The 144,179-nt window shown below is 45.2% G+C and overlaps 1 protein-coding gene and 1 long non-coding RNA gene across 7 annotated transcripts in view; one reads left to right on the forward strand and one right to left on the reverse strand.

The window, feature by feature from the left end:
* Window positions 1-5,343: 5,343 nt before the first annotated feature.
* On the forward strand, window positions 5,344-114,519 carry Irf2 (interferon regulatory factor 2). Of its 6 annotated transcripts, XR_012911867.1 has the most exons (11): window positions 5,374-5,548; window positions 5,672-5,837; window positions 59,602-59,694; window positions 73,487-73,586; window positions 74,302-74,478; window positions 74,767-74,813; window positions 85,357-85,474; window positions 104,701-104,865; window positions 111,625-111,671; window positions 112,777-113,736; window positions 113,866-114,519. XR_012911867.1 is itself a non-coding variant. In XM_075986729.1 (10 exons), the coding sequence occupies exons 3-10, from the start codon at window positions 59,608-59,610 to the stop codon at window positions 113,083-113,085; spliced, it is 1,050 nt and encodes a 349-aa protein (XP_075842844.1). In that variant the 5' UTR covers window positions 5,344-5,548; window positions 5,672-5,837; window positions 59,602-59,607; the 3' UTR covers window positions 113,086-114,519. The 6 variants fall into 6 exon arrangements, 3 of the variants coding, with proteins under 3 accessions (XP_075842844.1, XP_075842842.1, XP_075842843.1); XM_075986729.1 differs by having other exon boundaries at window positions 5,344-5,548; window positions 112,777-114,519; XR_012911865.1 differs by lacking the exon at window positions 5,672-5,837 and having other exon boundaries at window positions 5,384-5,548.
* A 22,508-nt stretch (window positions 114,520-137,027) lies between these two features.
* LOC142856912 (uncharacterized) overlaps window positions 137,028-144,179 on the reverse strand; it is a 9,261-nt gene continuing 2,109 nt past the window's right edge. The window contains exon 3 of the long non-coding RNA XR_012911741.1: window positions 137,028-138,123. This is a non-coding gene — a long non-coding RNA (uncharacterized LOC142856912). The remainder of the gene's footprint in view (window positions 138,124-144,179) is intronic.

The raw sequence follows: 144,179 nt of genomic DNA on the forward strand, positions 1-144,179 counted from the left end.
TTACCGAGATGCTACGATGGAAATGAAATAGGAATTGACGAGACTGTAAAAAAGATGACAGTGGCTCTCTTTCTTTCGTTTCCAGCCATACAGCCAGTGCTGAGGGCAGCCAGCAAATATTGCTAATTGAATAATTAATTGTTTTGTTTAAGTATAGCACTTGTCTGCAAGATAAATTAAAAGCCCATTCAAAAAGGGACTCAGAGTGTATCTCCAATTTGTCCCCCTCAGTCAAGATCGACTGTTTAAATAACCAGTGTCTTTCCTCAACTCTCCCAAAGAGAAAGAAAACACTATTAGTACACCCAGGAAGATTCTGTAGGACATCCACTCTGCAGAAGAAATGAAAAACCCAATCCCCAAGGAAATATTTTAGTTTTCTCATTCAGCAAATGATACTTTTTTCACAGACTATCAAAAACATTCTTTTGCTATATTGACTAATTTTCTGTAGAGATTATGTGTGTGTGTGTGTGTATCATCAAAGAGCCAAGAAATATTTCGTGACTATGTGTATCGATCGATACCATGTGGATGCTCCGAGTCATTTTTTATCTATGATTGGTAGTGATATCTCATCAAGGGCATAAGAACATGGTGTTATTTATGCTATATTTTGTGAGTTAAGGGTCTGGAAAATTGCAGGCAGTACCTATACCCAGGGGAGGCCCAGGGGTGCAGACAAGGTGTGTGTGTGTGTGTGTGTGTGTGTGTGTGTGTGTGTGTGTGTGTGAGAGAGAGAGAGAGAGAGAGAGAGAGAGAGAGAGAGAGAGAGAGAGAGAGAGAGAGAGGTGGGGATGGCTGTAAATATTTCCCAGATTTCTGGCTCTTGATAAAATGACAAATCTGAGTTTGTAGGAAAAGATGTTATGAGTTTACTTTTAGACTGCAACCCCAGAACTTGTGAGGCTGATCGAGGACAATTCTGACTTCCAGGCAGCCTGATTGACATGGTGAGACCCAGTCTGTGTTTTCCTTGTGTGAGCATTGACCTGAATTTGATATATATGTGTCTCATGGGCATCTAGGAGGTAGTATGTCTGTAGCTCAGAGTTTTACTTTGAAATCATCACCAAATATAGATGTTTCTCAACTTATAAGAGGCCTGACCCTCAGAAACCCATCACAAATGGAAACATTATACCCTACAATGCATTGGATAGACCAAGCCTAGGGACGGTTATAGTTTAGCAACTGGTACGTTGCAGAGTGTGGGCTGTTTCACCTGGTGATCTTGGGGCTAACTAGGAGATGAGGATGTCTGTCTTGCTCAACATGGCAACAAAGTATTATACTGCGTAGTGCTAGCCCAGGAAAAGGCCAACATTCAAAATTTGCAGTAAGGTTTTTTACTGAATCCTTGTTGCTTTTGTACCACTGCATAATTGGAAAATTAAAAGAACGACTGTTAAGTTCAGGACCATCTGTAGCGATATCTGAGGTTTGGGGCGTGGAGGAGAGCACCCAAAGAGAAAGAGCATATGAAATGAGAAAATAAGGGGGTTGAAGATAGGATGCTTGGAAACACCATAATTTAGGGGGCTGGCAGAAAAACAGGAGGCAGCCAAGAAATGGAACAGGACAGAAAGATATCACACCAGGAGGGGGATGGGAAGTGCAGTCTGCACATGAACCGATTAGCGGATGAGGACTGGAAACAGCACATTTGAAAAATTACTAGTTGGAAGTATGTACGAATACTGGTAAAACTATTTCTGAGGGCAAAATGTTAGGTCCTCCCTGGTCCCTGTGTGTGTGTGTTGTGTGTGTGTGTACATTCAGGCACACGGTGGGGGCCAGATTTCATGTCCTTGCTCACATTAGGAAAACACTAACAGCTGAGCTATATCTTCAACCTTGTTTCTTCGAGCCAAGGTCTTACCTAGAACTCAGGATCAACCTCCCTCAGCCTCACAAGTGCTAGGATTAAAGTTGTCCACCATCATGCTCAGCAATGCTATTTTCTGACTTCCATATGATGGCAATCAGTTACATTTGTATTAAAATGTTATTAAAGGGGTCTGGACAGATGGCTCAACAGTTAAGAACGCTCACTATGCTCACAGAGGACCCAGTGTTTGGTCCCCAAACGCAGACTCACAACCACCCATATTCCAGTTCCAGGAGATCTGAGGTCCTCTTTTGACTTCCGCGGGCTCTGCGCGCACACACAGTGCACTTATATGCACACAGGCAAAACCACTTATACTATAAAATAAAGTAAATGAATCATTTAAAATGTTATTGAAGTATAAAACAAATGCTGAGACAGCCTAGCCTGTTCTGTAAGAACTTACAGACAGGAGCGAGGAATTGTGGGTCTAAAAATATCTGACCATGGATGTGGGGGGCCCCAGGCTAATGATAAACAAGGAACGTGAGAATGACTCTGATGTTCTACACAAAAAGGAAGCCAGCTGGCTTAGCAAGGGAGGGACAAGGGTCCTGGAGGGTGCACTGGCAACACACGAGGTTAGAGGGCAGTCTGCCACCACACTAAAATGACTTTATGTATCTTACAACTAGTATGGCCTTTATTGTGAAACCTCCAGATGGGTTGCGGAGGGGGGGCGAGAGAACTGGAATTGGGCTGGAAGCGAAGTAAGTTTCTGCTTAACTTTGATAACAATGTGTCTATTGACAAGTGGGAACCCAAGGAGGCAACTGGGCAGGGGTCTCGGGAGCCGCAATGATGGAAGGCCGTGCTCTCTGGGTGTGCCTTAGCCAGAGACATTGGGGCACGGCATTGATGTGTGAAGAGGACCATTGATTGTGATTGGATGGATACGGATACAACTGATTGGATGGACGGATGTTGTGGGAAGGAAGGTATCAAAGACAACTAAAACACCCCAAACAGTCCAAGCTGACTCTTTGTTGCTTCTCAGATATCACACATGATTAGGACATGGCTCTTCCTCAAACAGTGAGGTCAGGCTGCACTAAGAGCAGGCAGGGCCAGTTCCTGATGGAGCATCTCGTGAAGACTGACGGATGGGAGGACAATGTTCAGAAGCAAACAGTTGGGATGCTTTCTCTACCCAGCCATGGGGCTTCCAGGACTGGCCTTTGTGCATGGCCGTAAGTCACTAGGATGCCGGGAAGAGACTTGTGGGCATGTCCTGTCTGGCTCCCCTGAGTGTTTGCCACTGAGGCAGCTACTGTCATGGACACCAGCAACGTAACATTGATTGGTCCCATCAGACCTCATTGTTTCTTTCTCTCCTTAGGCCTGCACATAAAAAAAAATTGCTGAATTGAGCCTGGAATGAGCCAGAAGTTCAGAAGGACACCTTTCTTCCCTTCCTTTCCTTCTTCTAGGGAAGAGAATACAATGGTCTGGGTACAGATGAAAATAAACAGATACCGATAGCACACGCCTATAATTTCAAAACTGGAGAGCTAAGGCAGGGGCATCTTGGGTCCAGGACTACTTGGACCACACTTATGGCTAGCCTGGACTTCTTTAGATAGGAAGATCCTGTCTAAAAACAGAAAAACACATGAACAAACAAAGAAACAAACAAAAGTAAAACAAGCAACAGCAGCGAAGAAAACAACGAGCAGGGGCTGTCGAGATGGCTCGGCGGGGAAGACTGTGGCTGCGAAAGCATGGAGAGATGAGCTCAAATCCCAGTTCTCACTTGAAAAGCCAGGCCTGGCTGTGTGCACACCTCATTCCACCGCTGTGGCTGGGGAAGCTTGCTGGAGCGGCTAGCTGCCAGTCTCGCTCTAGGTTCAGTGAGAAACCTTGTCTTAAAGAAATACTTCTTTAAGAAGTAGAGAATGACAGACAGGACACTCTGGCCTCTGCGAGTGAATGACTTGCACACACACAGGTACCACATGCGCTCATGCACACAAAAAAGCAGGCAAGCAGAGAATGATCAGCGGTTATTAGGTTTTTAACTTAGGTGCCTGGTAGATAAAGAGGGGACAACCATCTTGCATTTTGTACACTCTCCTGGTTATTGATGTATTATGTATATGAAAACAAGGTTTCTACGGTGTTATCAGGGGAGGAAAAAGGACGATTTGTACACGAGGGAAATCTATTTTTGAGACAAGGCAGAGTCCTTAATCCTGCTGTTTTCCTTTCACAAGTATGGATACTTTCCTTTCTCCTCTCGGTGGAACCCAGCACTTCTGTGACAAACAGGAGACAGAATTAGTTTTCAGATGTGTACGCCTAGGTCGTTACAGTCTCCTAGGATGGAACCTTCTCTAGTGGCTAGAGAAGGCCGAGAGGCTGATGAAATGGTAAACCCAGGGAAGAAACAGGTGTAACTAAATGTAACGAAATACTTTTAAAGTTAAATGACCACAGAGGAGGAGGTTCCAGGGGAGCTGGCCTAGGAGAGCTAATGGGCAACAGCTGTTGCACCTGTCCTAGGTACCCATCCGCCTAGAATTCTTTATTAGGCCCATTGTACAGCATGGAAGACAGCGGCCAGGGATGTCCAGCTAATAAGAGGGTCGAATATGGACTTGGCTAGAAGTCATCTGTCGCTTTATGCCTTCACTCCAGGGCCAGCCACAAGCAAGACATTTTAAGTTAAGTAGTGCACAACCTTGCCCATCTCATCTTGCAGGAACGGAACGTTAATAGTGAAGGCATGAAGTAGCCTTGAGGAATGACTTGCTAGGAGAAGGCCTTTCTAATCATCCTAGCACTCACACAGAATGCCAGGCTGACCCCCCCCCCCCCCCCCCAGTAGACCAGTAGGAGACGCAATAAATTCGGGAGGAAAGTAATGCGCTCTTTTTAGCTGACTTCGTTCCTTACATTCCTTTGCAGCGGGCGACTTTCCAAGATGAGTTTGTGTGTGCAGCCTGTGCACAGAGGTTCCGAACACTTAACCCAAGGGGCAGGAAGGGTTGCCAGGCTTCCCAGGCGCCCCCTGGTCGGTCCCCGCCTTCAGGTAGGAGGCAGAGTCAGGTAACTCCTTCCTTCCCTACGGTCACCTAGCTGGTGGCCAGATCCTTAGCCTGCGCCTGGCGCCACTTCTGGAGTCCCCACTCCAGCCTGGCCGCGGTGAAAAGCGAGCTCCCCTTGGCGCGAGCCACACACTCACGCGCTGCCGCTTGTTGCTCCCCCGCAGCCGCGACGTGGGGAAGTGAAAATGAAATTGACTTTTTCGAGAAATGATGAAAGCCGCGCTGCCGGCCAATGAACGGCGGCGGCGAACTTCCGCACCTCCCGGCTGGAGGCTGGAGCCCTCCCTCTGCCTCCACCTCCGGGTTGCACAAGCTCGAAACAAACACTGGGGAGGAAGGGCGGGGAGGGAGGAGGGCGGAGGGGGAGCGAGGGAGGGAGCGGGGCCGGGAGAGGGCGGGGGTGGGGGGGATTTCCAGCCTCGGCTCCTCGCAGTTTCCTCTCCTTGTTTTGCTTTCGATCTGGACTGTTCTCAGGCAAGCCGGGGAGTAACTTTTAGTTTTGCTCCTGCGATTATTCAACTGACGGGCTTTCATTTCCATTTCACACACCCTAACAACACTTACACCTTGCGGGATTGTATTGATAGCGTGAAAAAAAGCACACTGAGAGGTAACATTTTTTTCAAATAATAGTTGTGACTGTGCGTGTGTTTTCTCTCGAGGGCATGTTGATGGGGACAGGAGGAGCTCTGTATGTATGTGCGTCCTGATGCTTTGACACGATGTTTTGCAGACGGAAAATGCCGGGGTTCATAAATATTAATACCGATTTTTGGAGGAAGAGTCGGCGCAGTTATGGATCATCTGATTTTAGGGGAAGCAGGGTCTGCTGCTGTTGCTGCTGGTACTGGGGCTGCTGAGGCTGCAAGGAGGAGGAGGAGGTAGAGAGGGAGGAGGAGGTTAGTGGAGGTTTAATTTCACTTTTGGATTTGCAGATGCGAAGAGGTGGCTCCATGGACACAGATCTGCTCTGTGTGATTCTGCGCCCCAGGTGTCGTGCGTTGTGGGTGCTGGTCCGCTGGAGTCGGGCCTCATTTAAAATAATATTGGGTTGTGTGTCTGCGTGTGTGCGCGTGTGTCTGCGTGTGTGTATGTGTGTGTTTACAGACACTGTCGCCACCAGATCCGAAGAAGAGAACAGGGGTTCTTCTCAGTGCCCGGCAGCCCTTCTCTCCGGGCAGTCTGGTGTAAATAGACTGGCACCCGCGATCCCCAGATATCCATGCCCGGGCAGTGGCCACAGTAAACTTGATGGGTGCCATGAGACGCTCCCGGGATGCGCTCGCCCGCGGGGCTCCGGATCGGGTGACGGGCATCGGGTGCCAGCGGCCACTCGGGCCGGGCGGGCTCCGCGCGCGGCTGGGCGCGGGCCTGGCCGGCGCGCCCGGCTTCCTGGGGGCTGGGCCGCCGCCACTCGCCAGGGACGTCGCCTCCTCCTACCCGCCGGCCAGCGCCTGGCCTGGCCTCGGGGCTTTGTCACTGCACTTGTCCCAGTGCTCAAGGCACCCGAGAGGCGCGTCCCGGGAGGGCTCTGCGCGCAGGGGTCACCTACCCCGGCGCGGCCTAGCTGCGAGCGCCTCCGGGTCCCCGCGGGCGCCCCCGGGCCGGCCTGGCGCGCTGGGCCCGACTCGCCTTGGCTACGGAACGGGCGAGGTGTGGGGGCGGGGAGCCTCCGGGGACCGTGCGGCGCCCCCGCGGGCAGGAGTTGGGGGCTGGCGAACCCTCGGGGGGTCTCCGGGATGCCGTGGAGATCCAAGTGCCCGCCCCGTGCCCTCCGACCCGCTCCGGGCGCCGGGTGACATTCGCCCGCCGACCGAACATGGTTGGTGCAGAGCGGCAGCCGCCACTTCCTCTCCGCCCCAGCGGCCCGGCTCTCTGGGCGAGCGATGCGGGCCGTGGCCAATCGCGGTGCCCCGCCAGTCCCCGCCACTCGGCCTTGGGGGCCGGCGCCCCTGAGTCGCCGGGGGAAGCCTCAGCGAGAGTGCAGGGCCCGGACGTCGCAGCCGGTGCCTCCGCTGGGCCCCGGGTCTTGGATCGTTGGCCACCCTCAGCCCCTCGCCCCTTAGGAGCAGGGAAGGGAAGGAGGCCAGCAGCCTCAGCCCTGAGCCAGGACTGTGCTCGGGCACCAGGTGAGACGCCCGGGTCAGCCGGTGGAGGCAAGACCCTTGGTGATCGGCTGCAAATAAGACACTAGGGGTTGGCAGTCGAGGTTGTCACTGATCCGCTGCCCGGTGACCCCCTGTGTTTGAAACTTGGGGACATGTTCCTCCTCCCCTCCTCCCTCTGGTGTGGGCACTCCTTGTCCTTGGCTATGCCAGTGACAGGGAGGCAGAGTGGTGCCGGGGTTAGCTTTCTGCCACTGGCTTCCCTGTGGCTGGGACTCCCGGCTGCTCTTGACGAATGGCTCCGGAGGGTGGAGGATAGTTAGATTTCCTGTTGTGCATTCTCAGGAATCACTGAGGTTGTCGTCAAGCCTGAAGTCATTTATTAGTTCTTTTACAGCGACTGACTGCAAATAACATTTGAAGTCTGTACTTCTCTGGAGCTTAAGGGCAGGTGCAGGGACGGGTCTATTAGCCCACTATTTACAGAAGGTGGATGACTGGATGGTAGACAAAATGTACACCGCCTGGTCAGGGCAGGGCCCCAGAGGTCTCCCCGTTTAACTCCATCACTCGCACAAGTTAAGAATTATATGGTTTTTCTCATCTCTCTCTCTCTTAACTTGGAGTGGGGGTGTCACAAAAACAGAAACCAATACAATCTTGGAATCTTGTCTTTTCTAAGGCAGATTCTGGTAAATGGAGTATTTAGGACTTGAGTTGGCATCTCTTTTAAGGGGTAACTCTGGTACATCTATTGATTGACGGGACAAAGTCCGGAATTTCACTGTAATTGGTGAATGATTATCATTTACAGCCTTGCTTGTGTAAGAAGTCAGCTTTTGACCGGGCTTTAAGATCTCAGAGATCTTGTCTGTTACGATTTGTTACTGCTTTTTAAAATTAAATGTATTTCCTTCTCAATGAGTTGTCATTTTTTTCTGCTGACCTTCAAAAGTTAGGAAGAACTCCACCTATTTCAGACTGACTTACCTGTAAAAATACCATCTTTATATAAAAAAATGAGGGTTTGTAATCAAACTGGAAGCAAATTAAGGCAAGAGAGGAATTGCCATAAATTCTCGACGGCTCTGTGAACTATGGCCTTACTTTTCTCCTACCCCACCTCCTGAAATACTTCATTAAGCAAATATTTAATATACCAGAGCTAGTGAAAGCTGTTTAAATTTAGGAGTGGAATACTTAAAGCTTTGGATATTCAACATTTGATATACGTCGATTTCCTTACAAACCCTTTTATTCTCAGCTTCATTTAGTAAAAAGCTGTGTTTTATTTCTAGCTTTTTCACTTCAGTTTTTAAAAGAGTAAACAGACTGCTGAACCAACCGCACAGGGGCTATCACATCCCAGCTCCCTTATCTGCCTTCCACCAAACGGGCTGAAAGTAATCAAGAGAGAACTTATTTATACATTTGGCAAATATTTGTGGGACATGAACTGCCCGATACAGTGGTAGTCTGTGTGAATTCATCTGGAAGCAAGGAGGACAGCTTCCTCAGCTTCTACAAAGGCTGCCTTCTAGCCGTGAGCTGACAACCAAAAATAAATACAGTAATTACCTTTGGGGGTTAGTCTCAGAAAGGTAATAATACATTATACTTACAGAGCCGCTTTGGGGAACAATTGTGATACTGTGCCTGAGAGAACATTGTGTACATTTTAGCAATCTACAAATGTGTTACTCATTAACTTTCCAAGCTTTATTAGATTATTGTTAAGATTAACCTATATATATATGTAAATCTTATATGTACATATATACATATGTATATGTATATATACATATGGAGGTGTGTGTCCTGGTACATACTTCTAATCCCAGTGTTAAGGAGGCAGAAGCAGGAGGATTGTGCATTCAAGTTCAGGTACAGATGGAAACCCTGTCTTTAAAGTAAAAGTGGGGAATCACAATTAGGACGATACTTCTGAGGGCATATAAAATAATGGCAGAGGATTAAATAGTGGGCGACTATTATATGTGAAATTTCAAGAAAATATTTAACAGTGAAATACCATGTAAATGAAATTGTGTGTGTGTGTGTTTGCTAGGAGAAAAGTTAAGTGGTATCCATGGAGAGCACATGGTATGGGAACAACTGATTTGGATGAATGTTTTCTTTATTTACTTATAAATCAATTAAATTACTTTATCATAGCGAACTCACATAAAAAAGCATACAACTCGGTTAAGGTAGTCACTCAAACAAATACTAGCCCAGTCCCAAACCCTCTGCATTTCTGTGAGCTTTTATACAGTTAGAATGGCCTTTCTGAAGTCATGGAGCTTCACTTGGGGGTTTATACTTCACCAGTAATTCTATTTGTGTGCACTTATCTCCCACTAAGATGGAAACCTATAGCAGGGTTGAAAGTAGAGAACCATTAGCTTTATATCCTCTTTCATGACTCATGGTTCCCTTTGCCTCCATTCTGTTCTTCCCTATCACCTACGATGACCCTTTCTTGATCTCTTTTCTAAATAGCATTTGATACCCACACTTAGAGCTGTGTCCATATGTGTTACAGGTTAGGCTCTGAGCATGAGAGACAGCATATTTTCCCTGTTCACAATGGAGACAATACACAGGTTGCACTGTGCTGTGGGCTGAATTTCCTTCACCGCTCTCTCAGACGCGTTAAGTGATGGCTGCTACAGATATGGCTTAGCTCTTGTCTATATTTAGTTGCATTGTCTTTGTAGGGCCTTGGGACACTTGGATTTACCGACTCCTCAAGTGCTCAACACTCTGTGTGTAAAAATAATATGATATGACAGGTGAAAATAAACACCAATAGTGCATATTTATAATATACATAAATAGATAATAGATAGACTTTTTTTTGTTTTTGTTTTTCGAGACAGGGTTTCTCTGTGGCTTTGGAGCCTGTCCTGGAACTAGCTCTGTAGACCAGGCTGGTCTCGAACTCACAGAGATCCGCCTGCCTCTGCCTCCCAAGTGCTGGGATTAAAGGCATGCGCCACCACCGCCCGGCCCAATAGATAAATTTATATGAAATAACAGGAAGTATTAATAGTAGGGCCAGTTGTTTTCATCTGTATGGCATCCCACGTTCCTTCCTGAATAGAGGAGGGGATGAGCAAGACTTTCTACCTCTGTCTGCTCCATTCATGCCCTGCTCTCTGGCTTGCGTGGATTAATATTTAGTTAGAAATATCAGCTTAATGTATAACTGGCCAACTTGAGGGGGTGTTAGCTGGTAGAGATTGTAGCTGAGAAAGTTTGATCAAGCTTTGATTTTACCTCCCCACCCCACCCTGTAATAAATTATGTGTCGATATCAGATTTAAACCTGAAACTATTATTTGAGAATAAAATACTAAAGAAAATACTACCCAGAAAGATACATGCCCCAGGCAGCTGCCTCCCAACTGTGGCCATGCCATGAAGATTCCCCGGGCTTTCTCTGAATTAAGTCGAAGGGCTGTCAGGAAGCCCTTTAAATTGATTTCACTCTTTACCGATTCACCTTAGGATAGATTCTCTGACACAAATTGTGTTCGTTTAGGAAGACTTAAGGAGACTAGACGTCTTTTCGCCACTTAGCCTCCTATGACTTCAGTCAGAACTCCTGGCCACCTCTAGAAAACTATTCTCATCAAATCTAGCAAATGTAATCCTATCCAAACATAGGGAAACCCAGCATGTTGGCACTCTGGACAGGTCTGTATTAAGGTGACAGCCATGAGGTACTGGAACCAACTGGTGATTTCCCTCAGAACTTCAAGTTCTGCTGGGATCCAATCATTGCTTTAAGTGAATAGTTAGTTAAATGTAGCAACAAACTTACTCACTTACCAAACAACTGGTGGACAACTGGCCATGTACAAAATTTTGTTTAGAAGGAGGTAAATGGGCTCAGAATCCGAGAATTCACTACACACACACACACTCTCACACACACACACAATTTATATACATACAAAAGCATAATACATGTATATAGATTACTTAATTTCAAGTTCTGTTCATATATAACATAAACATAAATTGATTTATTTAAAATAATATAGATCACACACAGAGGCACACAGAGACACACACATACACACAACACACAACACACACATACACATGCGCGCGCGCGCACACACACACACACACACGTGTATGTGCCCTGAATTGAACCCAGAGCCTCGAGAATGTTAAGCAAGTGTTATACCCCAAGACTTGGAGATGACTTTTATCTCTTTTATTCATTCTTTAGTAACTTCCCCTTTTGGGACCCTAATTTCCATAAGATGTGGTTAGATAGTTCTGTAATCCTTAGGGGACCAGGAAATACATTTGTTTATTATTAAATGACCAAGGGAAAGGAACATTTAAAAACCATTCAGGATTCTTTAGATTTGAGACTGGCTACAGTCCTCAAGTCTAAATCTTTCAGACTTGAGCTTGGCTATAATCCATAGTATTATAATACATTATAGCATATAGTATATCTCTTCGCTCCATCATTATGAACCTTTTGTTCCCTAGAGTGTGCCAGGTCCCTCAATTGTGTGGCCAGGGCAAAGGTTCAGAACCATTCACTATTCCAGGATTTCTTCCCAGGGTGAGTCTTCGGTTTTGGCTTTGGCTCAAAGGCTATGCCAAGCAAACAACAAGCAAAAGCCACTTGTTTCTACGTTTTACATATTGTTTTGAATAGGGCTCCCCTGTGTTGGTGCTGCCCATATTGACCTTAGTCATCCTGCCAAAAATGGTATTCACATCGTGGGTGTCCTACGCTGACTTTTCCATTCTCAAGAGTGAAGAAAGACAGTGTCGTATGGTGGTGCCTCCTCGTGCAGGAAGGTCATAGTTATGGTGGGTTCTTTCTCCTGTCTTGTTTTGTTTCTGTTTTGGATTATGCTTCCCTTTGTCAGCTCTGGTAAGCTGGAAAGAACTAGAGCTGAGCAAAGAGACATGTGGAAACACATAGGAGAAACAGGAGGCTCTTAGGGGGACTTCCTAAGCATTTTTTTTTAAATCTTAAGAACATACCCAATACAGTTGAACAGAGATCTTAATTTAGAATTTTGTGTGATAAAAGCCTGTCCAGTTTTCATTAAAAAAAAGTATTTTTGAGCAACAAGTACTTCCCATGCCATTTTTCAAAATAATTTCTTTCCAAATGTACTTATCAACTTACTGCTATCTGAGCGACAGTATTGGATGCTCATGCTTTAGGCAACCAAAAGGAAGTAAACCAAAAGAACTTAATTGATCCTTAATGAGCTTATGCCTATCGTATTTAGGGACAATGCAAAGAAGTCCTTTTGCAGACAGAAGATCTATCTGTTTTGGCCCTGTGAGCTTCACATCTGACTCACTCCCCATTTTATTGGGTTGACATTGTGAATGAGAGGGAGGTGCATACAGATTGCTTTATCTCAGCCAATATCAGGCATTTTTAATTCTGTTCTCCTTATCCTAGATTTATTGAAGGTGAAGAAAGAGCAGTGGTGAGAAGAGAATGTCCTGACACCTAACTGTGGTGTTGGTAGGGTGCTGGAGTGGAACTGGGGAGGGTGCAGCGAGGGGAGAGTGGGGGAGAGAAAGAGTCGGTACTTGTAGCGGAGGAGAGGGTGGAGGCAGTGAACAGGCAGAAATTGCACAGCTGACTTGAATGGCTAAGATTTATCTTTATTTCATATGTATGAGTGTTTTGTCTGCATGGATGTCTGTGTATCGTGTGCTTGCCTGATGCCTGTAGAGACCAGACCAGGGTGACAGATCTCCTGGAACTGGAGTTACAGATGGTTGTGAGCCTCTGTGTGGCCTCTGGGTATCAACCTGGTTCTCTGGAAGACGATCAAGCACTCTTAAACATGGAGCAATCTCTTAGGCTCCAAGTTTAGCATTTTAAATACTGTAAACATATCCCATGAAGTTAAGTTCCAGGAAATTCCTTTCATTGCAAAGTGTTAGACACACTGTGGAGTTAAGGAAGGAGAGGTGTGTGAGGTTGTTAGTACTTACTCATGGGTGAGTTGAAATGCTGAAGGAGCCCCCTCTGGTTGTCTTTGGGGTTAGACCTTTAACCCTGTGCATGAAATTGTGCCAGGCAGCTGCTGCCTCTATGCAAGTGAACACAGATTTACAGGCGACTGTCTCTTGGGCATGGTCAAAGTCACCTTAGAGGTATTGATGTTGAAGTTTTGGGGATGGAAGGACAGAGGCTCACACTGTAAGGCCCCTAAACTTTTTCTAGCACCCCCCCCCCCGAAGATAGGAGGCAACATAGCAAGTCAGAAACCCTGTGGCAGCTCTCATAGGCTATGTTCCCCAGACTGCTCTTCTTTGATTGGGTTTTACTCTTCTCCCATCCCAAGTGGTTTATATGGAAGCCGGAAAGCAGATTGGACAGTATTGTGCTTCCTGCCAGATCATGTCAAGAGTGAACTGTGAGCTCCTTAACTAGGTAGGTACCATAGGTCACCCGCTGTTGGGAAACCTGGTGAAGCATCATATAGCTGAAGCTTAACACAAAGAGGAGTTTTCTGGAATTTAGCTTAGTGATATATGCTCACAGTGTTGAAAATGTTAAATGTTCTAGCCAGGCAGTCACAGTGGTGAATACTTGCTTCCCTAACATCAGGAAGGCTGAGGCAGGAGGATTGCTGCAACTTTGAGGTGGTCTTGGGTACATAGTGATCTCAGGGCTAGCTTGGATACAAAGTCAGACTTTGTTTCAAACCAAACAAACCTTAATGTAACAAGAGTTAAATGGTCTGTTCCATTAATGGTGCTTCTAGGAATCTACTTCCTTGAGGTGACTGGAGGTTAGAACAAAGATTTATGGGTAAGGTAGTTTATTCAATTGGATTTCACTGTATAGAGACTTGTGAAGCTTTTGAATAGCCAAAGAAGAGAAACACATGTAAATTATGGCGTATCTGGAAAGTAGGTAGTTTTTAAAGTCATACTTTTGGCTAGCATTTAATGAGGGGAAATATTTATCATATGCATATTGGCTGGGAGAAAAGGATATTAGATTGTACCCCTGCTCTTATTTTAAAAATTGTGCGAATTTTGTTTATGCAATGTTAAAAGATGCTGGAGAAAAACAGCTTGATAGTGGGATATATTTGACTCTCTTTAAATACCCTCCCCCAAGACACTTTGCTTTTGTTAAAATTTGAGTCATCCATAGTTCCTTTCATGACTAGAGAAACGGTCTCAAGACAGTGCTCATGTGTCCCCACTGACCAAACTCTAGCAAGTGTGAAATTAGAAAAAGGAAATTGGGCCAGGTAGTTTGGGTGCTTGCCTTTAACTTTAGCACTCGAGAGGAGGGGCAAGCAGATCTCTGTGAGTTTGAGGCCCACTTGGTCTACAGAGTGAATTCTAGGACAGCCGGTGTTACACAGAGAAGCCTTGTCTCAGAAAAACAAATAAACAAAGAAAGAAAGACAAGCTAGGAAACTGAATGTTGCAGAGTAGGGTGCTAACTATTGACTTAGCCATTCCCCATCTTACTCTGCTTCCTTATACAGATCCAGGCTCAGAATTGGGAGGCTCTTAGCCAATGCTGGGAGGCACCATTGCCTTGCCATGCCAAGAACTAGTAATGGTCTATGATGTTATCTCATGTGACAATTCTGCCTTATATGGTTGCAAATACCATAGAGACACAACACTGGAGAAGGAGACGACAATTACCGTTATTTACAAGCAAGTCAACAAGAGGATCAGTGCAGTATTGGTCTCTACACCTAGACCCCGATGCATCGTGTTGGGGGCATTGCATGCTGTAGAGAAACTGTCCCTAGAGGGAGGAAGGAGGAGAGAGGCATGAAGAGAGAGAGAGACAGTCAGGGACACACAGAGAGAGCTCTAAACCGTTGCTCCTTTGAAATGGAGTGGGAAGGATTCAGGCTTCTTCTATGATATATGTCTTTTATCTAGTGATGTCCTCCGAGTTCTGTCCCCTATCCTTTGTGTAGTAGAAACTCCTGAGCAGACAGGGTCTTCTTAGCGTTAGCAGCTGGGGACCCTCGTTAAGTGAGAGGTCTGGACTAGGCTCTATTTTTTGGTCCTGTTGAGGAGATAAGAGGTTTTTCCCCATCAGATAAGAGCAGTTCATTTAGATAAATGGCCGCAGATCTACTTCTCGGGGTGTATGCAAATGTGGAGGTCTAGTGAGCATGCTCTCCCTATACAGCCTACCCCTTCCCTGGTGACTTCACATGTCTGTTCTTTATCTGTTGAAATATTAGAACAGTTTCACTCCAATTATGAATACAGTCCTATTTTATGATTGTGCTGAAACTTGTTAGGTATATCAATCCCTAGTCAGAGACTGAAGGACAAAACCAAGGTGGGGGCGGGGAGGGAGGAAATTAATGAGGAGGACACAGTCCGGTACAAGTACAACATGAGCCATGTGTTTATTTCTTGGTTTTAGTATCTATATTAGTAAAGTTAAAGAAACAGGTGGAATAATAAAATTTGTTTGACTCATTACTTCCCAAATGTTACCACTTCAGTATCAGGAGTGCAAAGATAATGTTAATTTAAAACATTTCGTTTTAATAGTAAATCTTTAAAGCCTAGTATGTTTTGTTTTTTTTTAAACCTGCACCTTGTCTTAATTTGACCTTGCTACCTTCTTTTTTTTTTTTTTTTTTTTTTTTGGTTTTTCGAGACAGGGTTTCTCTGCGGCTTTGGAGCCTGTCCTGGAACTAGCTCTGTAGACCAGGCTGGTCTCGAACTCACAGAGATCCGCTTGCCTCTGCCTCCCGAGTGCTGGGATTAAAGGCGTGCGCCACCACCGCCCGGCCGACCTTGCTACCTTCTGAGGGCTCAGCAGACACAAGAGGCTAGTAGCTACCATAGTTGATGATAAGGAGTGGAAGATGCAGAGAGCCTGGGGAGATGCTTAGTTGGGAGAGTGTCCACTGCACAAACATGAGGACCGGCGTTTGATTCCCAGCACCCACATAAAAAGCCAGGCTGATGGTCCACATTTGTAATCCTGACACTGGAGTGCTGGAGACAGGAGGATCACTACCAATGACAGGTCCCATATCAAAAAAAAAAAGTCAGACTGTACCAGAGGAGTGATACTGAGTGTTTTATACACAAACACACACACACACACACACACACACACACACACACACACACACACGAGTGATGCTGAGTGATCTCCTGATACACACACACACACACACACAAGTGATGCTGAGTGATCTCCTGATACACATGCACACACACACACACACACACACACACATACATGTGAGATCAGTGTCACTCCTGTGGGACAGGTTACCTTTTTTTGATACAGGGCCTGTCACTGGCAGTGATCCTCCTGTCTCCACCACCCCAGTGCTGGGATTACAAACGTGGACCATCAGATCTGACTTTTTACATAAGTGCTGGGGATCGGACTTTGGTCCTCATGCTTGGCAGTGTGTGTGTGTGTGTGTGTGTGTGTATGTATATATGGTGTATGTATGTGTGAGAGCGGGGTGTGTGGGGGGGGGTCTGGGAGCAATTTTAATATAAGAACGGAGCCTAGAAGGATCAAAAGGAAGTAGGTAAAGTCTTCTGCTTTAGCCAGAGGCTCATCCCTCTCTTTCGGCCTCTTACCATAAGCCTGACTTGATTTCTTCAGCTGAAAACAGCAAGCACTCTGAATGGCCACGGAAGCAGCACACAGCACGTGCTGTTCCTATGGCTTCACGCTGTGTGCATACCCGAGTGTTTGCGGGCCGCTGGGCGTGTTGTGAAAAGCTTTGGTTATTTCATTTTTCTCACCTCCGTGATGTGTCACTTGAAACCCGGGATCATGTGCTTCTCTGCATTCCTCGCGGGCACTTGGTGCGCCATAAGAACTAGATAAATATTTGCTGCGTTGATTTTCAGTTTAGAGCAAAGGTTAGCTCAGAAAAGCTGAAATCCAGCCCAGAAGGAGTGACGGAGCTCGGCTTTGTGTTAGAAACCTGTTGGTATGTGTATCTAGCACACAGGCACGGAGTCTCGTCACCTAGCGAGGGGCCTGTCGCTGTGTGTAAGAGGTTCAACAGCCGTAAGATGAAAAATTGCTCAGCTTTTCTTTTTCGTACCACGACTCTTGAAAGAACCTGACATTTCATTCCCAGTGGTGATAGCTACACCTTTTTTGTGAATATAAATCTATTTGGTGGTAAACTGGAGATGGGCTTCCAAGAGCTGCTGCTTTCTGCACGAATGAAACTAGCTGTACCTTTGTTATCGTCATTAACAAACACTTCCGGCCCTTAACCTGTGCAGTGAAATTCTTTGGAAATCAAGTGCGTTTTACAGCTGCCTCTGTTTGTTCCCTTTGGCTTTAATTGTTTGGGCTCAAGCACCAGGCCTGTCTGCAGAGCTCAGGCAATTTATTTTTTACTGAAGCCAACCTAAGAAATGCTTAGGTAGCCTGTCGCTGCAAGATTAAATGTGACCTTCACGGAATCCTGTTAGCAGGGCCAGCAGCAAGAAACATAAAGACCAAACCAAACCCTTCAGCAACAAAACTCCCAGCTGTTCAGTGGGGCTGAAATTTCCTGATTATTCTCCTCCATAAAAACGCAGCAGATTGGTTTTTAAGTGAATTCCAGTGGGTTTAGGGATTTGCAGCCGGCAGAAGAACAGAAAAATATAATCTCACTTTAGAATAATAATCCGGAAGGCAAGCCTACAGTGAGTGATTCTTAGGGGTTCTGGGATTTTCCTCGTATGGAGAGTTTAACTTCCGTGCACAGTTGGCCTCACCTTTCAAGTTAAGGAGCCCTTAAGTGGGATGGGAAAACCGCAATAGGGAGAGCATGAGCTTAGGGATGTGGGGCGTGCTGGTACCTGTGGCCATGTTTAGGCTCCCTTTTCTTCTCTGCACTGTAGAATGGAGGTAGAAGCTCAGGGAGCCTGTAAAAGAAGCCCTGGTAGGGACGGTACTTGAACTGCTTCTACCGCTTTGAGGTACGCTGTACTGATGACGTGGGCATTCGTACAGTGGCAGGAGAATGTTCTAGGAGAGGAATTGCTGGGGCCAGGCAGCTTTCGGGCAGCAAAAGATCGTTTATGGATTGATTTAGTAGTTTTTGAAAATCAGTACATTTACAGTTTGGGAGATGGGCTAGAGGAAGGCGCTCGGCAGAAAGAACCAACTGTTTTGTTCATGTGCTGAGTCATTTGCTGAGGAGGGAGATGGGGTTTGACCTAGCTAGGTACCTCTGTCCCCAATATTGGGGCGCCTCAGTCATCTATAGAAGGACTAGGCAACTAAAACATGGTTTTAGCAGCCACTAGAGATTACCTATGAGTCCAAGGGCCACACCACAGCTCTCTCATCTTGTCAGGGAAGCCACAGTGAGCAGGACTTCTGATCGGTGTATGTATCTCCTGGTTCTAGAAACCAGATTCTTGGTAGATTGTAGAACAGGCCTAAAAGCATAGACTGTTTTGATGTTGCTTCCTGCATCCCATGATGCTTCCACATGTAGTGGTGGCCATAGAGCTCCTGTCAGGGGCCTGCTTTCTCTGAGGAAACATGAGGATAAGGCTGGTAGCTGTCCACACAGGATTCTTCCCTTTCGCTGTGGGTCGATGCAGCTGCTGATGCTGACTAAGCGATTCCGCCCTGAATCTCTCCTTGAAGGCTTGTGCCTAGAGAACCCACCTCTTGGAGTGACTAGTGGGGCTTCTCCAACCTGAACTGAGAGACCATCACCGTGAAGGAAAAGCTAGCCTTTAGTTGATCCAAAAAGCGCTGCTATCCTCTCTGTGTGCGTGTGCCTCTAGTGAATACTTCAAGTCATCTATGCTAAAAATGATTACTTTTCATCAGAGAAGACCGAAGGCGACAGTGGCAGCAAGTGGCGGATTTACAAATAAATGTCTCCTTGTCACCTCTCAGTTGCAAAATTTAAGTCATAAGATTTGCCCTCCCAGTTATCTTTAAGTGGACAGTTCAGTGACCTTAAGATTATTTATAATGTTGTGCAACCATCGCCACTAACCGTTTCCTGAATTAAAAAAAAAAATCATCCGAACCAGAAACTCTCTTCGTATTCAGCAGTCACTCCGCTTTTCTTAGCCCCTGGAAGCCACCGTTCTCCTTTCTCAGCGAACTTTACGCCTTATGGTGGTGGAAGCATTCCACGTTTGTCTTTTTTTTTGTGTCTGACGCATTTCATTCAATAGCCTGCTTCCTTTGTTCATCCTGGCAATGGTATGTGTCAGAATCTATCCCCGTTCAAGACCGAAAGATGTTTCCATGCTTTGTTAGTTCAGCACCTGTTGGTGGACACAGGCTACATCTTGGCTCTCCTGAGCAACGCTGCTGCGAACATGGCTGTAGACAATATCCGCGGAGGGTATTTCTACCTGGACATCTCTCCATTTCTCTGACCTGCTATGCCAGATGCCTGCTATATGGCCATCTCTCCACTAAGACACATACTCCTCTCCCTCTATTAGAACCCTCCCCTTTCCTGCAAGCCTCTCCCAGGCCACCTCTCCAGGTGTTTTCTTCTCACCTGCTCTAACCACTTGTCTCTCATCCTCTCTGGCTGTCACCCAGGGCTGCCTGGTTTGTCTACTGTTGCAACAGAGGCCATACTGGTGTGTCAGAAAGCCCTGTAAGCCCTAATTGGCCCCTATCACATGGATAGGTATGCCTCTCTTCTGTCATTTGGGACAGTTCTCTCTGACAACCCTCTCAGTCAGCCTGGGGACGCCGGACTAAGGTTCTTGTCACCACAACACTTACCAGCCTCGGCTCCTTTATTCTCAGTTTCCTGGGAACTTTCTGGCCTCCCCCTAGGAGACCGTAGTCCCACGGCTTACCTGGGTCTTTAAGATCCCAGAATCCTCCCTCAGATGGCATGGCACACCTCTCTATGACCCTGTCCCTTCTGTCTCTCAGCTCCCTCCTGGACATCTCACTGCTCCCTCGCACCCTCCTGGGCCTGACATGACCCTTTCTCTCTTCCTCCTCTGACTCACAGACTTTCCTAAAGCATCACTCACTGTCTTACTGCAAATGGCTTGGCCTCAGTACAGCTCAGTCAGTGGCCAAAATTGGCACACTTCATTTTCAGATTCTCCCTTCTGGCAACAACTCCTGTCCCTGCGTAAACAAGTGATCCCCAAATCTCTTATATCTAAACTTTCTCTTCCCTACATTTCTAAAAATCTCCTTTTTTTCTATGATCTTTCTACTTTCCACTCTTACAAGTCTTTTATTTCTATGATTTCTTTGCTCTTTTCTCTTGAAAAAAATCTTTTAAGACTATACTGTAAACCATTTCAGAATTTGTAAGTTTATTGGGTATGGTTAAAAAAAAAAACCTGTGACCAAATTTAGCCTAAAACTTACAGAGAAAGGCTTATAGTTCAAAAGTTATACCTAGGTAATCTTTGTTCACTACAACTTAGTATATATGTGATTCAATTCTTATTTAGATGTATATGTAACTTGGATTTAACTCTTGTTTAAAAAATAGATCTACTAGGAAAAGTTGATGCTTTTCAATAGCAACCATGTGACTTGCTTCCATCATGACTGATCATCAGAATAAGCAAGCATGCGGCTGGCAGCCATCTTTACTAAGGTTAAAAGAGTATATGCTCTGTCATTTCACCACTGTCTTGATTAAGATAGCCACGTGGCATAAGCCAACTAAAGCAACACTTATAAAACGTCTTAGTACTGTTGAGTCCCCTGCTTATCATTGTACCTCCATCTTAGACGAAGGAGGCAACAGTATGTCTCCAAATTGTCTTGAGTTAGGATGCATTTTCATATGATGGTACATTCCTAAGGTTATAAAGATAAATACTCAGGCTAACAGAAACTAACTTAAAGGTGTATGTCTAACTTCTTGTGTTTTTGCTAATTGTTCAACATTAGATTTCTAAAATTTTAGTTAAGGAACAATCTATGTTTGATAAGTAAGGTTTATAAATCCTTAAGGTCTACTCAGGTTAACAGTAATTGATCTAAAGGTCTATGTCTAGTCTCTTTGTCTTGGCTAACTTTGTTAACTTTCAGCTATTTGGATAAGCGGAGTCATACAAGTAACTATGATACTCTGTAACGGTGCACTATAAACGGATCCGAAAAGTAAGGTTTCCAGTATCTATGTGAACTACGTTTTTGGTCTACTAAAATCCCCACTTTCTCTGGGAACTGGACTGGATTTATGACCTAAAGTTTTATTATTGATGCTTAAGGATCTTCAATTAAATTTCAACTCAAATTTTAAGGCTCATACTTAATAGGGTTAAAGCTATAAAATCCTAATTTTATAAATGCTATGAACTTGATGTAAATTGTTAAAGATAATTAAGACACGCAAGTTAATGCCCAGTAACCTTATAAACAATCAAATTCTTTAATGTGTCCAGAACTGTGTTGCTAAGTACAACTGTAATCCACCTACAGGGACAAGCTTTATTTAGTTTCCTGTATATGTTTGCAAGGTTAAGCTCAGAACAAGTAACTAGAAGCAAGGTTTGTTCAGAATCAGGTACACTCAATAGATAGTGGTCCTCAAACTCTTCAGAGATATGCTGAACATGGCATTTAAAGGGTTAAATAAAGAAAGCTTTCCATGATAGACAGAAATGCTAGCTCCTGGTGGCGATAGTAAGGTCTCCAAAGAAGACAATGGGGCATGGACGACTCCACCTGGATTGTGGTGATTCGAACCACCAGGCAAGACCTGTTCCATGCCTCTCCCACTTCCGGGACCCTGCCTAAAATGTGGGCACTGTTGGATTGATTGCCTACTCTGCCTCAACAATGTAGGCCAGTTTTCCCAAGTTCCTTCTGCACAGGAAACATCTCTTAGATTTCCTGGGTCTGGCAGCTGAAGGCCTATGCTGCCCTTTGTGACAATAGAAGACCAGCCTCTGCCCTCTACAGAACCATTGAGGAGCCTAGGGTAACTCTTTCATTTAGCTGATATATACATAGACCATTTAGATTATATTTCTTGCTATGGTTTTTTATCCTTCTTAGATCTCTGATTGTGTTGGCCGCTAACTAGCTTTGTCAGTTTAACAGCAGCAAGCAAGCAAACCATCTCCTCCCTGAAGGCTGCAGCTGTGTGGCCAGTTGACTTCCTATGTAAAGTCAGGCACCAGGCCTCGCTTTTCTAGAGCTACTAGGTCTTCTGTTGAAAAAGGCAGACACACCGTTTCCCTTGCTGGAAGACTTCACACAGAAAAAGATAAACACACAAGACTAGTTTCAATGTAGCTTTTTACTATTTCTTTATTTAAAGGAATTTGCTTTGTAGCGACTTCTCTCAGTAGTCCACCACCTGTGTCTTGTAAATGCCTGAATGAGAAGAAAAGGTTTAAAGTTGATGTAAGTTGTGAGGGTCGAAGAAAGTGTTTTAAGGTGTGTAAATGCAAGTTGTAAAAGTCTAAGGAAGGGATTTAAGGTATAAGAAAAATGAGAAATGTTTCGGATCCCTTTCCTTCTGCCAACACTATTATTTTACTAAGACTTCAAAAGTTCAGAATTTTACACTAATCAGCAGAACTCTGATACACTATTAATCTACCCCTGTTAAAGCAGTGATTGCTAATAGCATAGTCACGAGTTCGAAATTTTAAATTTCTTTCGTCATCTTCTAAGTATAGACTTAAATGTGCTTCTCATTGTACTGACAATATCTCTGTCCAGTCTATATAAGCTATATAATCCAGCCGTCTGGATAGAGGAAAGAATGTTCATTCTTTTAACCCCAAACCATAGCTTTTGATATGACTCGAAGGTGTGAGTCTACTGATTTTTCCACGATGTGGATTTCACAGATTACAAACAGTGGTAATGTGTCTAAAACTTTTATTGTTCCTTTTTATTTTTATAAACTTAAAAAAAATCTTGTAAGCTTTGGGAAAGCATGACTTGTATCCACCTGCCACAGGACAAACAGACTCCAGGTAAGTGCATCTGTCAATAAACAGCCTCAGTTTCCCCACCTGCCTATTTCTGAGAGTGGGATCTCTCTTGATCCCATGCTTGGGACTCCAAGTATCAGAATTTTGGGCCTGGAAGTTTCAAGTGTACACCCAAGTTAAAAATTTCCCCCAAACTTCTTAACTTTACCTCCTGTCTCTAGTCTGTATGGGTCCTCACTCCTCCTCAGGTTTCCAATCAGCTGCAGACCTCCCCCAAACTGCCTGTAATGCTGCAGCCCTAGGTCCTAGTTCACAGACTGCTCCGGGGCTTGCCTGCACTTCCCTAGTCTGGGCTGGTCCCGCAGAACCCGGGCAGTGTGAGCGGCCCAGAAACAGATGTGATGTCCTCCAGCCCGCACTCCTCTTTCTTATATCTCAGTCTTCCCTAACCCCGCTGACTCCCTAATTTCACTAAGAAGCATTACACAAGAGATTGGTTTGCCCCTTATTATCAGCATAAAGGCTGGAATGTTAGGTCCTAGGATCCACTGAACTGTTTTACATACTTACTGTACCATTTTCTTTTTATGCTTCTGCTTGAAGTGCACATCCGTTCTAAGGACTTTGCCTCTTTCTCAACACGTGTTGCTTTTTAGGGACTATTTGTACTTCTCCTTTTTAAATAATCCTAATAGATGTGAGGGGTTCCTCATTATGATATTTTGATTCCCAGTTCCTTAGTAACTATAGTGGGGTAGAATGTCTTTTCATGATGAGAAATAGCTATTTAAATTCTATGCCTGATTTTAAGTTGTTTATTTCTTGGATGCTCAGCTGTTAGATCCAATCATTCTCTTGGTAGGTTCCAGATGACATTAAAATACGATCTGGAAAGTGAGCCTCCCAAATGAACTGCTGTTAAGTGTTGATAAAAATGCACTTTGGGCAATATTTTAAGTTACTGATGAATGAAGTGAGTGGGTACATGGAAAACCAGGAAAAAGTTCTCAACTTGGATTTCTTTATGCATTTTTAAAAATGATGTATTTTATATGTATGGTGTGTGTGTGTGTGTGTGTGTGTGTGTGTGTGTGTGTGTGTGTGGTGCCCATGTATGTCAGAAGAGGGCATCGGATCTTCTGGAACTGGAATTATAGGTGATTGTGAGCTACCATGTGGGTGCTGGGAACTGAGTCCAGATGCTCTGTGAGAGCAGCAAGAGCCCTTACCTTCTAGACCATCTCCCCGGCCCCTGAATTAGGGGTTTCTTCAGTGATTATAGCCTGTCTTGCTGGCCAGGCTCTTATTTTCTTGGACTATGCATTAAATGCTTTTTCCCCCTATTATATTTCAAGACCCACTATTTCTATAAAGAGGGAAAAACATCAGGGGAATGTGGATGTGAATTAATTGCAGCTAGCCCTTGCGTTCAGGATAACTGCTTAGGCTTGATAAGGAAGTTCATTGGACCCCAAGGTTCTGTTCTGTGACACGATCCTGGGGGCATATGAGTAAGTCTTTGCTCACCCCAGATAGCGGACTGGTGACAGGCCAAAGTACGGGCACCACCATTGTTCACCTTGAATCGATAGTTTATTGGGGTCACTTACAGGGGTGCTTACTCTCAGGAGCATGCATTATTCGAAGGCAGGAACATCACTGAAAGACCAACGTAGCACGGGCGTTGACTCAGGGAAGGGGGAACGCGGCACAGCTTACTGGAAGCTATGCTGCAATATCTGTATCTGTTCTATGTTATATTATACTGCTATTTTATATATAACTACTGTCTAGATATAACATCTAGCCTATGTTATATTATACTTTAGCTATAATCTCTCCTCAGCTGCCCTTATTGCTTATGGGGAGGAGGGGTCTTGTGAATCCGTTACATTTTTGGGACTCCCTGAGACTGGCGAGTTATTTAATGTCCCGAATCTCCAGGAACTTTGCTATAAGAGGGAGTGTTTCCATTCAGATGAAATGTCCACACAGGCTCAGCGCTTGCACCGCATCCCAGGGGGAAGCTGAGTCAGTTCAGCCTCAGAATAACAATTAGGGGCTTAATAATTTAAGCATAGCCCTCTCTGTAATGGCTTAGTACCACTGTGTGGATGGAAAAATGTATTGCTGTAATAACAGCCCTGTAAGCAAATAAAGGCATTTGAATATTTGTTATGAATCATCAACAGAATGAGGAACCTCTTGTTTCAGAGACAGGCTGGCTTCAAACTTGTGATCCTCCTGCCTCAGCCTGTGTGCAGGTGTCTGCCACCATGTTCAGTTCCAGAGTGAGGAACTTGTCACTTTTTCTTACAAGAACTGTAGCATATGAAGACATTAAGTGGCAGGTCAATCGTGATAGCAAATTCATTGTTAGTTGAGATTTATGGTCTGCTCAAGTATTTATTTCATTCATTCTCTCTGGAAAATTGATTTTGTTGAATAGCACAGCCTGGCAAGTTAATGTGAACAATAACTCATCATGAATTGTAAATATTGGGAAAAGACACATAATATCATATCTGATACAATGTGGGGTAGTAGAAGTGTCAGAACCTATTATTCCCCCCTTTTAAGGATATGTATCTATTTTTATTCATAAGTGTGTGCCATCATGTATATCTCTGCGTATAACGTGCATGCAGTGCCCATAGGGACCAGAAGTGGGCATCAGACCTCCTGGAACTGGAGTTACAGATGCTTGTGAGCCACTATGTGGGTGCTGGGAGCTAAGCACAGGTCCTCTGCAAAAGCAGCCTGTATTCTCAATTGCCATTTCTCTAGCCCAAGGGGCGAAATTCCCCCACCCCGCAAGAATACCTAAAATGAGCTGTTCGTGCTGTGAAAGCAACAACAGCGATGAGATGAAGCTGAAGCCGTCTCTGCACACCGCTTTAAGGAGAGCTCTGCATGGGATGAGTTCCCGCAGCAGGTCCTTGTGAGCAGCTGTGTGTGGGTACTGCGCTGCGAAGACGCACAGTTGAAAAATGTCCAGCCATGCTCTCCGAGATCTGAGAGTTTAGCGAAGGAGGAGGCAGGTAATAGAACATCCGTGGTGACAGAAGAGGAAGGAATGTGAGCATCGGAGGGAGAAGCATGGCAGGCCTGAAGCTCAGGGAGGGGAGAGGGAGGGGAGAACTTGGGGAACTTGGGGTGTGCTCTGTTCACAACTTCTGGAAGTGGGAGAGAGAGAGAGAGAAACACACACACACACACACAGAGAGACAGACAGTTGGAACTGTAACTTACGGGCGAGCAAGGCAACTGTGGTTGAAAGAACAGCAAGAGGAAAGAAAGCCAGAGAAGGTCCTGGAGCCCCTGTGCGGCTGCAGCCTGGAGAGCTGTCCGGTCTGACTGAGCGCATGAGTCAGTGGGGATGATCATAGTGAGTGCCTATGACTTGCATTCCGCTTTCCCAGTTAGGAAAGGTTTTATCTAGGGTTAGGACAAACTTCTTCGTTTCTTTTTTTCCTTGGCGAGAACAGATTGCGTGGATTTGGAATATGTCTCAGAAAATACCGACTGGGACAGAGTGCAGCGGAACTCCAACCCTGCGGTGTGTGGGAAGCCGTAGGAGGGGATGTGTATTTGCAGGCCGTAGACTTGACGAGCAGTGCAAAAAGGACTGCATCCTGACCGATGATAACCTGACTCATCTTTCTGATTGATTCCCCTCCTTCTCTCCCTCCTTCCCTCCCTCCTTTCCTCCCTCCCTCCCTCCCTCTCTCCCTTCTTCCATCCCTCTCTCTCTCCCTCCCTCTCTCCCTCCCTCCTTCCCTCCCTCCCTCCCTCCCTCCCTCTCACCCTCCCTCTCTCCCACCTTCCTCCTTCTGCAGTGATGGGGATAAAACCAGAGGCCTTGTGCATGCAAGACAAGCACTCTCATTGAAGAACACCCCAGCATAACTGCCTCCTCTGTGTCTAAGGGGAAGTAATACAAAGATAGAAAAATATCTTTTGTACTCTTTTATTTTGAATTGATTCATAAAAAAAGTGAAGCGATTCTGAGTGGGTTTATCATACTCAAAGTGAAGGGCAGACAGGGGCAATGTCTCAGATTTGGCTAAAACCCCTCCAGGTTAGGGAGGCTGGAGAATGGTGGTGCTCCTAGGCCAGGCTTTAGCAGGGTGGACATGTGCAGGATGGGGCTTTCTTCTCTGGGAGTCCTTCTTTTAGCCCTTGCTCTGCGTGAGGCCTTTTCCCTAAGAACACAGCACAATGCTAGGCCATAGAATGGCAGGTAGAACATCTCAGATTCAGGCTTAAACACTGGAGGACCGGATGGAGGCCCGCCCTTGTGTTGGCTCTCATGTGACTGAGACTCCCGCAGCGTGACTGAGGTAAACAAGGCATTGCCCTTGGCCATTGGTGGTCAGAGCACCTGGCCTCTTGGCCTGCAGTGGCAGCTTTAATTAGATATTTGCTGAGCTTCTCACTATGGGAATACAATTCGAAGGTCTTACTTCGAGGCCTTACCTGTGTCTGGGGCTTATTTTCACTTACTACATTCTGCACTCGATTATAAATAACTGTCTTTTGACCAGTTATGAATTTTCGAGGGCTATGGAGTTCTTCTCACAGGGCAGAGGGAGGTGGCTCGCATAGGCACATTCCATAAGTGTGGGTCGAGTTCAATTGTAATGGTTGAATTAGTTCCCCGGGTCCTATTACCTGTCCACTGTCGGTTGGGGATGAAGAGGTTATGGCCTCCGCTTCCTAGAAATGGACACAGAGCAGACAGCAGGTAGGAAAGCGTACTAGCCACATCAGCCCTGCTCTGGTGTGTGCTGGGCGTGTCCTTCAGTCAGTCAACAAGGACCCCATAAGTGCAAGGATGGCTTGCTCTCTCTTGGCTAGCCATCCGCAGTCGAGGTTTGCAGCTGTTTCCTCATCTGGCCCTTACCCAGCGGCACAGCTTCTCATATTAACGGTTCAGCTGCTTCCTTATGCTCCCCCCTTTTTCTCCCTTGTTTTTCTTTTGTTTGCCTGTTTTTTCCCTGGGATGCTTTTTCCTTCCTTTTGACCTGAGGATTATCTGCTTTTCAGACTCAGTTCGACTGCCTCTTCTATGAAACCTTCAGGAGACCTTCTTTTTTTTTCCCTGAGTTTTATGTAAGAAAGTAAAACCCTCTCAACACAGGTTCCACATGACCTGCCCATAGAAAACGCCAGGTTACAGTCCTGTGAAATGCACGTGCAAGGGTGGAGTTGAGTGGGACATGGAGGTTAAGCTGACCTGCGGTAAATGACCACACTGGAGGTGTGGGGTATCAGGAGGGCGTCATCGCCAGCACAGCCACACTGGGGTGTGGGGTATCAGGAGGGCATCATCGCCAGCACAGCCACACTGGAGGCGTGGGGTATCAGGAGGGCGTCATCGCCAGCACAGCCACACTGGAGGCGTGGGGTATCAGGAGGGCATCATTGCCAGCACAGCCACACTGGAGGCGTGGGGTATCAGGAGGGCATCATTGCCAGCACAGCCACACTGGAGGCGTGGGGTATCAGGAGGGCGTCATTGCCAGCACATCTCCATCGCCCCTGGTAAGCTTCTCTAGTAACGTCATGAGGACATTATGACTTGTCTTTGCTTGGATATGACTGGCTCTAACATTGCCCTGTACCTTCTTTGGCTACCGTGTCTGAACCATCTTGGGTTTCACAGAGCTCAGGACTCTTCATGGTGCATGAGTCAAGGAAGTTTATTTTTAAATGAAACGTTGAATAAATTCAAAAGTTAGTTAATATACCAGACTGAATTCTCTGGATTATATGAAAATAGTAAATCGGTTCACTTTTCAGCCTTTATGCTTTTTGCAATCTTTTTATTTTCCTTATCACCCGTGTATGATAAATTTATCCCAACACAGAGTTGGTATGTTAACATGCCTCTCCCTCCTGGCCCCATCTGTTCTCCAGAAGAGATTCATCTACTTCCTTATTGACTAATAATCACACTGTGTTATTATCTACAAGGCGCAATGCTTGATAAATTGAGGGGGCGTTCAGAGATGCAAAGGTAAGAGTCTCGCTCAGAAGGACTTTGTACGGGCGATAAGCCCTCTTTCAAGTGCACGGTGTGAACGCCGGTGTCACCAGGTGGCCAGAATCAGTGGAAGAAGGGTTGGGACGGTGGAACCGAGGTGAATTATAGTGGCTTGGGGTGCGAGTATTAGTCCACACTGTGGAGTTATTCAGAGATTTTGAGAAAGGAGGTGTTGGAGACATTAATCTGGTCACCCCTGTGCAGGGCAGGGGATACACTTCTGTTCCGTACAGTGGACCTTGGATGCCTTCTTGCTCTCTGGAGAATGTGTCCTTGTCCTCCCTTCCTTAGGCAGAACTTGCCATGTCATGTGAAGTTTCTTTGGAGAAGTCTTAGAGGAGGCCAGTTCGGTCTCACGGTAGTTCTGGCATGATTCTTAGGTTGTGGTTGATAGGTGAGGCCCGTAGACGTCCTTACAGGCTGCATATCGGTAACATTCAAATCTAGGTGTGCTTGACACCGAACCTGAGCTATTTCTACCATGCTATGTTAATAAGGAAAAAGAAGGAAACCGGTGTGGTTTTCAAAAACGTTTAAAGCATTCAAAATTACACTTGCTTATTGTGTGTGTGTGTGTGTGTGTTGCACAGTTCACACTGCATGTGTAGAGATCAAAGGCCATCTTGGAGTAGTCAGATCTTTTCTTCCATTGTGTGAGTTTCAGGGATTGCACTGGGGCTTGGCAGCAAGTCAAGTGCCTTTACCCACTGAGCCATCTTGCTGGCCTCACTGTGGTTTGGAAAAGGGTTGCTTCGGAGGAGAACCTGGCAACCATACAATGAACACCAATTTCAGCTTTTGGCAACTGTTCGGAAACTGAGAGGCAGTGAGTATTTTTTTTTTAATATGTTAAGGCAGGTCTCCTGCTTCCAGGGCAGAAATGTGTTCCTGTGTCGGGGAGATGCATGGACCTAGAATAGGAAGCAATGCTGGCTTTTTACAGTTGGAGTTCATTGCTAGTGATGGCGTCTCCCAAGGATAGACTCAAACTCTGATATCTCAGTGCCCAAGTTTATAGTTTGGATTTGTTTGTCGGAACCAGGCTTTATCTGAACATAAGCATCTGTAGTATATGTGATGATGATGATAATAATGATGAAACTGACAACAACAGTAAGTAGGTACCCTTTTTTGGGTAATCACTAGAAGAAGGGCAGCTTAAAGGAACCCCTGGAGGAGTTCCGGCAAGAGTGGGCAGTCATGAACTTGGATGTGCAGAAGAGAATCATTTCATCTCACAGGAGGGCAGCACAATGGCCTTTTCAAGAACAGATAGATACTTCTTTCCTCTGTATTTGGGAAGCCATTTGTCTTTAAGGTGCTCTGCAAAAAATAGGCTTGAAATAAGATAGCAGGAAAAATGGTAGCTTTCTGCAAAGTTTCCTTGGGTGTCAGTAAGTCGCCCCTGCTAAGCATCCTGTCTTTTGGCTTTTCTAACCAATGGACTGAACACATTAGTATCAGAAGTGGACTCCCCTCAAGATATACTCCTTTCCCTCTTTATGTCTTTCTAATCATGTGGGTGTTTCACCTGCTTGTATGTCTATGCAGGACATGCAAGCCGAGTGCCAGAGAAGGTGGAAGAGTGTGTCGCATCCTCTGGGACTGGGATTACAGATGGTTGTGCGCAGCCATGTGGGTTCTGGAAGTTGAACCTGGGCCCTTTGCAAGAGCAAGGCAGTGCTCTTAACTGCTAAGCCATTTCTCTAGCTCCTGTTACTTCTTTCTTTATGTTTGTGGTACCAGGCGTTGACCTCATGCCTGCTGAGCAATTGCTCTACCACTGAGCTATAGCCGAAGCCCTGAACAGAGCTTTTTTTTATAGACCTGTTATATTTTAGAAGGTTGTGTTATGTTCAAGAAGGTTGCATGCATTTGTGTCTATGCACCCCATGCATGCCTAGTGCCAGAGAAGGCTAGAAAAATGCGTTGGGTTCCCTGGAACTGGAGTTACAGATGGTTGTGAGTTGCCACATGGGTACTGGGAATAGATCCTGAGACCTCTGGAAGAGCAGTAAGTGCTTTTAACTTCTGAGCCATCTGTCCAGCCCCCTCATGTACCATCTTAATATACTTTCCCCATATATAGCCTGTCCCTGGCTTACGAAGGCTTGGTTTATGATAGGTTGACCTAATGATGCTCTTTCTTCCTGGGGTAATGGTATGCAGCAGTGTATTTCCTCATGACTGTAGGCAGTGCAGCTAGCCACAGCTGCTACAGGACCACAGGAAACCAGGCTGTGGTATGAGCATGCTGCAGTGTCCTGTGTGGCTGACCCGTGGTGGTCAGGTTAGGTGTGACATATGCATTTTCAACTTGACTATGGCTTGTTGGGATGTTGCCTTCCTGAGAGCTGCAGAGCAACTTGCTGCTGTTTCTCAGCTGTACATGAAGATGTACCAGTCCTTTCTGGGCTTGCCGACTTGAACAGTTGGTGGCAGACCACCTTCATTTCAGAAAGGAGAAGAGGGGCATCTTGAATGGATCTCCTTTCAACTCCTAGAACAGGAGACTGTCTTAGAGCTTGCTTCTTTTTCTTGTTCTGTGACACAGTGGCTGCTCAGAGGAGATGCTGATCGGGAGAAAATAGGGTTCCCCCCACATTTTCCATGTAGAAAAAAGGCTTGAAAATGCAGCGTGAGCCGGGCACTGGTGGCGCATGCCTTGAATCCCAGCACTCGACAGGCAGAGGCTGGCGGATCTCAGAGTTTGAGGCCACCCGGTCTACAGAGTAACTTTCAGGACAGCCAAGGGTACACAGAGAAACCCTGTCTCGAAAAAAGAAAAGAAAAAAAAACAAAAGAAAGGAAACTCAGCATGAGCTCAAATCTATATGCTTGAGAATCTGACCGTGGCACTTGCATTGCTGAATTACGCAAACTGGTATCTTCTAGGTGCTAGGTCCTGGAGCCAAGTACACTCAGTTTCCCCAGCATGGTTTTAAGTTTACAATGTCTCGGAAGCCAGACTACTTTACTGTCTCATGTATAGAATTGTTCAAGAAGATAGTTTCTTTAAAACTGGATGGAGTAAAACATAAAATTTTGTAATTTAGTTTTTTCTGGAAAATAATTTATTTTTGTAACCCCGCACAGCTTTTTTTTTAAAAAAAATATTTTTATTTTTCAAAATTATTACATTTGTATCTACAAAATATTCATTGTTAATGATAGATTTTTTTAAAAAAAGAAAACATATTTTACACATGACTAAATTACTTGAGAAGCATTCCTAGAAGGTACATCGCTGAGCCCAATAGCGTCATTTAAAATTTTTTGGTGCGTATTGCCAAGCTTCTGTCTGGAAATTTTGTACCTATTTATAGTCCATGGTGCATGAAATGTAAAGTATTCTCATCCCTCCCTTTTGGTGTGTGTGTGTGTGTGTGTGTATTGTGTGTATGTGTGTGTTTGTGTATGTGTTTATGTGTGTATGTCTGTGTGTGTGTTATGTGTGTATGTGTCTGTGTGTATGTGTGTTTGTGCATGTGTGTATGTGTGTGTTTGTGCGTTTTGTGTCTGTAGATCAGAGGACACCTTGAGTGTCATTCTTTAGGTGCACTATAACTTAATTTTAAAGATTTATTTTTATCTTATGGGTATGAGTGTTTAACTGCATGTGTGTATGTGAACTATGTGTGCCCAGTGCTCATGGAGGCCAGAGATGGTACCAGATAACCTAGGATTGTTATAAACAGTTGTGAGTTGTCATGTGGGTTCTGGGAACTAAATCCGAGTTCAGAGGTACCCTTCACCTCGGAGCCATTAGCTCCATTTCCCTGACTAGGAAAGAACTTGTTTTGGTTGAGACAGTCTCTCATTGGCTGGCTCTTTCATTAGGGTCGACTGGCTGGGCAGCGAGCCCCAGGGCTCCTCTTGTCAGCCTTCCAGTGCTAGGTTTCTGAGCACGTGCCACCATGCTTGGCTTGAGATGCCTGCCCTAGTCTATGGAGTGGTGGGATTGCAATAAGTGTTTTACATTTCTCTTCATTTTATTCTTATGAACCCTGCTAAGAACAGAGAGGATCGGTGACCTGCCGAAGGCCACAGCATTGAGGAATAGAGCTGCAATCGAAAGCAGGCAGGTGCAGCCAGGTCCCATGCTGTTGCCTACGATCCTATTGCTGTGGCAGAGGATGTAAGAAAACCAGCAACATGATGCTGTGGCAAAGGTTTGCCCCTCTTTCAGAGCCTCTGAGTGTGGCAATGGCTTTGCCTCTTAACTCTCCTCCATGCTCCTGGTAGGTTAGGGATAGACTGGTTTTCCCGGAGCAGAACCTTTAGTCTTGGACTAGAGAGATGACTGCTCTTCCAGAGGACCTGAGTTCCCTTCCTAGACTCCACATCGGAGGGTTCATAACTAACTGCCTCTGCTTCAGCTCTAGGGGACCCAACACCCTCTTCTGGTCTGAGGACATCTGTGCATACTTGGCACACACACTTGGCATACACACAGCACCCATACATACACACACACACCCAATACACACACACACACACACACATCTCAAAAACAAAACAACCTCCGAACAAAAACAAAAACGTACAAACCTCTGTGTTTACATTTGTAGGGAAACTCGTTTTGAGAGCGTTCTTTTGGAAAGAATAGAAAGTCATTTTGGAGAGCCAGTCCCTGGTCAGTGTCCCCGCACTTCCTCTTCTCCCTTTTCTGTGGCTGCTAGGCCGAGAAAGGCAGCGGACAGTGCTGTGTCTTACTTCCGGGGCCTGTCTTCCTGCCTCTTTCTCCTCGGAAGCACTAAGGGGCAGGATGAGTGCTGGCGGCTCTGCTTGGCTCACTGTATTCTCTAGATGGATGCTGCAGAGGGTGCTGTGGGATCTCAGGCTTTGAAGCCACGCTCACTTTCCTTTTGGGTTTGTTGTGATGGATTGCAAAAACCATGTTTGTTCTTATCGGCGTAACCCTGGGGTTATGTAGGATCATAAGACTTCCTTTTTGAGGAAAAGTCCCAGACAGCTCGCTTATCTCCTTGTTCCATCTGTGTTTGGGGGCGATGGCATTTTTAATTGTCCTTCCTTTAATCTAACCAAAGACTGAACAAAACGAAAAAGTGTTGGACACAAGGAACAGTGTAGGCTTGTATGTTCTGTGTGCTAGATGGGCTTGGGAGGACCATACATCTCGGGCTCCGGACCTGGGGAGACAGTTGCCACAGCTAGAGACATGTCCAAAAACAAGATTTCCCAGCATTTATGTTTGAGGACCCAAAGGGCACATGTAGAAAAAGAGTGTCCCCCTGGGGATTTCCTGTTAGCAATGTTACCTCTGAAGATTGAAGGCTATGATTCAGTGCTGGGTACCCAGTGTTTAGCTGAAGACCCCAGCTGTTCCCGCATCAGGTGTGACGTGGATGAAGGCACAGACAGAATGATGATGGTAATGGTCCCGACATCACAGGGTGACCCAGCTTCAGTGAGAACCCCTGCCTTGTCGAGTGGCAGCTACTCAGTGCCTAGTTACCGCTGTCGTGACCCCTACCCCCTTGTCACCCGAGGGATGCAGAAAGCATGAGTTTGAGACAGGTTTGACTTTGCATGTGCCTACGTATACGCAGTTCAGTTCTGGTACAGCTTGCTAAGTGTTTGGGCACGTTTAGAAGGAGTCTTGAGGACGCCGTCACCTCGACCCTCTTCAGGGTGTTAGTGCTTTTAGACCACCCTGAGTGGTGTGAGCTCAGGGATGTCACGGAAGCCCAGCGCTTTCCGTGCGTGTCGCTCTTCCCGCATTGCTGTGATGTCCTTTGCCTTTCAGTCACAATCACGTGATGAAAGAACGCAGGCAGTAAGCGTTCCAGGCTTTTTTTTTCCTCCAATGGTATAAATTATCACTCATCCTACTATCCAGGTTTACGTTTGGTTTCACACCATGGCCTTTGCAGAGGAGTAAGACTTATCCCAGTAAAAGCATAGCCCCCAGTTTCCATATGTGATGTAGACCTCATCCAAATGCACACAGGAACAAATAATAAAGTCAGTATAATTTGTTACACACAGCATTCAGTTATTATATATTACCTTTATAATAACATTTTGGAATAAAACATTTCCATTTATTTATTTATTTGTTATTTTTGTTTGTTTGGTGTGTGTCTCAGGGTGGGCGGGCCACGGAGAGAGCATGGAGATCAGAGAACGACTTTCCAGAGTTGATTCTCTCAGTCCACAGTGTTGGTTGCAGGAGTCGAACTCAGGTCGTCAGGCTTGACATCAGGTACCTTGGCTAGCTCAGTCATCTTGCTGGCCCCAAATCAAGTATGAAATGTCGTTGCCATCAGCAGACAAACAAGGGTCCGGCAGATGTCATTGGAGAGGAGATTTAGGACATTTTGAATCTTCCTAGATTCTTATTTCATAAATGAACATTTCATGCATCAGATGAGTAAAAGATGCTAATTTTATTCACACGGCTAGGTAAACTTTTTTCAGGGAGAAGTAATCATTCAAATAGTTATTTAAGATTCAGAAACCAAAACAAAAAAGAAAAAAAGATTCAAATTTCATGAGAATATTCAGGAAACGCATTTTCCCACTTTTCTAACAGGGCCAGAATTTGCATTCTTTCATATTCTAACTAAAAAATGCTGTAACTCACTAAATTAAACCTAACGTTAAGTTCTTTTGTGGTAGAACTAAAACATGCTACCATTCACTAGTTTAAACCCAGTGTGTGCCAGACGACTTTGAAATGTGAGTATAGTTAGTGACCAGGACGCCCTGTTTCCTGCACAGAAGAGAAGCAACAATATGTTCTGAGGTTGGAAGTAACTTCAAATCCACTGCCCTTACCTGTAATTGGAAGGGTACAGAAGTCTGGAAGTTCTGGTCACGACCCCTCTGGCAGACGCTGAGTCAACATGAAGCTACTCATAGCATTCATTTATCCCATTCAGTGGGGATGTATGCATTTTGCTACAAACTATTGTTTTGCTGATTTAAGAGGGTCTGCCCTAAACACAGCTTGGGCGTCTTGTGTTCCACATGGTATATGTACCTTGTTGTCCTTCTAAATCCAAACACTTTGAATTTTGAAACACCCCTGGCCCAAAGGTCTTGAGTAAAAGATGGTAGCTTGTTCTAGTGCGGTAGTTTTTTCAGTCATAGGAACCTCCCATCTTGGTTTTTCTAAGAACAGCCCCAGTTTTTCTTTTCTTAGATAAAGTCTCATCTACGTAGCCCAGGCTGGCCTCAGTTTTGATTCTCTTGAGGATTGTCCCTCTTTATATCAGTTCCCAGGATAGCCACGAATAATAAGGCCTGATCTCTACTCAACTGTCCCAGCTTGATCAATAAGTTACATGATCACCATGCTGATCACCGTGAACTGTTGGTTATAGGCATTGTGGTGCTCGTGGAGAGAATTAAGTTCCTAATGAATTCCTATATATGGGATTCAAAACAAGCAAGATTATGTCTTATAAATCTAAAATAATATAACATTATTTATAAGAAGTAATTCTAAAATATATTCCTTACAGCCTCCTTTGGCAGAATTCCCTCCAGCACATACAGATGATATTTCTTTTCCTAGTGGCCTATCATTTTCTTTATTGCTGTTGCCTATGAATTTCCCTTTGCTCTTCATGATGTTTGATGTTAATGTCATGGTCCCCACGGGGGAATGCTTTGCAAGATTTCCAGTGAGTACTTACACCTAATGGGTAGTACTGCAGTTATAGCTAGATAGATTTTTTCTTATACATGCCTACCTCTGAAGTTTTTATATAAGTTAAGTGTAGTAGGATATCATTAATGAGGGTTAGAGAGATGGCTTAGAAGTTAGGAGTGCTTGCTGCTCTTCCAGAAGGCCCTAGTAGGGTTCCAACATCTTACAACCACCTGCAGCTCAACCCCAGGGGATCTGATGCTCTTCTGGCCTTTGCAAGTTACCTGCACTCATCTGCACATATTCCCCCCTAGACAGACAGACAGACAGACACACACACACACACAATACAAAAGGAGAGAGATAAAGAACATAGTAATAAAGTAGAACAGTTCTAACATAATAGCACAATAAGCTACTTAAAATTTATAAATTGTTTATTTCTGGAACTTCCGTTTAATATTTTCAGACAGTGGTTGACCTCCCCTAATGGAAACAATGGATAAGGGAGGCTACTGTAGCAGGTTACTGGTTATTTATTTTAAAATACTTATTAGCTTTTGCCATACTCCATCCAAGGCCTTGGAACAGAATAATAAAAAAAGAATTGGTTTTGTTCATGGTGATTTCTTAACTAGTGGGGCACACAGATTTGAGGGGCTTTACTTGGGGATGCTAGAAAATCTTGCTTAGGGAGTAGTAATTTTGAAGCTAAATCAGAAAAAGGAATAAGCCAGTTTATTAGTTACCATTTTGAGGGGGGGAGTGGGGCAGGAGACACTAGGTTGCCCTAGCTGGTCTAGAACTCATTGTGTAGACCAGGCTGACCTTGAACTCTCAGAGATCCACCTGCCTCTGGTGCTGAGATCAGAGGCGTGCACCACCACACCTGATCTTAGTTACTTCTCTGTGGCTGTGACCTGATTGCTGGCCCATTTGGATGTATAGTTCACTGAGGCCAAAAGGCATGGCGGTGGAGATGGCTGCCTGCTGTAGCCGTAGGAGAAAGAGGCTGTTGACTCGTATCTGAATGGATCAGCAAGCATTGAGGGAACAGGAGCTGGAACTGGGCTAAAAACCACAAGGTCTGCCTAATAGCAAGATACTTCCTCCAGTTAAGTGCTCTGTCCTAAGGGTTCCAAAGAGGATTCCCCTAAATCTCCCCAAACAGCTCTGCTTGTTGGGAACTAAGTACTCCAACATGTGAGCCAGTGAGGGACATGTCACTTTCTCAAACTGTGACAGCAGGTGAATGAGGACATACTTGAGGCTGAGGGACAATAGGTGAAGAGGCCTTGGGGGAAGACAGTCCCTGCCCACCCCCTCCCAGAAGTTTGGGGAGCAAGGACAACACAGCACAGGGCCTGGAAGGGAGTCCGTGTGTGTGACATCAGTGGGCATTCAGCAGAGCGACAAGATCTTATTTGTGTATTTAGACAGCGTTCTGGCTGCAGAGCCAATGCTGGGGCAGGCATGTGGGTGGCGGAGGGCAGTCGGGATGGCTGTTTGGTACAGTCTTTGCAGAAGGAAGCAATTGTTCTTGAGCCACTGGCTTCGTTTTCCAGGCTCACAGAGTCTTAGCTGTTCCTCCCGGACAATAGTTATATGTGCTGTGCTTGGTCCTCTGGGGTCAGCCCAGGGACTGTGATTTCCAGGCTGGCTGGAACAAGCAGAACTGAAGGCTCATTCAGGCTTCCTTCTGCAGATGAGGGGAAGTTGCAAATGAGAAGACGAGGGTGAAGCCCTGACTCACGGTGGGACTCTGTGCAGCCAAGTACCCAAGAGGCTGTGGGAGTGGGCATTGCTGTCGTGCTAGACAATGAAACAGGGCCGAGGAGGACAGCTTTAGGAACTGATGGGAGATGGGGAGCTTTCCGAAAATTGCCTGAGGAGTCTTGGTGGGGTGGGAACTTCGAAGATACACAACCTGCAGCTGCTTAGGAAGGGATACCCCTCATGTTTTTCTTTGTTTACCGGACTAACCTATAGGAGGTGAGACAGTACTTGTGGGAAATCAATGCCCTTTTAAAAATGTAAAAAGCTGCCCTTAAATATTAGTATAGGAATTTCACCAGGGGTATGTCTTTGATGTCTACATTTGAGAGACTTCTCTAGGGAAGCAGGCAACCTCTCTGGTCATCTTTTTAATTTTCTATGCACCCTAACAGTTTAAGTGAATTATGAGCCGGCACTGCCCACCCTTCCCAGGAAATGAGGTCCAGTGCCACATTGATCAGATGATAGTGGCTGCGTTGGGTCGCCCCTGAGCGCGGGCAGGACAAATGGATAGAGGTGTATGTGCTTAGTGTCTCAGTTGCCTGTCCTAGGAAGAAGGGCCAACAGCTTAACTCAAGAAACTTAACACAGAGACTTTTCCAGGGTTTGTTATATTTTGCAGAAATTTGTTTCCCTCCCGCCTTGTAAATTATTTACACACTTTGCTATTGTCTTCCCTGCCAAGCCCTTTCCTTGTGAACTAATTTCAGACTTAGACCAAAGTTACAGGAATAGCACAAAGAGTCTCTTTTCTTTCCACCCCCACCCTCCCTCCCAGAACCCTGAGAGGTTACTTCCTAATTCTGATGTCCTTTCTCTCCTGAATACTTGAGTGTCTTTCCTACGTTAAAGACACTCTTCAACGTCACCACAGCGTGACTGCCAGAACCAGGAAGTGCCCTGGTGCATGGGTACCATTAATTCACGGATCCATTCAAGTTTGCCAGATGTCTCAATAATGGCCTTTGTGTCTGATCCAGGGCCTGGCGTCGCATTCAGGAATTCTTCCTTTTTAGTCTGTCCTCAGCTTGCACGGACTTGACATTTTTGACAATTACAGGCCATTACTTTCTAGAATATCTGCCAATCCGGCCTCACTGGGCATTTCCTCATGGTGTTTATTCAGGTCATAGACTTTCAAATAGCATCGTTACAGGCATGATGCCCTCATCTGGCATCCTCGGGGTTCTACACGACTCTGATTGGTCCCTTTCCTGATGATGCTCATTTCATCACTTGATTAAGGAGTAAGTAAGTAGCCTTTCTTTGTTGGAAAGCTATTTTCCCCTTTGTAGTAAAAATACTTTGTGAGAGGTACTTCAGTACTAAGGTCCCATTTATCAGCCTTTCTCTTACATGTTAGCATTTATCAATCTTCTCCTCCTCCTTCATTTTTACATGTATTTTTTTTATTTGCGTGTGTGAGTTGGGGGTACATGCCAGGACGGGTGTGTGGGGGTCAGAAGGCCACTGCCATCGTCAGTTCTGTTTTGCTATCATGTATGTTCTGGGGATTGAACTCAGGCCGTGATGCATGACAGTCAGTGCCTTTGCCCATTGAGCCATCCCACCAGCTCTGGTTTTCTGCTTCTTGAGACAGGATCTCATGGTATAGCCCAGGCTGCCCTCAGACTATGTAGCTCCCACAGGCCTTGAACTGGGGACAGTGTACCAGCCTTGGGCTCCGAGATACTGGGTGTACAACTGTGCCAACATGCACTGCTTTTCATTGATGCTTCTTAAGTGAAGAATTACTACTTTGCTGGGTACCAAACGTTAATCTCTAGTTCCTATTGTTCTGCTATGTTTGTTGATTGACATTCTACTTTATGGAAAAGCTTACTCTATGTTTACTTACTCAAGGATGCTTACATTTTTCTTATTACTTATTTTTTATGGAATTTTAAATCTTTTTTTATTGTTTTTATTGAGCTATATATTTTTCTCCACTTCACTCCCTTCGTCTCCACTCCCCTTCTACCTTCTTCTATGGTTCCCATGCTCCCAGTTTACTTAGGCAATCCTGTCTCTTTCTACTTCCCATGTAGATTAGATCCACGTGTGTCTCTCTTAGGGACCTTTTTGTTGTCTAGTTTCTCTGGGATTGTGACTTGTAGGCTGATTTTTCTTTGCTTTATGTATAAAAGCCACTTATGAATGAGTACATATGATATTTGTCTTTCTGACTCTGAGTTACCTCACTCAAAATGATGTTTTCTAGATCCATCCATTTGCCCACAAATTTCAAGATGTCATTTTTTTCTGCTGTGTAGTACTCCATTGTGTAAATGTACCACATTTTCCTTATCCATTCTTTGGTTGAGGGGCATTTAGGTTGTTTCCAGGTTCTGGCTATGACAAACAATGCTACTATGAATGTAGTTGAGCACATGTCCTTGTGGTACGATTGAGCATCCTTTGGGTAGATAGCCAAAAATGGTATTGCTGGGTCTTGAGGTCTTTTTGTTACTTATTTGATGCTCAGATTGTTTCTGATTTGGCCAGTGCAGTCGCATTAAGCTGAAATTTGCTGCTGTTTCTTTTTTCTTTTTCGATACGTTCTTTTATTCTTTGAAGACTTTCCTATTTTCTTGTCCTACATAAGTAAGTAAACATTCTGCTTAAGGCTTGACTTTTGTGTTCCCTGGCCTGGCCTTGGAATCAACCACTGCTCTAAGAATCTCTGGCTCTGGCTACTGGGATATTCAGGAACTAAGATCTCAACAAGGGTGTGCTTATTGCCCTCGATGTGTGTCTTAGGGTGCACTATTGCTGTGAAGAGAACCCGTGACCATGGCAGTTCTTAAAAGGAAAACATCTCCTTGGGGTTGGCTTTCAGTTTCAGAGGTTCAGTCCGTCGTCGTGGTGGGGAGCATGGTGGTGCGCGGGCAGGTGACACTGGAGGAGTTGCTGAGAACCCTGCATCTTTCAGGCAACAAGAAGTTGGCTGAGACACGGGGTAGTATCCTGAGCATAGGAAACTTCAAAGCCCACCCCCACAGTGACACACTTCCCCCAACAAGGCCACACCCGCTCCAGTAAAGTCACATCTAGTAGTGCAGTTCCTTATGAGATTATGGGGGCCAGTTACATTCAAACTATCATAATGTTTATGTTGCTCATCCCAGACTCTCTGAGAGGACAGGGTAGAGAGCACATATGTGTATGCACATACATGCATATTTATGATATAATATACATCCATACTTACACATCCACATTCTTTTCACATCTACATTTATTTCTGTATTTTAATATGTGGAAAAGACCACAGATTCAAGCTGGTTCTCTCGCCGCTGCCCAGTGCCCTCCATGATTCTAGCCTTCTGTGTGTAACTTCCTTCCACTTAGTCTGACTGCTGACTGCATTCTGTATCACCCCGTGGCCTGCACGGGTGATTGCAGGGCTCCATGGCTGCCTCACTGCCGTCAGGATGTCTTCGTTGTCCCCTGCCTCTTGTTAGTGATCCCGCACGAGGCCTCCGCCTCCTATAGCGGAACCCTATCCTCTGCTTCTTATAGCGGAACCCTATCCTCTGCCTCCCTGCCACTGTTTTCTTCCTGCGTGGTCCTCTGTGCCCCATGCGGCCTTCCTGCTTCCACATGCAAGGATGCAGCTGCCTTTCCCCAATGAAGCCCCCGTAATGCAGCTCCCATACTCACCGCTTGTGTCTATTAGCTTTTGTACACCCGTGACCACAGATGGTGCAACTGAAAGCGGCAGAAATGGATGCTCTCATGGTTCTGAAAGCCAGGAGCTGGAGAGCATGGTGTTGGCCAAGTTGCTTCCTTCTGAAGCCCCAAGGGAGAAGCTGCTGGGCAGCACCTTCCCCTTGCTTCTGGTGTTGCTGGCAGGCCTTGATTCTGTGGTTTGGAGATGGGTTAAACCCTCACCCCCACCCCCCGCTGCCTTTTGAGTGTGCCCTGCCAGAGTCCAGATGTCATCCCCATTGAAGGACATTGGTCACATGGGATTTGGAGAATGGGCCTGTTGGGTTCAGTTTATACTACTCCGAACGTAATTAAAGGATCCTGAGTACACCACCCCAGATATACTTGTTTGGTATTTTTCAAGTTAATGATTCTGAGAAACTCAAGCACAAGAGTTGACCTGGGAAGCTGTACTTTTGTAAAAATAACCCAAACCATACATCTAAAAGAAAATATTCATTAGAGAGTGTTTGGTCAGAGAGGGTTGCCATGACCACTCTTCCTACCCAAGACTATATCTGCACAATATTTTACTCAGCACACACGCACCTCTCCATACATATGTAAACACCACCCCTCACAAGCCCCAACTGCTTTTGTGGCTCAGGATGTTGCTTCTGCTTCAATCGCCTGCTTCTTTTCGAGTCGCGCGTTCAGTGGGAGGCCTGTGTATGTGGATTAGATATGGCTTTTCTCTTGTTAGTCTGCCTAATGCCATCTTAGTTTGTAGCCCAGCCAAAGACTCTAGAAGAGTAGAAGGAATCCCCCCTCCACACTTTCTCCCCTGTGGTAGGTTCATGTTAATCCAGGGTGGCTTCCTGCTAATGTGAGTTTATCTGCAGATACTCCCCCTTTCCAAGTAATGTCATACTCACAATTTTTGATGGATGGGAATGTTGTGGGGCTGGGGATTTGGGGGAGACGGTGCAAGCTGGTGTATCTGCTTGCTCTGCTCTGCTGAGCGGGCGTTTGGATTAAGTCATTTGCCTGAGACGAGAAAGAGGGAAAGCAGGGAGATGGAATCTCCTTCGGCTGTGTTGATTAATATCACTGTATTATTCCTATTTCTCATCTAAAGTTCAGGCCTTCTGCTGGCGTCAGAACGAATGTAGGAAATCCAGGACTTCGAGTGAGCACAGGCTAGCCTATGCCATGAGGGTGTTAGGCTTCAGTCTTCTGGATATTGTAAGCTTCACTTTTTTTCTGGAAATGTTTATACCTTCTGTATTGGCCACTTTAGGGTTAGGGTATGACGCCATCCCCCAACTGTCTAGCTTGAAACCAGAGAACTCTCCCTTGGTGCAAGTTGCAGGCCAACCGTGTGTCCTGAATCCCACAAGTGCTATTTAACTGGAGCACTTGGGATGAGTCAGTTACGACGGTCACTAACACAGCAGAAGACAGCTTCGTTCTCGTGGTCCACACTGCCCAAGGGGAAGCCTGCTGTGGCACACAGTCCTTGGTAGGTTGTGCTTGACCCTTAATTACCTTGATGGCTGGGAAAACTGTCGCTTCCTCCACTTAATTTTTCACTTCAGTGTTTTGAGCATCCTCATACAAATTATGCCTTTTATATTCTCAATATTTCATTGTTGGGAATAACGTGGACTCTACCACGTTTTATTTAAACATCTCTCTACAGTCTAGCTATTTCAATCCACTTAAGTGCTTCAAAGTTATAAAGAGTGCTCCTTAAACATTTTTCTTCTTTTTCAGAGCCTTATACTGAACCCAGGGCCTTGTACTTTCTGGACAAGAGCTCTGCTACTGAGCTACACCTCCAATCTCTCCTTAAACGCCTTGAACCATAAATTTTGTGTCCACTGAGATGAGTGATTTTTAGCTAATCGCTACTGATCAGAGGCTGTGCTAGGTATATGATCATCGCAAACTGAGGAAGTTACAGCTTCGGGGGGGAGGGGGAATGAAAGCATTTGGTTCTTGGGTTCTGCTACCCTCTGCATTTGGTTCTCGGAGCAGCACCCTAGAAAATGGTTGCAGTTGACAGTGCACCCCCCTCACCACCCAACAGCTTCTAAGTTGGGGAGAGAGTAGAGGAGACTAAAGAGTTTCTGAGTTTAATTATGGCAGGTTGGTTTCTCACTTAAGATAGAAAACCCCAATTCTTATTTCATATAAGATATAGTAATAAAGAGATGCCCAAGTTATAGGCTCCCTCAGCACACTTGTGAGACACACAGGAGCTAAGGAGCTCTTCCCTGGGATGTCTTGGAGGCATGGTGGCTAAGACACTAAGTATCTTACTCCATGATAAGTAAAGACAATGCTGGGACCTTTGGAGGTAGTAATGACTCATTAAGGCATTCCATGTCGGGGCCAGAGAAATGGATCTATGGTTAAGAGTGCCTGAACCAGGATTATATCGCAGCCCCGACATAACAAAGCTGTGCACCCCTATAACCCAAGCTCCAGATGGGATGGAGACAAAGAGGACCTTGGGGTCTTGCTGGCTTCCAGCCTAGCAAGAAGACATAAGTCCCAGGTCAAGGAGAGGCTTTATTTTCAAAGGAATAGGCAGAGATCTTGGGCTCCTGATACCTTCTTCTGGCCTCTGTGTGTGCACACAAATACATACACCTGCTCACTTGCACGTTTAAAAAAATCTAGTTGAACATTGGGGCTGGGGATGTGGGTCAGCAGCTGGTAGAGTGCTTGAGGCATGAAGCAACTGGGCATGGTAGTACACTCTTGTAATGCTACCGTCCAAAGGGTAGAGGTGGGCGCATCAGTTTAAAGTCACCCTCAGCTTCATACCACCAAACTCTTCAACAACAACAACAACAACAACAAAAACCCAGCAAAGTTCCATGCTGCTGAGAGTTGCATCACACCCAGGGGACTGAGCCTGGAGGATCAGGAGCTTGAGGCTAGTCTGGGCTATTTGGTGACACAATGAGATCCTATCTCAAAACTAAACTCCAACTTGTCAGGTTAGTTGGCTATGAACAGGACAAGGTGGCTGGACATTAGCATCCAAATATTTTGTAGTGTTATAAAATTAGTAAGAGTTGGAACTCTGCTGGCCCTAATAAAACTTCCTTGGGAGGAGAGGTTCAAATCTTCCTTCTGAAAGCCAAGAGAAGAAGTAATTTGGGATTGAGAAGTCCAGGCCAGACCGAGCGCTGAGATGTTTAAGTGGTTGGATAGTTCTCAGGCTTGGAATCTGGTGCTCTCGTGAATCTGGCGCTCTTGTGAAGTCCTCGTCATTTTGGAGTGGGAAGCAATATGGCTCCCTAGCTTCCTGTTTCTCTTCCTACAAATGGGCAGGAGGTGGAGATAGGCAGAGAGGAAAGGGGTTAGGTCCTTTAGTGGCTTTCAACACCTGAAGTAAGTGTAAATGTGAATTTAACATGGGGTGGTGGAGCATTAGACTTCTGTGGGATGTCAGCTCCTGAAATAGCTCTCCAGGTTAACCGGAAAGAGGCCAGGCGGGGCACATGCTCCTCCTCCTCTGCTCTCCAGTCGTTTGGAGCACCCGGAAGTGTATGCAATGGCCAGGTGACCCTGCCTTAGGAAACAGGCTTCAGGGAAGCAACTGCAGAGTGTACCCAAGTGATGCAACTGGGGAAAACCCCCTCTGGTTCTTTTCCTTTCCCTGATTCTTAAGGAAAAGAGGGTGGAGAAAGGCTGGAGAGAAGGAAGACACTTTTGCCTTAGAGCACAGGGAGTGGGGGAAACACTGTTTTCCTCGGCAAGCTACAGAAGTAAAACTGTGCTTGGTCAGGGTGTGCAGAAACTTCTGCAAGTCCTGTTTTTCAAGAAGGCACCAGAGGGGCTGGATAAAGGAAGTTGGAAAATGGCTTCCTATTCAATAGACTCGGTCCCGGGAGCTGACACTGGGTTTGTTGTACTGTGTTCCCCAGCCCCACCTGTGGCCCCACTGCACAGGTTCCCAATGTGGATGGGCGAGGTGGTGACACCCCGCCCGGTGGACCCCAGTTTGGCCTGCAAAAGTGTGTGTGTTCTTTACCCGAAGGATAAATAAATAAGGATCTAAGATGGCTATCCAAGCCCCAGCTTTCATGATCAGCAGCTCTGTCACCTTGAACTCTTTATTTAACCTTAAGTGCTGGCTCCTCCGTCTGTAAATTAGAAGTCACAGCAGCACCTTCATGCTGTGGGTGCCCTGAGCTAATGCTCTTAGTGCCTATCACTTGCACAACATAATTAAACTCTTGGACAGGGTAGCTGTTGTTATCCTTCTGCCTGGTGTGGGGAGATGCTGGACCTGACAGCTGGTGGTGTCCACAGGAGCTTGCAGGTCTAAACTGGGATCATTTAGTTATTTACACTCGAGGTCCTCCACTTACCAGCAGGCCGTGTTCTGAGAGGTGACTGAGCTTGAAGATGGGTCAGGTTCTCACTGTATACAGTTTCAGTGTCAGGTGCTTAACCGGCCTCCTCTGTCAGCTCCACAGGGGTGCCCAGTAGAGTTACTTTGTTTCCACTAGGTATCTGTTGGGTGACCTTGACTGGGGAAGGTTAGATATGGCCTGGAAACTGCCTTTCCTTCTTTGGTGACAAGAATTGTCTCATCCATGCCTGCCACATTTGAGGTGTTAGATGGACGGAAGTGACTGGAAACTTTCTTCTTGGAGTGTGTAGATAAAGTTGATTGTTGCGAGAGTCTGCTGGGTAGAATTGATCTATGCTTCTTAGGTGTGGTGTGGAAGAGTGCGGTCATATGCGTCTCCACATACAGAAATGTCAGCGCAGCCTTCCAGCTCCAGAGGGACCTTTGTCTTGATGGATTAAAGCGCAGAAAATTGAAACAGACTAGAAGACAGTGAGAGCCTGTGTTAAGTAACTGTTAGAGGTTGTGTTAGAAGCTCAAAGGAAGGGGGATGGGCCCTCAGTTGTGGGATAGACACTGAAAGAGATAGCACTTGACAATCTGCAGAGGGCTGGTTGAGTATCTCCTGACTAGGCCTTTTCCGAGCTCCAGCCTCATGCATCTCGTTGGCCATTCAGTATTATCTTGACTGTCCCAAGAAGATCTCAAACTAGTAGGCCAGAAACCAACCTCTGCATGTCTTCAAGCCACATTGGGTTGCAATGGCTCCCATTGTGTCTGAAAGCAGGAAAAGAGATCACAGAGATGCACAGACGTTTGAAGGTGGAGGAGAACTAGAAATTTAGAAGGAAGAGCCTGTTGGTTTACGCATTCTCCATGAAGCAACCGGCAAGATCATTTGCTGCCATTGAGGGTGGAGGTGAATCACAGAAACCCGAGGTAGGTGAAAGCTGAAGAGACTTAGGTGAGGACGGAGAGGAGGAACTGGGAAGCCAACAGCAGCGGAGGCCTGCAGAGGCTTTGAGAGATCGGTGGAGGCGATGAGCCCTTGGTTCGAGCTGTCATAATCATTTGAGCATGAGCGAATGAGGCAAGGTGAGGAGACCCATTTGTAGTGAGGCCGTGGTAGAGCTACTGTGTTGGAATGAACGTGGCGCCAGAGAACACTCTAGGGTGGAGAAGCAAGAGAGCCAGGTCAAGTCAAGGGAAAGCGACTGGGGGAGCCTGCGCTTAGTCGGCAGAGCTAAGGCATAGGGTTGCTAGAATGGTTCTGGGAGATATTGAAGACCTAGGAAGGGTCCTTGAAGGTCATGGTAAGAGGTTTGGACTTTTCCAGAAGGATCGTGGCAGCCTTGTTTCTGAGACTGCCAAATGTAATGAGGAAACAGACTGAAGGCAGAATGGCTACTACAGGATTGCTGGGTGGCACAGACGAGGAAGGCACCATGGGTAACCAGGCTGCACTGGTAATGATGAAGAGGGTATGGTCATAGGGCAGCCCCATGGGGAGCAGACTGCTAGGCGTGGCAATCAGTGGGAAGGCCAGGGAAGTGGTAATGAGTGAGGTCAAGTCCAGAGGGGTCAGTCAAGAGTCAAAAGAGGAGCAGCTGTTTTCCCATGAGTGTGCCTGGCCTGGGCCCCTTACTGTCGCCTTGGTCTCGGAGCTGCTCTTCAAGCCCAGTGGGACCTCTCAGCAAGCACACGAGTATTGCAGGTTACGTGCATCTTCAGGGCCTGCTCCCTGTCTGAAGAGTCGCTCTTGCGAGGATGTAACGAGAGCCACTTTGTGGGATGACCACCATGTCGGCTGTCATATCCCAAACTGGAGATATTCTAGTGTCTGTTGAGCACGTATACGGAGACCCTAAGGCCCTTCTGCTGTGTGTTTATCGTGGTGATACAACAGTACCCATTATGACCAGACGCTAAATCAAACCACGTTGGGTACCAGAGGAGTCTGTACCCAGAGACAACGTTGTTTTTTTTTTTTTTTGTAAAATTGCTATGGTGGTTTAATATCTTCCAAAAAGACCCAGAAGTTACCTAATCAGAAATCATCCAACTATCATCTGCACGATTCTCAGCTTGGAAAGCGTGTTTTGTGATAGCGCATTCTGGAATTTTAATTTCCTATATGCATTTGCTTTCCATTAGTAATGAGCTCCACTCACTGCCAGCCTCCCCCTGTCCCATGACTCACTTGGAGATGTTTGTTAAACATCGGGGATGCGGAAGGCCATTAGATTAATGGGCACTAAGTGGCAGTGATTTGCCCGACTAGAGGCATATCAAAATTACTCCAGCATAATGAAAGTGATTCCTGCTCCCAAGCCCCAGAGAGTTTGCCTCGAGTGCAGCTGGGGGAATTGTCTTTCGAGGTTCGCCAGGTGATAATATCGCACAGCAATTTTAGGGACTGGGATAAATGCAGAACAGAAAAGGTAACCGTGGCTTGGGATGCTTTGGGGTGGCCATTTACTGAGTAATAGAATCAATGATTGAATTGCTTCTACCTCTATGGAGAAAACAATGGGCTGGAAACTTTGGAAACTCGTTCTTTGTGTGTGTGATGTGTGTGCATGTGCACGCGTAAGGTGTGGGTAAGAGTGCACCTCTGTGTACATGCATATGGAGTCAGTGTCTGCCTTCCTTATCTATCTTGTGTTCTGAGCTAGGATCCCCTCTGAACGTAGAGCTGGTTCACCTAGGTTGGCTCGCCAGCAAACTCCTCCCAGTATGGGAATTACGGATGTATGCATTATGCCTGACTTTTACAGGGATCCTGGGGAGCAGGTCCCCATTCTTTCGTGGCAAATACTTTACTGCCGAGCCGTCTCCTCAGCTTGAAACTTGTTCTTTTTATTTCTTTCATGTGTATCTGTGTGTGCCTGAGTGTATGCATGTGTGCCACATGCAGACAGTGCCAACGGAGGCCAAGACAGGGCATCAGATCCCTTTACAGACGGCTGTAGGCTGCTCATGGTGGGCGCTGAGAGCGGAACCCAGGTCTTGTAGAAGAGTAACAAGTGATTTACTACTGAACCATTTCTCCAGCGCCCCCTTAAATGTATTCTTTAATGAATTGGACATACATTTTTTTTTAAAGTTTCATGAAACAGTGAATTCGGAAATAAAGATAAAGTTGATGGAAAAAGCATTAGGTTTCCCCCACTTTGTCTGGCACTCCGCTGAAATGTCAGATCATCTTTCTGGTTTCATGACTGACAGCCGTTGACTTACTCCTTCATGTTCCACCAGAATATGTAGAGTAGTATGTACAAATACCAAAGACGGAGCAATAGACATAGCCAAGTGTGAGGGTCTCAGAACCCTTAGCATGTCATGTCCTATCGTCTTGGCTCTGAATCTGATCTTTATGTGCAAGCAAATACCAGTAAGTTTCTGTATATTCATTTATGTCTCCCAATAGCCCACAGGTTACTAAGGATGGATGTATTTCTTCTTGTCTCCCTGTATTCCTCATTTGCCTCCTGTTTCCTGCCAACATTCTTTTTCCCTGTCTATACACGCGCGCGCGCGCGCTCACACACACACACACACACACACACACACACACACACACACACACACACTGTCTCTCTAAATGTTCAGTCTAACTGCAATTCTTTTTAAACTTTATCAATCATAGTATTAGTATCAACCAGTATGCTAGAGCGCCGTATATGCTAAGATACAAAATAGAAAGAAATTTCTTAAAATGACGTTGACTATATTTGTAGCGCCCTCTTTTCTATTTTATGCTTCAATGCATTAAAATAAAATTAAACTTGCTGGTTGTAAACAAGAATACCAGTCTTAATGAAAACAAACAAACAACAACAGCTCCCCAACAGACTGCATAGTCTCTTAGTGGGCCACGGCCAGGGGTTTGAGAACACAGTGGGTTCTGGAGTGGCCTTTGGAGGCAGAGGGCAGATTTGAACTTCATCTCCACCGCATCTTGAGGTCAGGCTAAGTAAGTGGCTTCATTTCCTGGCTGGGCTACGAGATGGCGATGAGACATTGTGCTCTGGTGGCTTGTTGGAAGACCTAATGAAGTTATTCATGGAAAGCTTTTGCTCGGTCGCTAGTAAGCCCTGAAATGAATATGATATTGAAAACCATGGTGACGTCATGGCTCAGCTTCAGCTCCCTCCCTGTTCAGGTCCTTCTGCACTGAAGTTCTTACTGTTGCTGTGAAGCACACAGCAGTTTGTGTGAGGAGTATAGACTATCATATAAGAAATGAATTCATAAGAAATGGTGAAAGCTTATTGCATGTGGAGGGAGAATTACTTCTGGGAGTTGCTGTCTTAGTCCTTTAACTTTACCGTAGGCTTTTTTTTTCCTTTCCATTTCTGAAGGGAACATCTCTCCCCCTTTTCTCGTCTCCCCTCACCCCTACTCTGCCTCCCTTTTAATTTTTCTTTTTAACTTATTACCATCTTTGGGGATGTGGTGCCCTTTTAACTACTTTGACTCATCTCTAAAACGTAAATAGTGGTATCTGATGGTTAAGGCTGTTGTGTGTGTTCCTGAAGAGCATCATTAAATATCTAGGACTTGTTGCTCCTATGGTAGGTGGTTCAGGAGCTTCCTTCACCTGTGATTTTGCATGGGTCAGTTTCTCTGTCCTCATCAGCCATACCCCCCCTCAGCTCCGCTTTGATCCATTTTTGTCTTCCTCATCGTCTCTGCTGAACTCTCCTTCCCCAGGCATTTCCTCCCATCCAATATGCTCTTCCTCCGTCACAATGCTTTCCTTGGAAATCCAATTAATAGTGATTTATGTATTCCTTATGAACTGGTTAGCTTAGTTGGCAATTAATCACAGACGAGTCTCTGGCCTCTGCTGCATCATTTTATTATGATAATTACAGAATTATTAGTTGGCTTTATGTGATTTATGTCTCACATCCTCTGCTAATTTATGGCTTCCCAGAGGGTAGTGGTCACAGTTGACATATCTTTGAATACTCCCACCCACGACAGCATTTAGCACAGTTTTCTGTAATACTATGTTGTAAGATCTGCTGAGGGTAGCTGGAGACCCAGACAGCGTGCGCCTGAAGATGAGAGTGCCCAGTAGCCAGCACCATGAGAGAAACTCTTTCACCAAGAAAATTAGATCGACACCAGCTTTTATCCCAAGAGCAAAAAGTCCTGGAGGCTGGAAAGAGGGCTGGGGACATAGCTCGGTGAGGAGGGCTGGTAAGAGACCAAGGGCCCCATGAACGCTATTTAAAAATGGTGTAGCTGCAGAAGAACTGGGGCAGGACGTGACTGTCGCCAGCTTCCAGGACACTGGCTCACACTTCGCTCTGTCCTTAGGCAGTTACCTCCTGTCTTCTCTTCATCGCTTCTGGCTTTTACCTGTCCTGCTGTGTGTCATTCTGTAGTGAGCTGATAAACTGTATAGAAAATTCTGGAAGGCAACAGCTGTGTGTTGTTAAAATTTTAATCTAATCTCTCTCTATCTCCATCTCTATATATTTGTTTTGAGTCAGGTCTCATTGTACAATCCATGCTCACTTTGAACTTAACCCCCCTGCCTTGGCTTCCTGAGTACTGGAGTCCAGAGTCGTAGGATGCCTCACCAGGCTTAGTCTATGGTGGGAAGCTGCATGTTTCTGTCTGAGTAAAAATGTCTTGATTTCATCTTTATTCTTTACAGGAAATATGTCTGTGCATAAAATCCACAAAGCAGTCATTTCCTTTAATACTCTTTCTTTAAAATTAGTTTTGTATTGTGTGTGCACGTGTGCGCGCGCATGCATGTGTGCAGCCTGCAACAGGTCAGAGCATAACTGCAGGAGTTCGCCCTCTGCTTCCATCGTGGCGTGGTGGGGACTGAGCTCAAGTCACCTGGCTTCATGGCCCGTGAGTTTTCTCGAAGGCCGTCTGTCTTCCGTTGTTTCTGTGGAGCATCGACCTACAGAGTGTACAGGCCTGGGATGTTTTAATGTCTTATAGCCTTTTTAAAAAAAATTATTTAGGTGTGGTTTTTATTTGTGTCTGCCCATTTGGGGTTTTCAGTGACTTTTTAGTCTGTGATTAGCGAATGTCTGGCCATGGTCTCCTCCAGAAACGTTTTTACCTCATTCCTCCTGTCAGCACAGACTGTCAAGTTACCCGTATTTTAAACCCTAAAGGGTTTTCTCCGTGGAATTTATGATCTTCTTCTTACATGTTTTCACCTTTTTGTCTTTCGTTTCCTTCTGTATCTTTCCTTTGACCTGTTTTCGGTTCACATATTATTCCCCCACCCCCCGTATCAATGCTATTTTTAGGCCCATCCTTGAGTTCTTAATTTTAATGACATCCATTAATTCTATAATTAAAAATTTTTAAGTAGTTTAGCTAACAAAAATTTTCCACCTTTGCTTTTTATTTCCTCAACATATTAGGCACAGCTGTTTTTAAAACCATCCGAGGGCTGGGTGGGGTGCTTCAGGCTTTCAGTCAGAGTCTGGGAAGCAGAGAGAGGTGGGTCTCTGTGAGTTTGGGGCCAGCCTGGTCTACACAGTGAGACGCTTTCTAAAATAAAGGCCTGAAGACATTGAGTCTATGTCTTTGTACACCATTATATCCATATATCCATTATGTGTCTGTATCCCACAGGCCTGTTTCCATCGTTCGTTATTTCTCCTGACCCTCTGCTTGCTGCTGTTTATATGTCTAGCTCTGGTAACTCATGGTGACTGCCTATGAAGAGCTGCAGAGATCATGGTTACCTCTCAGATAATGTTATTTTCTTGAGCACAAGATTTACATTTACTTTTTGGAAGCTCTAGTCTAGTTTAATTTGATTAGAAGTTGAGATGATTCAAAACTGGGTTCCCATCTTCACTTGGTGAGTTTCCACTTTGTGTGTGTGTGTGGCACACGTGTCTGTGTGTATCCAGAAACCTCAGGTCAACATCGGATCTCTGACAATTGCCCTTTCTTTTATTTTATGTGACACAGTCCGTCATTGAACCTGGAGCTTATCAGTTCTGTTAGCCTAGATGGCCAGCAAGCAAGCCCAGAAGATCCTTCTGTCTCCATTTCCCCCAAAACTAGGTTTAGAGGGTGTGCCACGCCCAGCTCTTTATCTGTCTGCGCATACTATTTCTTCTTATGTTGACTCTCGGGATCCAGCTAAGACCTCAATGTTGCACAGCAAGTGCCTTACTGACTGAACCGTCTTCTGAGCTCATCCATTTATTTTTATTTTCTTTTGTTTGTTTTATTTTATGTTCAATTGTGTGTGTGTGTGTGTGTGTGTGTGTACACGCGAATGCAGGTGCCCTTGGAGGCTAGAGGCATAGGCTCCCCTTGGAGCTGGAGTTATAGGTGGTTGCAAGCCAACTTGGGTGCTGGGAAACAAGCCTTGATCGTCCAAATAAAAAATAACAGCAAGTGCTCCTAACTGCTAAGCTACCTCTCCAGTCCCACTGAGTTATTACTTACTTGGGAAAGCTCCAGGGCCTCCTTTTCCTGGCCGAGTGCTGGTCTTCAGTGGTTGCCTTCATCACCTGAATGTGCCCCAAGTTCTGATCAGCTTCTGAGCCTCACAACCTCCTCCAAGGAGTCGGCACTGCCACTAGGATGGTTTGACATCTCTAGAAGAACAGAACATCAACATGATTGAAATTGTATTTTAGGCAGATGCATGTACTGGTGGCATATAACAAAGAGAAACTAGAAAAGGAAATGTCGAGATGTCAGAATGACAGAGAGGCCATTGGCCACCCTAGTGGAGGGCTTTCTAGAGGAAGAAGTAGACCTGGGCTGCCCGCATTGTATAGACTTGATGGGATCTCAGCTGCCGTAGCAGGTTGCTTTTCAACAGTTCTCCAACCTACCCCTCTCTAGGGATTCGTATGTCCTAACCAAGTCCCTCTCTCCTAGGGCTTCAATGTTTGAATAATAAAACTCTACAAAACCTTAGTGGTAATACCCAGTACATCTGAAGCTAATAGCAAAGGCAGCCATGGGTAGTATTGCCATCCCAAGAACCACATCTCACTTTTTTAGCTGGAAATTCAACATGGCGGCTGACAGCACTATTCAGGGCCATGATGACATTGTCAACTTCACGCGGGGAGGACCGCGCCATGGTGTGTTAATCACAAGTACCTTGCATGGCTTGATGCAGTGACCTCGACACCACCGATTAACCAAACAGTGGTTCCATCTTATCGTGGGTTTTGCTTCCTGTGGTTTCTATTGCCCTGGGTCAACTGTGTTCTGAAAATACTGTGTAAAATTCCATAAAGAGACGTGAACTTTTAAATCACACATTGTTCCGAGAGGTAGAAGGATATTCCATGCCTATGGCTCTATCCATGTGTCCTGTGTATCCGTGTTGTGTGTTACTTTGTCATTAGATCCATCTGAGTTAGCAGATCATCGGCCACAGTATTGCTTTGTCTGCGTTCAGGTAACTTATTCTACTTAAGCTAGCCTCACAGGGCAAGGGGTAGTGAGGCTAGCTATCAGTGAGCTCGCCAGAAAGAAACCAGAAAATATTTTCTTCATATTCAAAGATAAGAGCCCATTCCATGGTCTACATGTGGTGGTCGGAGGACAACTTTGTGGAATTTGCTCTCTTTTTCCACTGTCGTGTGTTTCCCCGCACCGAGCCAACCCTGGTTAGTTGGAGAAACTTAGCTTTTTGTTTTGTAGGTAATTTTAAAAGCAAGGATAATGTCATCACTTTTTTTAGAGGTAGCTATTATAGATTCTAGGGCACTTGTGTGGGAATGTAGGGCTCAGTGACTCCTCAAGGGACAGAGCACTAAGAACAAAGCGAAGATGCGTTCTCCTGCAGCTACAGTGTGTGACGGTCTCAGTAGGCATGCGTGTGTTGTAAACAGTGGGAGAAAAACAATGAAAAGAAACACAGGAAGCTCTTAAACATTTGTATATGTTTCTTCACATATCTTAGTTTCTTTTGTGTCCCTGAAATGAAACACCTGAAGTTGTATCTTTATAAAGAAAAGACTGGTATTAGGCTTGGCGTCATGAAGGTCGAGGAGCATGGAGATGGTAGAGACCTCTGGCAACGCAGTGACAGAAAGTGTTTGGAATTAAGATTGAGGGGAGATGCAAGGCCTTCTTACAAAAGTCCTCCCTTTTTTATTCACGGTTGCTTTTTATTTCATGTGCGTGGGTGTTTGCCTGCAAGTATGTCTCTTCACCATGTATGCAGTGCCTGTAGAGGCCAGAAGAAGACATCAGATTTCTTGGAACTGGAATTACGGACCGTCGTGAGATGCCGTGTGGGTGCTAGGAACCAAACCCCGGCCCTCTATGAGAGCAGTTGGTGCTTTTAACCATGGAGCCATTTCTCCAGCTCCCTCACAACCGCTCCCTTAGGAATTGACCTGTTCCAGAGACAGCACTGGTCTGCTCATGACACGAGAGGCGCTCTAGCCTCATGACCTCTATTGCTTGAAGTTGCACCAACTCACCCTACCAAACTAGGAGCCAAATTTCTATCATATGAACCTTTGAGGGATAAGCCAAACAACTAGTGTTTTGGCTAAGGAAGAGATAAATTTTGAGTCTGGGCTGAGCTGAACCCCCGTTAGTGATGGACCAACAGACGGATGAAGCACTAAAGCCTGGCAATGGATAGATGGAACAGATCTGCCCACCAGAAATAGCAGACGTGGGAGGATGCCACAGAATAGCCAGGCTATTCATATGGAGCAATTAAAGGGCATCTGGATCCTGGCTTCTCAGAGCATGGTCTAGGGACCTAAGAGCTTATTAGTTTTCTCTCTGGCATTAGAGGATGTTGCACAGTGGCCTTCCAGGACCTGCTGTTCTCTGTCTTTGTGTTTTCTCCCTTCTGGTTCATTCTTAGGGCTGCCATAGCGCAGACTGCATGGCTTAAAGCAGTAGCAGTGTGTTTGCCACAGCTCTACCGTGAGTCGGAAATCAAGGTGTTAACCCGGCTGTGCTTCCCTGAAGGCTTGAGGGGAGGCTCCATCCTTGCTACTTCCTGATTCTGGAAGCATTCCTTGGTTTTGGGGGAAGGTCCCCCTGGTCTCTGTTGCTGCCTTCATGTGGCTGTCTTCTCTCCACGTCTGTGCCCATAGTTCCTTCTTGGTGTGTGTCTTTGTCTTCAGTTCCCTCTTAGAATGACATCAGTTTTCAGTGAGACTCTGGTGAGGTCATTTTCACCAGTAGATAAATATATAGCTTTGATGCTTTAAAATGGCTTGTTTAATACAGGCTGTTGATTAATACTGAATTTACATGGGATAAAATGGCACATACCTTTAATCCCAGCATCCAGGAGGCAGAGGCATGCCAATCTCTGTTAAGTTAGAGGCCAGTCTGGTCTACATAGAGCGACCTATCTCAAAAATAACAACAAAATGAACTCACCGCCAAGCATATAAAAACAACACTGATATGATTCGTGCCTGCATCTCTGAGTAAGTTTTTCTGGCTACATTTATTTTCCCCACAAGGCACAGCACAGATTCTGTGTGTCTGTGTGTGTGTGAGCACACATGCTTAGAAATACAACACAGTATTTTAGCACTGCTTTGGGGACATTTTAAATGATAAGGTGATCAACCAACAGCACAGAATAATTTAACATGTCATACTAGATAGACGGTGGAAAAGACTGTGGTTTGTGATAGGAGAGGAGCAGAAAGAACGTGGAGTGTTGCTTTGTTTGACCTCAAGTGGCTGCATCCATACCGGGCATCTTGCATTTCCCCCTCTGGCACAGATCCGCAATGACCAGGAAAGCACTGTACAGACCGGTTTTCCAATTACAAATACATTTTTAGTAAGATAATTCTCACGTGAAGAACTTCGAAATAATGTGCACCGGCTCTACAAATAGGTTATTTATGAATGAAAATGGAAGGAGCTATACTGCAGAGATTTTGCACCGGAAGCAGGGCTGCTCAGGTGTGTCTTGCACTGCCCTGCCACTGAGTTTAGGCATGCCAGCACTTCTATTACCACCTCAGAAAAATCTGCTTCTACCTATTCATGACTCCTGTGACTGCCCCTAATTTTGCTATTCTGTCCCCACTTCACGTCTTGAGGTCTTCTTCTGAGGGGAGATTTGAGTAGGTTGCGGTCACCACTCGGCAGGGCACAACCTTTAAGGTAGCGGCAGCGTGCATAGCTTTCCCCAGTGTTTCCCTTTGGTAACTCCGTGCACGTATACACGGGGTTCTTCATGTTTCTAATTCCCTTCTTTACCGAGTCCCGAGTCCTTTAAGAATCAAGACAAGAAGGGGAAGAGACAGAAATCTTTAATAAATAAATAAATTAATAAAAAAAAAAGAATCAAGACGTCAGAGAGTGTTTTACCATATCCAACTCCCAGACACTCAGTTTCAATCAGAGATCTTTGACTGGATGGATGATGAATGAATGAGCCAGTGCAATGAATGCATGGCGGGAACAATTTGGGATTCGTGAAAAGCAGCTGCATTGGTGACTGCTCGTCACCATCACATGTCCTTTCGTGAGGTCTCAAAGAACGGCCACCTGGAGCCCGCAGATGTTGCGCAAGGCCACAGTTCCGTAGCAGCTTTGCCTGGCTTGCTTAGCACTTGTGTGGTCCTTGTGGCGAACACTGTAAAGCTAAGGCAGAACCTGGCTTTGCAGAATTACACATTTTACTCGAAGGAGTGGAGTTCATCCTCTCAGAGAGTTCACGATTGGCATGGGAAGCGAGACTGCGCAGCTGAAGAGTTTATAGGCATAATAAGAGATGCGATGAAAGCCAGGACTTACACAGCTGCCCTAAAGCCATGTCTGCCACTCAGATAATCAGAGTAAGATCTGTGGGTGGTGGAGGAGTTGGAGGAGGAAGGGCGGCTTCAGGCTGGAGTGATCTGGAATGACCTTTTCTGGAGAAGGAGTTGTAGAGCTTAGGTCTTGGAAGACGCAGAAAGATTGACAAGGCCAAGGAGGAAGGCAGAGTTTGGTGTGAGCCAGAGGCATAGTGGCCTTGAGCTTTGGGAGGGATGCAGAGAATAGATGGGTGATTCCCATGTACAAAGGTGATTCACATAATGGTGCTTGTTCTCTTGGCATGAGCTGGGGACAGGGCATAGGGGAGAGCTTGGCAAGATAGAGGGGAGAATATGAGGCTTGTATCATCTTGGCCCACATTCATCTGTATGGACTTCTCAGTTAATTTTGGAGGAAAAGAGTGAAAGAAATGAGAGGGCTCCAGGTTGGAGAAGGACCGTACTGTCACGTGGCCTGTGAAGTCTTTAGAGTGGAAGCCCAAGTAGGCGCCATCTTTGCTTTCAGGTGTCAGGTTGAATGGAAATTTACAGACATAAGCATCACAAAGACGCAGGGGTGGAAAGTTGGAAGTGACTTTATCCGTGGTCCTATGGTAGCTGTGTTTGGGTGGGAAAAGGACAGAGTACCATAGGAGGAGTCTGGTAGGAGTGGAGAGAGGCATTGCGTGGCCTGGTGGGGGACAGATATGCCAACCATGCAAGTGCTTTCCAAAGGGAGAGCGAGCAAAGGGCAAAGGTGTGCGGCTGAGCCAGAGCTGGGAGACTGGCGTTGAAGAAGAATGCTGGGTGGGGTGGCTAAGAGATGGCGCTGGGGTAGATGGAGAAGCGAAGATGAGAACAGGGCAAGGGGCCTGTGATCTCTGTGATCACGGTGATCTAGTCAGAAGGCATAACAAACCTTTAGTGAAACCAAATGAACCAGTGTTTTAGTGCCAGTATCGAGAGGTCAGTTGTTTATACATCCTAGATCCTCCAAGGGATGTGTCCGTTACCATAGTTTGCCTCAGAACTGTTGGCCTGGCATTTGCTTGGCGTAAGGTGAAATATTGGTCCTTGAGTGTCTGATCTGTTGACAGTTATGCTGCAGGACCAGCTTAGAGAGGATGGGGGTGGGGAAAGCTTGGCTTGAGGCAAGGCCACTAAGAGGCATCTGGGTCTCCAGCTAGTTGGACATGTGGCACATCATGCCCATAAATCTCTCTTCCAAGAGAGTCAGCATAGAGACCTTCAGGCCTGGTCCATTTTGCCACCCACTGAAAGATCAGGTGAAGGAGCAGGTGGCAGGAGAGCTACCAACTCCTCCTAGGAAAGGATCATGCCCGGGATGTAGAACGTCGTGGTGCAGATAGGACAGCTGCAGAAATACCCATTGCTCTGCTTCTCTTCCGCCACAGGGTACCATGCCGGTGGAAAGGATGCGAATGCGCCCATGGCTGGAGGAACAGATAAATTCAAATACGATACCGGGGTTAAAGTGGCTGAATAAGGTAGGTATGTTGGCTGTGTGTGTGTACGTGTATATGTATATATGTATGTATGTATGTATGTATGTATGTATGTATGTGCATTGTTGGGGGAATGAGAGACAGAGAGAAGAGGAGAGGAGAGGAGAAGAGAAGGGGAAAAGGAAGGGAAGGAGACGTTACTTCTTGAAAGTGCCCACGGGACCACCAATAAAGTTGTGTTCTGAATCTTTTGCTCATTCATACAGGAAACACCCAGCTAACCATGATCACAAAACATGAATTTTTCATGTCAAAAAGGTTTTGGTCACATTTCTGAAATAAAGTGGGCTACAGAGAAGGGGTGAATTTAGGGAGGAAGAGGGATGGAATCCAGGTGATGGACACACTAGACATGAAGGAGGATATAAAGATAATTGTTTTCCTGGTTTCCATTGATTTTATCCTTTTTATGGTGGATAAGTCCATAAAAATACAACGGATGGGGGAAAGATAAAATCCGCCATGAAGCTCCACAGCTTCAGCACGGCTGCTCTCAGCGTTCAGAAGCTCAGACTTTGGGTCTGGCTAATCTCCTGGCATGATGCTTTTCTCTTGCAGGTTCTTTATGGTAAAATTTAACATTTTTTAAAGGTTTTTGTTGTTGTTGTTGTTGTTGTTGTTTTAATTTATCATCTTCTCAGACTGTCACCTCAACCCGAGTACCAGTTGTAGCCTTTGCTTTTCAGGTGACTTTGTGAAGCTCCTTTTGTGGTTTCTCCCCACCCTTGCCCTTCCTCCCCTTCCTCAGGTGTCCTCTTCACTGCTCCAAGGGCTCAGGCACTAAAGGACAAAGGGGCTTCACGGTGGTGTTTGTTTTTGTCTGAGCGGAGGATCCTAACCTTTGAAAGATTCTTTATTTCAAGAACTTTTTGCTCTTTTTCCTTAAAAACAAAACAAAACAGTACTGGCATGCTGGGTGTGGTGTTCCACAACTTGGGAGGCAAAAGCAGCCTGGTGAGGAGGATCTCTGAGTTTGAGGCCAGTCTGGTTGACAGGGTGAGTTCTAGGCCAGCCTGGATACACAGCAAGACTCGGTCCAGAAAATAGACACAAAAGTACTGTCACGACATGAAACTCCGTTTGTACGCCCACTTACCCTAAATAAGTAGTTATTAATCATTTGCATTTCCCCAAATGCGCGTGCACGCACGCACATGCATATGCACACGTACACACACACACACACACACGCACACACACAAGCACACTTATTTTGTTAACCGCAGCACTCTCAACTTACCTAGCTATTAGAGGTAAATTGAGGAGAGATAATGTGGGCAATTTTGCTTTAATCTAAAAATGCACGCTTACAGACTAGAGCAGTGGTTCTCCAGCTTTCAAACACAGTGACCCTTTATTCCAGCCTCTTACATTGTGGGACCCCCTACCATAAAATTATTTTCATTGCTACTTCATAGCTATGATTTTCTACTGTTATGAATGATAATATAAATATCCACTATACAGGCTGTCTGCGGTGTGACTTCCATGAAAGGGTCATTCAACCCCAAAGGGGCCACAATCCCACAGCTGAAAATACTGGTTCAGAGTAACAGCTATGTAGAATACGTTACGCCTTCTCTAAAGAGCCCCAAGGGAGGATTTTTTCCTCCTTCTACCAAGAATACCAACAAATCTGAGCAAACGTCTCTTTCTTCTTTTCTGCCCTATTCCCCTCGTCTTCTGATCTTGAGGACATGGTGAATGAGTTAATGAGTCAGGCTTTGTTTTCCCACCAGGTGTAAGAGCTTAAAGCCAGAGAGAGATCGTGGCCTGCTTTTAATGAGTGAAAAAGATACTGTGAAGTAATTAAAAAAAACCCCAAAACTTCTGATTTCATTTTATCTTTTTAGGTCCCGCTGAAATGTTATTCTTTCTCTTGCCCATTTACTTTGAATTTAGTACGACTGTAGTTGGCTGTCTGCTTGAGGCTTTTCTGAAATAAGGTGGACCACAGGAAATAGAAATAAATAAACCTCTTACTGGCCACACTTGTTCTGTCAGGTACTGAAACGTTTGTGGCAAGCAATACATTTTTTTCCCCCAAGCTTGCAGTATCTATAGTTAGTTGAAGTTTAGGTATATAGTTAGTCTCTTCTAAAAATACAAACAAGAACTCAGGTCACCCTTGATTGCTCAGCGAACAGCAGTACAAACATGGGTGAAAAGAAAGATGTGGTAATTCAGAGACAGTGTGGGGAGATGCAGGGGAACAGATTGTAACAATGGCAGCTGACTTTTGCTAAGTATTTTGTGTTGCTTCCTCTGCTGAGCAAAGCATTGCATGCATCAACTCACTTAATCCCTACTCTGGGAAAAGGCTGTTGATTTTCTTGTTGTAGACCAGGAAACTGAGGTGCAGAGAGGTAAGCGGGACTTGTTTGGACTCCTGGTGTAAGATTGAAGTTTGTGTTTCTTGGTTCTCAAAAAAAAGCAACTGATCTCTTTCTGCTATTTCTTTTTCTAACCTGAGTTTTCTATTCTCACTTTTGGTTTGTCCTGAAGCACATCTGTATGTAGAGAACATGGGCTATTATTGTTCCTTTTTTGTCAAGTAGCCACTGACAACCTGTAGTTAGGTGTTTACTGCAGGAGGTTGACCAGTAGTCTGTACCTTTAAAGACCCATTTCAACCTCTAGAACTTGGGAATGTAGCTTATTTGGAAAAGAGCTTTTAGATGCAGTAAGGACTTCAAGATGAGAACATGTGGACTGTCTGCCTCGGCCCTAAATTCAAGGGCAGATATCTTTAGAAGACACAAAAGAACACACCCACACAGAGGAAAAGCTTTGTGAAGACAGAGGGGGTGCAATCAAGCCACAGACAAAGGGACTTCTAGGTCTAGCAGAAGCTGCAAGAGAGAGGAAAGACTCTTCTAGAAGTTTTGAAAAACATTGAAAGCCTGCCAACACCTTAATTTTGGATTTCTGACTTTCAGGACTGTACTAGAATGTGTTTCCACTATAAACCACCCAGGGTTTGGTCATTTTTTTTATAATAGCCCTAGGAAAAAAGTCTGCCTATCAGTACTTCCTCCTCTGTGGAGACACCTTTCCACTGCCCATCACCCGCAATGGTGGTGATAACAAGGCCATGTGCTATGAACTCTGCGTTGTTCATATTTTTTCTGCTCTAGGGCCAGAGATAATAATTTCTCATTGTATAACCAAACCCTTAGCATGCTCAGGGGACCCTCCCTGTTAGGCTCCCTTCTCTGTCTCTTGGCACCACAATTCTCTTCACAAAGAAGAGGAGGGAAGGAGACCTCCTTGACATCTTATGGGTGCTTTTGCTAGGACTGGACCTGAGGCCATTTGACTGAAAGGAGCATGGCACTAGCTCTAACTACCTGAGTTTCTCAGGACAGCATTGACACAGGAGTGCTGAGGGTCTTAGGGTCCCTGTTAGGCAGGTGACCCACAAGGGCTAGAGTACAGCAGCTGTGTGTCTGTGCACATGGACAAAACAGGCCTGAGAAGGGTCAGGGTATTTTCTGTCCATACCTAAACTCCCACAGGGATCTTTTTATAGGTTTTCTCTAACTTAAGCTTGTTGGCACTCATCTGTCACCGAGAGCCTGTTGTTTTTCCCTCACAAGTACTTCCAGAACCCTCTTGGTATTCTGAGTGGTTTGAGGCCATTCCAAAATTTATTTCCTGTTGAAGATTGTTGAGATTCTAGGTGAAGAAATGTACTAGCCCTAAGACTTTGGGTCCAACTTGTTAAAAGCATACAAACAAACACACAAAAATCTAGAAGATTCTTTAAGGAACTAGGATACTCCTATCAGACCTGACCTACTTCCCAAAACAGCACTAACCCATTTGCAAGGGCAGAACCTATGATCTAATTCTTCTCCGCTGGACCCCCATCACTTAAAGTTTCCATCATCTCAACCTATTCACACTTCAGACCAAGACAGCCTTGCAAGAAACACTTAAGCCACATCCAAACCATAGCAGTTGATACTCAGAATGCATTTTTACCGATGCCTGAAAGCTGTTCGGTACAGGGCACAGCTGTCCTGATGGTTACTCTATAAAGAGTGCCAGACCCAGTGCCTGACCAAGTAGGAGGCTCTCTAGAGAGGGGCTTGTGAGCCTGTGAATGAAGGTAATAGGCCCAAATTCATGGGATTGGCTACTCTCTTGTCTGTCTCCCACAAAGAGTCCAGCCTCTGTAGGATGTTCTTAGACAGACACAAATAGGTGATTAAGTCTCAATTTGTTTCCATTTCCCACTTCTAATAAAATTGAAGGATATCTGTCATATAGCGGTGTCCAACGGCAGTGGAAGAGTCTAGACGAACTTCTAGGATGTTGCCAAAGCAGCATCTGCATCACTTGTACATGAGGCCCTGGAAGGACCATCTACTTCTTACGACAGTGTTTGCAGATGACATAGTCTGACCGAATCATATGTCGAGAAGGAACAGGAGGCCAAATTCTCATATGCCCGTATCTGGATTTCTTGCTTCTTGCTTTATCTTTCCTGTGTGTGTGTGTGGGGGGGGGTGTTATCTTAAAGCCATTGGATGATGGAGTTCATCTGTAAGATTTAGGGTATTTTCTTACCTATCTACTATATCATTGTAAATTGAACAAGGTAAATTGTAGTTTTTCTAGTATCACTGTCCCACTTATATTCAGATGCCTTGTGTATTCCCAAGATAACTTTTAAAAATAAGTTATTTTTTGAGATTATAAATATAATTACATCACTTCTTCCTTTTATGCCCTTCCATTTACTGCCCCCCCCCCACTCTTTTAAATTTGTGGCCCTTTTTTATTCAATTGTTTTTTATGTGTCTATTCTGAAACCCAAAAATTCAACCTGCTTAGTCAGTATGTTACATGTATGTACGTTTTCAGGATCGACCATTTGGATGACCGGTTGGATAACCGGTTGGTGTGCTCCTCCCTGGGGAAGACAGTTTTTCTCGTTCTCAGCATTCCTTAGGTGCCCATGGCTCTTATCTGGGGTTGAAGCCTCCTGAGCTTCCCCCCTTCCACATTAACACATTCATTGGTGCCATCCTTGTTCAGACAGCCAGTTGGTGAGACTTCATGGGTGTGCTTTCGGACATATCTAGGAAACACAATCTCACAGCAAACTCCCTTTTCCTCTGGCCCTTACAATCTTCTTACCCCCCTGTTATGCAATGATCCCCGAGTCTTAGGTGCAAGAATTGCGTTGTTGGCACAGCAGTTAGGACTGGCTTCTCCTACTCTGCCTTTTGATTGATTGTTTTCTGCAGCAATCTCTGTCTGTTGTGAAGAGTTTCCTTGGCGATGGATGAAAACTACACTTATCTGTTGGCATTAGGACAAATATTTAGGATGTAGTTAATGATTGTGCTGGTTTAGCAAAGCAGAGGTTGCAGATTCTCCTTGAAGATCCTCGATTTCACTATTCCTGGGTAGTTGCCTGGGTTTTCAGTACTAGACATGATTTCCCTCTTGACGAGTGGATCTTACTACGTCCATGGTTGAGCTAGAGATCTGTTGGTTACCACCACCCAGGTATTCTGTGCCACTACAGAACCTTTAGGGTTAGCACGTAATTCTGGTCATCCTTGTGCTTCATAGGGGTCAAAACTGGTCAGGATTTTTGGCTGCCTCCCTCGTTTGGGATGGCACCTTCTGAATCCACAAGAGTCTCCAGGAAGAAAGCTTTCAGCTCAGGGCTTCTGGATCCTTGGTCCAAAATGTATAGTGTCCTAAGCAATAGGGATTTGGCTTCCACCTTAGAGCTGGGGTGGGGTGGGGTGGACAACTAAAGGCAATAGCAAGAGCCTATAATATTTTGGGGATCTCTTAGACAGCCCTGACCAACAACTCAAAAGAGGGCTTCTTATGCCTGTTGTTGGAGATTTTTCAGGTGGTCTATGTGTCTTGGGGAAAGGATTGTCATCCCAGATGGGAAAATTCAACTACATTCAAACGATGCCTGTATATCTACATACCAACATGCATGTCAACTCCTTGCAACAGCAAGAGACCACTGCAGAAAACAGTCAGTCAAAAGGCAGAGTTATGGAACCCAGTCCTAACTGTTGCTTCTACAGCAGAGTTCTTTTACCTAAGAGGCAGGAATCATTGCATAAGAGAGGGAGGAAAGACTGAAAGAGCTAGAGGAACAGGGGGTTTGCTGTGAGATTGTGTCTCCTAGATATGTCAGAAAGCATATTTTTAAGTAAATAGTTAATTGTATGGTTCCTTGTGGCTTTTCCAGACACCCTTACTGTTTTTTTACCCTCCTCCATCTTCTGTGGCATTTCTCCCCTCCACCTTCCTAGGTAAACCTTCCATGTTTTTCCCATCTCCCCCTTCAGATCCCTTTTACCCTGCTGTTCTTCTCTGTTGCTATCCCACCCCGACCCCTGCATTGATCCCTTTCTACCTTCCTGGTTTCCGTGGTTACTCATGTTACATATCCACGCCTGAGGAGTTGGAGCTAGAAACTTCGGACGAGAGAGATCATTTGATGCTTGTCTTTCCAGGGCGGGGTCACCTCACTCGGTACGGTCTTTTCTAGTTCCATCCATTTACCTGCATCTCATGATTTCGTTTTTCTTTACAGCTGATTTCCAGAGTGTTTATGGATCACATTTTCATTGTCTGTCCATCGGTTGAAAGATATTGACATTGCTTCCATTTCCTAAGTGTTGTGTATAGAACATCAATGGACAGACTGATCAAAATATCCACGGAGTAGGCTGTGCCACGGGATGGTGAAATCGGGTCACCTGGTAGACCTGCTTTTAGCTTCCCCACAGTGATTCCCAGCGTGGTCGGACTAGTTCACAGTCCTCCCAACAGTGAGCGAGGGCTCCTCTTTCTCCACATCCCTTCTCCAGCAGTTTTTGTTAACCTTTGCCATTCTGACTTTGGTGAGATTAAATCTCAAAATTGTCCTGATTTGGATTTCCCTAATTGCTAGGGATGATGAACTTTTTTTCTTTTTCTTTTCTTTTCTTTCTTTTTTTTTTTTTTTGAGGTATTTGTTAGAAATTTTTTTTTCCTCTTGAGAACTGTGTTCAGATTCAGGTTCATTTTTTGAATAGTCTTTTTTTGTTTGACTCTTTCTTTTTTGATTTCTCTATATATTCTGAATATTAAACCTCTAGCAGATATACAGCTGACAATGATTCCCACCATGCTCTGGGCTCACACATCGCCCTGTTGACTGTTATTTCAGTTGTGTGGAAGACTTTTAGTTTCATGAAGTCTCACTTGTCTATTGTTGACCTTAATTCCTGGGCCAATGAAGTCCTATCGAGGCAGTCATTTCCTATACCTCTGTCATGTAAGTACTGGCTATGTTTTCTTATAGGAGTTTTAGATTTTCAGGCTTGAGCTTTAGGTCTTTGATCTGTTTGGAGTTTAGTTTTTGTGAAAGGGGATAGATCCTGGTCTAATTTCTTTCTTCTGTGTGTGGTCAGTAAGTTGCCCCAGCACCATTGTTGAAGATGCTTTCTTGACCCTGTATCCTACCGCATTGCTGAACTTATCATTTCTAGATGTTTTCCGGTAGAAATTTTGGTATCTCTAATATATAATACGCCATTTGCAAACAGAGGTGGTTTGACTTCTCCTTTCCTATTTATATCCCTTTAATTTCCCTTTCTTGCCTTATTATGCTCTAGCAAGTGCAAAGGAATGGGGATAGTGGACATCCCTGTCTATTTTCTGATTTAAGTAGGGTTGATTTAAGCTTTTCTTCATTTAGGATGATATTGTCTTGAATTTCTTACATACAGCCTTCTAGCCTACTTTTTTATCTTGAAGGCATGTTGGATCTTGCATCTATTGTGATGATCATGTGATTTTGTCTTTAAATCCATTTATGTGGCCTATTACTTTTATTGACTTGTGAGGCATAATAGTTTTGATGTATTTCTGTGTTTGACTCAAGTCTCTTCTGACTGTGAGCGTAAGTGCCCTGTTTTGGCTTCCTTTCTTGCATTGGCTTGTGGGAGAATCCAGGCTAGTCCCGGATTTTTCTCTATTGTTACTTGTCATTTTTTGAGGCCATTTATTTAAGAATGAATGAGGCAGCGCTACTGAGTGCATCATCTCTCTCACGGCTCTGTGATTTCCGTTCTCGTCGTTGATATTCACAGTAGAGATCCTAGACCAAGGCTCCGTGGCCACGCCTCAGATCGAAGGACTTTCTCTTTTCTTCATTTTGAAACAGGCTTGTGTTTATAAGGGCTATCTCTGCACAGGGTAAAAAAGTCCAAAGAGAAGGAACAAACCAGTTAGAACATCTTATCAGTGTTAGGGGGAAATGAAGCAAAGAGAGATGACAGAACTAGTTTCCATGGGGACCAAGGTGTGTGCGGTTCCCCTTGCTCAGAGAGCCTCAGGTGATTTTCTCAGCTCAGCCAGTTTTTCCTCAGTTGGGCAAGTCTGTGCATAAGCACACATGGGAAAACTCAGGGGGCAGTCTTGTCACTCAAAGGGTGTACAATCACGTGCACGCAGGACTAGAGGGATTCTGGGCCCCTGGAGTCTGGAGATGCCTCAGGGTCTGGGCAGACATATAATAGCGCAGTTTCTGTTCATTGCCGCTCAAGGATCTTTGACAAGATGCCTGTGTAAAATCTCAGTTTAAAAAAATGAATCTTAGATTTGGAGAGATGGTTCAGCCGTTAAGAGAGTATACTGCTCTTGGACTGGACTCTACCTCAGTTCCCAGCTCCCACATTCAGTGACTCCAACCCAGCTGTGACCCCAGCTTCAGGGGATCATCTGGATCTGCACTGATATGCACGTAGGCTTCCCCACAACACTTCTCCCCACAGATACACAGACACAACACATCCCCCGCCACAGATACACAGACACAACACATCCCCTGGCACAGACACACAGATACACAGACACAACACATCCCCCGCCACAGACACACAGATACACAGACATAACACATCCTTCCCCCCCCCCCCCACACAAACGGACGCTAGTTCAGTTCCTGGCACCCACATTGGTGACTCCCAACTAGTAGTAACCCCAGCTCTGAGGGATTCAATAACCTATGAACCTACACTTAAGTACACATATGCTATCCCTCACAACACACACACACACACACACACACACACACACACACACACACGGACTCTAGTTCAGTTCCAGGCACCCACTTTGGGTGGCTCCCAAACAATTGTAAGTCCAGCTTTGGGGACTGCAATGCCCTCTGAAACTGCACTTATATACTCATATACTATTTCTCTCTCTCTCTCCCTCTCTCTCTCTCTCTCTCTCTCTCTCTCTCTCTCTCTCACACACACACACACACACACACATTTTTACATTAAAGTATTTTTTAAGCTCCCAGATGCATTTATTTAGCAGTTTGAAAAAGTAGTGAAAAGTTATGTGTAATCTTTAAAAAGCTTACCCCTTTAACTATTTTAGAGCATGCATTTCAGAGTCATTAGACACCTTCACAGTATTTCACAGCCATCACAACCAATTCCTTCCAACCCGTTTTTCACTCCACCCAAATAAACCGCCATATTCATTAACCAGTCACTACCATTTCCTCCTTCCCTGGTTCTTGGCAACAGCTGAGCTGCCTCCAGCCCTCATAGCTTTGCTCTTCCTGGTTGTTCCATATAAACGGGGCCATTTCATGGTTGTTCCTTTGTGTCCGGGTTCTTTTTGTCCGTACCGTCTCATACAGTTGAACATGGGGTTGCATGTGTCAGTACCCCGTTCCTGATCTGTGTAAATGAAATGGAATGACATCCAGTGGGATACATGAAACAATGGAGTGATATTCCACGGAATGCACTTGCTACACGTAGTTTATGGATTCACCAGCCGGTGGGCATTAGGGCTGTTTCTATCTTTGGGCTTTATTACTATGTGCACATCCACATATCACAAGTTGAATACTTGTAATTCTTTGAGCACACATCCAGACAGTCAGTGAAATTCTGGAGTGGCCAGCAGGCAACTTGTGTGTTTAACTTCCTGAGGACTGGCCAGACCGTTTCCCACAGTGGCTCTGCCTTCCATATTCCCTTAGCGGTGCTCGAGGGGTCCAGTGTCTCCCGATTCTCAGCGATGCCTTCTATATTCTAGTTTTCTTTTCTTTCCTCTAGCCATTCCGGTGGGGGTGAGATGCATGTTGTTTTAATTTGTAATTTTTTAGCGACTCAAGGTCTTTTGGGGATCTTTACTCATGTCAGGATTGTCTGTCCTGGCAATTGCTACATTCAGTCATCGTTTTTATGAATTCACGATTCTTGTTTGATTCCTGTGAATCCTATTGAATTCCTATTCGTGTGTGTGTGCACAAATGTGTGTGTGTGTGTGCATGCTCATGCATGCAGTTCTTGAAAAGACGTTACTTAATGTCTTGTGGAGTAGAATTCAGGTTGTGTTACATCAGAACTCTTCATCTAGGAAGAAAATACAACACGTTTTTCAGAGTCTATATTCAAGCGAGAAGCTTTAAATTATAGGGGTGAATTCCAGGGAAAATGTCTGGAATCCTTTTTTAAAGAGTACTTTGTATTTATTTGTTGACAGCTTCATACATGTAAACAATATACTTTGACCATATCCATCCCCAACTCCCTTTCCACTCCTTCTAGACCTTTCCCAGATATATCCTCCTCTATTAGTTCCTCCTCCATGTGCACGGGCGTGGGGCCAGCAGCTGTAGCATGAGCAGAGTCATAGCGGCCACACCCCCCAAAGGAAATGGCCCTCCCTCCCTGATCAGCCTCAGCTGACAGTAGATCTTATCGGAGACTATGGGAGCCCGGCTCCCTTTCTGTCTTCATTTTGACTGGCTTGGTTTTGTGCAGATAACCATAGCTGCAGCTGCCGGTCCCTAAGTGCAATAGTTCTTCTTCCGTGATGCTCCCTGAGTCTGCAGGGGATTGATAAGACGTCCCGTTTAAGGCTGAACACTCAAGAGTCACTTACTCTCTGTACTTTGCCTGCGTGGAACGCTACCCACTGCAAAAAGAAACTTCTCTAGCTAAAGCTGAGAACAACACTATTGTGTGGGTTTAAACAGAACATTTAGAAGGCACATCGACAACATGTTGTACTGGGTTTCCAACTGGGGCCTATGACTTTCACAGTCACGGGATTTTGAACAAGTTTACAATACCAGGCAGAAATTCCCACCCGTGGAGCAGGCCTCGAATGCGATCAGAAAGCGGTTGGTTACTGGCGTCCATGCCACCATGGCACCAGTGGGTACATCTTGCCTGGCTGCATTACTGTGCATGCAGAATCCAGTGCTGAACCATTGAGAGTTTAATACCACGATGCATTTTCTCCCCCAGCATCCTCATAGCACCTTCTGGGATTTTGAAATCTATGAAATCAGTTCCTTTTTATTTGTATTCATTTTCACAAGGACACCAAAAACAGCATCAAGCAATATTGCTCTCTGATTTTTCACACACATTAAAACACTAAAATTCCACTCAACCTTCAGTCTTCCCCCCCCCCCACTGGCCCACCTGTGGCTGCCACACACTGAGTGATGCAGAGTTCATGAAAATGCCCGTGGCTTTCAGTTCTTCTTTATTAACGGACTGTTATAAATACGGTAAAATTTCCCCCCTAATAGCAGTGTTGGAAACTCTCCATCATTTCAAAATATTGTCAGTTCAGTCTCTGTGTGTGGTTCTGTATAGAGGTCTCCTTGAGATGGCTGGGCCCCTTTCTAGATTTCACTGTGTGAGATCCTGAGGTGGAAACCCCCTACTGACCTTTCTTTTTCTTTCCTGTTGTGTGGTGCAGGGAGGGATCCCTGGTACTTAGCAATGATCAGAACTGCCCAGAAGCTTTAAACAAACAAACAAAATACACCTCTCCACCATACCCACCCCACCCCACCACATTCCACAGAATTCAAGACAGCAGGGCAGAGAATCTACATCTAGACGGCAAGAGACAGTGTGTGGATTAATAAGGGATCACACAACTGTGGCTCTGAGAAATTTAGACACAGTGAACCAAAAGTTCCTTGGCAAAATAGTTGAATTCCTTTCTTCGGTTCCCTCACTTGTAAAATGGAAATTAGAAGCATCTACTTAGTCCTTGGTCAGTTGCAAGAAACAAAAGTGAGCCTCACGTGGACATCATCGGATGTGCAGGGCACAGGTGTGATCGGAGGGAGGGCTGCCCACGTGGACATGCATTGTCAGAGGTGCAGTGCACAGGTGCAGTCGGAGAGGGCTACCCACGTGGACCTGCATTGTCAGAGGAGCGAGGCACGGGGTGGTTGGACGGTGGGCTACCCACCTTTCTTTTCACACATGAGGTGTTACTGTGACTAGAACCTTTTTCTAGAGTGTTAGTTTCTGAGCATGTGTTTGCTGGGTTTGGCTTAAGCAGTTATGAGTTGTATTCAGGAGGTAAGACAGAATCTAGTATGTTTGTTGTTGTTTGCTGAATGAGAATGACCTCACAGACTGGATAGCTTTGCATTTACTGCCCTTATGTCCAGGACAGTAGACCTAGAGGGTTAGAACAGCGCACACACGCACACAGACACACACACACGCACACGCACACGCTAGCCCTAGGTTTGGGAAATACCCATGCAAAACTGAAGATCCTTGTTTTCTGTGGCAGTGGTCTCCAATACACTAGACATTTCTTTAGCAGCATGACAAGAAAAAATAATAGCGTTCATACTAGAAGTTCCAAGCAGCGACAGGGTTATGTGTGGTTGTATGACCAGGAAGGGAAATAAAGCATGGGACACAACATTGTAGCATACATCTTCACCTCTGACCTTATATTACACTCCTGTTCTGGTAGGCTGGGCAAGACTCTGAACTGCCTTCTGGATAGATTGTCAGAATTAGGGACCCAGTGGGGCAGTGTTTTTTTTTTAAAGTTTTCTTCAAATTGCATGTGTATGTATATGTGTGTTGCATGTTTGCATGTGTACATGCTCATGTGTTTGCCATTGTGCATGTATGATGTTGGATGTCCTCCTTAATGACTCTATTACAATAAGGTATGTCCACCTTATTGTTTGAGGCAGTGTCTCTCAGTGAACCTGGGGCCTACTGATTGAGTGAGATTAAATAGCCAGCGTGCTTCAGGGATCTTCTGTCTCTACCTCCCCAGCTTTAGGGTTATAGGCTGTGCTGGATAGATTAATGTCAAGTCGACACAAGCTAAAAGTCATCTGAGAGGAGGGGACATCTATTAAGGAAATGTATTCCTAAGATCTGGCTGTAGCCAGGCCTGTAGGGGCATTCTATCTATTAGAGATTGATTGGGGAGGGCCCAGCCCATTGTAGGTGGTGCCATCCCTAGGCTGGTGGTCCTGAATTCTTAAAAAAAAAAAAACAGGGTGAGTAAGCCAATAATCAGGACCCTCCCATGACCTCTGCATCAGCTCCTATCTCCAGGGTCCCACCCTGATTGAGTTTCTGTCCTGACTTCTTTCAGTGATGAAACTTGACGTGGAAGCATGAGACAAATAAACCCTTTCCTCACGGAAATTGTAACCCTAACCAAGACATAGGCACACACCACACCTGATTTTTTGTTTGGGTACTTGAACTTGGGTCTTCATGTTTGCACGGCAAGCGAATGAGAGACCGAGCCGTCTTCCCAGACCATGGGGCTTGTTTCATGGTCAGCCCCGCTACATACCCTCACCCACTCAGTTTAACTCAGATGTGGAATTTAGCACAACTTCAGGAGCCCACGCTGTCCTCATCCAAACCCCAGAACTTCAGCTTTTACTTAACTTTTCCTCCCCTCGTTTCAGGAAAAGAAGATTTTCCAGATCCCCTGGATGCATGCAGCTAGACACGGGTGGGACGTGGAAAAAGATGCTCCGCTCTTCAGAAACTGGGCGATCCACACAGGTATCGACCCTTGCCTTGATCGTTTACACGTTGTTGAATTTAGCTTTCATTACACAAATCTCCTGGCTTATGACCTCATGAAGAGAGCTCTGAAATCCTGTAACTTGTCCCCAGGTACATTCAGGGGATGTATGAGGAGGATAGACGACGTCACTCAGCAGTGAGGTCACCCATTGATGTGGTATTCTTATAAGTTCTTAAACATAACGAGGGGGAACTTTAGCACTACTAACTTATAACAATATATTCGTTTATTACAAAATCTCTATAGGGAGCTATCTTTAGAAGTGGACTTTGTGCATAATATTTGAAGCTAGTTAATTCTGCTTGTTGGCTTTCTAGTCTTCCGTATAGATAGATTCTTCCTTCTTCCATTTTACTTTCCCCTCAAACTGCACGGTAAAACCAGAGAGACCAGCTTGTTCCAGTGCGGTCCTTGGTGTCCAAGTTTTTCAAATAAATTGCCTGTACTTTAGAAAGTACAGCAAAGCAAGATTGTTAGTCGTCTGGGACAAAGAGGCTTTCTGCTCTCTGGTTTTCTCTCTCTCTGTCTGTCTCTGTCTCTGTCTCTCTCTGTCTGTCTCTGTCTCTCTGTCTCTCTGTCTCTCTGTCTCTCTCTCTGTCTCTCTCTCTCTCTCTCTCCTGTACTGCTTTAGACTTTTTTGCCTGTGTTAATGTCCCCCCTCCTTTTCTTTGTCTTCGGCTATTTTGCTAGGAAAGCATCAGCCAGGAGTAGATAAACCTGATCCAAAAACATGGAAAGCAAATTTTCGATGTGCCATGAATTCCTTGCCTGATATCGAAGAAGTGAAAGATAGAAGTATAAAGAAAGGAAACAATGCCTTCAGAGTGTACCGGATGTTGCCCTTGTCTGAACGGCCTTCCAAGAAAGGTAAAGCTCTTTACTGACTAAATAAATGATCCCTCACTGTAGGCCACGGGGCCCGAGTCTATTCATTTCTGCCTGGTAGTCACTTTGAAGGGTAGAATACTTGTTCACTCGAGAGGTGATAATTCTGTCTTTACTTGCCTTGGAAAAATGACTTTCAAGGCACCGATCCGTTTTGCGATTTTGATCGTGTACATCTGAGGCAGTAGGTTTTGGGAGGAATTTAATGTGGGGAAGCCCACCTTTCTGTCCTTCCAGAATTGATCCAGAACTCCCTTTTTGTTGCCACAGGAAAGAAACCAAAGACGGAGAAAGAAGAGCGAGTTAAGCACATCAAGGTAATCTTTGGTTGCTTAGAAAGCTCGTGTTGGGACCGTGTATTAATGATTCATATTCTGTCTCATCAAAGCGAGTAACAGGACCTTTGTGGAGGCTTTGTTCTTTCTTCTCTTCCTATTGTGTTGTATCTATTTATGTTTCCTCCTCTGCATGCACTCACTTGCAGACACAAGTACACATATGCTTGGCTTACTCCACTGTCCCAGAGAAAAGCACAAAGATGAACAGATTCAGAGCTGGACAGTCACCCCCTGCTTAGCTTATCGCTTAGCTCCAACCAAGCTCCAGTGACCAACTATGTCTAATACTGTGAAATGGGTTTTCAGACTATGAAATATATTTGAAAACTATAGTAATTCTTCTTTATTTCTATTAAGAGGTGTTAGCTATCTCTCTGTCCTGTCATAAGCTGTGAGCTTGAGAACACAGTAGTTCAGACGCTCTAGCAGTGTGAGTGTGGTTCTTCTCTGTTCCTTGGTTGAATCAGTCCTTAGTTCTCTGAGGGGGTGGGTCTGTGTGCTGGAGATCTTCAGTTGACTAGATGGTGAAACCACCCCTACATTCCAATCCTCTTTGTACATAGAAGGTGTAGCCCTTGTTAAATAGTGAGAGAGATGTCAGATCCCGTGCCTGACTGAGGAGGCCCTTCGGTTGCTAAGAAAAGGGGCAGACAGTACAGTTAGAGACCCAGGGACCATCCAGGAAGTGATGTAGGTCACTGTCTTCTGTGTGTAGGGGAAGGGACTGATGGATAAGAGTTGAGTGGCTTGTGTGCATGGCACCTTAGATGTGAGCTTGAAGAAGTGGAACATTCTGATTTACAATAAAAAAAAGTAAGCAAAATCACAAAGTGACTTAATTTAGGTATGCCATTGAGTTTGGGAAGGGACAACATCCTGTGCTATCATTGGGGCTTGGTCCCCAGGAGTCCCCTCCCCTGCAAGGTATCCTCATGGGAAATGGTGGAGTACTGTTTGTGTAGAAGCTATCCATATTTCCCATTTACTTTAAACTACCCCTTAGTTACTTTTAATGCCTAATATTATATAAAAATTGTTGTGCTGTATAATTTAGGGATCAATAACAAGAAAAGAAGTCTATATATGTTTAGTATAGACCAGTGGTTGGTTGAATACTAGGTATAGAATTGTGGTATACATATGGTTAACTGCTATTAGATTTATTTTTTTAATGTGTATAGACTGCCTACCTGTAGGTCTGTGCACCATGTACATGCCTGGTACCTACAGAGGCCAGAGAGGGGCTCAGATCCCTTGGAGCTGGATTTATGGACAGTTGTGTAAAATTTACATTAGGCCACTGCCCTAATTTTAGTATTAAGCAACTCCTGACCATATTTATTTCATCAGTGCCTCCATCCTCTTCCTGACTTTGAGTACGACATCACAGATATTTGTCCCGCTTTGACTTATAGAAACAACTTTTGATAGTTGTCAAAATATTTTGAAGCAAATTTCAAATCTGTTGCTTCTTCCATAAACATGTTACTAAATATCTTTAAAAGTAAATCATGCTAGCTGGTGTATTTGACAGTGATTCCTCAGTATTATTAAATATCGAGGCAGTGCTCAGGGCTCCAGTTATCTCAAGAATGTCATTACAGCTTCTTATAATTTTTTTTACCTTATTTAAGACCATATTAAAGGGTATGGTAGGGAGCACACATCGTAATCCTTGAATTCAGGAGGCTAAGACAGGGAGATCTTGAGGATGAGGCTGTCCTAGATCATGTATTAAGAAAAGAAAAGGAAATTGATAGGAGAACCTTGTGTGTGTGTTTTTTTTCTTAAGGATTTTTCATTCTTTGTTAGCTTGGTTGGTTAGATTTTTTTTTGAGACATGGTCTCACTGTGTAGCCGAGGCAGGCTCCAGATTTAACAGCAATTCACTTCCCTCAACCTCTCCGATGCTGGGATTATGGGCAGGAGCCACCACAGCCAGCTTGAGCGGTTTTATTTTTAATCTATGGTGTTTTCATATATCTCTTCTTATATAAAAAGATTATTTTCTCCTTGTTATTATAGAAAACCAGTTATTAGTCATATTGCTTCCCATTGTGTTATTTCTTTAAGCCTACATTTTGAGCATCCTTGTTCAGTAAGAGAACAAGATTGAACTTGTTTCCTCCCCACAAAAAACATAGTTTGAAGAATTTGCTGCAGTCTTAGGCGGGATTGTATCATATTTACTATTTTCACAGCGTTGAGTGACTATCACCTAGAACACATAATTCCTATTGATAACTGAGTGGCCACACAAACATTTATTGAGTAAACATAAAATATGTGTGATGAGAGTCAGGGGCTTTAGATTAGGGTGCAGATTAAATTTCACAATTGTAGTTCGAAAAACTACAGTGGAATAACATCTACTTTTCAGTCTCTTTTGCCCACATGTCACCATTTGGTATATGGTAGTTCATTATATTGCGGCTCTTTAAGACAGAAAACCTGCTTTCTGTGAAACTGGGGCCCAGTCAAGCTTAAGACATGTAATATTTTAGGACTGTGGAAAATGGGAGGAAGTGTGACTCCTGGGGAGGATGGTGTGCGGGGTTCTCATAAGTAAGGGGTAACTTTGGTTACATCAGCCTTGTGGGTCTTGTCTTTTGTAAGGTCACCAAAATGAGCAAACTGGGGAAGGCACAGCCTTGGGCGGGGCTTAGCCGCAATTGATCCAAGAACTGAGAGGCTTTAGGGGCGACCAGTGGGTGAAGCTCCCGCTCAACAGTGAGTGTTATGAAATCTTGACTAACACTGTGTTCCTCAAGGGACGTTGCTCCCTCAGCAGAGGGCTGATGAATCACACAGTGTGGCCTAACCTTTGGATGTAGACTTTTTTTTGCATGTCTTGCAGTGTTAAGGTAGAACATGAATCGGGCTTCTTCAATTCTGGGGTTCATAGTTGCTAAAGACATTGCTTGACTTAGGGTACCTGCAGAATGTTCGTGAAGTTAATTCCAGGATTGCTCTGGGATCATATAGTCAGAATAAATTATTAATAGTTGACTTGTTTTTTTTGTTGCAAATCAAAATATATAAACTGAGCCAGGTTGGTGGCACATGCCTATACTCCCTGAACGGGGGAGGTGAAAGTAGGACCAGGAATTTTTAGGTAAGCCTCAGCCACGTAGCAAGCTTGAGGCCAGCCTGTGCTACACGAGATCCTGTCTCAAAAAGTAAAACAATCCCTGACAAAACAACAACAAAACTAAGAAAATACCTATGCAGAAGTCTTCAGTCGTATGCAAATGTGTGAGTGGCTAGCCCAGTTAGAGGCCTACTGAGAAAATTGTAGTTCCTAGAACTACAGCTTCTTACAGTGGTTGAAGCGAGTGCTTCCCAAGCTTCAGTGCAAGCTCAAGTTTTAATTTATTTAGGGCTCGCTAGCCAGGTGCTTGAAGTTTTCCCCTGGGCCGCAGACATGTCCACTGTCTGCCCATTGTTGCCCCCACAAAAGAATATCTCCAGGATTCCTGGTCATGTAGTGGAAGTGGAGATAAAGGGAGACCTTCAGGGTTCAAACGGGGTCACGCTAGGCGGGATAGTATTTTCTTGTCATTCTGTATTTACAAAGCAGAAGCAGGAGGATGCTAAGCCCTTCTCAAAGTAAGATAAAGTTGCTTGTGCCTGTTCTTTCCGAAGCCAAAGTGTTAGGGGAAAAATGCTTCTTATGGATACATACCTATGTGTCTATGGCATGTGTAGTCATAGGTCATACGAATACATGACACTAAATATGTTCTACCCTTCATCCCTGTCCACATTCTGTTCTTTATTCGGGCACAGACACCCCCAGATTGAGGAATTAAAACAAACCTGTGGCATGTAGCTGGCCTGGCAGAGGTGACGATATTCTGCCATTCCGAAGAGGCTGTTAGACCCTAAAACCCTGTTAAATCCCTAAGAAATGGGAAGTCTCCCAGAAATCTCATGCTGAAAGAAGGAAAAGGCCCCATCCAAGGGGAAAACTTGTCTCCCAATGAGATTTCACACAGTCCTAATAATTCATTAGACAACCATATCATATCAGACTTTGGGGTCACAGCCTGTTCCTCTAAGCCATGTTTGGCCACCTATCCTCAATAAACCAATTAAAAGACCCAAATAGCAGGAATCAGGAAATGGAGGGGTTTTGTTTGTTTGCTTGTTTTTACATATGGCCACATTGGGAAGAAGAACAGAAAGATCCAGTGAACCCCTCAAGTCCATCTTCAGGGTCCTGAAAGGCAAGTAAAGTTCAGATGGGGGGCAGAGAGCATGAACATCTTCACAGTCCTGGTCACAGTGTGGTCCTGCCCACCACCGACCCATCCTCTTCTGGGCTTCGGTCGCATTTTGTAAGGTCGTCTATTTGAGACACCTTCATTGCCACCACTCTCAGTCTGAGAGTGTATCCTGTGCTTGGTGAGCCATGCGTCTCGGGAATAAACTTGGCCTACATCGGGTTACCTACCTGCCTACCGACGAAAGTTAGAATACGAGAAACATCAGTGAACAGTCCTAGACAGCGAATGTCTGTGTTTCAAAAAATACCAGGGAACAGATTGCTTTGTGGGATAGAGGCAACACCAAGAACAGTAGGGCCAGAAGTGGGTAGAGCGGCAGGTGTTGTCGGATTTTAGTTTTTCTAGATGATTTTGTTACCTTTTTCAGCTCTTCCTGCGATGGTCAGATTTTTCTCCCTTTTCCTTGTCAAGGAAGTGCAGGCACAGGGATGAGCCATTTTCCCAAGATGTCATAGCTTCACGGAGTCAGTGAGCTTGTGCCGCAGCCTTCTGGAAACCGCAGAACCTGAGCCAGACCTTAACCAGATCAGATGGTCCTCATTCCCTAGTCGCAGGACCTTCCATGAATGAAGGTCTGGTGGTTAGAGTTATTTGGTTTTCTCTGAGTGAATATGGAAAGGGCTTAATTTGAGTGGTTTTTGTGTGGAAACAACGGGAAATAAAGACACACAGGTAAGGTAGAATGGGTGCTTCCTGCCCTCGAAGGTTGTTTGCTGAGGAAAACACAAGTATTTCCAGATCAAAACATCAGCATTTCTATGGAAACAGAATAGACAGACAGGGGCCTAAGGTCACTTGGTGAAAGTCACTGGTTTATGTTAGTTCTGAGTGCAGACTTGTGGGTAGAAGTCACAGAAAGGTAGATACCAGTTCCGCAGAACTTCCTCATAGGACTATTTACTGCATCTGAGACCAGAGTTGGCTTCAGACTGGGCGGTCCCAGTTTGATAGGTGAGTGGCTGCCTGAGGGAGCTGTTCCTGCAGCAGCCCCTTCCTTGCTTGGGAAAGCTCTTCAGGTTTGAAACTGTGATTACAAGAGAATCTGTGTCAGCGGTCCACTCGGAAACACCAGAGCTGCTCTGGATAAAGCAGGCATGGAGGATGGAGCGGGCTGGGAGCATCTCTGCTCCTCCCCTTCCCCTGCTGGTGAGCCACATTGCCTCCATGCACCCTGCAATGATAGCTTTCTTCTAGATAGCTTTATCTAGAGCTGAATCTGAGTGACCATGGTTCTGGAACATAGATTTAGGTCACTCCAAATTCCATGTTCCAACATGGAAGCAGTTCCATGAAGATTTATAGACTTATAAAATCAAGAAAATCACAAGTCAAGTTTAAAATACACTGAAGGGTTCATCACAGAGAGACACAGAGAGATGGGGGAGCTTTTCCATAGGCCTTTTATCTGATGGCATTCTTTTTAATCGTTTATTTTTATTTCATGTGCATTTGTGGTTTTGCCTGCATATATGTCCGTATGAGGGTGTTGGATACCCTGGAACTGGAGTTACAGACAGTTGTGAGCTGCCATGTGGGTGTTGGGAATTGAACCCAGGTTCTCTAAAAGACCAGCTCTTAACCACTGAGCCATCTCCCCGGGCTCTGGATGGCGTTCTTAGTTTAGAGTTGGTGCACAGTAGTAGACTGCTATGTTAATATATTTTTTAAAGTTTGTATTGACTAGTCACATGATGTTGGTTCTGACACAGAGGGGTCAAGGATGCCTATTGTGGAGGCTAAAGCTAGCTCGTGGCAGGTTAATTGGCCCTGAACCAGCAACATTCCAATCTCCTTATATTACTGAAGTTATTCAATGGGTCAGTCTCTCCAGACACAATAAACCAGAGATTCTTGTTCACACGTCTATGGATAACTTCAGGAAATAAAGTTAAACTACTTGGGCAAAGTTTTGGAACTTATATTGGAGTTTATATTTAGTGGTGGCTCATGGTAGGAGGAAGAGAATGACAAACTCTAGCAAGTGTAGACAGAGATGGTGACCAATGCGGTGGAGAGGAGGGGATGTTTCTTCCGGGTATGACCAGTAAAGAGGAGGCTACAGGGAGGGAATTCTAGGCCTGGAGCTTGTTTGTGGGTGAAGTAAGAAAGAGCGCAGGCGAGCAAGCACCAGCTGACTGAGGTTCAGAGCTGCGAACATTCACTCCAGAACAACGCTGGAAGCCTTGAGAGCAGGCCTTCTCTAAGACAGGAATTCTCTCAGAGGACAGGAAAGAAGAGGATGTGAAAGGTGTGCTAAGGGCAGAGGTCAAAAGGGAACCGGCAGTGAGAGGTAGGAAAGAGTCAAGTAGAGATGGCCTTGCCCCAGGGAAGGAAAGGCAAGGTGGACTGGAGCCATGCAGCAATTTTTATTTTCTGTGGTGCTGGGATTGCTGTGGTGGGAGTCTCTACACCCTCCCAGGCTAGGTTCCTTGCCTTCACTATGAAGCTCAGCCTGGACCTTTCATTAGCAGATCCCTAAGATGCCCTTAGATTTGATGTCCTGAGTTTGATGTTTAGAGAGCATTTTGGGATAGGAGGTGCGTTAGGGTGGGAACTATTCTTCTGGCCGTTCCATTGGGCCCTGGAAGGGTAGATCTAGACAGAGCACAACGGGGAGGCGAAAGAGGCTCGGAGCAGAGGGAGGAGGAAGATACTTCAGGCATCAGCTTGCTGCTGCTTTATTTGAGGTCCACTCTAAGCCCATCTAGCAAGCCAAGCGGGAGACCAACCAAAGTGGGAGGTTCCACAGTTGTAAGGATGGCCACCACATGTTCTTAAAACTCTGCATTGCGCCAGTTTCCTTTCGCTTAAAAATCCATTAGTCTCTGCACTAGGCTAATAATTACAGAAGATGTCTTTGAGCTTAGAGATTTGGCAGGGCCAATGCACCATGGAGGGAATCTGCCCGAGCACGGTTTGTTTGGTTGGTTCTGCTGGCGTGAAGCGAGAGACTTAGAAACCAAGGTAGCTACAGGCGTTGATTTGTAGAAGAGCCTCTGTCTAACAGGAGGCTCAGCACTCCCTGGGCTACAGTGAGGTATGTTTGAGACCAGGCAGAGGGGCCTTTAGAGGTGACCAGGACAGGCCACCCATCGCTTACACTGTCTCTGTACATGCTCATAGAAGACCATCACCTCTTTTCACAGTTTGGAATCCTTGGGTTTATAATGTAATTTAGGTTGTATAAAAATGTTTGTATCATGCTATTTATTATTTATGCATCTGTGCGCATGCGCATGCCCACATGTGCACGGTGCTCAGCTGGGGTCAGAGAACAAGCTAGGGAAGCGTGTCTCTCCTACCACATCGGTCTGGACTCAGGTCCTCAGGCTCGGCAGCCAATGCCTGTATCTGCCGAACCATCTTGCTGGCCAAGTTCAGCTTCTGATATCCCCATTTCTAATGGTTTCAAAACTTGCGACTGAGTTCTTGAAGAAACGTCGCTCTTGGGATCATTTGTTCCACTTGCCAGGGAGCTGAACAGCCCACTGTGCTGTGCGCATGTCACCATCTTGTCCTTTTGGAGTGACACTAGCGATGAGAGTTTGCCCAGAGTGGTGGGAGGAGGAGTAAGGCAAGTTCCAGATAGCCTCTCAGTAGCCAATGGCTGAAAGTTCTGCCTCGGGCAGGACACCAGGTAGGCAGAGAGGAGCAGGGGTCCATCCTGGTCTGTCTCTGTTCCACCCCAATCCATCTCTGTTCCACCCCAGTCATCTCTGTTCCACCCCGATCCATCTTGGTCTCCATGGGGATGATTGCAGAAGGCGGCGGCTGTCTTTGCATTTGAACGTCCTGTGCAGGCAAAGGCTTAGCTCAGCTCCTGCATCTCACCAGGCTAAATGGAGCATGATCTGGGACAATTAATTTAGTGAGTCATAATTTTCTCTCACAAGAAGTGACAAAAGTCTCACTTGCCACCCGTTAAACTGTAGATCATGTGAAACACTTAGGGGTCCCTGTTGCAAAGTCAGAATAATTCAGTTTTTGAATAATGCAAACCTGACGGTTTCATTACTTTGATATGAAATCTACAAATAGAATAATCTTTTTTTAAGGAAACAAAAGAAGATCGTACAGAAGCAGTTCTTCCTATCCTTTCTTCAGAGACCCGTACTTGGTTCCTTGGGGAGGAATTGAGGAAGTGAAGAGGCATAAAAGGATCTGGAACATTATTGGGGAGGAGAAAATGGAGCAGGGGCCATTGAGAGAGCTATGGAGAAAGGATAGTGCCGTGGGGAGGCGCACCCCACAGCCGTGTCACAGGATTCAGGATCTTGAGAAGGAGGCATGTGTGCAGTGTTTAAAACCAACACTCAGGAGGCAGAAGCAGGTGAATCTCTGTGAGTTCAAGGTCAGCTTGGTGTACAGAGGGAGTTCCAGGACATCCAGGGCTATACAGAGAAGCCCTGTCTCAAAAATAAATCAATAAACAAGCAAGCGAACAGGCGAACAAATAAATAAATAACAAAAAGGGGGACAATGTCCTCCCTGTTTGGTACCAGAGGATGAAGCTGAGGGGAAAGGACTTGAGAAAGGGCCCATGAATTTGGGAATAAGTTCTGTTGGTGACCTTCAGTGGTAGCGAGGGTTATTCTATAATAAATGCCTGTTTCTATTCATCATTTAAACTTCACCTCACTCTGTGGTGTGGGACTCATTACTGTTCTCAGCACACAAATGTTTGCAATGCTTTAAGAAGGGATTGCAGGGTTAAATTCAGCCCGCAGACGAGTGAGAAGCCAAGGATCCAGGCTTGGTCTGACTCCTGCTCCTCTTGTTAGCATGTCCTCTGGGGGCTTTATTCTGCTGACGGAGGTGAGATAGGACTGTAGGCCTTTTCAAGGATGCGCATGAGGAGGCAGAGTTAGCAGAGGCAGGCACTTGTTCAGCTGTTTGACTACAAAGGAAGGAAAACTGGAAAGGCCCTTCCCACCCTCCCCAACAGGTCAAGCCTTTTGTTGGAACTTATTAACAAGGAGAAATACAAGATGCTGAGGGAGAAAGGACTGAAATTCCTGCTTAGTGGACCTGCTCTGGGTCTTTCTGGATATTTGGCCTTTGGCAGAGCTGGTAAACCCTACTACAGTGAGTTTGTTTTGTTTTTCTCAAGCTGAGTTGAACATCAAGGTGAAACATTTTAAACCATAATAGTCGTGGGAGTTTGCCAGAGGATCATGGAGCCTGTATGGAATTTGATCTTGATTCCCAGTGTGACCAATTGCTAAGAATGGCTCATAGGCCTTAGAATGCCAAGTACTCCCGATGTTGACACTCCCACAATCCTCCTCTGCTTGCAGCCCTGTCCTCATTCTCCTCCTCCAGCCTCTCCTTCTGTTTTGGATTCCTCAGGAGTTGTCTTACGTGGCTTTTGGGGCAGGGGGCTTATTGCTATCATTGAAACAAATATAGTCCTATTGGAGGGAAGTATTCTCATCAAAGGTCTGAGAGTCACAAGGGCTGATTTTCCTTGATTGGCTGATAGTCTCACGGAGGGGAAGTTCAGATACACGTGAATGAAGAAGAAATGCAGAGTTCGAACAGGGAAAGAATGTCTTCTGCTTTCGCCAGTGTCACGATGTAGCTTTTTGGGCTGAGTGGGCATTTTAGGCACAAGAAGGACATTTATGTGACGCTGTGGAGGTGGGGTTGGCTGCCTGTCTGGTGATGAGCTGATGAGAGGAAGCTTCAGCTGAAGTTGTGGCCCTAATATCAGATCATCAGTGCAGGGTGCTCGAGTGGCTGTACCCCACCACGGAGTGTCCCTGGATGCTGACCACCTTCCTCTGGGCTCCTGTCACTGGCTAACCACGGAGGCAGAGTTTGTCCTAAAAAGTGATTGCCAAAGCAGGGAAATGGCTTCTCCCTCCAGGAGAATCCGGGAGTTGGTTCCTCCACATCCTCCCTCAGAGGAGGGAGACTTGGGTCCCACGCAGGCCAGGGCTCGCACGAGATAGCCGCCACTCTGCTCAGCCACAGAGCTATCCTGTGCAGCTGCAGGTATTTCCTGAAGGCAAGCCAGATGTGCTGAGAGCATTTCCTTGAAGGAAAATGAAAGAAACCGAATAGCTAGCGTCTTTAATGTCAGGCTAATTTAGAGAGGCAGGGGATGCATTTGGGACATGGCGTGAATGACAAACCCCAGGATTCAACAAATTAGACAGGGGGACAATGGAAGCTAAGAAAAGGGAGGGAAAGGAAGTGTTCTCAATGCTTTTTTCTTTTCTTCTTCCTAGCAAGAACCAGTTGAGTCATCTTTGGGGCTTAGTAATGGAGTAAGTGACCTTTCTCCTGAGTATGCGGTCCTGACTTCAGCTATAAAAAATGAAGTGGATAGTACGGTGAACATCATAGGTAAACTGTTTTGACATCTTATTTCTATACTCCCAAGCAGCCTCCAAGGTCTAAAATTTGCAAAACAGTAATCTCAAAATAACATAGTAAGAGAAAGTCTTGGAACATGTCCAATTCCAAGTTCTAGTCCCTCGAGGCCAGGGCTTCAAAGGTGAGATGAAGATTTGTAGATGAGTCAGAACCAAGAAAAGAAAGCCAGGTTTGAAATGTTTCCTCCCTTGTGGCTGATGGCCGGTGGCTCCTCATCCGTCACTGTTCAGTCACAGGGACAGAAATGTCGTTTATTTAACTTGGGAACCATGTGGGTCCTCACAGCTTCCTCCTTGTGACACCTGCCCAGAGGTAGCACTCACTTTACTGGCCAAGAAACTGAGGCACAGAAAATTTCTGTCAAAGAACTGGTTGGCCCAACAAATTCACTGACCGTTCTCTACCATCCAGATACAGTTCTGTGGGCAGAAAGTAAACAGGGGACAAGCTCAGCTCTATTCCCAATTTTGTGGGGACACAGTAAACAGACAAAGCCACGGGCAAGCATAGCAAAAAGGAAGAAAACAGAGGTGCTTGGGAACAACCTAGAAACCAGATTTACATGGTGGTCGCGGTGGGTGTCTTCAGAAGGGTGACATTCCCCTGTAGCGGGTCTGTGAGGAGCAGCAGGTGACATGTGGAGGCAGAGGTGATGTTGACAGAGGCCCTGGGCAGAGGACATCTGAGGGAACAGAGAGCAGGCCAGGCTGCAAAGCACGGAAGCATGGTGCCGGTGACGGGTCAGGAGGTCCCCTCAGGGAGAGGAAGTGCGATGCTATTCCTGGTTGTCAGCTTGAACACACACACACACACACACACACACACACACACACACACACACACAGCTTTAATCCATATCTTTAGAGGTGGGTGAGCCACCTTCAATCTGGGACACACCTTCTGGCAGCCTACATAAAGGGCATGGAAGAAGGAAGCTTTTTTTGTTTTGCCTGTTTGCCTCGTTCTCACTGGCCAGTCCATTCCTCCACTGGTATTAGAGCCTGCTTCAATCAGGATTCTGGCGTATGTTGAAGACCAGCTCAGACATCCAGCCTCATGGACTGAACAGCTACTGGATTCTTGGACTTTCCATTCGTAGACAGCCATTGTTGGACTAGCTGAACCACAACCTATCAGCCATAAATTCATTCTATTGGTTCTGTTCCTCTGGACAGCTCTGACTAATACAGATTTTGATTCCAGAAGTGGTTCCAGAACAACAGACATATAAGAATGAAAATTTTAAGTATCTGGAATAGGTTTTCCAATTTTCCAACGCTACAGTTAGTGAAACCTCTCCGAGAAGCTTGGAGAATAGCAAAAGCTCATGGTGCAAAGTATTTTACAAACTTCAGGAGAAACATGCATTGAATCATCCTGATTCACCAGCTGTGAGAAGCAACAGATTTGGTGACTGTGTATATAAAACTTTTGACAGTTCGTGGAAAAATAAGGAAATCGATGATGCTTAGCTCTTGGCATCTCTGGATAAACTGACAAAGGGAACGAACGAGACCCATGATCCAGCATCTTGGGATACAGTGAAAGACAACAATGAACTTGGTGATAAAACTGACCAGCCCCGAGTGCACACAAACAGCCTAAAGGCCTCTAAGTGTCCACCGAAGAGAATCTTTCTAGTAGCCATGGAGTGCAAGTTGTGCAAAGTCAAACCAAAGCCCTCATTATAAGGTTGGCTGAATTAACAGTGAAAATTCCAGCCACAGTTTTGGAGGGAGTCGAGTTGGAGGGTGTTGGTAGTTAAAGTAAGGGCATTAATTGGTGAAGAATGGGATCTGTAACTCGGGGTGGAGATGTGTGGGAGGCCCCTATGGAAGCTGAGAACTTTGAACCCTCAAATTCTCAAGGGCTTATCTTAGGAAGGAGTTTCTCCACCCTCAGCCGACGATGTACTCATATGCCCAGCCCCTGAAATATTGCCTTTTTCACCTTTGATCCTTCATTGTCTGCTAAGCCAGCAGTGACTGTCACTGAAGGAGATGACAGGCAAGACAATGCCAATGTCCACCAGGGCCCACCAGTGTTGCTTCTAGACCTATAACCAGACTTAAGGCTAAGCAGCCCCTAGAGAAGATATAGGAAGTGTAAAACGCAAGGAGGTGCACCACTTAGAATATCTAAGAATTTAATGAATGGATTTTAAGGGTATGGGATAATGGTGGAAGGAGCGTAAGACTGGATCACACTGTGTTTACTGATCTGAACCCACAAAGTGAAGATTTTATCTTTAGTATGGATGCTTGCTCAGTTACAAATGTTGAAAGTTTGAATGGTTGACTGAAGCATTTGTCAAAAGAAGACTGGAAAGGAATTGGAGAGGCCTGATATCCCTTGGCTTAGCTGATGAAGGGATTTTAAGGACTAGGGAAGAAGCAGCGCTAGAGAGGGTGCTCCCTGTAAAACCTAACCCTGAATAATGGGAAGACCCAGAAGACGCACCCTTCGCCAATCCTGTCAGACAGCAAAATGGTGAGGGGGTACCAGCACGTTTGAGGAGTTTTGTTCCCCTTTCCCTTGCTTAGGGTTGGAGATGCTCTGCTCAGCTGGATGAATTAAGTGCAGTGGGTTTAATTGGGGCTGGAAGCAACAAGTGCCAGGTGGCAGTACTTGCCAAAGACAGGGTGGCTGTTGTTATCGTAATGAGCAGCCTAGACAAAGCAATGTTGACAGCAGCCTAGCCAGTAATGGTCAGCACAGGTAAAATGATTCTTATGGCGGCATGGCTTATATGGACCTTTGGTGCTGGCTAGTCAAATTGGTGTTTCCAGTGCCTACTGCATCTTGTTTGAGCTGTATGAGTGAAAAAATTTGCAAACAGATGAAAGATAGGTGACATTTGATCGTGGCAAAAGAGAATCTCAGCTTATGAAGCAATTTCCAGACTTGAGTCAGTTTGCAGACTCAGGTCCCCTTGAAAGAAGGGACAGTCAGGTTCTCCAGAGGAAGGACCTTGATCAAAAACATAAAAGTTTTACCGTTAGCCTTTCTCCAGTCATCCCCCAGAGGAACCTATGGCCTTTTACAAGGATTACTGTTTGCTGGGGGAAAGGAAGCAATCACACTTTTCAGGGTCTATTGGATACCGGCTCTGAATTGAGGCTGATTCTGGGAGCTCCCAAGAAATGTTCTGGCCCTCCAGTTAAAGTAGGGGCTTATAGAGGTCGGATGATTGATGGAGTTCTGGCCAAAATATAGCTCACAGTAGGCGCAGCCCCGCCCCCAATTCATCCGGTAGTCAGTTCCCTGGTTTCACAATGTATAATTGGTATAGATATACTTAGAAGTTGGCAGAATTCTTGTATTGGTTCCCTGACCTGTGAATCAAGGGCTATTGTGGTTGGAAAGGCTAAATGGAAGCCTTAGCCAGGGAAAACAGTCAAAGATAGTATTGCATTCCAGGAGGAGCTGAAGTAATTAGTGCCACCATCAAGGACTTGCAAGAGGCCGGGGTGCAGGTCCCCACCGCATCTCCCTTTAACTCTCCTGTCTGGCCAGTGCTCTGCACATTGATTGTAGAGAATGACAGCTGACTATCAAAAACTCAATCAAGTAGTGACTCCGATTGCAGCTGCTGCCCCAGATGTGGTGTCCTTACTTAAGCAGATTAACGCATCTCCTGGTATGTGGTGTGCAGCTAGGGAATCTGACAAATGGCTTTTTCTTAGTACTGGTCCATAGGATCACAACAGACAATTTGCTTTCAGTTGGCAAGGCCAGCAGCACACTCTTCCAATTTTACCACAAGAATATATTCCCTCTCCAGCCCAGTGTCAGAACCTTTGTTTAAAGAGATCTTGATCATTTGTCTTCTCCAAAATAATACCACATTGGTTCACAATATTGGTGATATGCTGATTGTACCTCGTGAGCAAGGGGTAGCAAGCACTTTGGATGTGGTAATTCATGCACATCAGAGGATGAGAAATACATCCAACCAAAAACTCAAGGGCCTTCTACCTCAGTGAAATTTTTAGGAGTCCAGTGGTGTGGGGCATGCAAAGATATTCCTTCTTAGGTGAAGGATGTTATTGCATTTGCCCCTCCCACCACCACCACAAAGAAAGAAGCGTATTTAGTGGGCCTGTTTGGATTCTGGAGACAGCCTATTCCTCACATGGGTGTGTTATTTCTGCCCCTATTCCACGTGGCTTAGACAGCTGCTAACTTTGTGTGAAGCCTGGACAGGAGAAGGCTCTTCAGCAGGCGCAGGCTGCTATGCGGACTGCTCTACCACTTGAACCATAAGATAAGAGCAGTCCTGATGATACTTGAGGTGTCAGTGGCAGACAGGGATGCTGTTTGGAGCCTTTCGGGGCAGCGCTCTTCCATCATCTGTGGACAACTATTCCCTCTCTGAGAGACAGCTCTTGGCCTGCTGTTGGACCTTAGTGAAAACTGAATGTTTGACAATGGGATACGGAGTTACCATGCAACCCCACTTCCGTCGTGAGCTGGGTGTTATCTGACCCAACAAGTCGTAAAGTAAGACGGACACAGCTGAAATCCGTTATCAAATGGAAGCGGTATACATGTGATCTGGCCCAAGCAGGTCCTGGGGGGGTAAAAGCAAGTTCCATTAAGAAGTTGCTTAAATGCCTATGGTTTCCACTCCTGTTACAATGTCAGCAGCTCCCAAGCCTGCACCTATAGCTTCATGGGATATGCCCTGTGATCAGCTGAGAGAGGAAAACAAGCAAGCTGGGGCCTGGTTTACTGATGGTTCTGCACTTTAGCAGACATCACTCAGAACTGGACAGCTGTAGCATGCCTGGGACAAGGTCGGACAAGCCTGAAAAACACTGGTGAAGGGATACCTTCACTGGGGGAGAACGCTGGTCAGTTCACGTGTTCATACATTGTGCTTGAAAGGAGAAATGGCTAGATGTTCAGTTGTTCATCAGTTCATGGGCTGTAGCCAATGAATTTGCTGGATGGTTGGAAAATTGGGGAGGAAGGCATTCAGGGAAGAAGTATGAAGCTAGATCTCTCCAGACGAATGAAGGACGTGAAGAGTCTCGTGTTCCACGTCAGTGTTCCTCAAAAAGCCACTTTTGCAGTGGAGGATTTCAGGAATCAAGTTCATAGGAGGACGCATTCTGTGGACAGTCAGCCTCTTTTCCCAGCCCTCCCTGTCATTGCCCACGAACAATGCGGCCATGGTAACAGATATGGGACTCATACATGGGCTCAACAACATGGACTTCCACTCACCAACACTGACCTGGCTACAGCTGCTTCTGAGTGCCAGCCAGATATGCCAACTGCAGAGACCAACACTGAGCAGCTGCAGATATGACATCGTTCCCTGAGGTGACCAGTCCGTGACCTGGTGGCAGGTTGGCTACTCTGGACCACTTCCTCCATGGAAGAGACAACACTTCATCCTTACTGGAGTAGAACTTATTCTGGTTATGGATTTGCCTTTCCTGTGCATAATGCTTCTGCCAAAACCACCATCCAGGGACTTCTAGAACGTCTTTTCATTATCATGGTATTCCACACAGGATTGCCACTGACCAAGGAACTCACGTCACAGCCAGAGTAGTATGACAGTGGGCCCACCATCATGGGATCCAATGGTCTTACCATGTTTCCCACCGTTTGGAAACAGCTGCCATGACAGAAAGATTGAGTAGCCTTTTCGAAGACACAGCTACAGCACTATGAGGCAGCAGCATGGAGGGCTGGGGCAGGGTTCTGCAGGAGGCAACGCATGCTCTGAATCAGTGTCCAATGTATGGTCCCATTTCTCCCATAGCCGGGATCTATGGGCCCAAGAATTAGGGGTGGAAAAGGGAATAGTTTCACTCAATACCACCCTTAGTGACCCACAAGGGAACTATTTGATTCCTGTTCCCATGACCTTAAGTTCTGCTGGCCCAGAAGTTTGGGTTGCAGAGGCGAAAGCGCTCATGCCAGGAGCCATAACAAACATTCCATTGAACAAGAAGCTCAGACTTCCCTCTGCCTACTTAGGCTTCTGATGCCCTTAAGCCAAGGCTAAGAAAGGAATAACAATGTTAGGAGACGTGATTGATCCAGATTAGCAAGGGGAAATTAGACTTAGTTCCACAATGGAGCTAAGAAAGATTATGTCTGGAGTGTGGGAGATCCTTTAGGGCATCTCTGGTACCACTATGTTCTGTGATTAGAGTCAAGGGGAAGCTACAACAATCTAATCCAGACAGGATGAAAAGGGCCCAGACCCTTCAGGAACGAAGGTATGGGCCACTCTTGCAGAAAAAGAGCCAAGAGCTGTTGAGGTTCTTGCCAAGGGTGGAGGACGTACAGAATGGATAGTCGACGGAGGTGGTTATGCATACAGCTAAGGCCACGTGACCAAGAAAGGATAGTAGAGGAAGATAGGTATAAATACAAACTAAGGCTAAGTGAATCAGTTGCAGAAATGAGAATTATAATTGACATGAATATTTTTGTCATATTGTGTTAAGAAAGTGTTTGTACAAATATTTTGGTTTTCCTTTCTTGATTCTTTTATCACCTAGTTTAACAGCAATAAGAAAATATCAGTGGTTATCATGTTTAAGTTTCCAAAAAATGTCCATCAAGGTACCTATTCAAAAATTTTTTAGAAAATGTTTTAATACATTTTAGCCCACAGCTAATCACTTTCAGTAATACTTACCATTTTATTTCAAAAACAATACTATATTTTTCTTTATCTCTTCTTAATCAAATTCCTTTTTTATTATTTAAAATGATTTTTAAATTTAAATGTATTCTGTTCATATTCTTCCCCTCCCCAAGACTTTTTAGAACCTGTGTTTGTAGTTGTATGAAGGCTAGTCATATCATGTAAACATTATTATGACCTGGTTAAATATATAACGCATTTCTGATTGTATGTATGATAGTCGTATCATGTTAGGCATAATTATGATGTGGTTATTGCTGTCATTGAAAGTTAACCATGACATAGAAGATACAACTGTGTGTCAGTGTGTGTCAAGTTGACAAGCGGTGGACGTGTGACGGACAACCAGTTCTTGATTGTCAACTTGACTAAATCTAAAATTAACTAAAAACCCAAGTGGCTGGGTACACCTGTGATGGTTTTTTTTTCTCAATTAAATTATTTGTTGTAGGAAGACCCACTTTTAATCTAGCTCTCTCGAGGTGGGACGATCCACCTTTAGTCTGGGCCATACCTTCTGCTGGCAGCCTATATAAAGGCCATGGAAGAAGGAAGGTTCTTGTTCTTTGCCTGCTTGACCTCACTCTTGCTGGCAAGGCCATTCCTTTACTGGCATTAGAGCCTACTTCTTCAGGCTGATGATCAGCTGAGGTAGCCCGCTTCATGGACTGAGTAACTACTGCAGTCTTGGACTTGCCGATGGTAGAGTTTGACTAACTGGACCATAGTCTGTAAATCTAATATATATGCTAGAATATATATATCTAACTCTAACATATCTAGCGCTCGCGCGCGCGCGCGCGCGCACACACACACACACACACACACACACATATATATTTTCATTCTGTCAGGTCTGTTCCTCTAGGAAACGCTGACTAATACAAGTAGGCAGAAAATATCATAAGGACTTTTAGATCATGGTAAGAAAGTTGGGTTTTATTCAAAATATTGGGGAATGTTTAAAACTGGGATTGGGGGCTGGAAAGTTGACTCACCAGTTAAGAGTGCTTGCTGCTCTCCCAGAGGATCAAGTTTAGCTCCCAGTACCAGTGTTGGGCAGCTCACAACTGCCTGTAACTCCAGTTTCGGGGAATCTGACGTTGTCTTCTGGCCTCTGTGGGTACCTGCAAACATGCGCCCATGTGCATAGACATACAGACAGACAGACACACGCAGAGAGACATAAACATGCACATACACACACAAGCATAAAAATTTTTTAAAAAAATCTATTTTTTTTACACTGCAGCATAATATGGACAGGAAAGGGTCCCAAAGCAAGCATTACTCCTTGAGGGTTCCAGGCAAGTGGGTGAAGAGTTATGAATGACATCACAGTGACGTCCTGCCGAGACCCTGTAAGGAGTGGACCCTGGAGATGCCTTATAGACTAGAAGCTGCAGTGCACTTGGCTTGAATCGGCATTCAGAATCCAGAGCTGAGACTTCACGGCCCAGGGATACCTTTCGGTCCATAAACCTTTGCTCCAGTCTGGGATTCTGATGCTACCAAGCACTTGAAAGAACTAACAAAGTGGTAACAAGCCTCTTGACTTGGCAGCTTTCTGTCTGGATTCTCGGTGGAACGCTCACTGACAGGAGGCTACAGCCAGAGGCTCTCAGTATCCATCATCCCCATGATTATTTTGGAGGTATCCCCTCTTTCCTGCCTCCTGCCCCTGTGGAAGTGTCTTCTTTCCTGTCTCTTTTGCCTAAGGTACCACTTAGCTTTCTTAGCAGGCAGGCCTGGAGAATGTATGTATGACTCAGAATCCTTAAAAGAAATCTCCCCCTGCCAAACTCCAGGCACAGTTTGCTAAGATTTAGCTCATTTTGAATGTGTCGGGTGGCTCCAGAGTTTCCCTTTATTAATAAATGAAGTCAGCCCCAAGTGATCCACCAAACCAAAGCTATGGTTGTACCAGGGTTTTCCACGACTGTCGTTAATTCTATTCAGTTACTCTTGATTGACAGGTAATAATTATGAGTGTATATATATATATATATATATATATATATATATATATGGAGCAATATGATGCTGAGATCGATGCATGCATCGGACAATTAATTCATCATAGTAATAAAACCATCTGCCACCTCCTCGAAGTTTTATTTTGCGGTACTGGGTCATTTTTCTTTTTTTAACATCAGTTCTTGCAGTCATTTGGAAGCACACAGTACAGTACAGTGTTACTATCGCTGACAGCAGGCAGTTCTAAAGAGCTCTAAACTCGGTCCTCAACTCCAGACAAATGCCCCATGCCCTTGGACCAGCAGCTTCCCTTCCCCTTCCTTCCCACCAGAGCCTCCAGTGATGACCTCTGTCTCTGCTTCTAAGGAGACTGAATTTCTTTCAATTCACGGCCTGGGGCCAAGCAGCACTGTTCTTCCGTGCCTGAGTTACTTCACTTAACAATGTGTCCTCCACTCTACCTTCCCTTTATTTTATTTTTTTATTTTTATTTTGGTGGAGTCTGCAGTGTGTGTTGGTTTTCTGATCATTCTTTGCCCTTTTGCACGGCGGGTGCTGCTCAGAGCTGATAGAAGGTTGAGTCATTGCTCTCTTCTGGGACAAGGATGCTGCTCCGATTTCCTGAGGCCATCACCCCACTGGATTAACGATTCCCTTCCTGGTCTGAACAGTGACCAGGAAGTTAATAGTTAATAGTTAATAGACATAATAGCACATTAATAATGAATAGTAGCAAAGTGCGTCGGAAGATATGTCTTCCTGTTCAGCTGGTTGCTCTTACAAACTAAGTCACACTGAGATGAACTAAAGCCTTCGCATATTTCAATAGGTGGATCAGTGCTGGTGTTTACCGTGTTATTGTCTCAGACTTTAAACCCCAAGGAGCTTTTGCCTACAGCCCTCCATGGATTAACCACCTTGGTCTTTGAGGCTTGTGGATGGAGCTAAGCAACAGAGATCTGCACCCATGGCTGCAGTGACTTCTGAGCTCCTCTCTCCATCTCTTTACCTTGAAAATTGCTTCATTTACAAAGGACAGCATTTGCCACTTCCCACTGACTTGCATCGAAACCTGGCTTGCATTTCAGTTTTGTATTCAGGCTGCAAGGCGTCTGCACCCTATGTTGACGGACATATGAAAACTGGAAGCTGAAACGGGTGCTTGGCATGATAACATTGCATAGGCTGTCCGGAGGCTCTTTAGCCTGGGAGCTGGACTGAAAATCACTGAGTTCCATGGAGATTAGCCACCGGGACATTTTCATCCTGATCTCATAAGCGGAAACTGCAGCCTGAAATGTATTGTTGCCTTGACAAATGAACTCTTATTTAGCGTCTACAATGTATGACTCATTTTTGCCACAAGTCACGGCAGCAACACACACACACGCACATACACACACACACGCACATACACACACACACACATCTAGATTTTGAGTTTGGTTCCCAGTACCCATGTTGGGCAGCTCTCAACTGCCTGTAATAAGTTCCAGAGGCTTTGACATCATTTGGCTTCTGTGGGTATGTGCATATTTGCATCCATACAAACAGACAGGCAGGCAGACATCCAGACAGACACACACACACACACACACACACACACACACACACACGGAGGCAGACAGGGTCTGTGCTGTGCTCCTGCTACCCTCTCCATAACAGCTGGTAGCATCTTCAGGCAATCCAATTAGAGAGCAATGTATCCTTGCTGAATTGTGTCTTCTGCGCTTCCTTTGCTCTGAGTGGCTAAAGTCCCAGATAAAACATCCAGAACACCTACCTGTGTCCCCTCTAAAAGGGGACATTTTTATTCTTTAACGTTTAATTTTGGTTGGGCTTGTGGTGGCTTACGTGTTTAGGTCATGGGAGAAGCCAGCAGAGTGTCAAATTGTTTTGGCGGTGCCTTGCTGGCCGCCTGCCTTGGGTAGCAGAGCTTTTGCTGTGCCGTATGAGAAGGATCTGCAGGCCAGCCCAAGATGCCTGCAGGTGCCTCTCTCTGACTCACTGAGGCCTTGCTTTACAGCCCCATTGTGTTTCTTGATAAAAGGGAAACTCCACCCTTGGGTAAGGCAGAGATCACCAGAAACAAGGGGCACCATTCAATAGTCTGACGGACATAAAGCAACCAACGTGACTGGACACAGGACAATTAGGAAGTGATGTATTTCATCTTCATTTTAAAACACACCTTGGATGCCTGTCGTCTGACACTTTGTTCCAAGTTGATTAGCTTTCTGTAAAGCACAGCTTGGGTTTCAGGAGCTGATTCTTTCCCTTTTCTTCTGTTTCTGAGTTGCCAGGGAGACAATCTAGGACCTTGTGTGCTAGGCGAACACTCCAGCACTGAGCTATGCAAGCTTAGTTTTAAATAGTTTTTTGTTTATGTGTTTTGTTTTTATTTGTTTGTTTGTTTTAGCAGAACCTCAAAATCCAACAGAGCAGATACTATGTTGTTTTTTTCTTTGGCGGCTTTGCTCCCCCACCAAAGTATCAGCACAGAGTAGATACTATGTTGTTTTTTTCTTTAGCAGCTTTGGCTCCCCCACCAAAGTATCAGCACAGAGTAGATACTATGTGTTTTTTCCTTTGGCAGCTTTGACCCCAGAGCTGGGTCACCTAGTGGGACAGTCACCTTGTGCTGACCGGGACCCAGAGGTGGTGGAATTTAGCTGTTGTTTCGTTTTTCTAGCCTATGGGCCTATGGAGGGTTTTTTTTTTCTTTTTGTGCTTAGGAAGGCTGTTATATTTCCATGACATTTTCTCTCCTCCCCGTATTCCGAGTCACCTCCCCCCTGTTGATCATTAACTATCGGGACCTCCCGCCATTCTCCTGCCCTCTGCTTCATCTTCTTCTAGTTCTGACACCATTTCCAAGCATGTTTCTTCTCACCCAGGTTCTGCTTCCACTCTCCCCTCTTCCTGCTCACCCCTCAGTCACACAGTGATTTTTTGAAAATGTCCTTATTACCATGTCACATTTCCCTCAGACATAAAACACATCAGAGTCACCTTCATGCCTGGCATCACCTGTCCCTGCTTGTCAGTGTGCAGACGGTGTTTGAACTTGAAGTAGCCTGGATGATCTTACTGTATGCGGCGAACTGTTGAAGAGGAAGTTGATGGGAGTCCTTAGGGCCAAGGAGCAGCATCAGGTCTCCCACTTCCATTGCTAAGCGCAGCTGCTAGCCCAGCACATTGTGCGTGTTTTTGCTTCCAGAGCGTCAGCCTCTGAGATGCTGATTGACGCTACTGAAGTTTCCTGGGAAACCATGTGTGCCCTGCTCTGTGCAGTAGCATGTGACCCTGTGTGCTCTCAGGTTGGAGAGGGCCCTCTGCAGCAGCTACACTCTTGCTTCTTCCTGTGCTGGTCTCAGCTGGTTGAAGTAGGAGTAACCTGAGGCCAGAGGTAGCCCAGACAGCTGAGCCACCCGAGGACCCAACCCTGACTTTCCGTTCCTAGCCCTATTATGGCTCATTTTCTCCCAACCTAGTGTCGGCATTATTTTATTAAAATGAATGGTTGCCATATTTGATAGACATGAGCACCAGATTAACTCTTCATGGACTTGGAGTCTAGATCTACTTTTGCAAAGTTTGATTCATACCCCTTAAAATCTGAGACTCTGTGCATCTGTGAATTAGAAACAGGATGTGCTTTAGTATCTGTAAAAGGGAAAGATACAATATCCTATAAAATGAAAATGATAATACCGATCCTGCAGACTGCATGGAGCTGTGAGGACCACGTGAAATGCACAGCTGGTCATCCTCTGTTTAGAAGGAAGCGAGGATGATTCTGTTATATTTCCAAAATCAAATTAACATGCATCTGAGTAGAAAATGTGCTTCCCCGTATGCCATGTCAGCAGGGCCGGTATCAGCAGTTTCAATCCTCAAACCATCTAAGGATACATTTCTCCTGATAGTGAAATGCCAGCCATCTAGTTTTTATGCACATAGGCAGTGTGCTCACTGCTTGGCCTGTAGCTACCTGGTCACCCTGGCCATTCACCTCACCTCAGCATTTCAGCTTTTGAAACTGTAAAATGATAGGCCGAGTCCCCCTCAAGGGCCTTTCTGTTTCCCCTAGGCCCTGCTCTAAAACACTTACCCTGAAGCTTGAGAGCAAGCTGCTTTCTCAGGTGGGGCTGGGCATCAACTCAGCAATGGTTAATAAAGTAAAGAGTGACCTTTTAAGCCATCAAACCGGTCCATCAGTAACCAGCTATGAATAATCTTGTTGTGATTCTCAGAAATTAGATTCAGATAAAGTTACGTTCCCGAGAGTGACTTTGCATAAGGGCCTGACCTTGCTGAGTTGGATGAGCTTGGTGGATTTTTTGCTTGCTGATTCAGTTGAGAATTTCTGGCACCAAACAGGAAGCTGGAGGGGAAAAAAATTCACTTTGGTTTATGGGCCCAATGATTTATTAAAGTGAGATTTTTTTTGGGGGGGGAGTGGGGAGGGTTTCGAGACTGGGTTTTTCTGTGTAGCTTTGGAGTCTGTCTGTAGACCAGGCTGGCCTCGAACTCACAGGGATCTGCCTCCCTCTTCCTCCTACGTGTTGGGATTAAAGGTGTGCGCCATCACCATCCAGCTGAGATTTGAAAGGCCTTTATCTTAAAAGGGACCTAGGAAGTAAGAGTCACTCAGTTTGAGCTGTATGGGCTACCACTGGCTCTTCAGATCTGTCATGGACTAGTTGGCTGACCTTTATGCTTGATTATTTTTTTCAATTCTATCTAAAATGGGGATCATAATTACAGTGCACTTTTCTTATAGGGCCGGGAGGCTTTCCGAGGGTGTGCTCAGAGAGTTGGGTTTTATTGTTATTTTCCAGTCAGGTTACTCATTATCTATCACCTAGAGGTGTGCCCTAGAGAAAGGCATGAGTGGCAATGTCTACACACACCCACAGAACTTACCGGACTCTGGGACTCTGCCGTTTCCCTGTTCCTGCGGAGGGATGGCCCTTGACATTTAGGACTTTCCCAAAGGGCTCTCACCAGTATGGAGATGGAGAAGCTTGCCCCCTTCTCAGGATAGCACAGCCCCGTGAAGGAGACCCGGCCTTAGAGATGACAATGCAGTTGTGTAGACTGGGTATCTAGTTTTTAGCCCAGAAGACAAAAGCTTAGCTGTCTGTCCTAGTAGCTAGTGTTCAGGATGCACTAATAATTTCAATGGAACTACTTGTCTGCATTTTCTCTCAAGTCCTGTATAGTAAATGAAACAGAGGACAAAAGCAATTCCTTTTAGGTATATAATTCAACATTCTACCCCTGAGTTATACCCCAGCCCTGGCAATTCTCCAAGTTCAGACAAGGCTTTCGGTTGTGTAACTAGCAGCGTGTTCAAGCTAGAATGTTTTGATCAACTGAGAACCTTCTTACCCCTAACTTCTCATAGCGATATAGTCTGTTTCTTCTTTTTTCACTTCTGACAGTTTTAAAAATCCCGCTTACTGCAACCCTGGACATTAGCTAGAAATCATGAATTGCGTGTCCCATATGTGCGAGATGTGGAACTCCTCTCAGACTCCGGCTGCAATCACAGAGCTGGGTCCCTTCACTTACTACTTGCTCAGGAAAAGCCTGGTGAGCTGTTGGCTGGTGCCAGGCGTGAGCCTGGACCGAGTGGAGTTCAGAAAGTGCTGACGGCTCTTCCCGGCTCTCAGGAAATACTGTGCACAGTAAAAGGCTCAATAAAGAGGCGCTGGGTTAGGCAGCAGCAGAGGCCGAAGATCAAGGTGTGCTGCAAGGTCGACGCTTAGGGGAAGGTCTTGTGAATCTGTGGGCGGGGCTCAGGAAAAGCTTTAGGAAATAGGGCCCTCAGAACAGTACCCTTAGCTCAGCGTCCATCTCCTCTAGTCCTGCCTTTGGTTTTCCAGCAGGAGAAAAATAAACAACAAAAAGCCTTTTCTTCCTCAATTTAGATTTCTAGATCTCCCTCTGGTTTCTTCCCTGCTTTCTCCGTCTTACCCTTTCTCTGCCTCCCGCCTGTTCCGGAAAAGGCTGACCTGTGACCCTCTATACTTCTTACAAACCTATCCCTCCTCTTCATTGCCTCTGCTCTGGCCCTGCCAGTACCAGAGAGCGGCGTCTGTGCCAAGCAGGTGCTCCACCAGTCTGGCTTGGTTGAATAGCTAAGCTGGGCATTGTGAAGAAACGAGCAGAGAGAAAGAACCGGGGAAAACAAAGGGACACAGGCAAAAGATACCTGAGCCGTGCCATTGTTGACAGTCCTAGCCAGCTTCCTGTCGGGAACTGCGGCTTCCTGTTAGGAGCACAAAGGAGAAAGGAGCTTTGGAGCACTGAAATCAAAGAGGTTTTGATTGAAGTGTAGTTATTGTAGGACCCTATTTCCTTTGCTTCTTCTGCTTCCTGCATATACTGTGCATGGATACAAACAGACAGACAGACAGAGACAGTCAGACAAACACACACACACACACACGTTTGGTTTTTATCGTCACCTAACTGATTTGTAGGACTTTCAGTAGGATAAGACTTTGCTTTCCTGCTATTTTCTCTGTTCCCCTTTCATTTGTTTTGCTTGGGAGAAGAGGCAGAGGAAACCACAGAGAACATCATGTCAGCAGCACCCAGAGTCTAGTGACCATAACTGCTGATGTCCTCAGGCTCAAGATTGGATACTCTGAAGTATAAAATAAGACTTCAGGTCTCTGCCTCCATATGTGACTTCTCTTTAATTTTTTTTTTTGCTGCCAGGAAACCCCAGATCGTATCCAGATTCCCCCCATTTTGAGTGTCATGGATTTGAGGGCTCTTTTATTGCGCCGTGGTCCCCTTTGCTAACCTCCCTTTATTATAATAGATCCTGTGACTTTTCAGCTCTGTTTTCCCTGAGTAGAATCCAGTTAATAACCTCACTGTGCTCCTAAAAGCAATTAAAACAGAAAGTTACTTAAAAAGAAGTTACCCTGGGGCTGGAGAGATGCCTTCCAGAGGACCTCAGTTCTATTCCCAGCACCCACTCTGGGAGGCTCACAATTCAGCTCCAGGGGATCTGATGCTTTCTCCCTGCCTCTGCAGGCACTCACGCATGTGCCGCATGCTCATGCATGCATGTACACACACACACACACACACACACACGCACGCACATGCACGCATGCACGCACACATGCACAAATGCTCACACATTTGCATGTGTGTCTGTGTCAGGGTCTCACTGTGTATCCCTGACTGATCTGGAACTCACTCTATAGACCACCTGGCCTAGAACTCAGAGCTCTTCCTGAGTCTGCCTCTCAAGTGCTGGGATTAAGAGTATATGCACCACCATGCCCAGAAGGTATTTAATATATATTAAATATTATATATTTTGGACTGGAGAGATGGCTCAATGGCTTAAGTTTGCCCTGCAGACTTAAGTTTGCCTTGCAGAGGACTTTTGTTCAGTTCCCAGAACTCATGCTGTACAGCTCACACTGCCTGTAGCTCAAGCTCCAGGGGAATCTGAAGCCTCTGTCCTCTGGGGGTGCTTATACTCACATGCGTGCACACACACACACACACTTAATAATAAATGAAATCTTGAAATGTGTGTTCAAACATAATTTGACAGCCAAAGAGACACTTTGAGTGGCTGAAAGCAGAGCTGCTGACAGTAGGTAACTCCCAGAGAGACTGGAATGTGGTCTCTTCTGGCCAACACCGAACATTTTGCCTCTGCAGAAGGGTGTGACAGAGAGTGGAGCAGAGCACTGTGCAGAGCCGCACTGCAGAACCGTGCTGTGCAGAACCGCGCTGTGCAGAACCGCGCTGTGCAGAACCGCGCTGTGCAGAACCGCACTGTGCAGAACCGTACTGTGCAGAACCACGCTGTGCAGAACCACGCTGTGCAGAACCGCGCTGTGCAGAACCGCACTGTGCAGAACCGCGCTGTGCAGAACCACGCTGTGCAGAACCGCGCTGTGCAGAGCCGCACTGCAGAACCGTGCTGTGCAGAACCGCACTGTGCAGAACCGCGCTGTGCAGAACCACGCTGTGCAGAGCCGCGCTGTGCAGAACCGCACTGTGCAGAACCACGCTGTGCAGAACCGTACTGTGCAGAACCACGCTGTGCAGAACCGTACTGTACAGAACCACGCTGTGCAGAGCCGCACTGTGCAGAACCGCACTGTGCAGAACCGCACTGTGCAGAACCTCGCTGTGCAGAGCTGCACTGTGCAGAACCGCACTGTGCAGAACCGTACTGTACAGAACCACGCTGTGCAGAGCCGCACTGTGCAGAACCGCACTGTGCAGAACCGTACTGTGCAGAACCACGCTGTGCAGAACCGCACTGTGCAGAACCGCACTGTGCAGAACCGTACTGTGCAGAACCGCACTGTGCAGAACCGCACTGTGCAGAACCGCACTGTGCAGAACCGTACTGTGCAGAACCGCACTGTGCAGAACCGTACTGTGCAGAACCGCACTGTGCAGAGCTGCACTGTGCAGAACCGTGCTGTGCAGAGCCGTACTGTGAGCACGTGGCTAAGTCACTGTGCCTCTCTCTGTTGGGCCCAGTTTCTTTGTATCAGGATCCTGGTGCTTTGTTCTGATGACTGAAATGTCAAACTCTCCTCCATGCACCTAAGTACAGTGTCCATCGTGGTAGCCTTGTGCTTTGAGGGCTGGAGGGAAATGTGTTCGTGGTAGCCTTGTGCTTTGAGGACTGGAGGGAAATGTGATCGTGGTAGCCTTGTGCTTTGAGGACTGGAGGGAAATGTGATCGTGGTAGCCTTGTGCTTTGAGGACTGGAGGGAAATGTGTTAGTACCCTGCTTTCCTCCCTTTTACTAAATGGAGCCAATTTTCAGGGACATTTAATGCAATTAGCTGGTGACAACAGTATAGAGTCAGTTCTGCTCAAAGTTAGCACCAGAGACATTAAAATTAAAACACATAATGGACTATCATTCTTTACCCCAAGTAATAAATGGTCAAAATAAAAATGGCAACAACACCAAATGCTGGCAAGGATGTTGAGAAATTAGGTCACTCTGACACCGCCGATGAGAATGTAAAATATGCACCCGCCCCGGGGAACAGTTTGGCTGGTTCTAGGGAAGCTAAACGTGGAATTTCCGTATGAGCCAGCAATTACACTCTCGGATGTTTATCCCAGAGGAATGGAAACATGTTTGTGGAAAATTTGAACACAAATGTTCACAGCAACCTTGTCTGCACTAGGCAAAGACTGGTATCAACCCAAGCATCCGTCAGTGGGTGGATGGTTAGACAAATGGAGTAGGCCCTCCAACAGTTTGCAATAGGTAAACAACTGAGTGTGTACACCAACAGAGAGCCAGCTATGGGTACACACAACTTGATGGCTTGCTGGGGAATTGGGCTAAGTGAGAAAAAAAAGCCAACCTCAATGGATTGCAGCATGAATATAATTTATCATTGTCCCCAAATAATTTTATTCTTAGTTTTTTTAACCTCTTCTTCAATTTCATATACATAAACATAACCTGATAATTCTATTTTGTGTTGCTCATATGTATATATTTATTTTTAGAGATAACCATTTGGAATTAGATAACCAGATAGAGGAGAAGACCGGTTCTCCCTCTCTCAGCCATTAATTGCCTGGAGGTGGGGCCACATGAGATGTCCCCCATGCCAGCTGCTGTTGTCATGTTCAGTTCTTGTTTAGACAACAATATGATTGAGATTTCCAAGATATGACTTCCCCGTCTTAAACAGAAGAAACTATCTCACAGTAGACTCCCTGATCCTCTGGCTCTTAGAGTCTTTCTGCCCATCTCTTCCCCGATGTTCCCCAAGCCCTAGTGTAGGGGCTGTGTTGTTGATGTATCAGTTGAGTCTGGGTGCTCCACAACCACCTTCTCTCTTCACCAAAATAAAGATTTTAATTTAAAAATATACGGAAGCAGTTTCAGAGTGCTTAGATCCGTCTTATCAGTGTCTGGGAAGTTAATATTCATATTTGTGAACCTCAGGGAGACATTTCATTGTTCCGATGTTTTGGACAGTCGGTCACATTCAGATCAGGAAAGTAGAGAAGAACTTCCCCTTTCCATTCAGCCGGAAATGGCACAGTGGCTGGGTTTTTGTGTTTTCCTTCCTGTGGAGGTTTGACAATGTCTGTCTGGACCACAGCATCCTGAAAATAGGCACATCACTTTCTTGCAGAGCAAGGGCAGAGAACAGAACTAGGTTGGGTTTAGAGAATTGGGATATCTGGCCCGAGGTTTGATCAAGATGCAGCCCGAGGTCTTGGCTGTGATCAGGTTGAATAGAGACTGTGAACATTGTCACTAGAGTGTAGCAAAGGCAGGCATGTGGGGGACACATCTGGGCCAACTCATTGCAAACTTCTTCTCTGAGACATGAACTCAGAACTCGAGTTTGGCTTTCAGCTTCCTGGCAGGTGACACAGGGGAGGCCTGGAATCGGAACCCTACTTGGCAGCCTGCCTGAGCCGAGGAAGGCTTTCTGTTTGAGAGTGTGTGCTCTAACCATGCAGTCTAGAGACTCTGACAATCTCCTCTTCTTTGAAGTTGTAGGTCAGTCCCACCTGGACAGCACCATTGAAGATCAAGAGATTGTCACCAATCCGCCAGACATTTGCCAAGTTGTGGAAGTGACCACGGAGAGCGATGAGCAGCCAGTCAGCATGAGCGAGCTGTACCCTCTCCAGATTTCTCCTGTGTCTTCCTACGCAGGTAAGGGGAACAGGAGGGTGATCTGGAGACTCAGTAGGGAACAGACCAAGTCTAGCATCACCCCATCTCACCACTCCACAAGAATCTCTGTTCTGTACTAGAAATTATTAGTGTGGAATTACCCTTCCTCTTACATTCTTGACAGCATCTTAGACACCTCTGTGAGAAGAGGTGTTTACAGTATTCCCTTATTCGACTGCCCAGAATGCCGTTCATTCCGGACTACAGATAACATTTCCCGCGATAAATGCTTCGCTGTCACCAGAGACACGTAACAAATGACGTAGTCACTGGACTTGGCAAAGACTGAGAACGCACTGGAACACAATGAGTTCGAATTCACTTGTAATCTATTGGCCTAAGTTAACAGGATTTGGGGTCAGAGTGCTTTGACGGAGTCTAGATTTTACTAAGGTACATAGGACTTCAGACGTCATCTTTTCCAGATTCTCTCTTCGTGGAAGTGGATGAATTTTCTCCAGGTCACCTGGCCAACAAGTGTCCTGTCCAAGAGTTGAACTCAGCCTTCACCTTCGAGGTCGTTGTTAGATCTAATCCGTTTTACTGGCTTTACTTGCCACTTCACTTATTTCCTCCCTCCCCCCTTCCCTCTCTCCCTCCTTCCCTCCCTCCTTCCTTCCTTGTTTTATAGTGCTGCTTCTAGCTGAACTAGGCAGCTGGGCCCATTTCTGCTTCTCCTAGGGCCTGGTCTTGTCATTGCAGAAATTAACCCAGGTGGAGTTACAGAATCAGACACTGAGAAACTGACTCCTCGCGTTGTCACCAGAATTACGTCATCTTACACTCCTTTCCTGACCATCTCCATTTAAGCTTTGGGGACTCAATCACGATTAGGAAATCTAAATTCTGAGTCAGTGTTATTGTTTGCAACTACTGAAAAAATAAAAAGCAGAGGCCCAGGCAGGGTAAAAGCCGGGCAGCTCTAGAAGACGGCTCACCTTCTCCCCGGGCCTATTCACATGCTTTCGAGGCCTCACAGGGATAGCACAGCCTCACGTGGCAGAGTTCATCCAGACATCAGTTGCTTGTAAATTATCATAGATAAATTGACCTCATATCGATTAACCAGCCAGCTTTCTTTTTTTTAATTTATTTTTTAGTCACGGTGAAATACACCTAATACAAAAGTGCCATTTGTTGAGCATCCGGTTGAAGGGCTTTGAGTACACTCATAGTATTGTGCAGCCTTTGCTGCTGCCTGTCTCCAGAGGTCTTTCACCTTAAACTAAAATGATGCACCCATTAAATATATACTCCTGTACCCGAGTCTTGAGAACCATCGGTCTATTTATGTCCATTCTGTGGGCTCTTAGGGGAGGAATCATGCAGCCTTTACCCTTTTGTGACTGGCTTATTTTACTTAAAATACATCATAACTTGCTTTTTGTGTTAGGAGCATTAAAAAGAATGGGAGAAAGAGCTCTAGTGACAGGAAGCCTATCACCTGTCCAACAGCTCGCCATCAGCCAATCATTCATCAGAGTTTGGACTTATATGTGTCCATCTCTTTTTGGTCTTTGCCAGGGCCCAATGACTATATCATTTGTTGTATGTCTATTGTTGCCTGGAAATTATGCTAAATGCTTATTTGTATTGATTGACTTGCTTAATTATCAGGGGAATAAATGTTAGTCTCTCCTCTTCAAAAGTGAGGACTCCAAGGCTAATGTGAGTCTAGGAATAAAAAACCTAGCGACAGATAAATCCATGCGCAGCTATGTTCTTAGACACTCGGCATGGTGCTGCAGGGGGTCACATGCTATAGACTCATTTGATGGTCAAAGGACCCACCAGAGAAGCTAGACCAAAATCTACCAAAACAACGGAAGCATTAAACACCGTGATATTTTCCCTGTATTCGTGGAGCTAAAACTAAAGCTATGGCTTTCTTCTAAGCTGCTGTAGTTGCTAAACAGGATATGGGGCAGGAAGGGTGGAGCCTTAAAGTGGACTGGTGTACCTGTTTAAGGTTTTCTTGGGGATTTGGGGAAGACCTTTTGCTGTCTTGTCAGCAATGATATTTTGCCTTAGCAGAGACATCCTGAGAACAGCTGATGTGTGTGGGGGGGGGAACAAAATTTTCATTCTTCATTTTGAGACATTTGCGTAGATTTCCAAAGGAAGAGATTTAATCCCAGGGTGGCACAGCAACAGCCTGAATTTCTGTGAGAGGCCAGCTTTTCAGCCTGGTATTTGGTTCACCCATGGTTTTTACTGTCGGAATTCTCCAGAATCTTGTAGAAGGAGGTTTATTAGATGGAACCAAAATGTTTCACTGCTGGTCTCTTTCTAGACTTGAAGACACTTTCCAAAGTTCTCTGTTACTGACCACGGCTAGTTCAAGTCTTCCGGGCAGGAAGTTGATAATGTTCTGTAGCTCTCTGTTCTCATCTTTGGATTTTATGTTCATCAGTAGCATAGGCTGTTTGGTTGATTTTCATGATAGAGTTCCTTGGTGCACACTGTTCATCCAAACGTCACCCGCCTTCATTCACCGGCCCATGAAACTGCTGTTTGGAGGTTGTTGTTGAATATCCTTTTCCTCATCAAAGAGGATCACTGACATATGATCCTGGGAATGTCACAAAACCACGGTCACCTCTGCAGCTCTGCCTTCTAATGTATTATTTCACTGTCAGGGTGAAGAGGAGTCTAGACAGCATCTTTGGGTAGAAGGAAGTGTTTGCGCTGGATCGTTTAAGCAGATAGAAAATTCTACTTTGATTTGTAAAATTTTTCACAGCAGAGAAATACATTTTATAGCCCAGGCGTCGAAGCACGAAGACATTTTTGTTGCTTGTTTGTTTGTTTACTTAGTTGTTTTTGCAGTGCTGAAGAGTAAACCCAAGACTTCAGTCGTGGTAGAACAAGTACTCCTGCACTGGTCCATATCCCTCGCCCTCACCGTATTTCCATGTGGCTGTCCATAACGACTTCCTAGTATTTAACTGCATTGTTGCTGGTGTAGTAGAAGAAAACCATGATGGTAATTCAGGAGAAAGGAGGTGGAAAACAGGCTTGTGCAGCAAGCAAAATAAGAATCAACTGGTTATATAATCAGGACTAGAGAGGTCATGCAGACAGCCAGCTATCATTTTCCCAGAAACCATATATATATATTTATGCTGTGAATGAGGCAAGGATGCATTGGCGTAGAGACTAAGATTCGGATCTGAGCTGCTGAGTGGCTGGTTGCATCTTCTTGGGAATGTAATTGAGGAAATTATATGGAAAGAAATCAATGCTAATCATATTGTGTTGAATGAGAGTCTTCCAGAAAATAGATCAGATATCACATAATACAATAACGTGTTCCATAAAATCTATCATCTCCTGCCCCGTCATGTTCTCGAGGTGGTTTGGTAATACGTATCCTCCAGGCAGATGTTAAAAGCTGGGCTGAAGCGGCATGATTCTAGAGCTACATTTCTGGACGAGACCTTGATGTCGCCTGATTCGAGGCCAAATTACTTTCTTTCCTCTTCGCTGCTCACAGGGAGCAGGCCAGAAAGGTTAAATCAATTGTTCGCGTATCTACTGCTACTGTGTAAATATTTCGGCTTTTTCTGGCCATGTTTGCAGAGTAACTTCTATCTTTTATTTTTTAATCTCATTGTATTGGAAGTCAGTTTGAAAAGCATCCAAACTAATAAAAGGGGGAAGTGACATAATCCATGTCGACGTTTTGGCAGTCACGTTGATCTGGAAGCCGCAGCTGCAGTGAACTCATTTGTCATGTAAGAAAGTCGTTCTGGAAATGGCTATGGTGGAGCAAAACCAAGAGAGCAGGAATGAGGACCTGGAGCCAACTACTGAGTAATAGCTGTAAAAACCACCATTCATCTAACGGCAACACTTTGGGATCCTCAGTTAGGAAGCCCAGGCACCTGCATCTCCTGGGCCGGAGGCACTCAAGGCTTCTCCCTCGAAAAGAATCAGACTTATAAACCAGTATGTTAGTGCATTTTACATTGCTGTAAGCACACGTGGTGATCAACTTTAAAAGAGCAAAAGACACGGTGGCTCAGAGTTTCAGAGACTTCAGTTAAGATCCAGACTCTTACATCCAGTTCCTGAAGTGGCGAGGCTCTGTAACGACACCAGGGACAGTCGATCTGCATTTAGAAATGATTCCCTCCAGCTGCCATTGTGTCAGCCGAAAGCACAGGGCAGGATATTGTGCCATTACTGTAGCCACAACTTTATCCCTCTAGTTGAATGCTGGCTACTTTCAGGAAATTAGCGTTCTTATCCCCTACCAGGTCTGTTCACAGCTTCACCAAGGAGTGTTTAGCCTGGCATCTAACTTCTAAACCCTCCAACCACTGTGGCTTGAGCTTGTGGGATCCTAGGACCTTGATGTCAACAACTCCTTTCTCCGACTCCTCTCTCTTTCAACATGCCTGGTGTCCCTGTGTGCTTGCTTTTATTTGAAGGGAAAGGGCCCAGAAGGATTTCTGGAGAGTCATTAGGAGGAGAAGGGGGCTTGATGCATGTGGAAGGAAGAGAAACTTTGGCTTCAGAGCACAAACAAAGCTAAGCATGAAAATAGGAAGGGGATCTTGAAGTCTTGCCAGCAGGAAGGCCTCTGTGCTCTGTTTGAGACTCTGGGATCTGAAGTGCAGTTTTGTTTTCTTTCCTCTGCTGACTCAAACCACGACTTGGCAAGTTTCTCAACATCTCCGTTCCTCGTTTTTCTTCTTGGGAGTGGCAGTCCTGCCTCCCCTGGAGGTTGAGCTAATGGGGCTTTTGTGTTCGGAGGGACGTTTCCTTTTCTGGTCTTCATTCACTTCTGCCTGGAAACATTCCTTGTGCCTATTGTCAGATATCCTCCACGGCTCAGACCATTGCCAGCTAAGTCCTAGGCTTCCTCGTGACGTCTGTGGCCCCTATGCGGGGTTGTTTAGGGTAGAACATTCTGAGTTGGCAGAGCAAAAGATCTGATTTTTGGTCAGTCTGTGCCAATCTCCCAGGCCTGTCTGAAGTCCCTGGAGAACAGTGGCTGAGAATCATGCAGAAAGCATTCCTGGGTGAGACTTGTGGACCTCACTTGCTTGCTGTCTGTTTAAGGAGTGCCCTGAGGGTACAGTTTGCTCATTTGCTCTTTAACTTGATATATGTGGCAAGGCCCATCTCAGGCCAGGGCTCTGAATGGTGGAAAGGGCTCTGGCTGGCCTGGAGCCATTGCATCTTACTGTTCTCAGGTAGGCATGCGGCTGATCTCCCTCATTAGTGGCAGGGTGGAAGAGGGTGGAAAGGTCTAGAGACCATACTGCCATCTGACCGCAGCAGCTTTCCGACTTGGGATCATCGCGAGGGATGAACAAGACCGGTATCTCTAGGTCCTAGCTGAGCCTTGCTATAGGTCTCTTAAGGGCTCAGCTCTTTCCGGTAGACTAAATGCCCCAGACAAAATGCCCTGTGCAATTCTGTGCATTTTGGACGCGCTGCCCTCAGTGCATTCAGTTTTGCAGTGGCGCTGAACAGTGGAAAGAACTGCTATGTGTCATTTTCAATTTGGGAAACTTAACCTCAGACGATGTGCAGTCAGCGCTCCCTGCATTTGACTCTGTTGCATCCAGCCCAGTGTGCAAACTCAGTGTTGAATACCACTGACATCGCACGCTCTATGTGTCAGCCTTTCCAAACACTCCCACACTTACTCATCATGTAATTCTCTTTGGAAAGTGGCGGGCAACTGTAGCTCACTGTGGTTAAGGACGTTTCTCTGTGCCTCCCGGCTGGCAGGTCCAATCAGGTGTCTAATGGATTGTCTGTTGCCCTGTAGCAACTTGACTATAACCATAATGGCTTAACACAATACACGGTTAACTATCTCACAATCCCAGTGGGCTGGGAATCCAGGTATGGCTTAGCTGGATTCTGCAGGAAAGCCTTGCTACCCTGTCATCAGGTTGGCTAGTGCTGCAACTCATCTGAGATCCAACTATTGAGCCACTGGCTCCCACGGCATTGGGCGGAATTGGATTCCTTGCCAGGGTTGAGCTGAAATCCCCAGTGTCTTGTTAGTTTTTACCCGGAAGCAGCCCTTAGCTTAAATTTGCCATGTGGGCTTCCCTGACACAGGCAGCGAACAAGAGACAGGTTAGATCTTACATGATTGTGCAGTCATGCTCATAGAATATTTATATCTTTGCTGTGTTCTGTTGGCTAAAAGCAAGTCACAGTTCCTACCCACATTCAAGGGGATGGGGCCCAAAGATGGTAACCATGGAATGAAGGTCTTGGGGGCATCTAGACCATGGCCACCTGCTAAAATCCCAGTAACTGGATATCTATAAATCCAAGAGTAGAATACTAAAGGCAGGAGGTGGCAAGGAGAGATTCAGTAAGAGTTTTTGGACAGTTTCACTGAGTTGTGACAAATGGGACGGACTAGAAAAAGATAATGTGTGGCATTGTGGGCAGAGTTTCCGGGAGGGGAAGATGTCTCAGGGATTGCACAGAACCCGGGAGGCAGAGGCTAGGGCAGCATACTTGGTACAGCGAGCTCCTCTGCTCAGCTCCATAGCCTTTCCCCTGCTCTGAGGAGACCAAGCAGAGAACGGATATGCACTCTAGCTTGTCCCACTTGGAAGTGTTTGACCTCACGAGGTGGAGGGAGAGGGCGTGTGCAGCTTCTTATTTCTGAAGTGCTGGCATAGGTTTTTAAGATACTTCCTGAGTCTCCAAAATAGCTTGAGCAACAAGAATATCTTTGTTTTTCTTTCTGTACAGAAAGCGAAACCACCGACAGTGTGCCTAGCGATGAGGAAAGCGCCGAGGTGAGCTGGCTTCCTGGTGCCTCTTGTTTTAAAGCACAGGTTTTACTTTTGGATCTGTGTATGTGTGTGTGGTGTTTATGTATGTATGGTGTGTGTGGTGTTTGCGTGTGTATGGTGTGTGTGGTGTGTCTGGGTGAGTGTGTGTGTGAGTGTGTGACTCAGTGTTTGTGAGAGAGACAGAGGCAGACAGAAGACAAAGAATGTACATAACCTAAAATTTACCTTAGCTTTTCTTTCTGAGTTGTGAAATGTAGGTACTGAGAGCTCTGGGTGGGAGGGAGGGAAGTGAAATGTGCCCCCAGAAAAAAAGGTGAATATGACAGGGCAGGAAGAGAAAACTGGAGTCAAGGCCAGGAGATGTTGATATGCTTATGGCTGTAAACATCCCGATTTGCCAACAGGAATAAAACAGCCTGCCTGGCCAGTAAGCATCAGCAAGAGCTAGCAAAGTTGTCTTCATCCAGATCATTCTCCTCCATTGCTCCTGTGGAGAGGCGGGTGTGTGGTCAATCTCCGCTCCCTGCCAGCCTGCTTCCAGCTTCCCTCTGTAGGCCAGGCTCACACAATGGCAGGAAAGGCCTGCAGTGCTGGTGGGAAGACAAAGGGGGCTGGAGAAGAAGCCGATGTTTGGTTGAATTCCTAATATCCCAAGGTCAGGAATCCTGAGAAGACAGTAGGCATCCTTGCTGGCATAGTTTGTGATCTGGCTTCTTCAAGGACTTTAACTCCTTTTTTGCCTGGCAACTGTAAGGCCAGTTGGGTTCAGAAAATGTGGATCTCAGACCCACCCACTTAAAAAGCCGTCAAAGGACTTTTGCCGAGTGTTCCCAAGCTCCTTACTCTCCTCATCTGAACATTCGGGGTAAATAATCAGGTTGGGCTGTTATGGCTGGAAACTTTCCGGTGTGCAACCCAGATGGCCTGCGCACAGGAACAGGAAGCCAAGTTGCCACCTTATTTTGTGTGTTTGCAGAATAGTCTTGGTCAGATTTCTGGGAGCTAGCAAATGGGAATCGATTTGAAAAGTAAGAGAAGCCATTGCTTTGCATATGCCACTAAGTGGGAAGGAAAAGAACGTGTATATCTTGATTATTTTCTCTGAAAGGGGAGACCACACTGGCGGAAGAGGAACATTGAAGGCAAGCAGTACCTTAGCAACATGGGGACACGGAGCACCTACCTGCTGCCCAGCATGGCCACCTTTGTCACTTCCAACAAGCCAGACCTGCAGGTTACCATCAAAGAGGAGAGCTGTCCGATGCCTTACAACAGCTCCTGGCCCCCGTTTACAGACCTCCCCCTCCCTGCCCCCGTGACCCCCACACCCAGCAGCAGTCGGCCCGACCGAGAGACCCGGGCCAGCGTCATCAAGAAGACGTCTGACGTCACCCAGGCGCGTGTCAAGAGCTGCTAAGCGTTGACTCTCTGGTGGTTGTTGGGATTTCTTAGCTTTGTGTTGTTATTTGTTTGTATTTTATTTTTCTCTCTGATACCTATCTTAGACAAATCTAAGGGAAAAAGCCTTGATAATAGGATATTGATTGTTGTGTCCAACTCCAGGGCTAGAGCTTCTTTTTAACTCAGGACTCCAGCCCCTTGGTAGACGCATATCTCTAGAACCTGCTGGATCTCCCAGGGCTACTCCCTCAAGTTCATGGACCAACAGCCACACGGGCAGTGGAGGTGCTGCGTTGCCTACCGTCAAGGCCAGCATGGTGGAGTGGATGCCTCAGAACGGACGAGAAAATGTGAACTAGCTGGAATTTTTTATTCTTGTGAATATGTACATAGGGCAGTACTAGCAACGTTGCGGTCTGCTTCTGCACCTTATCTTGAAGCACTTACAATAGGCCTTCTTGTGATCTTGCTCTTCTTCACAGCACACTTGGCGTCCCCTTCTGTGCCCATGACCTCACTACCCACCCATCCCCAACCCATCCCCAACCCATCCATTCCCAGCTCACTACCCACCCTCCCCTCTCCAACCCATGCAATCCCATTCCAATCCCAGCCACGCTCAGCCCTCCATCTCCAACCCATTGAATCCCAGCCCACTCCACCCCACATTCCCCAACCCATTTAATCCCAGCCTATACCCACCCCACATTCCTCAACCCATCCAATCCCACACCCACCACACCCTCTCCACCCCACATTCCCCAACCCATTTAATCCCAGCCTATACCCACCCCACATTCCTCAACCCATCCAATCCCACACCCACCACACCCTCTCCAACCCATCCAATCCCATCCCACACCCACCTCACCTTCCCCAACCCATCCAATCCCATCCCATACCCACCCCACCCTCCCCAACCCATCCAATCCCAGCCCACACCCACCCTTCCCTCGCTCAGTTCCTTTCCCCTTTTCTCTCCTCAAAGGCAATGTTCCACATCTTGGAAGAGGAGGAAAAGAAATTTAATTTCTCCACAGCTGTCCCATTTTAAGACTGCTTGAAAAAAATCTTTCTAATCTGCTATGCTTGAACGCCACGCGGTACAAAGGAAAGCTGTCATGGAAATATTATGCAAATTCCCAGATTTGAAGACGAAAATACTCTAATTCTAACCAGAGCAAGCTTTTTTATTTTTTATACAGGGGAATATTTTATTCAAGGTAAAATTCTAAATAAAATATAATTGTTTTTTATCTTTTCTACAGCAAATTTATAATTTTAAGATTCCTTTTCTTGTTTATCAGCAGTTGTTATTACATCCTTGTGGCACATTTTTTTTTTAATTTTGTAAAGGTGAAAAAAAACTTTTATGAGCTCATGTAGCAATGAAATTATCCTGTGGATTGATAATAAATGAATATGGTATATAGTTAAACTTTTTAATGGGTATCACTCCTGGCTTTATCTGTGTCTATCTGCATAAACATGAATCAGAGCCGACAAAGTAATTATTCTTGGAGACCGCCATGCTGTTTTTGCTGACCACAAGAAACTTAGGAAGGTCCTGTGATGAGGCTGCAAATTTCCTCTTCCACGACACTGGGCCTGGGCATATGTCCTACACAAGTTATCATCTTTGCTCATCACAGTTGTTCCCAGAAAGAGCATTTATCACTATTCCACATGGTAGACGTGGAGACCTGAAATGAAGACCTCCTGCTCAGGTTACTCAGACAGCTCAAGACCAGGATACTGGCGGAGCCCAAGTCTGGAGCGTTTCCAGCGGGGGTGGGGTGGTGGTGGTGGATGTGGAGGTACTGGAGGTGGTGGAGGTGGTGATGGTGGTGGCGGTGGGGATAGTCTGTTTCCTAGTCCAGAGTTCTCTGCTGTGAGCAGATCGCTCTCAGCTCAGTGGGTTTTCTGTCCTCTGTGGACTTGGACACACAACTCAGATAAAACACTTTCAGTAAGGAGAAACAGTGTGATTTCTCCTTTCTGTTCCTTTGTCTTCTAAGACCTGGGGGATTTTGCATGAAGGTCCCGTCCTTAAAACGTATGATTTTGAGAGCCCAGGTCTATCACCTAGTTGGAATTTGTTCCCTTTCCTATTGAATTATCCTTATTGCCCTCACATACACACCTTGGTATTTCAAGGTACAACCCTGACGTTGAGAAGGTCGCCTCCCTTACCTCCCAAGCTTCCTCAGAATACTTAAACATAGCTGCCTTCCTGCCACCTTTGGGGGTTATGAAAAGATCACTGAGTTAATGTTTGAACAGTCCTTTGAATTTATGAAAGGACAAAGGGCTCTTTTTAAGTCTATCTTCATGTGCGCCTGCAGATTCAGCCAGCGATCATAAAATTATCGCCCCTGAACACAAGTCAACGGAAACACATTACTGTTTGGCGTATGTGAAATGGCTCACACAGGTAGCCAGTTATTTCTCTTCAGAGCTTTTTGGTAGGGCGGATTTATTTGGATTCCTCAGGACAAGTCATGAGGTTCTTGGTCCATGAGCCCTCCCCTTTGGTAATTCAGATTTTAAAATCTCATGGATCACCCTGTTTTGTATTGTTTGCAAAACAGCAAAAAACCTGGCATAGAAGTTGGCCCTGACCCACGGTGAACAGTGGGTCTAGGGTAGCTCTGACCTTCCTTCTGCTCTCCCCTCCGCACCCAGAATGAGTCCTGCAGGTCTCAAATGTCATGCCACTGCGTTATTCCGTTCCCGTGGTGGGAACCAGACCAGCGGTCAAATTCAGGATTCAGAGATAGACCATTCAGGTGCTCAAGGTAATACTCTATTGCCAGTAAGACCACAAAAATAGAACAATGCTTAAAATATCCCCACGGAGGGCTGAGTTATTTCTAAGTCACACTTGCTAGGAGTGAAGGAAAACAAGGGGATTACACAAGACCTGGGGTAGACGTGAGGGAGCTAAACAAACCGGATGGACAGCTCAGGAACAGGAGCCCCAGACCTTGTTGTTGTCACTTGGAGGAAGTGCTGGGGACACCTGATTTATTTAGTTGGCCTCTGTGTGTGCTGATACGGTTTTTTTTTTTTTTATGATGGGTTTTGCTGTGGGTGTGTTTAAGTAGCAATGTAACTGCTTTTCGGACAATAGTTTCCATTCTTTGCTAGACACACCCATAACAAAGTTCCTCATAAATCTTTGATCTGGGAATTCAATAACAGCCGTAAGGCAGGGCTAACCAAGCACCTTGATGTGACTGGCTTCCATCATGTTGTTTGGGTGCCTTAAGTAAGTTCATCTTCAACCGTAGCCTCTCTCTCCCTATTTGGATGTCAAAGGCAGTGTGCCGCTTATTTGAATGTATTAGATGTACGTGGCTAAGAAATACAAATCCTTCAGATATCAAAGCCCTAAAATGATACCCTTTTTTGGGTCGTTGTTGTTGCCTCAGATGCAAAAGGGTACTATCATGTAACCTGCTCCCAAGGTAGAAATTGCAGGAATGAGGAAGATCAATGGTTTGGTTTCAGGATTCTGAGTTTTCAAGTTGATGCTTTTATAAGTATTTTCTATGTGAGTGAAAAAAAAAATAGTGTTAAGCCCCACATGGTCTCTTGCCCCTGCATCTAAGAGGTGAAACATTAGACCTCCATTTGCTAGACGCTGTCCTTTGAGTGCTGAATTAGGTTTTAAGAGCCCCTTGTCATTTTAGCTTTGGACAAACAGACCCAGATAAAAGGAGGAAATCAAAACCCAAATCTTTCCCGATGACAGACAAAAAAAAAAACAAAAAACAAAAAAAAACAGGAAAAGCTGGCAAACAGATAGCTGGGTCTGTGACCTGCAGGGCTAGTCTACCTGATACCTTTACTAGTTAGGGCTTTGCAAAGAGTATGGAGTATGAAGGCAGAAGCTGGTTTTAGCTAGTTATATCCATCCACCTCATCCTGAAACTCCATCTCTTGGTATATAACCTAGAACCTGAATGAATGATCAGAGGCACAGGGACAGGAACCTGACCAGCCAGGGAGCCTGGACACATCACCCCCACTGTGTCCCGGCGGCAGTGAACCCCTCCTCAGCGTTATCACACGCGTTTTTCCATCTCATGGGGCTGAAAGCATCCACATGACCATTTTCATAAATGGTGCAAGGCAGGTATCTGTAGATAACCACACCAGCTGCTCTATTCCAAACCCCACCATCCCTAGTGTGAAGGGGACAGTGTCAGTCCCCAGCTATGCCCTTCAGCAAGGACTTGGATAGCAGCTGCAGACCTGGAGAAAGGGGGGTCTTGCCATGGGGGTGTGGAGTTTTGGGTGAGGAGATACCAAAAAGTATGTGCAATGGTAAGGAGGAATTGTTACCAAAGCTGACTGGCTTCTGCGCCCCTGCCAGCCCTAGTGGACACAGAAATAAGTCTCTGCAGTAGCGTGGGCATCGCTGGCCCTGCTGTGATCATAAATGAGGATTCTAAAGAGATTTGCTTCTGGGGCCATTCTAACAACAGGTGCCGAGATACTGCCTGAAAATAGAGCCTGGGAGGAAGGAAGTGGTCAGGCCTGAGGGCCAGTTTTAGCAAAAATGTTAAGTCTGTCCAAGAACTTTGGTCAGGCTGTGAAAGGATTGGGAGGAGGGACATTTTCGAGTTTACATAGTCTAGGAGTGCAAACCAGGGGTAGACATATGCAGAACCCTGGGCAGTTCCCAGCACCTTGAAAATAATAAGTAAACAAATAGGTAAAAAATAAAAGTTAAAGTTAAGAGTTCCTATGGCCGGGCAAGCCCGTGTTCTAGCATCCTTTGGCATGTCCCTTCGGAAAGAAAGCAGAGCATGTGTCCCGAGCCTCCGAATAAGCTTTGTTCCCGTTCCCCATGTCCCCTCTATGACCAGGTTCAAACAGAGTACTGGCTCTGTGGGACCGCTGTGCCGGGTTCCACGCGTGTTGTTGGTTGTCCTTGTACTCACGCTCAAGAGTCACTGCTGTCACACTCACCCAGTGAGTCACACACCCGCTGGGTGTGAGTCACACAACCTTTCGTGCAGGTCTGAAAACAAAGTCCAGGCCACGAATATCTCTAAATTCCAGGGGTTTTTTTTCCCTTCTGGGAAGACAATATTAAAATTGTAACCCCTACCGCGCAACCACACAAACTGTCCAAGGGAAAAGACTCCAGATATGTTCCGTCTGGTTAAAGCTTGGATCTTCCATCTGGGGTTGTTCCTCTTGCCCCCAAGCTCCCCAGTATATTATTTCCAAGACAATTCAAATCTACATATTGTACTGGGGACGTGTCTGAAGTTTCAAGACAATGTAAACAGCTAGTTGGGAGTGATTCCTATGGTTAGCGATGCGCCAGGCTTTATCCCCTTCGAGCACTAACCCTGACAAATATTCTCTGTAGAGCTGGCTATTCTGTCTGCCAACGATTCCCCTCCAGGGCTGTAAATCCAGCCCTTATCTTCATCGGCAGCATCTTTGCTCTGGGAAGCCCATACATCATGTTTTTAATGTGACTGAAATGCAGAAGAGGGTTCACAGCCCCGGCTCCTTGACATGCAGCCTATAGGGAAATTAGAATTTTAGGGAAAATGCGAAATACGGACAAAAATGATTGCTCAGATTCTAGTGACTTTAAGAGATCACATGGTAGCCAGGCTATGACAGGGAAGGAAGCCACTGGATGGTCCAGCATGTTTTTAAGGCTCTATTTGCAGGACTGATTTTAAGTGGTATAATTCTAAGTGGTTTTCTTTAGCAGCTCATGACGTTAATTTGGTAACTTATGATCTAAACCTGCCCAGAATGGAGAGGTTCTATAGGATGGGGAATCTTCACTCTTGAAGTTGGGACTGTTTCAGGTAAACCATAGGTTGCCCTGAATATTATGTTGAAATCAGAACATATATGTTCTTTTGAAGATGTTAAAAGAAATTAAGCTTCGCGGGGTGTTATTATATGTTTATTTATTGTTGATGAGCCTATTGCTAATCCATTTGTTTAGGCTTGGTATGTTTTATGAAGAGACATAGACTTCATTCATTCAACACTATCAAGTTCTCAGTGCGTGCTGGTCTTAGGTGGTAAAGCCACATGGAAGTGAATGGAACGTCTAAGAGAACTTTTATTCCAGCTGTGAGTGGGTGGGAACCATTCAAGCCATTAGTAGCAACCTTTGGGGGACAGTAAAGGTTACAGATGACAGTAAAGCAGGGCAAGGGAGACAGGGAGCAGTGGAGATACCCAGAGCCATCATCTTGGTGTTCGGAGGATCCGTTGCAGGGCTGGCAGTTGCAAAACTCAGCAGTTAAGAGGAAAAGAAGGAAAAGGGTTGGTATCAGCAGTGTTCTCTTGCAGGAAGCAAAAACCACAGTGACTATTTTAAGCACAAAGGCATTGACGAGAGAGAAGCAGGTGCTTATGTGGGCAGGCTGGACAAGCCTCTGAAGGGCTGGTTCCACCTCCATCGCCACTGTGGAGGTGGGACACGAGGAGGCATCAACTGTGTGGACACATTGCACTGGCTTCACTCTCGTCAGGGAGTCCCTGTCACAGTCATCTCCACTATCTCTTGATACTCATGACTTTCGTAACTGAACCCTGAGTCACTGCTTTAGAAAGTCCCAAGACTCCATCCATGTCATGTATGGGACTGGTTACAGCTGAATCAGGAAAATGGCTTTGACCTCACTACTGACTTCCTGTTCTTGTGCAAACAAGTCCAGCCTAATTTTGCAGTTAGGGTCTCAGCTGTAAGACTGGGAAATGGGGTTCTAGATTTGAGCCATGTCAGCAGAAATGGGCACACCACGGACAAGTAAAAGTGGATGTTACAGACCTCTAGTCTACCTCAAGAAACCATTGCAAGAATGCTAAAGGCAGCAAGACTAGACAGAGGGAGGCAGCTTCACCCTGCACACTTCAGTCAAGGTGGAAAGGCAACTCAACACTGGCCGGAACAAGGCTTTCAGTTTGATTAGATGTTTTTCTTTAATTTCTAAACATTTTCATTATCTTATGTGGATAGGTACTTTGCCTGCATGTATATCTCTGCATCGTATCATCAGGAGCAAAGAGAGGGGCTGGGATTTCCTGGAACTGGAGTTACACACAGGTGTAAGCTATCACGTGGGTGCTGGGAATGGAACCCATGCCCCCTGGAAGAGCAACCAGTGTTCTAACTTCTGAGTCTCCTCTCCATCCTCCATGACGCTTGTTTTTTCTTTTATCCCTCTCCCCCGACCCCTGATGCTTGTTTTTTTTCTTAAGATTCGATCCCACTCTATAACCCAGGCCGGCTCCCTCCTTCTGCTGTGCTGCTGAGGCTGCGCTGGCACCCACAGTCCTGCCTCTGCATCCAAGTGCTGCCACATGCCCCAACATCAAGGGCAGGCTTCACGTGTTCAATTCTTTCTTTACTTGTTAATGACCCTAGGCAACTGTCTTGACATTTTGAGAGAACTTTCTAAAAATGGGGCTGCTAACACCTGACTTGTGAGGCTGTTATCTCATTAAACACGATAATGCTGGTTATAGAGAGAGCGTAATGTAGACACTCGCTGGCAGCCTCTATCCCTATGAACTGTGCTTTGGAGAACTGGTACCAACTTATCCATAGTTTCCTGGACTCGTACGAATTCAAGAGTTTATCAGTGAGGAACTCAGATCTCAACATGTGACTGCAATACACACACACACACACACACACACACACACACACACACACACACACAAACACAGTGGTGGTTTGAATGAAAATGGCCCCGGGCCTACGAATGGCCCTATTATGAAGAGCGGTCCTTATGGTAGGAAGTATGTCACTTTGAGCCTTGAGGTGTCGGAAGCTCAAGCCATACCTAGTGGCTCACTGTCTCTCGCTGCTGTTTGCTGATGTGGCTGTAGAACTCTCAGCTGCTTCTCCACACCATGTCTGCCTGCACACTGCCATGCATCCCACGATGACAATAATGGACGAAATCTGAAATGGAAGCTACCCCCAGTTAATTGTTTTCTTTTATAAGGATTGCCATACTCATGGTGTCTCTTCACAGCAGGAAAACCCTAAGGCGTGTGCACGTGTGTGTGTGTGTGTGTGTGTGTGTGTCTGTGTGTATTCATACATATATAAAACCTCCCCCTGCAGCCTCATGTCTTGGACTTGATTGAAGGAGCCCAATTTCAAAGAGAAAGTTCCTCTCTGATAAACACTGAAGAGACAAAACTTTCTGGGAGTTTAAGTTTTAAACCAATAGATTTTTTTTCTTCTTTTTATGAAGGTTTGTTTTATTTTAATTATGTGTGTGTGTGTGTGTGTGCACATGTGTGCTTGGAATATGTGCACGTGGGTGCAGGTTCCTGTAGTGGCCAGAAGAGGATATGGTGTTCCCTAGAGCTAGAATTAGAGCCAACTGTGACTCTCCTTATAGGAGAGCTCGGAACAACCAAACTGTGCTTCTTTATGAGGTCAGTGTGTTCTATTAGCTGCTGAGCCCTTTCTCCAGCCTGGGGCAGTTGCTCTTTGAGAATGTGAACAGGTGCCAGGGGTGAGGCTAGGACACACCTTTCCACGGCCTCTGCTTAGATGAACTGACACAAATGCCGTGGAGCTTCATGGGAAAGGAGCTGTCCCCATGTGTCAGGGGCTGGATTCCAGCGAAAGAATATAATCTAGGGATGAGACCAGCTGGAGGCAGCTATGCCCTGAAGGGAGAAGAAGCTGCTGCTGGTACCAAGTTGGAACTATGACTGAATCCCATAATGGCATCCATTGTGAAAGGCTTACATACCTTGAAGAAAAAATGGGTCAAAGTGATGGCTAATGGCCTGGCCATTCTTCTTCAGGTGTCTGTGGCCCCAGCCTGGGTGACAGTGAAGTAGAGAGAGAAGACCTTCCTTGAGGGTAGCCGTGGGGACTACACTATTGAAGTCCCCAGCCATTAAGTGATAGGATTGTTTTAATTGTCAGCATGATGCAGCCTAGAGTCACCTGCGTCTAGGACCTCAGTGAAGAACTGCCTAAATCAGTTTGGCCTGCGGGCACACTTGTGAGGAATCTCCCCCCTGCCATCAACTTATATGAGGTGGGGAAACCACCCCAGGAAGTGCCATTCCTTGGGTCTGAATCTTGGCCTGTGGAAGAGTAGAGGAAGCTAGTTTAGTAAGTACTAGGTACACATGCGTTTTTTTCCTTGCTCTGTTCTTAGATGTGATACAGCTGTTGCTTCAGGTGTCTGCCCTGACTTTCTTGCTATGGTGTATTGTAACCGGGAACTCTAAGCTAGATAATCCCATTCTCTTGGAAGCTGCTTTTTTTTGCCATAGTAATTTTTTAATCACAGCATCATAAACAACACTAGGGAAGACTACATAACCAGGTGACATGGAGTGAATGTTGTATTCCCTCCACAGGCCATGTGATGAACGCTAATTCCTAGAGCAGTGGTCATCAGCCTTCCTAATGCTGTGACCCTTTAACACAGTTCCTCACGTTGTAGTGGCCCCAACCATACTTCATAGCTGTAATTTTACTACTGCTATGAATTATAATGTAAATATCTGTGTTTTCTGATGGTCTTAGGCGACCCCGGTGAAAGGGTCCTCTGACCCCAGGTTCAAATGTTGTCCCAGTACAACAGGATAAAAATGGAAGACAGATGGCTGAGAGTTATCATTAGCATCCTTCTAAAACAGACACAAAAGTTGTGTTTGCCCCTCTACCAGGTGGGGACACATAAAAGGTACAAGTTTCTGGTGCTTGAGCCTTGGGACTTCTGAACTCCCAAAACGTCCACAACAAATTTCTATTTGTAAATTGCATAGGGTGCAATACATCATTATATTTTCCTCAACTGACTCCAACAGTCGGGTAAGCAGAAGCCTTAGGTAAGGGATGAGAAGTTGGTTAAAAGCAAGACAAAGAGCTGGTCAGGACAGTAGCAGCTCTGAGGCTGGCATAGGAGAAGCGGGTCCATACACCACAGCAGGGGACAGAAGATGTGGAGGAAGAGGCATCCGGCAAGTGGGGGTTACCAGGGGCACAGAGGTGCTGCTGCCATAGCGGACACTGGCCTCAAGCTTAGGACAGCTGCCGTAATGTATGGATCATGTGCACACACAAGGAACCCTTGAACATTCCAGTTATAACGATAATAAAGATGAAGGCTTTCGTTGTGAGGCGGCTATGGTGCTGTGGAAAATTATCTCTTGTTTCTTCCCCTGTCATCTTTTCCTTTGCCAGTTCTGCAAGGAGCACCACTCACTTTCCGTGTACTGGTCAAGTAAGACCTAAGGTATGCATAATGATAGTCCTAGAAAGAGGAGAAGCCATCAGTGGAACAGAACTGAAATCCATAAACCTTCCATAAATAAGAGAAAATGTAAATTTATACACTGAAAGGACCCACTCTATATTTAGGAAAGCTGACCTAGAAAGAGCAGTTTTGAGGCATTTTCTAGAAGATCCTGAAATGCCAATCTCTCTCTCTCTCTCTCTCTCTCTCTCTCTCTCTCTGTCTGTCTGTCTTTCTACTCCCTCCCCTCTTCCCTCTCTCCTGTGATTCCTCCAGGGGTCTGTATAAATTTCTTAATGTTGCTTTACAGGTGAGAATAATCTGCTGTTTAAAATAACATACATGTATTCTCTCACAGTTTTGTCATCAGGGCCATGATCCCTTGAGGGCTCAGGGGAAAGTCCTTCCTGATCTCTTCCAAGCTCTGGTGCCTTCTGGTGTTCTCTGGCTTGTGGCTTTCTCAATCCAGTCTTTCTTGTCTCAGCTCAGCACTCTTCCTGTTCAGCTTCATGCCCTCTCTCTCTCTCTCTCTCTCTCTCTCTCTCTCTCTCTGTCTCTCTCTCTATGTGTCTCTGTCTCTCTCTGTCTCTCTCTCTATGTGTCTCTGTCTCTCTCTCTCTGTCTGTCTCTCTCTCTCTCAGATCTACACTACATGCCTCCCTTTTATAGGAAGATTTTTCAATGAATGTTAGGGCCACCTGGATAATCTGGGATAATTTCATCTCAAGATCTTTTAATGACATCTACAAAGGTTGTTTTCCAATTAAGAGAATAGTTATATGTGCCAGGGGTTTGGGACTGGATATATCCTCCTGGGGCCGTTTTTTTCAGCTCATTTCAGACCCTCTAGGTGAAAGGTCAAATCATTTATGACCTTCAGGCTTCTCATGAATGACATGAAAAGGAAGCCAGTCATAGGAACAACTTTTAAGTGACATAAGGGCAAAGAGGGCAAGCTGGCACTTTTGTATCCAGCTAAACTGCCTTTCAAGATTCAGAGAGAAACAGCCCGGAAATAACCCGAGGAAATACTGTTTGGGTACCAGTTGACTTTTAGAAGATGAGTTTCATACAAACAAGAGACAACTGGGGGGGGGAGTACTGGCAGCACACACGTGCTTTCTCATGTAATTTTATCACATGGTAAAAATCACTGTTTAGTTGGCTAGCTCAGACCGTGGATTGAAGAGCAAATATGTAAATGCTGTATATTCTATAAAAGTATCAGGCATGGCCAAAAGGGATGGGAGGAGAAGGAAAGGAGAATGGTTTAATGAACAGTTCTACAGACAGTGGCCACGAGGAGCCTATCCTAAAATATTCAGCAGGAAGGGGAGGGGATTACCTGTACTGCAGTAAAATACAAAAATAACCACATAAAAAATACACAAATATCCTGAAATGCTGAAAGAAATAAAAGACAAGTAGCAAATGAAAGAAGACAGTTAAAGTATAAAATAAAGGGTAACACATGCAGTAATTATAAATTAGTATGACATGGCTAAATATAGCAGTCATGCTAATTAATGGCATAGGCTTTTGCCCTTTGTGACAATTTTCAATTTGATCCTTAACACAAAAGACAAACCCATACTATATATAATAAACACATCTCAAATATGGTTCAGTCAGGGGCCCCTAACTAAAACCCAGAATTAGCAGACGAATACTATAAAAATAAAAACCCGAAGGGTGGGTTGGTGATTCTAAGCAGACAAGTGAATGCAGCCCCAAGTTCTCCGTGAGGTGGGTCTTGAGACGTACATGGATTCCTTGTGAAAGATGTAATAAGATGTAGAAGAGTGTGGTTCACATAATGAAGACAGAGCAGTTAGAAATATCCTATGTGTCATGTGCCATAGCAATTACCATATGAAGCGTAAATTTCATGCACTAGAAACACATTAATAATAGGTGATTTTAACACCCCATATCCAGGACAGAGAGTGCATTGATTAAAGAAAAAGAGATCTAAGCATAAATAATTCAGTTAATAATAGATCAGTTTTGATCACACACACACACACTCACACACACACACATATACACTAAAGATGAAGAATGTCTTCTCATATGGATCATTTCTGTGGATGCATAAAATGACCCTGGATTGATGTGATACCATTGCTTATATTTTATATTTTATCCTGTCTTTTGCCAAGATCTTAGTAATGTGAGACACATTTGCAGGCAAACCCATTCTCACTGCAACACGTGACTGTATCTGAAACTCGGCCAGTGGTACCGTTTCTTTCGTGACCTTTTTCCAGACACTGCATACTATTATCTCCCTCTGAAGCGCAGCGTGTGCGGTGACTATAACCGAAATGTACATTTAGACAGGCGTTTGGGGGATACATAACTCCCTCAGCCCCCCGGGGCCTGGTTATAGGAGTATTTGATGCTTCTACCGTGCACTAATGCTCTGTGTTGTGGTCTGTGGCACGCACAGAGTTGTCATGTTCCATTTACAGGGTCGGCGGGAAGCATGAAAAATGTAGGTCAGCGGCATATAAAATATTTATGAAAGATAAAGGCACAGATGTCCTTCCTTAGCGCACCTACCAAGTACAGAATATTTGAACAATGGTGGTTTGAGTTCTAGTTAAGATATGTCTCTTAACTATTTATATTGCTATTTAGTAATTCCTTTTCTTTTTTCTTTTGCAGTAAGTAATTTTAGCAGTGTGATTTTTTTTTCCAGTGCATAGTTGGAGCTGGAGAGGGTTCAGCAGTTAAAATCGTGCTGCCCATGCTGAGGCCCAGAGTTTGGTTTCTACCAAACATGGTGGGTGGCTCACAACCCCCTACAATTCTAGATGCAGGGAGTCTGATGCCCTCTTCTGGCCTCTGTTGGTACTTGCATTCAGGTGGAATACATTTACACAGACCATACACATAAAAATAATTAAAAATAAAACATATCTTTAGAAATTAAAAAAAATTAAAAGTATACACTAAATGAAAAAAAGCTTTATGGTCTTGGTTTCTCAAAAAAATTGATAAGTGCACATTTAATGGAAAATTATTATTGTCTTTTGATTTCTCAAAGAGACTCGGGGCAAATCCATAATTTGCAGAAAATACCGGTATACACTGCCATCCCCTGGGAGCCTATGATGATGTCATTGACCATAAGAAAACTTGAGGCCAAAGTCTTCTGAAGAAATATGAGCATCTCTCTCAAGAGCTGGTAATTATTTTAAGAAGCCTGCGCTGAAAATGGTTAGCATAAGCAGATGCAGAAGGTGAATTTACATATCCCTGTGAAGCAGTAATGCTTTTTTATTTAGATCAAACATCTGCTCTTCTCGGTGCTTCACCCTGCCCCTTTTTCCAGCACCGCCTCCCCAGTGAAAAGCCATTGATGTTGATAGGGCTGACTGACAACTGATAGAAAAGCCCAGGACCCAGGATCTCGCTGGGACACACAGACACAATCAACAATGTCAAAAACACACTTCTGGAGGTCTGGGAAGACAGTTCAGTCAGTGGGTGAAGATAGTTCAGTCTTGCTAGGTGAGTGTGAGGACCTGAGTTCGTAACCCCTAGCTCCCATGTCTCAGAAAATCATCTAGGGACTTGGCAGCACATGCCTGCAATCCCATGAGTGAGGAGGCCGAGATAGAAGGATCCCCGGAACTTGTTGACCAGTCCCCCTAACCAAATTGATGAGCTCCAGGATCCATGAGACCTTGTGTTAAGAAATCATGGGGAAGGAGGCTGAAGAGAGGGTTTAGCCTTTACTAGCTGCTCATCAAGAGGACCTGAGTTCACTTTCTCCTCGACATAGCTTCACACAACTATGACTCCAACTCCAGGTAACCCGTCATCCTCTTGTGGCTTCCAAGGGCTCTGCATTCAAGTGGTACTCAGACATAATACTCATATACTTAAAATAAGAAAATTAAATATTAAAAGAAATAAGAGTGATGGAGGAAGGTCATTGGTTAAAAAATAAAGAAACTGCCTTGGCCCATTTTATTGGTTAGAACATAGGTGGGTGGAGTAAACAGAACAGAATGCTGGGAGGAAGAGGAAGTGAGCTCAGAGACGCCATGCTCCCCTCTCCTGGGCAGACGCGATAGCTCTGCTCTCTGAGGCAGACGCGATCAAGCTCTGGCCCAGGGTGGACGTAGGCTAGAATCTTCCCAGTAAGCGCACCTCGGTGCTACATACTTTATTAGAAATGGGCTAGTCCAGGTGTGAGAGTTAGCCGAGAAGTGGCTAGATATAATGGGCCAAGCAGTGTTTAAAAGAATACAAGTTGTGTGTTGTTATTTTGGGGCATAAGCTAGCGAGGTGGCCGGGGTTTTGGGGATGCAGCCCCACCACTCCTATTACTACATAAGAGGGTAGGGGAAAAGATTAATAAAGATATTTAATGTTGACCTGGCCACCCTATGCATGTGTATGTATACACATATACACAGAGAGAGACAGAGAGACAGAGACAGGGGTGCACATATGTAGACACACAGACATACACACACAGAGGGGTGCACATATGTCAGTGCACATACACACATATACACAGAGGTGCTCATATGTAGACATATACATACACATAGAGGCGCATATATGTAGACACACTTACAGACACACAGAGTGAGGCTTTGTGTTCGTAAAGAAATAGACCTGAATATACAAATATATGAGCTATATCTGTACGTCTGTTGTGATGAGCGAGGGGCATACATGTGGAGCCTGTAGCCAGGAGGAAAAAGTCAGGGTTCCCAGCTGCCCCAGATGTTTTCTAGCTGCCTGAGATGTGCTACTGTGCAAGGCAGTGTGGCCGAGGTGAGAGACAGCAACCTCTGAGGTGTTGCTTTCTTGTCAAGTGGTCCACAGGCATTGACAGAGCAGCCAAGGCCAAGACAAATCATGTCCTTTCTTCCCGCAGGCTGACTGGAGAAGAGAGTGCTGAGTTTTTCCCAAGGTAGTTCTTCTAGGGCTTTGTAAATTCCTTCCAGAGACTGCTGAACCCAGGCCTGCCTTGGTCTGGCCTCCTTCCTCTGTAGATTCTTATCACAGCTTCCAGTCTGCAGAATTTACCCTTCCCCCCTTTCCAGAACTGGCTGGGAATTGTTTCAGAATCTGCGAAGCAAAGTGGTTGCTGGCGAATCAGGAAGGGAGGGGTTTTACGTGTGAACTTTCAACCACTGTGAAAAGAGTTGTTTGGAGAAGGTGGAAGAAAAGAAATCATACTCGCACTAAGCAAAAATAGACACCCACAGGAACACACAAACTGCAGAATTCTTTCTCGGGATTAATTACTAATTCTGCTATGAGATTCAGGTGGGTGTTTCACAACACCATATGTCAATATCAATTTAGAGGTTTAAAAACCGAGATCAGGGGCATTCTTTTCTTAGCAAGCCACAAAAATGTATATATTTACCCATGAGCCTTCAGGCAATGAAGTCTGATCTACGAGAAATTACTCTGCTGGTAGTTTAGGCAGGAGACGTCAAATAAGCTTAATTACTGTCTTTTTCCTCCAGAAAGCTCTCCCTCCAGGCTGAGATTTGAACTCTCATGTCGCTAGTGTTGGAGTTGGGTGGCGGGGGGGGGGGGGGGGCTGTGAAAACAGAAAAGGAAGACAAGACAAGTCTTCAGCTCAGGGACCACGCTCCAGCTCTGCAGGCCAAAGGGGAAGCTCCGAGCTTCAGTATCTTTGAAAACTGACTTCTTTTGGCTAGTGGGTGTCACTTCATTGGTTCACATGCTAACATTTTAATTTTGAATTGGGATATACAAAGAAAAAATTGCCAGTCGCTGAGCCTCGGAGTGAAGTGTTAACACGGTTGGCACTGCCTTCGGGCACGCGGGCTTCGTTGGCATCGTAGAACTAGCTGTTCGTGTAACTTCCACTTTGCTGTGCGCATCTGTGGCAGCCCAGCATTTGCTTAGATTCATGATGCTAAGTGCCGTGGAAAATGTCCTCGCAAAGCTGTCATGGCTTTCCTCTACTGAACGGAAGTCACCATGTGTGCATTGGCTTGCCTGGCGCATGCCAGTTGGTGCACAGCGGCGTGGCACCGTGCCTCATTGCAACTGAATAAATGATACTCCTTGTTAAAGCTGGAGGAAGTTGGCATGACAACTGCAGGCTTCATCGAAACAATTATCCAGGCTCCAAAGCCTACCAAAGGCTTCTAGTGATTTCCAAAGAAGCTGCTTGGTGTTTAGCTTTAAGAAAAGGCAAACACAATGAGAAATACGTTAACTGTCTTGGTTAGCTTTATGTTGCTGGGATGAAATACTGACCTAATGATATCTGAGGGAGAAAGGAGTTTATTTGGCTGATAGGTGACAGACAGTCCATCATCAAGGGAAGCCAAGGCAGGAAATGAAAGCAAAAGTTTGACACAGAAAACATGGAGGAACACTGCTTATTATCGCTCATCTTGTCTAGGACCGACAGCTTACACAGCCCGAACTCTCTTGACCAGTGACAGTACCACCTACTGGGCAACCCTATATCAATTATCAATCAAGAAAATGTATCCAAAGGCATGCCCGAAGGCCAATTTGATGGGATCAATTCCACAGTTGAGAGCCTCTCTTCCCTGATATGTCTTGGTTTGTGTCAAATTGACAAAAATGGAGCAAGACACCAACATGCTGCCAAGACTCCCCACGATGCTATCAATCTTTAGGGTGCAAAAGAAGAACAAGCTCACCAACACAGCAGGCCTGTGAGAGATTCTGGGTGTTCAAAGTGATTTAGAAGAAGACTTAAGTGTCTGACTATAAAATGGAGCGCAGTTAAGTTCTGGAAACAAAAGTAGCATACAACTGCGGCGTTATGGTTTGCACTCCTACAGGTTCTTGGTTTAAAAACTTGCTCCCCCCATCTGGTGGTGTTACTTTTGGAATTCCGGACTTTTTAAGATATGTGGCTTTGTTGGAAGAAGCAGGTCACTAGTGGTAGGCTTTTAAGGTTACCTGTCAGCCATCCCGGGTGCCCATCTCCCTCCCTGCTTCTAGGTTTTCCAAGTGACCACGAATAGTTCGGTACTGCTCCTGTTGCTATGACTAAAGCTGTTTCACCAGCCTCTTCTGCCACGATGGACTGAACTCATGAGCCAAAGTAAGGAGTTTATGTCAGGTAACATGGTTGCTGGGGTACGGGAGTAGCTCATGTGTACAGATGAATGAATCAAGGCCATTCAAGAGTCTTCACAGTGTGCTTAGTCTCCTTGCCTTCTACTTTGCTCTCTCTGCTCCCTCTTCTATGTCTTCTCTTTTCTGTTTTATCTCTCTTTCTTCCTCCTCCCCCACCCCTCAAAGGTCACACTGTTAAACTGTGAGAGCATTAAACGAGTGATGGAATCTTAGGCTGGGGAAATAGAGCATTTTCCAGGTTACTTGAGTTAGCCATTGCCGGTTGTAACGGTGGCAGAGAGATGAAAGATAAAGATGATTTCAAATAAACATATGTCTTAGTTAGGGTTTCCCATACGGTACTAAAACACCACGGAACTTGGGGAGGAAAGGATTTAATTCAACTCACAACTCTCCGGTCACACTCCATCGCCGAGGGAAGCTGGGGCAGGAACTCAAGTCAGGACCTGAAGCAGAGGCTGCAGAAGAACATCCCCTCCTGTTTGGTCCTCGTGGGTTGCACCTCAAGGCTGGCTGAGCCTTGTTTCTTATATAACTCAGGATCGCCTGCTAATGGGTAGAGCCACCTACCACAGTGAGCTGGCTACCACATCCATCATTTTGCTGGCTATTTTTATGTCAACTTGACACAGCCACCTGAAAGGAGACTTGAGAAAATGTGTCCATCAGATCTGGCTGTAGGCAAGTCTGTAAGACCTTTTCTTAGTGATTGATGTGGGAGGGACTAGTTCCTTGTGAGTAGTGCCACCCTGGACAGTTGGTCCTGGGTTCTGTAAGAACAGAATGAGGGTGGTGGTGGCATAGGCCTTTAATCCCAGCACTCGGGAGGCAGAGACAGGCAGATCGCTGTGAGTTCAAGGCCAGCCTGGTCTACACAGCAAGTTCCAGGACAGGCTTCAAAGCTACAGAGAAACTCTGTCTCAAAAAACCAAAATAAATAAGTAAATAAATAAAAAGAAAACAGGTTGAGCAAGTCACAAGGAACAAGTCAGTAAGCAGCACCCCTCCATGACCTCTGCATGAGTTCCTGCTTCCAGGTTCCTGCTCTGACTTCCTTCATTGATGGGTCATGATGTGGAAGACTAAGCCAAATAAACCCTTTCCTCCCCAGCTTGCTTTTGGTTATTGTGTTTCATCACAGCCGTAGTTAACACTAACCATAACAATCACTAAACAACAGAATAGCTCACAGGTTTGTTGACAAACCAACCCAGTGGCGACATTTTCTCAGTTGAGGTTCCCGCTCCTCAAGTGACTCTGGTTTGTGCCAAGTTTGTGACAAAAACCACAGCAGGACAGGAGGTTGCTAAGCCTCATTAGAGAAGATACTTGTGAAATAAATCACCCAAGCACAGAGAAAGGCAGATGAAGAACATCAGCAAATTACAGGTCCCTCCAACCCATTTGGAGAGAACAGAGGAAAAAATTAAGTCTTGAGCTTTGGAAAATGGCAAGTGGATCCTGTTGAGACAAAAAAGAAAAAAAAAGCAAGGGGCAGTCTCAGAAAGACAACAAGGAGTAGAGTTTGAACACTTGGAGTCTAGATTCCAGGAGGAAATCATGACCACCCCGTTGCCGAATGTCTTCATTTCATAGGTGGAGAAAATGCTGCACCCGGGCTGCAGGTACTTAGAACCGAAAGGAAATCCCAGAGGTCCAGTAACTTCTTCTGAGGCGCCCTTAGCCCACAGAGCCTCAGTCCTGCTGCACCAGAATTCCCATTCTTGCCCCACCCACTCCCGCACTTTCTTCCCTTTGCTCCCTCATGTTTTTGCCAAAGTTTCCATTTCTCACTGAGATTTTTTTCCGAGGAAGTCAGAAATGGCCTCCTAGACATGCGGCTGCGGGGCTTTAGGATACAGTACTCTGAAGAAGCCTCCTTGGCCGTGGGATTGATTTAAGCTGATTATTTGAGCAACTGTTGAAGGACAGTCTTCCCTGTGTTCTGCAGCTGTCAATCATCAACTTGATTGGCTCTGGAATCGGGTAAGAGATGTGGCTCTGGGCGGGTCTGTGACAGTACTTTCTGGTAGGACTAACTGAGTGAGGGAAACCCTTCCGTACAGTAGGTAGCTTCCTGCGGCCCAGACGTAAAGAGCCCTGAGAGACGACCCATGATGCGCTTTGTCTGCTTGCTCCACCCCTCACTGACGAGTATGAGTATATCCACCCAGCCTTCAGCATCACTCCCGCTCTTTCCTTTGCTGACATTCAAACCCAGCTTTTTCAGCCCTCCGGCCCAGACTGACGGCCATATCCCCCAGGTCTTCGGAGCTGTATATGTGAGGTAGGAAACGGGACTCATCTCGTGAGTTCTAGGAAGCCTTTCTTCTTGCCTTGGACGGTCTCTTAACTCTGATGCCAGACGCTCATGGTCACACTAAACGTCCAATGAGTCAAATGGACTCGGGATTCTTGTCTTGTGAAACCCAAGAGTAAAATCCAGACTACAGAGAGCGGCTTCTAGAAAGAAGGCTCTTACAGTTAGGTAGGTAGGAGCTTGTGCAAAAGAGAAGGCTAGATTCTGCATAATATCAGTGGGTCCCAGGAAATGGGGGTACCACTGTACTGCTGGTCTGGGGCCTTTTAGAGGGCTGATGACAGAACTAGGGGTACACACAGAGCCAGTCCAGTTGTCCCCACCCCGAGGTACCCAGATGTCTCATCTCAGTTTCCTTCACATCTTCTGGCAGAGCTTCCACGCAAGGGCAGAGAGAAGCAAAACTTTCTTTTGGCATCCCTAACACCTCCAGCAAGAACTTCACTGAAAAGTTTTGAGGTCTCTTACCTAACTAATGCCACTTTTTTTGAGTCTCTTCATCCCTGAAACAAATTTAGAGGCAGACACTGACAGGGTTCGCACTTTCATTACCAGGGCAATTCTTGTATATGGAGCCAGTGGCCGCTGAAATTGGGCCTGTTTTCACCCAGCAAGCAGGTGGAGCAGGACTTTACTGTCTTTGAGGGTTGTGCTTCAGGGTGTCGACTTGAGGCCAAGAGAAAAGATCTTGGATTGTCGAACTGTCATGAAGTTTATGCAGTGTCTAAAAATATTTAAATGTGTTTGAAAAGGACACAGAAACAAAATTCTGGAAAAAAAAATAAAGAAGGCAGAGAGTCTCTTCCAACTACTTTTCAATTTGGATCTGCTCTTTTGTGTTCCCAGCAGCTAGAACAAGGTGTTTGTGGACACTCAAACCAACTCACTGTTGGTCGGATGAATGAATGAATGGTGGATCCTGGTGTGTGATTATATATACAAGAGCTTGATCTGACTTCAAGCCCTGTTTGCAAACTGGTCCATGTAAAAATTATTGCACAAGACATGAGCAGGTATTTGCTTCCATTTTGCTAGTTGACCATCTATTCTCTCTGTGGTTCTCTTTTGCTTAGCTTTTTTTTCCCTTTAAAGATTGCTTTTTAATTAATATGGAATAAAATTGATCTTCTAAAAAAGTATCATGTTCAACGAGTTTAGGCAAAGCGTGACTATGTAACATGGCTTGTTCTGATGTGAAAACTTTCTCCTCGTGGCAGGGCAGAGGGACCAGGGAAAGTTACAGATGAAAGAAGCCAGCATGCAGGGTAAGACTGGAAACCCTTTCAAATCAAATGGAGCCTGCTCGGGAAGAGCTCAGCTACACAGAGCTGTGGGAGTGGATGCTGTGTAACTGACCGGATTAAAGTAGCCCAGTTCTTTTGAGTGATTCCTTTCCCTCTGCTCTCTAGGCCCCTCCTGTTCTCAGAACAGGACAGCCTTTGCTGACTTAATAAATGGCCTCTACTTCCACCTCTCACTGTGTGTTCAGCCAGTTCTTTGCCATGGAACACAAAAGCCTGGAAGCTTCGCTGGGTCCTTTGGAACTCAGATTTATGCTATAACATTCCCTGAAAAGGTGTCCCTCAGGGTCTTGTGTCTCTTTCCTCGCCCACTCCCAGATCTGTCAACCCTGTGCCAGTTTTCTCTGCTTGGAAGTTCGGTCTGTTCTAAGATACAACTTGAATGAATTGATACTGTATTGATATTGTATGCTCTCATTCAGCCCACCTTCTTTTGCTTCTCAAAATATACGTAGCATCCATCCAGTTTGTTGTGTGTATCAGCAGATCAGTTTTATTCCTAAGTAGTACTACATTGGATGGACATATCACTACTTGTTGGTCCAGTTATCCATTGAAGGACATCTGGATTGGAGCGATAATGAATAAAATATTTCTGACATTTGTATTCTAGCTTTGTGTAAGTGTAAGTTTTTGTTTCATTTGGCAAAATTTTGATGGATGAGGTTCTAGGTATCAGGTATGTGCATGAGGTATCAGTGATCCCCAATATGTGGGGTGTGGTCCCTTTGGGCAAGCCAAATGACCCTTTCATAGGCATTTCCTAAGACCATAGGAAAACAGATATTTTAATGTTTAATGTTATGAAACATTACCTTTCATAACAGTAGCACAATTGCAGTGATAAAGTAGCAATGAAAATAATTTCATGATTGGGGATCACCGCAACATGAGGAATTTTATTAAAGGACCACAGTATTGCATCAGGAAGGTTAAGATAACCACTGTTATAGATTGAATATGAGGGAATAGCAAGAAGGGGGCCATCCTGAAAGCCAGGAATGGAGCCCTCACCAGAAAGCAACTGTGCTGGTAACTGAATTCTAGCTTCTAAAACCGTAAGGGATGTCTGTTCTTTAAGCTATTAGTTCTATGGTATTCTATTACAGCAGCTCCAAGTGGCTAAGGTAATACACATTTAATTTTATCTGAAGAAGCTTCCAAGCTGTTTCCCAAAGTTAGGGTACCATTTTACACCCTAACCAGCAGTGTACAGATGTTCCAAGTGCAGAGCTCGAGGGATGGCTCAGCAGCAAAGAGCACCTACTGCTTTGGAAGAGGCCCGAAGTTCTCTTCCCCACACCCAAAGGCTTGCCACCATCCGTAACTCCAGTTCTCGGGAGTGTGATGTCCTCACTGCTTCCATGGTTACCTGCCTGCACATGTTCATACATGCACGGGCCCATGAACATGCACCCCTGGGGGCATTCGATGTTGTGAAAATATCTCTTATAGTCTAAGAGCCTAGAATGGTGCTTTTGCTGGACCTCAGAGCCAGAGTTACTAGTACAACATGGGCTCGCTGAAGATGTAAGACTGCTAGCTTATTGTGTCTGCAGCCTGTGTGCTTAACCAGCTTCTAAAGGACATGTAACAGCCACGCCTGCCCGAGATTTCTCATGTAACCAACTTGGTAACCTAAGCTGATATATAGCTATAATCTTAAATTATGTGCTCCTCACTCAGAACTATGCATGTGTGTCATTTGCCAAAAGCAGCAAACACAGATGCTGAAAGCAACCTTCTAAAATTAATACCCACTGTAAATACTGAATGTAATATTTGGATATTGGTTAATAAACAATGATATTCACAGTACTGTTTGCTGTCTGGGTCAGTTGGGATTGGTTGGGAGCTGGTGACTTAATCCCTTGTTGAAGATGTCTGTAAAGTCTCCCACCCCTTACCCATGTGGTGCTTTCTGTACCGCTCAATAGCCTGGTACTATAGTATAGCATAGTACTGTACTACTGAATGTCAGAGCAAAGCTCTTTGTTAAAGACAGGCAGAGACAGACATAGGGATGCACACATTGGTGGGCATGGACAGACACACAGAGAGCACACAGTCGCAGACACAGGGACAGATTCACAAGGAGAACTCTAGGCAGGCACAGACTCACACACCATATAAACAGAGGACAGAAGACACAGGAGCAGAAAGTAGAGAATTCAGATCCAGACTCCCTCTTGGTGAGATGACTTCAGGGAAAAGTGCTTTTATTTCTTTCTTTAATGCGAGACCGATGTGTTTTTGGTGACTCAGGGTTCATCACTAGTGTGTTTAAACCATGTGTACCCCAAAGTAAATTATTTCTTTTAATCTTAAAAAACCTCCTTAAAGAAAAAAAAGTCAGTTGTTTAAAATTCTCATTAACACCTGGTATTACCTTTCTCATTTTCCTCTGAATGTAAAGTATTCTAATGGGTCTGTTGTCCTTTTAATTTGGATATCTCTAGTCACTAATGATGTTGATCTTTTCCTGCTTAATGGAGCTTGACACTCTCCCAAGCAGGTCCACTTGGCCTTTACTATATATAATGCGCGATGTGAAGCTCAGAGGCACAGAGAGCTGGGAAATGTTTATCCCAGTCAAGGATACAAGGCTAGGGTACCAGTGAGGACAACCAGAAAATACTGGCTTGTGTTACTGAAGGGATCAGAATGTGCTGATCTAAAATATGCCTCTTTGTCACGAGCAGCGCTCTGGGCTGAAAGCAACTGAAGATCAGTAGATGCAGGAAAACTTGGACTGTCTTTATCCTGCCTGAAAACCATGGTAAAACTCCCTGTGGGAGGTTTTCTTCTCGAGTTCTCTGCTGGCATAAACCCCACCCACCATTACTTTCTTTCTTGTTTCCTAATCACTTTCTCAACCCCACTCTCTTTTGTTACAAAGACATAATGGGACCCCAAGTTTCATGGGGTTAGTTATTGGGATGCTGTCTTTATTGCACTGCAATGGATAAATAAAATACTCAAAGCTTTTTGAGTTTTCCCCCCACTCCAAGTACCACGCTCTGTGTCCTTGTCTTTCCAGACAGAAGAATAAACACATCGAGCTGCTTTGACATTCTTCCTGCATTTCAGCTGTCGTCAGGACAAATTTCACAGATGAATTAGCTTCCTAGAGCTGTTGCAAGAAGTTACCATAAACGTGGTGGCTTAAAACAAAGATTATTCAACTCCAGATTGACAGCAGGGAAAACTGCATAGGTCCGAGTTCGGACCTCTGAATGTGGGTGACTTGGGCAGTCCGTGGGGTCACTGGCACCAGGATTTATCCCTACTGCTTGTTCTGGCTTTTTGGAGATCATTGCCTTTGGAGAGATATTTTGCTCAGCCTAGATATAGTGGGGAGGGCCTTGGTCCTGCCTCAGAGCAATGTGCTAGACTTTGTTGACTCCCCATGGGAAGCCTTACCTTCTCTGAGAAGTGGATGGCAAATTTTCTTAGTGCGTTGTATCTTCAGATCAAGAAGTTGGGACATGTGGAGTAACAAGACACTGAGTCTTAGGGACTTTGGTCCTGGGTTTCTTATCTTCTTTGTTTAAGGGCTTTCTGAGAGCATTTTGGCAGACATCATCTTCTGTAGAGATCAGAAAGTTTTGGGATTCTGCTAGTCCTTTTGGGCCCCAACCTCTGAAGCATCCTAGTATCTGCCAGTCCAGGAATAGCCAGACCACTCTCTTTTTTACAGTAACAAGGTTGAGAATACACAGATTGGATTCCACAGTGCATCCCTGAAAAGACCTGCACTTCTCAATAGTCCTCATTGGTGTAGACAGCAAGAATGCTCCTTACTTAACAGCAGGTGCACTCTGCTGTGGGTCAAAACCTTGTCTGGCATTCCTACTATGGATTCGAATCACATAAGCCTTCCACCTTCACCCGGAGTATCAGCAGCTGCTTCTGTGGTCACAGCTTCTCACAAGTGTGGAGCTGGCACTCAGCGTCCGCTTCAGCTGGTTTCTGACACAGGGTGGCTGCAAAGGAGTTATTCAGCTTCCCCACAATACAGCTGTTGCCTAGGAGAAAAAAAATCATAATCTTTTTCTTGTTGTTGTTTTATGATTGTATCTGAAACTATCTGATTTCCAAGTAGGTTCCAATTCTCGTGATGCTTTAGTCAGATTTCCACTGGAGTGACAAAATGCCAGAGATAGATCAAATCAAAGGGAGAATGGGTCCAGAAGTTTCAGGCTGTGGCTATCTGACCACCAGTTAGGTCTGTGAGATGTAGAAAATCATTGTGGGGAGCAGGGGCATGCAGTAAGGCAATGCTGTTCAAAGAGAGGAGAGAGGAGAAAGCATAGGATAGGAGAGAGAGAGAGAGAGAGAGAGAGAGAGAGAGAGAGAGAGAGAGAGAGAAGACACACACACACAGAGAATTGGTCTTTCCCAGGGATGCGGCTTCTAATACCAGTGGTCAGTCCTAGAAACATATACATACAAGCACAATAAACAGACCCAACAAGTGTTATTTAATTAAACAAAAAGAGGACATGAATTTGAGAGGGAATGGGATGTGGGAGCATGGGAGAGCTGGAGGGAGGAGGGGGGAAATAATATAACATTTTGATTAGAAATAATTCAAACAAGTTGCATACTTCCAATACACATTGGCACAAATACTGTCATTCAGAAGGGGGAGGCGGAGTCATGGAGAGGTAGGATCAGACCAAAAGCAAGATGAGAACTCAGTTAAGCAAATATTAAAAGCTGTACTTCCGTGACTAACAGCTGTACACATGATACTGGGATATGAGCTCCGAAGACTTGCAGCATTCCCCCTCCCCCACTTTTTTGGCAGGAGCCCACACATCTCTTTCTTCAGCTGGTTTTCCTTGCTGCCTGCAGAATTCTTGGGTAGACAGTCCAGGTTCCCGATCTTTCCTGGGCTTTGCAACGCAGGCTTGACTCCGGTCTCGCACATCGCCTCCTAGAGGCTGGCTGCAAGGCTCTGGTTCTGCCACAGGCCGCCGAGACTCCCAAAGCCTCTTTCAGAACTTCCCTGTGAACCCATGACTCACACATTCTGCATCCAGGCGAAACCAGAATCAAATGGGGCAATTCAATTTCTGGGGCCGATTTTAGCAGTAGCCGGCTCTACTTGGAGCTGACTACAGCAGCCTCCAAGTGCCTAGACAGCAAAACATGGGGAAACAAAACCAGGGAAATGATTTGCTGGGCGGCTCAGAGGGAGAACGGTGTACCACAGGGCTCTCTTTTCACCAAAACCTTAAACCTGAGAACCTGGCTGGGTCTTGCTGATTCCCGACATGCCCTGAGGCATCTTTTCTAATGTTACGCTGCAAAGTAAAAAGCTCCTTTTTGCTTGGCACAGATGTACAAAATGTCTATTGGTTATTTTCATGCCCATTATTCCCCCTAACCCCCTCCTACCCTCCTCATGCCTTTCCACTTTCATGTCCTGTTTTGATCAGTGCCACTAGCATGAGCATGCTGGCTTTTTTGGCTGTTGTCAAATGTCGCTAATTTCTTAAGCAGGCAAACGTTCCTCGGCTACAACTTTAAAACTATTATGATCTAATTATCAGCTATTTCCCACGGGGCCCATGCCTTAACAGTCTCGTCTCCAGCTAGTTACTGAAAACTTCATGGGTAGGATCTCCTGCAGAAGGTTAAATGTTTCTATAGATCCTGGGAATCTTGTCTCTGGCCCTTCCTGTCCCTTATGAAGTGAAGAATTCCTCTACCACACACTTTTACCACCTCTGTGTTCTGTGCAGTTGCAGGGAGCCAAGCACCCATGGAAACCCCAAGACCATGCATGAGCGGTCGGTCTTCCTTTAAGTCATCTGTGGTCACAACTCTGATCCTTTCCGGGGTCGTGACCCTTTCACAGGGGTCTCATATCATATATTTACAGTATGATTTATAACCATAGAAAAACTGTCAGTATGAAGTAGCAACAAAAATAATTTTATGGTTGAAGGTCATCACATGAGGAACTATATTAAAGGGTCACAGCATTAGGAAGGTTAGAACCATTGCTTGAAGTTATTGTCTCGTCCCCCAAAGACCTTGTTTCTGGCTGAAACCATATCAGCCAGTCTCTGCCGTCCTCATTCCTGTCTGCGTTCTGGGCTTCGGATCCCACCTCACCTGCCATTAAACAGCGCTCGCAGAGGTCGGGGCTCTCTCTAGTTCCTCTAAAACTTCCCTCGCTCATCCCATTGATTCCAGCTGACCTCACTTCTTGGTACCAGGTTTTCTCTGTCAGTCAGGTTTCTGCCACTGCCTCAAAGCAATGGCGCTAGGTCCGTGTAAAGAGGACATGCTCATTTTGGTCCTTGGTTCCCGGGGTTTCAGCCCACAGTTTCTTGAACACGTTACTATGGTAAGGTAGAATCATGTTGAGAGAATGTGGTTAATGAAAGGCACTAACTTCTTGGTGGGAACGCGTTTCAGAGAGTGAGGAATGGGCTTGAGTACTGATAGCCTGCCCTTTTAAAGGCACCCCCAGAGAGGTACCTTACTTCCCACTCAGCCCCGCCTCCCAAGGTTTTCACTGCTTTCCAAGAAAACAATCAACAGGGGAATCAAGTTTCCAATAAATGAGCTTTCCAAGGTATTTAAGATCCAAATCGTAAGGCATGAAGATCAGGGGATGTTTCAACTTCTCAAGGAAAGATACAATCCTCAAGACAAAAGTAGCTAGCTCCTTTTCTCTGTAACACTTCCTGGGTTCTCCATTCACCCAACTATGCGTTAGGGGTTTAAGCTTAATCTCTTAGGGGTTTTCTCACACTATTTATTTATTTATTTTTATTTAGTGTTTATAAGTCTTTCCTTCCTCCCTCCCTCTCTCCTTCCTTTTCTTTCTTCCTTCCTTCCTTCCTTCCTTTCTTTCTTTCTTTCTTTCTTTCTTCTCCCCCCCCCTTTTTTTTGTCTGTATCCATGGAGGCCAGAAGAGGGTATCAGACTCTCTGGAACCAGAGCTACAGGTGTCAGATGACTGCTAGGAACCCAGCCCAGGTCCTTTGGAAAAGCAACCAGTTCTCTTAAGAGCTGTGTCCTTTCAAGTACTTTTTCCATGCTCAGTAAGATGGTGATGAGCCAGGGAAATGGCATGAGGCTAGTGGCACTTACTCTACAGGATCTGTGACTTGCTTGGCCTGCTTCTAATCCATGGTCTCTCTCTCTCTCTCTCTCTCTCTCTCTCTCTCTCTCTCTCTCTCTCTCTCTCTGTGTGTGTGTGTGTGTGTGTGTGTGTGTGTGAATGTCTTCAAATGGTCATGCGTTCATGAAATTTGCAATAGCACGATATTTGACAAGTTAAAAGGAGTGACTCTTTTCATCTTGGCTTCCTTTCTGTTTCTATTTTCCTTGTGTTGGCATTGGGAGTGGTCCCGAGTAGCTTTATACTTGGCTTAATGACATTTGTGTAGGGAATGCATTTAGCGTGGGTTAAATGGGGTATATTTATGTGGTCTCTGTCAGGCAATTTCACATATGGCTGAGTTATGAATAGCCACCATGCTGAGGGAAGACTTCCAGGAATTTTCCCAAGCCCACGGGGTTGATGTGCCTGATGTCAAGACAAAAATGTGCAGAGCCAGAGAAAGCATGGGCAATTTGTACCAGCGTGGGGACTATGTGGGGAGCAGAAGAAACACAGGGCTGGAAACACATAAAGCCAGAGGCTAGTCTGTGGGAAACTCTTCCACTCATCAAAGTAAAGGACTGGGTTTCCAATGATGCCTGTTCCAAAGTGCATTTCTTCCTAGTAAGGGCCAACTCTGGCAGGGCAATATATATGATGAGTTCACCCTATTTATGCTCTGGGTTTTCATAGTATTTGCATGAGTTAAGATGTGTAGGGTGGTGATGTAACTCAGTTGTCCTTAGGGTTTCTATTGCTGTGAAGAGACACCATGACCAAGGCAACTCTTACAAAGGAAAACATTTAATTGGTGTGGCTTACAGTTTCAGACTTTCAGTCCATTATTACCACGACAGGGAGCATGGTTATAGGCAGATACGTTGCTATGCTGTGGGACAATGGTGTTACCCTGTAAAGATTTGTTTCTTGTACTTGTTTAATAAACACTGATTGGCCAGTAGCCAGGCAAGAAGTATAGGCGGGGTGACCAGGCAGGAAGTAGAAGTGGGGCAATGAATGAGAATTCTGGAAAGAGGGAAGTTTCAGTCCACAGTCATGACCCCTAGCAATGCTGCAGCTTAGGTTCTTAAGAAGCATTTAGCATTTAAGAAGCAATCCTGGTCAGAAAAGGATTACAGAAATGCAATAAGGACAGATTCTGACATAAAAGACCTCTAAATGAGATACTATGTGTTTAAAAGATGTACATAGGCTTGGGAGAGAGAAGAAAAAGGGTACAGAGAGTTAGAAAAAGAAATAAATCATTAAAAATAAAGCAAAGACTTTAAAAAGACAGAGTACAGACAGTCATAGATTAAAGGAGCAAAGATAATAAAATAAATATTAAAAGTAATAGAGTAAAAAATCATAAGCCATGTCAACATGGAAAATACACAGAGAGTCTGGATTATGTATATTGTTGTGTTTTCTTTGAATTTTTTGATTGCAGAGAGACATTTGATTCTGGAGGATTGCTAAACTAAACCAACATAAATATTTTAAAGGTATCTTGTTTTCAAATTTGGGTCTAAGAATATGTTGCTTTGGAAAAGAGGTTCTTATTTTGTTTCCACAGAAGATGAGAACATATAGAATCCTCCTAGACTAATGCGGTTTGATGGACCAAGATCCCCTGAAATGTCACAATGAATACCCCCCAAAATATTTTGCCCAATAAAAACCAAGAAGCAGTTTGGAGAGAACTACATCTGTATTTCCAAATATTATTTATAAATATTTCTTTACATTTAAAGAAGGATATGCTATAGAGATTTGTATTGGTATGAATCTTGGTCTATTGATACAAACTTAAGGTCAATTTTTTCATATGTATATATCTGCTCATGATTAAGGTATTGTGTTTATACAAGTTATTTAAAAATGTAATGTATAATTAAGAAATATAGGTTAATAGATAATCATCTATAAATGATCAAGCTTGTTAGTTAGGTTTTTTTAGATATATAGAGATATATTTCAGATAGGTATTCTTTAGATCTTCCAAAGACTACAGAATATGGCATTTAAAATGTTTGAATAACTTGGATTTTTCATGACAATGAAATACATCTGCTCCTGGAAGCACCAAACTACTTCAAGAGGAAGATGGGCATCGAAGAGGCTCCTTATGGAGTTTGCTAGCCATTTGGGCAAGAAACTGTTCTTGCCTGGGCTGCTTGATGAACTGGACATGCAGGAGCCACAGAGAAATGACTGCTGAACTTCCCTAAAGGTGAGACTGTCCCTCAGGGTTCCTGCTTCATGAAAGAGTCTGTCAGACATTCTGCAGGACACAGAAGGAAATTACTGACAAATTGTCAATATAGGTGGAACTGTCTTTGAAATTTCCTGCTTTGTGGATACTATTGGCCTGTAGGATGAAGATGAATGCCTACAACATTACAGAAAAACTTTGGGTGACTGTCCAGGCAGAAAGATGTCTCTGTCAATTCTAGAGTTTTGGAAGTTGCTTATAATGTACTTCCTGTTTACTTAGGAAATATTATATCCTTCTGGAGTCTTTGATGGAGTTGAAGAATATATAGTTTTCCTTAGTTATGATAAAAGATAAAATAGATATAAATATTATAACTGTAATTGTTGCTTGATACCTGTTTTGTTATATGTAATTTTACTATGTTAAAGTTAAAACTTTCCTTTTTATTTAAACAGAAAAGGGGAGGTGATGTGGGATTCCCCTCTGTATGTTGTGAATACCATTGGCTAATGAAGAAACTGCTTTGAGCCTATAGCAGAGCAGGACACAACATAATTTTGTCACAAACTCAGAAGTTGTCGTCAAGATTATATACAGAATTAGACAAGCTGAAAACTCTCAGTGACACATTGCGTGGGTTCATTCGTAACTGTAAGTTCTTAAAACCATGGTTACAAATCCATTATTAAATAAGTGGGATTTTTTTTTAAAAAAATAAAACTTTTTGTCTATTTCCT

The sequence above is a fragment of the Microtus pennsylvanicus genome, chromosome 9, assembly GCF_037038515.1.
Source record: "Microtus pennsylvanicus isolate mMicPen1 chromosome 9, mMicPen1.hap1, whole genome shotgun sequence".
Classification (NCBI taxonomy): Eukaryota; Metazoa; Chordata; class Mammalia; order Rodentia; family Cricetidae; genus Microtus; species Microtus pennsylvanicus.

Excerpts from the sequence above, each read along its gene's own strand:
- Irf2 (XM_075986729.1), top strand. The coding sequence starts at position 59,608 with ATGCCGGTGGAAAGGATGCGAATGCGCCCATGGCTGGAGGAACAGATA. Across the intron at positions 59,695-73,486 it reads GGTTAAAGTGGCTGAATAAG|GAAAAGAAGATTTTCCAGAT; the intron begins GTAGGTATGTTG and ends CCCTCGTTTCAG. Across the intron at positions 74,814-85,356 it reads AGCGAGTTAAGCACATCAAG|CAAGAACCAGTTGAGTCATC; the intron begins GTAATCTTTGGT and ends TCTTCTTCCTAG.